The sequence below is a fragment of the Phoca vitulina genome, unplaced genomic scaffold (assembly GCF_004348235.1).
Source record: "Phoca vitulina isolate PV1807 unplaced genomic scaffold, GSC_HSeal_1.0 scaffold64, whole genome shotgun sequence".
NCBI classification, from domain to species: domain Eukaryota; kingdom Metazoa; phylum Chordata; class Mammalia; order Carnivora; family Phocidae; genus Phoca; species Phoca vitulina.
Genome location: NW_022589767.1, coordinates 5834126 through 5978304, shown reverse-complemented (window position 1 = coordinate 5978304; position 144179 = coordinate 5834126).

The window sequence follows — 144179 nt, the reverse complement described above, 5'->3', positions numbered from 1 at the left end:
TGATATACAACAGGTAATTTTCTAGACATTGAGCCAGTGGGAACTTAAGGCATTGTAAATTGAATATTTAAGTCCCATGTAACTTAATTTTTTTTTACAATTATCCCTTTCTCCCTGTTTACTGCTAGATAATACATTCTTCACATTTATTCCAGAATGTTTTTTTAAAATACAAGTCTAACCATGTCATGTCTTTGCTTAAAATCTTTTATTTCTATTGTGACACAGAAAACTTTGAGTTCTCTAGAATAACAAAAAATCATTTGTCTTTTCCAATTCCCTCAATCCCCATCTCTTCCCACAGATTTGTAGGATCTCATGAAATTCAATCACACCTAAGTACTAATAGTTTCTAAAACTTCTCTTATTCCTGGGGCGCCTGGGTGTTCGGTAGGTTAAGGGTCTGACTCTTGATTTTGGCTCAGGTCATGGTCTCAGTCCTGCGATTCAGCCCCACGTGGGGTTTCATGCTCAGTGGGGAGTCTGGTCAAGGATTCTCTCTCCCTCTCCCTCTGCCCTTCCCCTGGTTCATTCTCTCTCTCTCTCTTTTATTTTTCTCTCTCTCTCAAATAAATAAATAAATCTTTAAAACTTTTCTTACTCTCTCCTGCCTCCCTTGAGCCTTTGCATAGACTGATCTATCTTTAACCACCCCTTCCATAATTTTACTTGGGTAACTAATTTATTCCTTAGTGTTCTGCTAAAACATGGTACCCTCTATGAAGCTTTCTGTGACTTACTCAAGATGGCCCTCTTACATACTACAAGAATATACTGTGCATAGCTCAGAACAATTATTACTTTGTATGGCAATTTTCTACTGGAAAGTCACCTCCACCACATGCCTATTAATGTATTAAGGGAATGCATCATAACAGTTTTAAATAGCTATTATATAAGTGGTTGAACTGGGAAAGAATACTGAAGACAGATGTTAGACATGAGTATAAACTGAAAGATGTGATCAGGATCCTGGTTTATATAGAAAGTAATTACATTTAATTAAGTGATTAAATTTTTAACTTATCTGTCTTTAGTAACAACAAATTTTTTTGAATTCTCAAAAGTATTTTTGAAGTCTGTATTTTTTATATCTTAAATTTCTTGTTATGCACCTCATTTACTCTATCTTTCTGAGCATATGGAATAAGTATAAGTATCTAATATACTATAAAATAGTATGCTTTAGTATACTATTAGGTAGTATATTCACATATAGTATATTTAATATATATGTAGTAGATATAGCTGTTTTAACATACTTATCTACTAATTCTATCATATGTGTGTTTTGAATATGTTCCTAGGGATTGATTTTTTTCCCCACATTACAGGCAATATTTTCCTTTTCTTTTTTTTTTTATTTTTTGTCTGATAATTTCTGATTAGATGTCAGTCACTGCGTTATTACCTTTTTGAATGATGGGTTTCTTTAAATCCACCTCAAATTTTAAAAATTTCTTTAAATACTTAAGGCTTTGTTCTGGTACAGAGTCAATTTATTTGAAAAGTTTGATCTTTGAAGCATGCTTTTAAACTTTCCTAAGAGGATTCAGGACAACTTTTAGTCTAAGGCCAATCTTTACCACTTCCTATTATTGAGACCAGACATTTCTGAGACCTTCACTGGATACTCTGTGAATCAGCAGGTTTTTACACTCTGGCTAATTAATAATTCCCAGCCTTATGTGAACACAAATAATTCCCAGCCTTATGTGAAGACTGTTCCATTTATTCCTCTTTGTGAACTTCAACAGTTTCTGTACATACATGTGCTGATAATTACTCAGGTTAAAGTTCAAGGGAAAAACTTCATGTCCCTGTAACACTCTGTGCAGCTTTTACTTCTATGGTACTCAGCCCTATAAAATGAGGCAGGAAAGACTCTCATTCTAAATTCTAAATTCTGGCTTCTCACTAGAGGGAGATGACTGGATTTTGCTTGGGGTCTATTTCTGTGTACCATATCTTATAATGTCTCTAGACCATAGGTAGGAGAGTTATAGGGCTTATCCCAAATAATTCTTTCTCTCAAGGGTCACCACCCAATGTTGTTTGAGTTCCAATGCCTGCGAATTGTTGTTTGATAAAAGATACCAAACCACAAATTCAAAAATCTCAATAGCCTCCAAGTAAGATAACAAAATCATACCTCATCAAATTATATTTTTTGAAAATCAAAGACAAGTATAAAAATCTTAAAAGGATTCTATTAATAATTCAGTAGATGTTATAAAGAATGAAGCACAACAGAAAGAGTAATCACGTGGATAAATTTCAAAGGATATTAGCATTACAGAAAAATAAAATACCTACATGAATTAAAATGCATGAGAGCACTAGAAAATAATTTAATGGTGGGAATAAATAAAGTTAAAGTGCTCTACAATCTATGAATTTTATTAAAATTAGTAAAAATATAATTGTATTAAGCATTAAAAGGCCAGGGATACATGTCATATTATCTAAGCTGAGCTTAAAATACGGTAAGAGAATTGATAACTAGCAAGGCAATAGAAAAAAAATAACAACTTAAAGTACTTAATTATACAGAAACAAGAAAGGAGACAATAAGAAATTCAGGAGAACTGGGAAAAAGAAAGCCAGTAATAAGATAGTAAATTTAAAGAAAAAATAAAATAAGTAAAGCAATCCAATTAAAGACAAAGTTTATCATACTAAACAAAAATATTAAAATCAATTATGTGTTTTTATAATAGACATTCCTTTAAAAAATAAAGAACATGAAAATAAAATAATAGGAAAATTATTTACAATATACATACTAAGTAAAAGAAGCTCAAATAACAAAACTTCTATTTCACAAAGTAGGCTTTATGGCTGGGAGTATTATTACAAATTAAGAAGGAAATTTTATTATAGGAAAAATAACAAACCACAAAAAAAGTATGAAAATTTCTAAAACTATGGAGTATCTAATAGAATAGCCTCAATTTATAAAGGAAAAAAAAAAGCTCAAAAGGAAAAATAGACAAACCCATAATTAAAGATAGTGGAGACTTTAACATACCTTTCTTGGCAACTGATAAAAAAAGAAAAAGCCAACAAAAACACTGAAGATTTGAGCAACACTTTAAAAAGTTGGTATTGGAGGGGCGCCTGGGTGGCTCAGTCGTTAAGCGTCTGCCTTCGGCTCAGGTCATGATCCCAGAGTCCTCGGATCGAGCCCCGCATCGGGCTCCCTGCTCAGCCGGAAGCCTGCTTCTCCCTCTCCCACTCCCCCTGCTTGTGTTCTCTCTCTCTCTCTCGAAAAATAAATAAAATCTTTAAATAAAAAATAAAAATAAAAAGTTGGTATTGGAAAACAGCACCAAAAAATAAATAAATAAAAAGAAGGAAAGAAAAAAGAAAATGTTCATCTTTCCAAGTAAAAGCACAGTGACAAAATAGATCATTTGCTGAAACATACCATATACAAAAAAGGACTGAAATAATAAAATAATGTTTATTACCCATATTAAACTTAACCTAGAAATTAATAATTAAAGGAAAAATAGAAAGATCCTGAATGTTTTGAAATTAAGAATATAAACTAATAATTCATTGGTCAGAAAGAAATCAAAATAGAATTAAACTTTTTGAAGTAAATTTAACAACAATATGGCATATAAAAATGTGAGATGCAATTATACCAGTGCTTCTAAAGAAACTGTAGCCTTTAATAAATACATTAGAAAATATTTTAATTAATTTAAATTAAAATAAGCATCTTTCAAAAAATTAGGATTGCAATCTAAGCTAAAGGAAATAAAGTAGATAGAAATAATAAACATAAGACAATATACAAACAAAATAGGACAAACATAATAGAGAAAATAAATAGTTGACTTGAAAAGACTAATAAACCTAACACAACACATTCTTCTCAAGACCAACCAAAAAGAAAACAAGAGACAAAAGGTAAATGAGGAAAAAATATATAATATCATAAATGGATATCACAAGGGGTATCAATACAAATCTTATAGATATTAAATGGATGATTTTATAAAACTTATTTATTTAATGAATTTGAAAATTTAGATAAAATATGCAAATTTCTAGGGGAAAACAACCAAGACTTCTGAAAAAAGAAGACATCTGAATGGTAATATAACAGAATATTAAAGAAACTAAATGAATAATTTAAAAATTTCCATTGATGTAATCTCCAGAAATAGTTGATTTACCAGTGAATTCTTCTAAACATTTAATGAAGACTCACACCAAAGTAACAAGCTCTTCCTGAGAATGGTAAAAGAAAAACAATACTTCTAAACTATTTTATGAAGCCAGGATGATCTTGATACTAACTGACAAGGACATTATGAAAAAGAAAATTTCAAACTAATGACTATAATATTAACTATTAATCTAGTGATGTATAAAAAAAAAAAGCTTAGGGGCGCCTGGGTGGCTCAGTCCTTAAGTGTCTGCCTTCAGCTCAGGTCATGATCCCAGGGTCCTGGGATCGAGCCCCGCATCAGGCTCCCTGCTCAGTGGGAAGCCTGCTTCTCCCTCTCCCACTCCCCCTGCTTGTGTTCCCTCTCCCACTGTCTCGCTCTCTGTCAAATAAATAAATAAAATCTTAAAAAAAATAATAATTAAAAAAAAAAGCTTAAAAATAACATGACCAAGTTGAGTTACCCTAAGAATGTAAAATTGGCTTAACAACTGAAAAACAGTAAAATTCACTATGTTAACAATAAAAGAGAAAACATCATGAGCATTTTAATTGGTGGTAAAAGCCAATTAAGAAATTAACATCTATCCATAATAAATATTCATAGCAAGGCAGGGATAAAAGAACATTTTGTTAATTTGAAATATTATTTCTATAAAATATTCTAACAAATATCTCACTTACAGTAAAATCTTGTAAATTTACACTCTGAAGTTGAGAAAAACTTATGTATGCTCACTGTTACTATTTCAATATTTTACTAGAGTTGTTAGATTATAAGGCAAAATTAAATGAACAAGTAAACAGATCAGATATATAGAGATAGATAAATAAGACAGATTGAAGAAGAAAGCAAAAATAAAACTCTCATTATAGGTAGAATCATACCTGAAGATATGTAAATATTTACTTTATAAGGAAAGAATTATAAAGTAGAAGGGAGGTGTGAACTATTCAATAATCTTTATGGAATATTACTTAATTACTTGTAAATGAGTGAAGTTAGTGCTGCATCTTACATTTGAGGAAATAAATTCCAGATGGATTGGATATGTTAAATGTTAAATGTTGGATATGTTAAACTATCATGGAAGTCCAGTTTCTGGTTCCACAAGGAGCTTAGACACTGCCACTTCATCCTAACAAGTAAAAAGCTGAATAAACTGAAAAAACAAAACTCTTCTTGGATCCAGAATAGAGAAGAGGACACAGGGCAAACCATTACCCCCATGATTGCAGAGACAGGTGAATAAATATAGGGAGTCACAGCTTACCAGAGTAGAGATGCACAAGCAGAAACTATCACAGGAACCAATGTCAGGTAGGAAATCTGAACGGTAATTGAGTTGAATTATACGAGGCTCAATGTGGACAAATATGAGTTAAAAACTTCAAGGGGATCCAGTCAGAAGGGGGTTGTCCCTACAATATTATAAGATTTACCTCCAGGATCACAGCAGGCTCCTACATTAAATATCTGGGGGGGCGGGGGGGAAGAAATGCTCTCATGCTTCTAGCAGAGAAAGGAGAAAAAGAAACATTTCCAAATAAATTAAAGCACTCTGTTCTTAAGAAGACCTGCCATAAGAGGGAACTACTTAACTAGACCCTAACTTGCTGGGGTATTATTAGCACCTAAATGTCCTAGAGGAAAGAAATGCCCAACTCCAGTCCTCTCTATCCATCCTGCCTCACCTAATGGGGGACAAAAACTGAAAAAACTCTTTTAAAGCTCTTGGTCCATAGGCATAGGCTCACAAAAGATTGAGACCTAATTTTAGGATTATAGAATGTTTTTCCTTCCCCCACACTTAATAGCACATTACGAAAAGCCTATTTACAGCAGTTCTTTGTGCTCAGTACATCATGTTGAACTACGAAGAAAAAAATTAAAAGACATACCAAAAGGCAAAAAGCACAACTTGAAGAAAAAGAGCAAGCATCTGAACCAGACATGGCAGGGATATTGGAATTATCAGACTGGGGATTTAAAACAACTAGGATTAATACGCTAAGGACTCAAGGATAAAGCAGAGAGCATGCAAGAATAGATGGGCCATGTAAGCAGAGATGTAGAAATCCGAAGAAAGAACCAAAAAAAAAAAAAAAAAAAAGAAATGCTAGAGAGAAAACACTGTAATAGAAGTGAAGAATGCCTTTAATGGGCTGGACACAACTGAGGAAAGAATTTCTGAGCTACAGGATATATCAACAGAATCCTTGAAAACCAAAAAGTAAAGAGACAAAGACTGAAGAAAAGAAGAACAGAATATCCAAGGACTTTGGAACAACTACAAAAGGTGTAATGTACATGTATGGGCATATCAGAGAAGAAGAAAGAGAGAAAAGAACAGAAGAAACATTTGAAACAATAATGACTGAGAATTTCCCCAAATTAAAGTCAGGCTATAAATACAGAAAGTTCAGAGAACATGAAGCAGGATAAATGCCAAAAAAAACTAAACCTAGACATATTATTTTCAAACTACAGAAAATAAAAAATAAAGAAAATATTCTTAAATAAGTTTTACATCTGATTTCCCTCTGAAACTGTGCAAGCAGGAAGAGAATGAAGTGAAAAATTTAAAGTGTTGAGAGAGGAAAAAAAAACCCACCAACCTAGATTTCTCTACCCTGCAAAATTATTCTTCAGAAGTGAGGGGGAAATAAAGACTTTCTTGAACAAACAAAAATTGAGGGAATTTGTTGCCAAGAGACATGCCTTGCAAGAAAAGTTAAGAGAAGTTCTTTAAAAGAAGTAAAATAACACAGTTCAAAAACTTAGCTCTACATAAAGAAAAGATGACCATAGAAAAAGGAATAAGTGAAGGTTAAATAAAAACTTTTAATTTTCTTATTTTTAATTGACCTAACAGATAACAGTTTGTTCAAAATAATAACAACAGTGTATTTGATTATGTTTGCTTATGCATAAGTCATATATATTTATATATGCTTATATATAAGTGAAATAAGATACAGCATGATACAAGGGATAAAAGGGAGGAATTAGGATTATTTTATTACGAGAGGTAGTCACACTAGTCATGAAGTAATATAGTGTTATATGAAAGTGGATTTGGATTAAGTATGTATATTGCAAACCCTAGTGCAATCACTAAAAAAGTGTTTTAAAAAAGTAACTGATATAATAAGAAAGGAGAGAAAAGGGAGTCATATAAAATTAAATCACAAAAATTAAATCACAATTAAAATCAAATAAAATCTCAATTAAAATCACAAAGGAATAACAAGTATGAAAGATAAAAGTAAGAACAAAGAACAGAGCAACAAGTAGAAAACAGTAATAAATATGAACTGAATAAAATAAATAAAAACTGAAACAAAGATCATCAATGATCTAAATGCACCAATTAAAAGATAGAGATGATCAGAGTGTATCAAAAAACAAGACCCAACTATATGTCATCTATAAGATACCCACTTTAAATATAAAGACACATATGGGTTAAAAGTAAACAGATGAAGAAAGATATTTTATGCTAACACTAATCAAAAAGAAGCAGGAGTAGCTATATTAATTTCACACAGAGTATCCTTAAAAACAAGGGATTTTATCAAGGATAAAGACAGGCATTATATAATGATAAGGGGTCAACTGTCTGAGAAGACATAACAATCCTTAACAGGTATGCACCTAATAATACAGCATTAAATTATGTGTGGCAAAAAGTAATAGAATTGCAAAGATAAAAATAGATGAATCCACCATTATAATTGAAGACTTTAGCACCCTTCTATCAGAAAGGGACAGATAGCAGGCAGAAAAATGAGTATGTATATTGCTGAACTCAACAACACTATCAGTCAATGAGATATCTTGGATATGTATAGACTGTTTTGGCAGAACACACATTTTTCTCAAGCAATCATGTAACATTCACCAAGACAGACCACATTCTGGACCATAAAACATCTTAATGAATCTAAAAGAATAAAAATTATATGTCTGCTCTCTGACTACGGTGGAATTCAATAAGAAATCAATAACATAGAGATAACTGGAAAATCATAAAATATGTGGAAATTAAACATCCTTCCAGATAACACATGGATCAAAGGAGAAATCCCAAGAGAAATTTAAAATATTTTGAACTAAATGTGAAAATGAAAACTATTGAAATTTGTCAGAAGCAGTGGAAGCAGAGCTTGGAAGAAAATTTATAGCAGTGAATACATATATTAGAAAAGAATAAACATCTAAAATTAGTCATTGAAGTTCCTGCCTTTGGAAAGTTGAAAAAATAAAAATAAAAAAGCAAACTGAATCCAAAGTAAGCAGAAGAAAATAAATAATAAGAATTAGAGCAAAAACCAATACAATTGAAAACAGGAAATAGAGAAAATCAGTGAAACCAAAAACTGATTCTTTTAAAAGGTCAATAAAATTGGTAAGCCTCTAACAAATTAAGAAAAAGAGAGACACCACTGATATTATCAGAAATGAAAGAGAGGATGCCACTGTAGATTGTATGGATATAAAAGGGATAATATTGGAATACTATGAACATCTCCATGCCTACAAATTTGATAACTTAGATGAAATAGACAATTTCTTAAAAGAGAGAATTTTCAAAACTCACAGAAGAAAAATAGACAATCTGAATAGGCCTGTGTTAATAGGCTTATTAAATAAATCAGTGATTAATAATTTTTCCAAATAGAAAGCAACAGGTCCAGTTGGGTCCATTGGTGAGTTCTTTCTACCAAATATTTAAGGAATAAATTATAATAATGCTCTATAATCTCTTTTAGCATATAGAAGCAGAGGGAACACTATAAGGCCAGCATTATTCTATACCAAAACCAGACAAAGACATTAAAAAAAAGAAAATTACAGGGGCGCCTGGGTGGCTCAGTTGTTAAGTGTCTGCCTTCGGCTCAGGTCATGATGCCAGGGCCCTGGGATCGAGCCCCGCATCAGGCTCTCTGCTCAGTGGGAAGCCTGCTTCTCCCTCTCCTGCTCCCCCTGCTTGTGTTCCCTCTCTCGCTGTGTCTCTCTCCCTGTCAAATAAATAAATAAAATCTTTAAAAAAAATAAAAGAAAATAAAGAAAAAAAAGAAAATTACAGAGGAATATATCTCATGAACATAAGCGTAAAAATCCTCAACAAAATAGTAGCAAATCAAATCCAACAATATATAAAAAGAATTGTATACCATAACCAAGTAGAATTTATCCTAGGTTTACAAACCTGGGTTCGTATTTGAAATTCAGTTAATGTAATCCATTGTATCAGAAACTAAAAAAGAAAAATTACATGATCATATTGACACATGTAGCTAGAAAAAGCATTTGATAAAATTCAACATCTGTTCATGGTAAAAACTCTCAATACTAGAAATAGAGAGGAACTTTCTCAACTTGATAAATATTTACAAAAAAAATCTACAGTTAAAATTATAAAAATTGGTGAGAAACCAAAACTTTGCAACTAACATCAGATATAAGATAAAGATAGAAAGGGGAACCCTCCTACACTGTTGGTGGGAATGCAAGCTGGTGCAGCCACTCTGGAAAACAGTATGGAGGTTCCTCAAAAAGTTGAAAATAGAGCTACCATATGATCCAGCAATTGCACTACTGGGTATTTACCCCAAAGATACAAAAGTAGGGACCCGAAAGGCTACGTGCACCCCGATGTTTATAGCAGCAATGTCCACAATAGCCAAACTGTGGAAAGAGCCAAGATGTCCATCAACAGATGAATGGATAAAGAAGATGTGGTATATATATACAATGGAATATTATGCAGCCATCAAAAGGAGTAAGATCTTGCCATTTGCAACGACGTGGATGGAACTGGAGGGTATTATGCTGAGCGAAATAAGTCAAACAGAGAAAGACATGTATCATATGACCTCACTGATATGAGGAATTCTTAATCTCAGGAAACAAACTGAGGGTTGCTGGAGTGGGGGGTGGGGTGGGAGGGATGGGGTGACTGGGTGATGGACACTGGGGAGGGTATGTGTTCTGGTAAGCGCTGTGAATTGTGCAGGACTGTTGAATCTCAGATCTGTACCTCTGAAACAAATAATGCAATATATGTTAAGAAAGAAAAAAAGAAGAAGAATGTAGCAGGAGGGGAAGAATGAAGGGGGGGAAATCGGAGGGGGAGAAGAACCATGAGAGACGATGGACTCTGAAAAACAAACTGAGGGTTCTAGAGGGGAGGGGGTTGGGAGGATGGGTTAGCCTGGTGATGGGTATTGAGGAGGGCACGTTCTGCATGGAGCACTGGGTGTTATGCACAAACAATGAATCATGGAACACTATATCTAAAACTAATGATGTAATGTATGGGGATTAACATAACAATAAAAAAATTTAAAAAAAAAAAAAAAAAAAAGATATAAGATAAAGATGTCCCTTCTACAACTCGTTTTTGACATCATACAGGAAGTTCTAGCTCAATGCAATAAGAACAGGAAATAAAAGGTACACAAACTGGGAAGAAGAAAATAAAACTTTGTTTGTAGATGACATGATTGTCTCTTTAGCAAATCCCAAAGAATTGAGGGAAAAAAAACAAAACAACAAAACAACTCCCAGAACTAATAAGCAATTACAGCAAGGTTGCACCATACAAGGTTAATATACAAAAGTCAATTGCTTTCCTATATAGTAATAATGTACAAGTGGAATTTGAAATTTAAACTTAATACCGTTTATATTAGTACCACACAAAAATTAAATAGGTATAAAGCTAACAGAATATGTACAATATCTATATGAGGAAAACTACAAAATTCTGATGAACAAAATTTAAAAAAAAAGAACTAAATAAATGGAGACATTCCATGTCCACGAATAGGAAGATTCAATACTGTCAAGATGACAGTTCTTCCCATACTGGTCTATAAATTCAATGCAATCCCAATCAAAATATTAACAAGTTATTTTGTGGATATTGGAAAATTAATTCTAAAGTTTGCATGGAGAGGCAAAATACTCAGAATAACTAACACAATATTGAAGAAAAAGAACAATGTTGGGGGACTGGCATTACCGTACTTCAGGAAATACTATGAAACTATAGTAAAGGAGACTGTGGTATTGGGGAAAGAATAAACAAATAGACCAGTGGAGTGAAGTAGAGCCTCATAAACATAGTCACCTGGTCCTTTACAAAGAGCAAATATAATATAATGGAGTAAAAACAAACATTTTAACAAATGGTGTTAGAACAACTGGCCATCCACATGTGAAGAAATTAATCTAGATGGAGACTTTCCACCTTTCATAAAAATTAACTCAAAATAAATCAGACTCAAATTTAAAGGACACAACCATAAAATTCCTAGAAGATGGGCAAGAAAACCTAGATTACTTTGGATATGACAATAACTTTTTAGATAGAAAAACAAAGACATGATCCATGAAAGACATGACAGGGAAGGTGGACTTCATTAAAATTAAAGCCTTCTTTTCTACAAAAAACAGTGCCAAAAGAATGAGAAAATAAGCCACAGACTAGGAGAAAATATTTGCAAAAGGTGCATCTGGTAAAGAACTGTTATCCAAAATATACAAAGAATTCTTTAAGTTCAATAATAAGAAAACAAACAACCCAATGAAAAAAAAATGGACCAAATAACTTAACAAACACCTCACCGAAGAAGATATGCAGAGGGAAAATAAGCATGTGAAAAAAGATACACATCATATATCATCAGGGAAATGCAAATTAAAACAATGAGATACCATTACTATTTGAATGGTTAAAATTCAGAACACCTGACAACACCAAATATTGATGAGGATATGGAACAATAGGAACTTTGCATTCATTCCTGATGGGTACACCAAATAACACTGCCACTTTGGAGGACAGTTTGATGGTTTCTTTTAATATTAAACATAAGCTTGATATACAAATCAACAACCAGGCTTTTCACTATAAACCCAAAGATTTGAAAACTTTTGTCTGAGCAGAAACCTACAAACATGATATTTATAGTAGTTTTATTCATAATTGCCCAAACTTGGAAGCAACCACGATATCCTACAGTAGATGAAGGAATAAATAAACTGTGGCAAGTCTAGAAAATGGAATATTATTTAGTGCTAAAAAAGACATGAGCTATCGACTCATGAAAAGACATAGAGGAAAATTACATGCATATTACTAAGTGAAAGGAGCCAGTTTGAAAAGACTGCATATTGCGTGACATATGACATTCTGGAAAAGGTAAATCTATGGAGATAGTAAAAAATATCAGTGATTGGGGCAGAGAAGAGCTATAAAAAGGTGGAGCTAACAGGATTTTTAGGACATTGATAATACTGTGTATGATATCATAATGATGGCTGCATGTCATTATACATTTGTCCAAAGCCATTGAGTGTATAACACTAAGAGTGACCCTAAAGTAAACTATGTACTTTGGGTGATTATGATGTGTCAATGGAAGTTCATCAATTGTAACACATGTACCTCTCTGGTGGGGATGTGGATAACAGGGGAGACTATACATGTGTGGGGGTAGTGGGAGTATGGGAAATCTCTGTACCTTTCCCTCAAGTTTGCTGTGAACCTAAAACTGCTCCCAAAACTATCTTAATAAAATTTTTAAAAATTTAATAATAAAAGCTATCAAAACTGTTATGAAGAAAATTTAATTATGTATTATTTTGAAAATGTTTAAATAAATTATGATTTCTCCCTTATAATGATTAGAAGCAGAAATAACCTAAATGTAAAAAGATGTCTATGTAATATTTTCATATAATACTTTGAAATATCCAAAATACATTCTGGAAACTTATTTATTAAATGACAGGTGGACATGTTATAAACAAAATATAGAAATATATGTATAGATGCCATATATCAGTATACAAGAAGCTTTAAAATATTTACCAGCTTGTTTTTGGTGATTATCACTGAGTGGTTTTTATGTTTCATTATCTCCTTTAAACATTTCTTTATTGTTCAGCTGTTCTTTAATGAATTTGTATTATATAATTAAAATGTAACCTAAGTAATGCTTTTATGTTTTAAAATTCAACTACTTTAAAAAGTTGTAACAAAACACTACATCTTCTACCACAGTTCCTTACCACAGCCTACCCCTAGGATATAATACTCTTCAATTTAGTCTTTACTGTTTGTATTGCTTCATATATCTAAATAACACAGCTATCTTTTTTCTTATAAATTGTAACCCCAAATTTTTAAAAATAATATCCAAATGAATACAGACTTTAACAATTTTATATCTACATGAGTATGTACATAGCTCTCTTCCCTAAATCTTCCCAATATTAAAAAAGAATCACTATTTTTTTCAATCACTATTTACATTTTTTTTTTTTTTAAAGATTTTATTTATTTGATAGAGAGAGACACAGCGAGAGAGGGAACACAAGCAGGGGCAGAGGGAGAGGGAGAAGCAGGCTTCCCGCTGAGCAGGGAGCCTGATGCGGGGCTCGATCCCAGGACCCTGGGATCATGACCTGAGCCGAAGGCAGACGCTTAACGACTGAGCCACCCAGGCGCCCCAATCACTATTTACATTTTATATGATCAAAATTTTAATACTGGTCAGCCATAATGTTTATATATAAAATGCATTTAGTTTTCCCTGAAATTAAAAATCTACCCTTAGTTTTCCATGTATTTCCTACATACCTCTGATTAATTTATCCCAATGTTGTGATAGAACAGCAGAATGAACCTTAATATTTTCTATTACATCAGGTAATTTATCACTTTCCTTTTATTTCCTCCCTCCCTCCTTCTCTCTCCCTTTCTTTCCTTTCCTCTCCTCTCCTTTCCTTTCCTTCTTCCTTTCTTTTTCCTTCCTTCCTTCTTTCTTTCTTTCTTTCTTTTTTTTCTTTCTTTCTTTCTTTCTTTCTTTCTTTCTTTCTTTCTTTCTTTCTTTCTTTCTTTCTTTCTTTCTTTTCTTTCTTTCTTTCTTTCTTTCTTTTCTTCTTTCTTTCTTTCTTTCTTTCTTTCTTTCTTTCTTTCTTTCTTTCTTTCTTTCTTTCCTTCCTTCCTTCCTTCCTTCCTTCCTTCCTTCCTTTCCTTCCTTTCTTTCTTCCTGATACAACTGGGGTGTTTAATCTTTCTGTTCTAATCTGACCTCATTGCTCTTCAGTCTAGCTAGAACTCTTGGAAAGTTCTTAGAGTACTTTTTAAACATTCCTTTCATATCCTTCCTATTTTCTGAATTCCATAACTTCTTATTCCTTGGATTGCTCCTTTATTTTGTTGAAATTCATTCTCCAGTTCTTTGCTGAGAAAAGGTTACAAGAGGTAGACTCTTTTAAAATTCATCATGTCTGAAAATCTTTTTTTTTAAGATTTATTTATTTGAGAGGGAGAGGCAGAGAGGGGGAGAGAGAGAAAGAGAGGCAGAGGGAAAGAATCCCAAGCAGAATCCCTGCCAAGCACAGCTAATGTGGGGCTCGATCTCATGACCATAGGATCATGACCCAAGCCAAAATCAAGAGTCAGTCGCTCAATGAGTCAACCAGGTGCCCCAAAAATATCTTTATGTTAACCTCACACCTGCGTGATCATTTATAGAAATTTATGTTGAAAATTGTTTTCTGTCAGTGTACCATTGTCACCTATCCTGCAGAGTTAATTTGAGAAGCCTGATGCAACCCAGATTCTTACCATTTTTAATCTTAGGCATGGCCTATTCTTCCTTTATTTTTTGTTTGTAAGAGGAGGTTGGGAGTCTCACCATTCACTATACTGGATTCCTCTCTTTTCAGTACAGTGTCTGACTGTTGCTATTCATGGTGCCCACTGACCTCAAATATCCTTCAACACTCCAGAAAAACAAACATGACTTCCCTTGTTTGAGTATACAATGGGTAATCACCTGGCTGCATATAGTGAAGAGGGAAAATTTGTGATTTTAATGATCCTCTAAAATCTACCATGTTTTCAATCTGTCTTTAATTCTATGCCTCAACCCTACTGAGGGAGACAATGTGGACTGACTACTTAATTTCATCACACCCTCCTCCTAAGGTTCACTAAATGAATCAGTCTACACAAATTAAAGGTGTGTGGTTTGGAAGGTAGAAGTGAGGCAGTGACCATTCTTCTGAAACCTTTGGTAGTTTCTTTTAACACGCAAGGTTATAGAAAAGGGGAATCCTGTGTAGCAGTATCCCATTGCCTGTTCTCCAGATTCTTAAATACAAAGAAGTCATTGTGGCAGGATTGCAAGAAGCAATATGGGTATGCTCTTGAGCTCATAACTTCACCACCACCTCACAGACAATGCCCTTGGAGTTTATGTTCTTTATTATTCTGACAATCTTTCCTGGAGGGCCACATCTAGAATTTGTTTCACCAGCCCTTCCCATAACTGTGTAAGAAACTAATATCCTCTATTAAGTCCTTTCCTGCTTAAAATGTTTTATTCTGTAAATGAGACCATGCTTGACCATCTACCTATCCATCTACCTATCCATCTACCTTTCACAGAACCTGGTGCCTTTAATTCTTAAACTCTTTTAGAGACCCATGAATTAAATCTGCATGGCTCCTGCTGGTGTCTATCACTTTTACGTTCTTTGATTCAATTGTTTCGAATTCTTTTTTAATCTTCTAAAAAATTGCTGGTATCTATCAACTTCTGACACATTTACCTATTTTTTCTGTCCTTTTGGATTTATATATACATTACTTAAATATTTTCTGAGAGAAGTGGGGGAAATTTGAGGAAAAGATGGGAATAGATATTTTTGTCCAGTTTATCATTTTAACATGATTTGTTTTTGAATTACTTTTTGATAATTAATCAGACAATTAATGGGAAAAATTGGAAGGAAAAAAAGAAAGTTTTTTTGCTTTGCATAAATTGTATCTTGAATTCTTGAGTTTTTATGGCATTCCAATATAAAAAAAAATAGGAGAGTCAACAGAGAAGAGGGGAAAATGAAAAGAGAGTTCTTAGGGTGTGGACCCTCAAAATAAGGTGACAAATACAGTCTGAGTAGGAACATAGCCAAATCTGGTATAAGGGTGGTTAAAATATACACAATGCCTAATACTTAATTTTTAGTTATCTCCTGCCATTTTCCATGTAATGCAGTAATATAATTCCATAATATTTTAGAGAATGAAAAAGAAAGTAGGTCAATAAATGGAATGAACTGGAACACTGTTGTTGAAGATGAGTTGCTATGTGAAGAATTAAATAGGAAGCAGAAATTCTGAGAGGTAGGGACAAGGAGGTATTTATACTTGCCCCTCTCTATTTCATCATATCTTTTTTTAAAAAGATTTATTTATTTATTTTTAGAGAGAGAGAGAGAGAGCACACATGAGCTGGAGGGGCAGAGGGAGAGGGAGAGAGAATCTCAAACAGACTCCATGCTGAGCACAGAGCCTGATGTGGGGTTCAATCCCATGACCATGAGATCATGACCTGAGCTGAAACCAAGAGTCAGAGGCTTAACCATCTGTGCCAACCCAGGTGTCCCTCTAATTCATTATATCTTAAGGAAACTGACAAATACTGGGGATGGAACTGGATTTCCCTGAGTAGTTGGGATGATGATTTAAGCCATTTTATTAATTTATTTTAAAAATTGGCAGTGGACCTTATGGTGTCAAAAACTACTATGTATCACTGAAATGATAAATTTAATTCTGACATAAATGTCTATATCTGGGAAGCAGACTGGAAGATCATTCTACTCAGCTATCTTTTTTTAGGAACATGTATGTATAAACCATCCAAAATTTGTAGATGTTTATTCTTAACAAGTGAACATGCAACATGCAACAACCACCCTTGAGAGATCAAGGAGAGATCAGTTCCTTATCACTTGGACAGTCAAGAAGTCTATTTTAATTTTATATATATAATTAAACAAATATATATATATATATATATATATATATATATATATATATATATACACACACACACACATATATATATGTAACTGAAGGTAGATCATTTGGTGATAAAGGCTATAATTTTAATATGTCCACACCCAAAAAGTGATCAAGGAGTAAAAGATGTCTGGAGGGGGGAAATCTGTGTAGTATAAAAGCACATTGAACTAGGAAAGAAAAATGTGCATTTTACCCTCAGTTTTACACACTGAAAGCAACATTCTGCTTTTCTGCAAACAAATTACTTCTCTGGGTAGCAGCTATCTAGCCTGAGTAACAAAGAAACACAAGCAGGAAAAAGAGACAGGATTTGGGTTACAAGATCATTAAGGTCCCTCCTTGCTCTAAAACTCATTCATTCTTTCATTCATTCATTCATTCATTCACTTATTTTTACTTATTATTTCTAAAGGCTGACATCATATTTAAGAGAGCAGAGCTTTAGAGACAGCAGGCTAAGTTTCTGAGACCACTTTCTTAATCATCAACGGCAGCCAGGAATATATTTTGTAAGAGTAAAGATGACTCTAGGAACATAAATGCCTGAGTAAGTGTATTGAATTTTCTTTCAGTCTGCTTTCAAATAACCAGTGGTCTCAGCTTAACAGTTGTATAGGTGTTTTTAAACAGTTCATCTCTATCTCACTTTAATTAAACATGTACTTTTTCCAGTCCCCACACTTGTAAAAATGGAGTTTGCAATTTGACAGGATGATATTATACTATTGAGCAATATGTGAATTGGTTTAAAAGTAACCAGAGTTGAAGCATACATCAATCACCACAAGTGCAAACGCAGGTCACTAAAGCTGTCAATTTCAATCAGCTCTGTAATTAAATACATCACCAATATGGATTTTTGTAAGAATGTCACTTGTTCTTCAGATGTCTGCCATGAGGACAAATCATACTTCAGTGTCTCTGCATAGGCATGCTAAATATAGTATTTTTAAAAGCAGAACATCTTCATCCATCTTTCTCTGATTTGTTAAGTAGAAATCCATTTACTAATGCGTAGTCTAAAAGCTATGTTTTAAAATATATATTTGAACTGCCTTCCATTAATTAAAATGTTGCAATGTCTCAGTTGGCATTTTAAACTCATCTTTCACACCTTTAGTGGCATTTGTTATGAAATAAATAGATAATGGATAATAATCACCTTTTAAAAGGCTGAACAATTGTAATTATGTATAATTTGTAATTAGAGATCCTTTATTATGTGTTCAAAAAGCAGAAGATGCTTTTGGTTATGAAGAAATAAATTATTCATTTCGATTTCAGCATGAGAACAAAACTATTTCACATTTAGAAAAATCTTTTAGTTTTTTTTTTTTAACAGCTATAAAGTGTCATCTCCTTCTATTACACTTACTACTACATGGGAAAAGACTGCAACAAAGCCGTATTACCAAATATATATTGCCTGCCATTTGATTTAATCTTCAAATAAGCTCCAGGAAGCAGGTCCCTGGACAGTTAATCTTTAGTTTTGTAGCCCATGCACATTTTCAATAAGGTTACTGGGGAATTAGGCCCAGTAGGGAGAGGAAAAGCATATTGTCTTATTCCACAGGCAGCTGTTGTGAGCCCTGTTAGCAAATTATAACTTCCTTAATTATGAAATACTTTATTAGTAGAATCTCTATCATTATGTCAGTGCTCATCAAAGAAAGTCATTGTAAATTTTTAGGATAGAGTTCCAACCAGTTTTTAAAAATTCTCTTGGCTAATAACATATTCCATATAATGTTTCTCATCACAAGGATCATCAAAAAACAAAGACGGATTATACAATGCAAGGTAAAGAACAAAGACTTATAGCTAGGACCCTAGTAGAGATAGTAATCAAAACACCTGAGGAAAGGTGTTATATAAATAAAGAGTGATCATAACCAACCAGTTTAGATTGTGTTGCTGTCCTCATTAATAATACACACACGCCCTTTCTCAAGCATCTTTTAAATTATTCCCATTTAAACAATAATATGAAACAACAAATTGTTTGATAAACAGAAGACATGAATCATCTGGAAAAAATCGTAAAAGCTTAATATCACTCTGAGTGCCATCCAGAAAAAAAAAAATTAAATAGTTAGAGGAACATAAAGCAAGGGGACATTAACCACAAGTTGCTGACTTGAGGTTTTTTGGGTTTTTTTGTTTTTCTTTGTGGTCAGCAGTAGCATACAATAACTCAGGAAAAATTTTCAGTGAATTATTGCACCTACCAATTTATTTTGGAGTGATCTTTATAAGTTAAGGCCCCACTTATATAAACCTACATGTTGGCTTCAGCTAGATCTTAAACAGCATAAGAATACTCTCACTTGATTTGTTTTAGCTCCTCTGATCTTCATGTGTAGCTTCATCCATTGTTCTTGAAATGCATGAGTAGCAAGGAATCATTTTTTCCAGACCAAATACTAGATATATAGGAAAAAAAATGTGAAATTGAGTTTAAAAAAAATGAAAAAGGTGAAACCAATCAAATTTGCATTGACTTTCTTGGAGCTATGTGGCATGCTGGTTCTGAAAGAGCTTTTACTTGTCCTCCAAAATGAAAATACAGTCACTCCCTGGATGCTGTTGTAAACTTTCTCTAAGTCCCCGGTTCAGCACTTCTCACATAACCCCGGCAGCTATTTCAGCTATTCTACCAGTTTCCTCAGTCCCTTGTTCCATATCTTTCAACATCTCACAAAGCAGTGCTCATCTCTTACTTCACAGAAAACCAAACAAATAAGTAAAGAATAAAGGTCAGCCGGTAGAAAATCTCACTCTACACCACCTACATCCACTATTCCTTCTAATTTTCATGGATAAATTAGCTTTCTCGGGTATAAAAGTCAATCTTTGTGTCATTTTCTTGTGATTATGATCACTATTCACCACCATCACTTGCCTCTATTAATTATGTCTTACTCTTGCCCTATATCTCTGTCCCTTCCTCTTAACGTTCTTTCTGGTCTATGTATAAACAATGTCAAGTTTCCTTCTTCTTTAATGTTATAATGTCCTCTCAACTCTGTATTTTTCTCTAACAAGTGAAATTCTTCTCACTTGTTCTTCTCACTACTTCTCAAAAGTAGCTTTTGCCACTATTTCTCTCTTGTCAGACACTAATAAATTTGTTGTTGTTAAAGTCAGTGGTAATTTGTAGCCAATATATTACTTCCTTTCTTTTTTTTTTTTTTTTATTACTTCCTTTCTTTATCATTTGACATTATTGACTTTTCTCTGATTCCTAAAAAGCAACTCTCCTTCCCTTGTAGTGAGACTTTTCTAGGTACCTATCTGTTGAAGGTGGTGTCCCCAGGCTTTGATCTTATTCTCTCATACTCATGGGTACTTGGATCACTCCAAACTCTTTTTGATGACATTAGACAAACTTTACTTCTGAGTTCTAGATATATAACAAGTTCATTTTGGATGCCCAGTGTCATCTCTATTCTCTCTCCCCAATTGGTCCCTTCCTATTCTTATATTTCCCTGTCTTAGGGAAACGTCCTCTCTGCCCTGAGTAAGAGAGGGTTGAGCAGACAATATGTAATGCCTACATGAAAGAAATTAGGTTTTTGTTTTTGTTTGCTTTTAGAGTTCTATATTCCTATGACCATTAAAGGCTAACTAGTTTTGTATTTAAATGATTAAAGTGATCAAAAAAGCAAACAAAAATAAAAACCACATTTATCTCAGTAATGGACTTTGTTACAAATAATAGCATTTATTGTTAATATCAGCAAATATAATAAAACTGATGATACTGTAGGGGAAGATAAATTTTTTCTTTACCCTTCTGAGTTCTTGGCCGAGACCCCTATAGTAAAAGACAGATTAACAAGAGAAAAACAAACAGAAGTCTACTAACATGTGTACCTCTTGTATATATGACAGATATCCAGGGAAAAAAATGAGTAACTCTCTGAGGTGGCTTAGAATTCAGGTTTAAATTCCACCTTAATAGGGAAAGGGGTGGGAGACCTCTTGGGAGAGTAATTAATTTTTAGGAAAGATGAATAGGCCCTTAGAATAGATGGGAGGTATGATAGTTAGTGACAAAGTTGGTCTGAAAGTGGTGTCCACTTCTCATCTCTTCTCCTGTGAAAACAGTCAGTCTTCCCTGGATGATAAAACTGGGGGAGGGAATTTATGACAGCTGAATTACTTTTGGAGGATCTATTTATAGACAGACGAGTGGCATTCAGAGGAAGCTTCTCCGTTTATTGTTTTTCAAGTTCCTACAGGTCAAAACAATCAATATGACAAAGTGGTATATTTGGGGTTGGCATATTCTGCTATTATTCAATATCTAAATTTGCTTAATTCTCTGGAGAATATACACAAATATTAAATTAACATTGGCACCCTAGTGTAAGAACAAATTTCAAAAGACAGATATGACATTATTATCTTATTTTTAAATTCATCCATTTATCTTCTAGCATCTCACAACAGTGCTTTGTGGAAAAGAATCAACCACATATCTCTGTAGTTGATTTTAATCATTAGTAAAATGCCATCAAACAATAACTGTCACTTAAGGAAGATAATATATGGTAAAATTAAAATGAAATTGTGCATTCAAGTGGAAATCAACATAAAGTAGGTCCAACCTCTAGGATAGTTGATAAATTTCTTCATATATAAAACAGGATCTGATAGAATAATACAACAAATTTCCAGAATCTTTAAAAAGGAAGATGAAATTATTTTTTCAAAATATACCCATGTTTGAGACCCTGAATGTCAAGTGCAAATAAAAATTTTGTGTTATTAGTCTCCTAACAGCTCTAAACAAATTAGGAATAATGATAGTGGTATTATTGAAAAAAGAATTAAGATAGAAAATTTTAAAATCATGGATAATAAGTAATCTATTAGTGCTTATAAAGTTTTAAATTAATTTAAAAAAAAATCATAAGGAAAGTGCAAATGAATGCTTTACAAATCCATAGAAAAATAAAGAAATAAATTACACCAAAATAGATTGGAAGGTTTAAGGGATATTATTATATTCTACCTATTGTGAATTTAAGATAAGCCACATTAAAATATTACGCATAGGTAACACATAATGGTCTGTTTGAAAAGAAGTAGCTGTTGGCTTCTAAAGGTCTATGCTCCCTCATGAGTTACTGGCTAGCTAGCTGTGGATTAGAATGATCAATTCTACCAGGACAAGGAGAAGGCCTTGGGCAACCACTCACCTTATACTGTAAAACCTTTCTTATAAAATTAAACACAGAATGAGTTGCATTGAACTCTGCTCACTTTTGCTTTGTTTCTTTTATCTTATCTATTTGAAACTCAAGAAGCAATGCTGTATGAAAGCATTAAGGTTGATTTCATTTGTGATTTGAAGAATATCCATATTACAGATTATTAAATTAATGGCAATCTAACCTTGAAAGCACCTCTATCTGCTGAAAGAGCAACACTTCATCACCTGTTTTGATTCATTAATGTATCATTTAACTTGGTATGACACATGTTCAGCAGTTATAATTACATTATGGTCTTCCTATTACATCAGCTCTGCTCCAAGTTTCTGTCACCACAAGTCCAATTTTCAACATAGAGCAATCCACTGCACTCTTTCCTTATTAGTGTCATCTTTAATGTAGCAGAGAGGCTGAACCATTACTTGGCACTGAGAGTTTAACAGCAATTAACCCCTGCTCTATCCCCAGGGAGAAGTACATCAGCAACTTGCCAAAACACTGTAAACAAGCTGGCCAAGATCAATGTGCAACCACGCTGGCTGCAGAGCACCCAGTGTATTAATTTAGGATTGATACATGGGGAAAAGGAGGAGAAAATGGTCTGCATGAAATTAACCTAAGTCACTCCCCTACCCTAAATTGGAAATATTTCTTCTCAAAAATAGATATAGGATAAAAAAAAAAAGAAAAGAAAAGAAAGCAAAGAACATCCTGCTTATAGTTAGCAAATACACTGCATGTTTATTCAGCTTTATTGCCATAAGAAAATAATTACTGAATTGATTACTTCACAGGATGGTCTTTTGAAAATGGAAAAATGAAATGCATAATGTATTCACGTAATGTAAAGGTCAAATTCAAGGAGCAAATGACAAAACAAACTCAAATTTTGAGATATTCCTTAGTTGTTCTAGTATATAACTTACTGGCAAGGGGAGCCACACGTGGATCATCTGTAAATTTCAACATTAGGAAATTCTTGGCTTGGTGAAGTAAGTAGTTCTGAGAGTTGATGGTACAAACTCTCATAGAGTGCAGAGCGAGACCCCGGGGCGGAATGCGTGGTATGACATTTTCTAGACTCATTCTGCAATAATTTGTAACTGCAGAAAACAGGAGTATAAAGCTGAATACTTTCCTACCGCAGTGTCCTGAAAGTGGGAGGAGCATTCTGTTGAGCGGGTGTCTGCTATAAGTATAAGGAATGTGAAGATATCCAAAGGGCTCATCTAGATCCAGACCAAAGATTTAGCTTGTGACTTCGTTATAGTGCATTGAAGAAAAATAAAAGGTCAAGGGTGCCTGGGTGGCTCAGTCGGTTGATTGGCTGCCTTCGGCTTAGGTCGTGATCCCAGGGCCCCAGGATCGAGTCCCACAGGGGCTCCCAGCTGAGCGGGGAGCCTGCTTCTCCCTCTCCCTCTGCCTGCCTCTCTGCCTACTTGTTCTCTCTATCTCTCTGTCAAATAAATAAATAAAATCTTAAAAAAAAAATAAATAAAAAATAAAAGGTCATAACTCTAAAATGTCCAGTTATTTTCCTGTTGTTACTTGGTCACAGTCATTTGCTTCTACTATATATTTTAACATTTCCATCTCAAGATTGCACCATACATCACCACTCTCGATATAATAACAACCGAACCTCATGCTAAATGGTAGCCTGAGCTTTACCTTGGACTGAAACAATAAGCTCTTGTAGATATAAAAATTTCCTTTGTATGCAAAACTAATTTATTAGTTTGCCTGCATTGCTTTCCTCTCCATATTTCTTTGCAGAGATGACAGTCTTTTGTGTAATTGTCTTATTGTTGTTCTTTGTTTATCTAAATAGTCAACTTTCTTTAGATTTGGGAATCCCTGGCTTTCTAACATATTTGAGAAACAGATGACAGTATAGATGATTTAATTTTGGGGGTTATTTTCTTATTATTTATTTTATATGAAATCACAATTTTCTTCAGAATATGGATCTATGAGAGATGATGACTGATGGAAATTAGTTCACAGTGTGGCAAAAACTGGTTTTATATTGCCAGAAAACATATTTTTATTCTAAATCATTAGCAAATGATACATACAGAAATGTAGGTGGTTTCCTTCCCAAACTGATTAAATCGTGGCTTATATACATACTAGTTTTAAAACAAACATTCAACTCTGCCTTATCTTATTACTCAATTACATTTGGCACACATGACTACTCCTTCCTTGAAGTACTGTCTTCACTTGGCCTTGAGGATATCACACTTCTAGATTTCTTTTTATGTTGTTGTGTTCTTTTAGCCTCCTTCACTGGATTTTCCACCTCTTTCCTTCCCTCTATCTGAATGACCCTGGGGGTTAGTCCTGTGGAATTCATTCCACAGTCTCTGCCCAGTGATTTCACCCAGTTATCACTTCCTAAATGTCACACGAAAGACTGATAACTCATAAAGTTCTTTATCCAATTCCAACTCTTTCCTTGAGATCCACATTTGCATATTCAGCCCCTTACGCTCCTTCACCAGGAGATGGATGTGTTATATCTATCTCAAGCTTAACAGGACTAAAGCAGAACTTATGAATCTTCTATAGAGCAAAAACTTAGAGATCATTCTATTTTCCTTTTTTATCCTTAGACCTCACCAAAAATGTATCAGTAATTCCTATCAACTGTGGTAGTAATATATATCCTGACTCTAACCATATCTCATTATCTCTACTACATATACCCTTTTATAAGTCCCATCATTTCTCTTCTGGGATATAGGAATATTAATTGGTCTTCCTTCTTCCATTTTCATCCTGCTAAATTCTATCTCCATATAGCAACCAGAATAAGTACAATTGTATCACTCTCTTCCTTAAAATTTTTCAATTGTTTCCTATTACATTTAGAATAAATAATGAATGAATGGATAGATAAGTAAATGAATGAATGAAAGAATGAATAAATAAATTTCAAATTCTTCTGCAAAATTATGAGCTTCTATATGATTTGCCCTTGCTGTCTCTTTAACCTTTTCTCCCACTTTATCTCTGTACAGATAAGAAATACTTCAACTCCTACTATTCCTTTTCTTGTTCACCAATTTTCAGTCATGGTGAATTAATTTTTCCTAAATATATTTTGCTCTTCCCTCTCATCTTGGGCTTTTACATTTTCTTCCTTTTTATTGTTGTGTTTTTTTTTTTTTTAATTTCTTTCCTGTATGGAATTCTTTCATCCAAGTAAAATCTTGTCATGTCTCATTCTTTCATATGATTTACTTCTGTTTCACACATGGGCCTGTGGCAATATCACATATATACAAAGCTCTTGCTGATAATCCATCTATTATGTCTTATTCTTTCTCTGTTTCTCTGTCTCTGTCTACATATATATAAATTCATATTTAGATATTAAATATTTATCTTCCTGTCAATGTTATGTTAACTCTAGGAACCCACACACTGTTTCACTTTCTTTATAACACCATATGTTCCTATTATCTATTATTACATGTTTTAAAATCACAACACCTGAAATTAAATTAGTTATTTCATCTGTCTCTCCCTTTGGGCTTTGAATTTTGTATTGGTGCCTATGAAATCACCCAGAAGATAATTAATACTCAATAAATACTTTTCAATAAATGGTTGACTAAACTAATTTTGAGTATAAATAATGTAGATAGTTCCTACCACAGAAATAGAAGTGTATTGTTTCTAACCTAGAGAGAACACAAATGGCCTTATAACTTGAAACAGATAGAAAAGTCTTCAAACTCCAAAGGTATCCAAAGGGGGGGAGGATATGTTTCCTCCAACTAGAGTGACTATTACCATTTTGTTCAAAAGTATGATTTGGAAGTTGCTGAAAATTCTTGAACAAAAAACTATATAGCTTGGAAAAAATTAAATGAAATTACCATACTTTACAGAGACATGTGAACATACATACTTAAAGAGATAATGATTTATGATTGAATTTATCTTAAATTTTGGTGTCATTCAATAGCTATTTTTAATATAACCTGTAAGTATATTAGGGATTTAAAAGTTATACACCTATTGGAAATGTCTGTTTTTAAAGTAATTATCATTTGAAAAGTTTTGTTGCCAAATTAGGTTATCAATACAAAATTATATCAATATACCCCTTTCTCAAGATGTAGCATTATGCTTTTACAATAGGACAATTGGCTTAAAGCAAACTTGATGTTCTGAGTTCACCTCAACTCATCAGTTTAAGATACTGCAACACTAAACAGCACCTCATATAGTCACTTCTAACTGGTACAAACTCTGAGATTGTCTTAGTAAATCCCCATATATTTTTAGTAAATTCAAATCCTAGTGGGCCTCCCAAGACAGTAGGTGAAAGGCCTTAGGGACTCACTTATCTTATATTCCAAGTATGGCTAATGCCCCTAAGTGGGCTTAGGGGTGAAGAAAGGGTAACCACAGTCAGGTTTTTCCAACCATTGGTAGGCAGAGAATGAAGCAAGAGTTTTACCTTTGCATACTGCTTTTCTCTCTGCCCCTTCCAGACAGTTTATTCAACAATTTGTTGTTTTGTTGTTGTTGAGCACTTGCTATATGCCATGTACCGTTCTAGAAACTGAAGATACACAGGGTGCAAAAAATAAAACTGGCTTCAGAAATCTTATACTAAGTAGGAGGAAATTGACAATAAAAAAATAAATGCATAAAATATATAGTACGTTAGATGAGGATAAATACCATGGAGAAAAACAAAGCAAGGGAGAAATACAGGAAATTTGAGGAGGGAATAATTATTTTATTTTATTTATTTTATTTTTTTTTAAAGATTTTATTTATTTATTTGAGAGAGGATGAGAGGAGAGAGAGAGCACATGAGAGGGGGGAGGATCAGAGGGAGAAGCAGACTCCCTGCTGAGCAGGGAGCCCGATGCGGGACTCGATCCCGGGACTCCAGGATCATGACCTGAGCCGAAGGCAGTCGCTTAACCAACTGAGCCACCCAGGCGCCCGGGAATAATTATTTTAAATGCCTTGGTCAGTGAAAGCTATATTAAAAAGAGAGAGATTTGAACAAGGAATTCAGCCATTCAGTTAATAGGTGTCAGAAACTCAGCTGAGCTGGAGAGAGCTGAACTGCCAGGTGTTGGAATAGTGGATTAAATCAAGAAGCCAATAATGAAAGGAACAATCAAGTCTTTAGTCACTTATTACACTAGTATAAGCAAGAGGTAAAAACCAGGGAAAACTTCAACTCCCCTGTTTCATTTTCCTCATGGGATGGCACACTGGCTGAAAGCCAGGTAGGTTGATACAGATGTGGGAGTCCTCTTACTGTTGAGGGAGTCCCCCCAAAAAGGCCCCTGCAGTTTTATGGACCTGAAAGCTGGGACAAGGGAGATGGAGGCTAGGAGTGAAAAAGCACTGAGCACTGATCCAAAGTTGAAAAAGTGTCTTCATGGTTCCTCTTCCCCTAGTAAGGACTGAACTGAAGACCTTGACCTGAAGACCTAAGAGAAAGACACCTGGGAATGAAGATGCCTGGGCGAGGGCAGCAAATCTGTGTAGGAGCATGGCTGACCAGAGGGGCCTGGGTCCCTGACTGCACCTCCCTCCACAGTCTGTAAGCACTGGCCATGCACCAAGGCTGGTGTGGGGAGGGCAGCTCTCCCCATGAGGCCTGCCAGCTGGAAGCCTTTGTAATTGCTGTGGCCAGGCCTAAAAAATCACATACAGGTTTTTTGGCAGGAGCTTGACTCCTCAGTAGGAGGGAGGGGCATTAGAAAGTGAGGAAAAAGCAGGTGAGAAATCCCTGAGAGGAAAGCAAGGCTAGACTCTTAGAAAAACAGCAAGGAGGTAAGAAGAGCTGTTTAAAAGTAAACTGTGGAGGGAGGAGGTTAGGTGACGAAGTCAGAAAAGTGCCAACTTGGATCTAGCCTTAGAAACCCCTGAGAGAATTCGGGCTTTTACTGTGAGAGGCTTAGGGAATGACTGGATTATTTTGGTAAAAGGAACGCCATGATCTAACTTAATTGTTCTTTTGTTTTGTTTTGTTTTGTTTTTAAGAATTATTATGACTTCTAACTTTAGGATAGAAGAGGACACAAGCAAAGATACCAGCTAAAAAGCTAATGAATGATTCAGGAAAATACATCATGGTACTTTAGGGTGATACAGTAAAGGTAGCAAAAGTGATGGACTTCTTGATATATTTTGAAGATAGAACTGGAGAATTTTCTGATGGATTGGATGTGGGTATTGAGAAACAGAGGGAGTTAAGACTTGTGCCAAGATTTTTCAGCTTGGGCAACTAGAAATACTGAATTCCTAGTTACTGAAATGAGAAAGTTTGCTAGAAAGCAGGTAAATATGCGTGTAGTGGGAGATGATGTTGGGCGGGAGGGGGGGGACTGAACTGTAATTTTGATATCTATTGATATCCCACTGATTATCATGTGGCCTAATGACTTAATGACTATAAGAGATCCAAGAATGCAGGAAAATGATACAGGCCAAAGATCTAAATTTAGGAGTTTTCAGCATATAAGTGGGATTCAGTGCAACAAGATGAATGAGGTCATGGAGTGTGTGAGTGTAGAGAGTGTGGTCCAAAGATTCAAACCTAGGGCACACCAGTGTGAAGAGGTCCTGGAGATAAGTAGTCACAAGCAAAGGAGACTGATAAGGGAACAGAACAGTAAGTAGGGTAGAAGAAATTCAGAAGGGTGGTGTGGTATCTTAAATGCCAGTGAAGACAACATTACAGAGAAATGAAGATCAGTTCTGTCACCTGCTGCTGAGAGGTCAGTATTAACTGCCCTTGACAAGAGCAGTTTGTGTTAGGAGGAAAGCTTTATGGGAGTATACTCATTAGTGCATTGGAAGAGAGGAACTGGAATTTAGACCACTTATTCAAGGGGCTTTGCTGTTAATATAAATAAATGAAAATGAATAATAGAAAGGGGTGGGTCTTTTATCTCTTTTAAATATTTCTTGTAATGGGAGAAATTACAGTCCATTTGTATGCTGGTGGGGATGATTAACTAGATAATAAAAAATTGATAATTCAAAAAAATGAAGGTAGATTTCCTGGAGCAATGTTCTTGAACAGGTGAAGGAGATGGATCCAGAGCACAAGAGAAGGGGTTGTCCCTAGACTGAAGCATGTATTGTTCATCCAAACGGATAGGAGATAAGTCAAATATGAAAGCAGAGATACAAATGGGTGATGTTTGGACTCGTGGAAATCAGCTGATTGCTGATTGGGTCTGTTTTCTGAGTGGCATAGAAAGTAAGGTTATCACTGCAAGTGAATAAGGAAAAGAAGGCATTGCAGGTTTGAGAAAAGAAAAGGAAATTTGTAGAAGTCATTTCTGACTATTAATTGGACAAATAAAATGTAATAGAAATGCCAGTTAACACTAAGGGCCTGCCAAAATTTAATGGTAATGAATGTTAAGTGAAATAAGCCAAAATGGTTGTGCTTTTTTTCTAGCTGTGATCAGCTGGATGGCTGCAGATAAGGGATAAGCCAAGAGTTGCATTTAAATAGGGCTAAAGATTTGCTACATCAGTAGATAAAATAAGAATATTTTTGGTGATCTGCTCCCTCGTCTACTTTCTTTTTTCTCCTTCATTCCTAAAATTCTCTAGATAATTAAAAGTTTAATGTCTTTCAAATAATTGGGCTTGGAAGAAGCAGATCAACTTCTTAATATATGAGTTCAGATTATCCGACCTATTTAAAGCAATAACAGGGAAGAAAACTCCTTTTCTTTGAAGAGATCTTAATATTATCTAACTTAAAACATAATAACAAGAAATGTTAAATAGCCTTCTCTTAAGACTCATGCTTAGACACTAAGCCTCCTCCTAATTCCCCACCTGGACCCACAATTCAAATATCTATCACTGTAATTATCACTAGTCAAACATTCCTGAGGTGGAGAAAAATGTATTGTTAAATTTTGGTTTTACACACACACAATTAAGTTGGCAGTGAATTAAAGCTCTGCCCAGTTTTTTTAGCTATCTCTAAGTCAAAAGCCATAGCTGCCAAGAGCTGCTGTGATGCCAAGTTAATTACCTTATAATGAGAACTTGAAGTTGGACCAACTTTGTTAGCATTGACCATTACTGACCCAGAAAGAAGCCAAAACCAGGGGAGGAGAAATGACAGGAGGAAAGAAATGAAAACATTTTCTTTCTTTCCCCCCCCCTTTAATGGAAAATCATGTAAATATTAATTCTACTGAGTTTGGCCCATAAGACAAAAATGAAAACAATGTTTTTATAGAAAGATAGAGAAAGCATCCATTGTACTCAGTACTTCTTGGGCATGGTATTCAGGTAAAGGCATATCTTTCGAGTACCTTAGGCTCTGTTTTGAGCCAAAGTCAAGGCCAATTCCCATCAGGCTAATAAGTCACTCCTAGACTTTCCCTTCTGGTAACCTAAGAGAACTGGCTTATGTGTCCAGGTTAGGTGAGCCCATCTTTCCTATTATAAGAAGAGATAAGAGAAGAAAAAGCTTAAATTACCATCAAGTTGACTTGAATTAACACTAGTACCTATGTCCTTCAGCTTCAATTTCAAATCTTAAGCACAGAGTATATATGCACATGTGTATTTATAATAATTTTTTTAGAGATGAAACAAAAATAGGACAGTATTTCCTAGCTAAAATGTCCTTGAAGCACTCAGGAGAAATAAGGGAAAGACTTTTATTTCAGCCTAACAAATGCTGAACAAAGATAGAATGCTATACCATAGTCAAAAGACTCAGCCTTTAATAATTGAAGGTTTGGGCCCCTGTTAGTAGAAAAGAATTTTTTAAAAAAATGCTAAAAATGAATTATTGACATAAGAAAACACATTATACTTTTTAAATAAAAATCTTATTTCTAATTGAAAATTGGCACCTTGCCACTAACTAAACTTGACTTCAAAAGCGACAGCTGGGAAAGCATCTTTTTAGTTCTTAATTACTATAGTACGTAAACCAACTTTTTTTTTCTCTTCATAAGGCACTTATTTAGCTGAGGATGAGATCAAAGTACAAGATGTGGGAAAAGAAATTATGACCTAGTCCGTAAATATGAAATATATTAAAGTTCCACAAAGAACCTCAGGAATACTTACACCAGACTTTTTTCATTATATAAAGTCAGATTGTTGAGAGCACGCTGAGCAATTAGAGTAAGGTTGGGGACACCGTTTGCTCAAATATATCTTTTCTTCTAAAAGGCTCTTACAAAATTGGAGAGGAAAATGAGGTAATATGAGCTCAGTTCTCCTCTGACTACCAGGGATCCACTGAGCATGGGGGAGAGGAAAGAAACGGGGAGAAGACTTCATCTCACCTCTCTAGTGTTTGGCATTGGGACTGCCTCTTATTCTTTTTAACTTGGTTGATTTTATCATTAGCCTCAACTCTGATGGTTCCCTCTACAACTCTCAGGGATCTTCATCAGAAGCAACACATGGCTTTGAGTCATTACTTGTCCAACAATGGGAATGGGGTTGCTAATCAAGAAAGGGTAAAAGGAATATTGTTCATTTGTATAGTTAAGGGGGGCTATTCTTTGATGCTTTGTATGTTTGCAACAGCTTAACGTTCACAAAGAAACTGGAAAAAATATACATATATATATGTACACATAGTTTTTATTCCACCTGGCCCAACATAAGGCACTTTTTCAAATATTAACGCATTAATAAGAACTTACTTCAAGTTAAATAAAACCATATTTTAAACATTATATTTTATTTTGATTTATTTATTTATTTTAAATTTAATTTTATTATGTTATGTTAATCACCATACATTAGATCATTAGTTTTTGATGTAGTGTTCCATGATTCATTGTTTGCGTATAACACCCAGTGCTCCATTCAATACCTGCCCTCTTTAATACCCATCACCAGGCTAACCCATCCCACCATCCCTCTCCCCTCTAGAACCCTCAGTTGGTTTCTCAGAGTCTATAATCTCTCATGGTTCGTCTCCTCCTCCAATTTCCCCCCCTTCATTTTTCCCTTCCTGCTATCTTCTTCTTTTTTTTTAACATATATTGCATTATTTGTTTCAGAGGTACAGGTCTGTGATTCAACAGTCTTACACAATTCACAGCGCTCACCATAGCACACACCCTCCCCAACGTCTATCACCCAGCCACCCCATCCCCCCCACCCCCCACCACTCCAGCTACCCTCAGTTTGGTTTCCTGAGATTAAGAATTCCTCATATCAGTGAGATCATTATATTTTAAATCATGAATAATTTCTTAAATGGTAGTACTTTTTCTCTTTTATGAATAACCTTGACAGTGGATCTAACTTAAAGAAAGAAGAAACACTATGGAATATTCGAATGTGAAGACATACTAATGAAAGCATTTGGAATACAAATCCCCAGCATGCTGATAGCATTTTGAGAGGAATCTTCCTGAAATGTTGGTGCAGGAGGCTGGAAGTGACACTGTACAGAGGGTAAGAAATGGGGTAGAGAAAAAAAAAGGCCTCCATTTTTTTTTTTTTTTAAACAAGGTACCAGTATGGCCTGGCACAACCAAACTAGCCCCCACTAACTTCTGATGTACCTGCAAGTCCTTGTACTTGAAGTCCTTATCCGTGAAAAATGCTTACCTGTGAGGAAGGGGTGCTGTACTATTGAGGCTTCCCTAGGATCTCAGTCATCTTAAAATAAGTCCGATATGAAGATAACAGGCTTTGGAAATATGGGAGAAGGGAAGAGTTACAATGGCGAAAGTTTATTGTAAGTACAAATGTGGCTCTGTTTTTAAATTTTCACAGAAAACACGGAGAAAGGGGAAATACTGATTCTTATATAAATGTATTAACAAGGGTCAATATGAAGAAACAAAAATAATTTATGCTAACATATCCACTCACATAAAAAAAGGTAAAGGCATGCAATATAGTATGTTTGCCATAATTCCTATATAACTTGGGCAAGTTGCATTATGTCTCAGTGACATCATCTTTAGAACTGGGAATTTGAATTAAGTGATAGCTATAGACACTTTCTATTCATTTCTTACATCTGTACTTCTCTTCACCTGGATTATATTATCTTTCCAGTCCAATGTGAAATTGGGTGAACCCCAAGAAACAAACTCTTTTCAGATGATATTGATAAAACTTGTAGAAAGACATATTTTTACTAATTAACTTTTTATAGACTCCAACGTCCCTTTGAATCACCTAGTTAGAAGTAACATAACCAGTAATCTCTGATTTTGTGTTTTTGTTTGTTTTTACTTGATATTTGGTACCTATTGATTTGGTAACGGATTTATTTATAAGGAGCATGGTAAAATATGGGGAGAGAAACGAAACTTTGACTCTGGATCCAGAGAAAATTCTATTTGAACTAGGAAATTCTATCTGAATTTGAATTTCTCAGCTGCCTCTCACTAGCCAAATGGCTTTAGACAAATAACTTCATCTGTATCTATTTCAGGTTCCTCATCTAAAAATTAGAATTAAGAATAACATCACAGAGTTACTGAGATGTTAAATTACATACATGGAAATGGCTTAGCACATAATAGTTAAGGCTCATTTTATGCCATTTCCCCAACCTTTATAAACATAAATAAGGTTATACATGTTGTCAACAATATTAGCAGCAATTCATGATATTTATGGACAATAAGAGTACCTCAGAATCAAATGCACTGCATATTTTAAATTCTCCCATCTCATTTCTCTACTCTCCTACCGCAAGCAGGCTAACTAGTCATTCAGTGATAGGTACTAAGGGCTCATTGTCTAAAGTGTCCCTTCAAGAAAACTAATTGGTATGAGTGCAGAAAATCAGAAACACAAACCAAAAGAAATTTAAAAAAATGAATAAATAAAAACTTGATTAGATGTTCATATATCGGATAATTTAAATGTGGATTTTTTTTTCTCATCTGAGAGCCAGAACTATTCAATTCTAGAGAATTCTGCTTAATAATCATTCAAATGATTGTTAATCCAAACAGGGATGATCCAGGGGCTTATGTGTTAAGTCAGCATTATAAAGCAAGAAGATATTCTGGATAAGACCCTCCTTGAGGAATTGCTTTATACTACCTACAGGTACCTGTTAAGTGTTTCTGCAAAGCAGTGCTTAAATATTAGCATTTTTTCACTTGAGGGAAAATGAACACAATGGTGGGAGAGAAGCCTTTGGAAGATTCTGGTGATTTTTTTTTCAAATTGTTTACACCCTGCAAAACTGAATCACAATGCTTCCTGATTTTTGAGCAAATATATAACAGATACCTTTTCCCAAGTATGTCAGATGAGTAGGTAAATATGTAAGACTATGATGATGAGCCTTTGTATCCCTAACCCATTCTTCCCCCAGGTTAACTTCCTAGGTTAATTCATCCCTAGGTACTCATTCTTAAACTTCCTTTAATTGGCAATTGAGAGGTATTTCAGCAGACAGACGTGCTGCAGATACCCTAAAGACAACAGAAGGGGAGAAGTTAACAAGGGGTTCTGAGGCACTGCGACAAGGGTGACAAGGTTTGTTAAGCACGAATAAAGGGGATGAGCATTGCAGGAGGTATTATGGATTGGCAGCCTTTTCAGAAAGGTCAGCAGCTTCCTTTTATAATTGCTTCCATTCATTTCAATACAGTTTGCTAGAACACTCTAAAGCCAGAAGCTGTCTAAAGGTGGGCCGGTAACTTCCCTTTCCTTCACAGTATCTCTTTCATTCAAAATAACTTTTCCTTCAGCAATGCTTAAAAAAATCACATGCAAGAAAATCTTATTTTAAAAACCTGGGTTACGATTCTCATGAATCTCTAGTAAATTTTGTATTATTTACTTAGGAAAAATAGGAGATGACTTTGGCCCACAGAGAAAATCCCACTTTTATTGTAAAAACATTTGTAAGCACCTAAAAACTTTCGATGCAGCAGCCCAGATATCTTGGCTTCTGGAACATAACAGTGATCACATATTAGAGATTAAGATTTCAAAAATTTAGGTAATTCCCTGATGCTTTTCCTTTTCAGATTCATCTTGAGCCTCCTGTTTTTTTTTTTTCTTATTTATGAAACTTGATCCAACTTAAGTTAACCAGTTTGTGCTACTGAGAACAATTTCTAATACACATATTCTTAAATATTCAAATATATTTGAGATGTTTCTTGAATATGTGTATTTCTAATCTCATCATCCCAAACTCAGACTCAGTGGTTCTAGAAGGTGCCCCCAACTCTGCATTTATATAAGCATGTTGTCCTCCAGGTAATTCTGATGCAGAAATTTCCTAGACAATTAGAGAAACGATGTATAAAACCACAAGATACCAGGAAAAGCATCAGTTTGAAAGGAACAGCACTGTTTATTAGTCTTTTGTAAATCCCTCAGGGTAAGGATATATAGGCATTACGGATTCTTTTATTTCATTTTTGGTAAATTTCTTCTAAGTCATTGTGGTACAAATTAGATAATTCTCCTAGGGTCCTGTACAATCTACTGTGGCAACTGAGACCTGTCATGGGTGCTTAAAGAATAAAAAATAAGAACAATAAAAGTTTCATACAAAATACATTTTAAAACAAAAACAGACTTATCTGAAAAATAAAACCGTTCTATTTTCCTTAGTAGTTCTTTAAAAATTAGAAAAAATGTTAGCAGGTAAGTCTTTTACAAATCATATGTTCATGAGAACTTCTGAGAAGTGTACACTTCGCTTTTTGATTTTTTTTTTTACATTTCGGGTTCATTACCCCACCCCACTCCTTCCTATTGTTACTGCTATATACAGATATCTCCTTTGTAGGAATTTCATAATTTGTGTATTCTTATTTGAATGGAAATTGCTGAGGTTCACCCTCCCACAGCAAACTTCCATAAGCTGTTAGTTTTGTTGGAGCAAGCAAGGCAGACTCTTCCCTTTTCCACTTACTTTCCTTCCCCTTCCCACCTACTTCCCTTTTCCACTCAGTTATAGCCAGGAGTTGGACATGTGACTTAATCTCAGTCAATCAGAAACCCTTAAAAGTGGGATCTTGTGCTAGTGGCAGAGGGAATGCTTGGAGGTCAGATTTCCAGCAGCAGCCTGGATGGTTTGCAAACCATATGGTTTCTGATGCATGCCCTTTACGTGATTCCTGCCGTTCACTGGCCAGAGCTCCTTTGGCTTCTGCCAATTTCCAGCCTTGGTTTGTCAGCTTTCTGCTGATTTTCTGAATCCAAATTTGCTTGTGATGATTCCCTTATTGCTTAAAAGTACTGTTTTTTCCCCTGTTGCTTTTAACCAAGAACCCTGAATAAAACACTTTGTTTTACTTATTTTTTTTTTTTTATTAACAAAGGCATGTCTGGTAATGAACACACATAGATTTGTGTACAATTCAGAGATTATTCATGATCACATCAGTGATACATTGTGAGGGCATGACGAATTAAACTCAACATTACACAGGAAATTTGAAAGGAAGAAGTCGGGAACATATAAAAATAATTCAGTATGAATTTCAGAACATACAGCTATACCAGGGAAACATCCTCCACTGATTTTGGTTGATAGGAGTTTCCGGTGAATCATACTTTTAAAAAGTTGTTAAAAATTAAGCAAAGTGAGAACCCATAAGTTACCTGGAGCTCAATGTGCAGATGTTAGTGAATCAAACTTGAGAATGACTTGCTAAAACCAAACTTTAAGAGGGCATGAAAAGTTGTCTTAGGTATGCAAAAACAAGAATTGAGAAGAGTGAAGGCATTTCTCAAGTGAAGAAACTGATAGACATGTCCATGTGTACATAATATTTTTTAAATGTCACCTGTCAGGTATTGAGAGCTTTAGAGAGGAAAACTGAAATCTAAATGAACATTAGAGAAACAAAAAATTTCAGCTCCAGCTAATATGCTTCCATTTACTTAACACATTCATCAAGGTGAGGCAGTGCATCTAGCATTGGTGGGATAGCTAGTTAAAGTAGCTAAGTTATTATTTACTTATTATGACTGAATAAATAAAGAGACCCCCATTTGAAAATCTTCATTTGATAATGGTTAATCTCACTTCCTAAGAAACTTTTAACTTCACAGTATACCATCAGCCCAGCAGTGAGACTCCTTGGCCATCTTATAATGGTAAGTATTGGAAAAATGATCATCGTGGCAGTTAAATACTGTTCCATCACAGTAAACTGAGGACACTTCAATAGATACAGTAAGGAAAGTTAATTGAACACAAAGCACTGAATTTAATTTCTAGCCTGTTAGCTCCCATTTAACTGATTTTAAAGTCTCTGTTACATACATATCTGTGTCCCTTGGCCTGTCTCTTGATCTCTTTTGAGAGAAAGGAGACTTGTAAGTGAATGTACCCAATACAGTATGTGGAATACATGCATGAATAAATAAATAAATCTGTGAAATATGAAGAAAAATAATTACCTCCTTGAGTATAGTAGTCATTAGTGCATTCAAGATATATTTCTGAGCATGCTCCTTTCTAGGCAATTGGTAGAGTTTTATTTCCCCACTCCCTTTGAGGTTAGATGTGACCATGTGACTTGCTTTAGCCAATTAAATGTGAAATGTTAAATGATGGTCATTTCTGGATGGAAACTTTCAATGTCAGTGCACAATACACTATTTTTTAAAATTATTATTATTGCTGTGGAGATTGTAGAATAATATATTGAGATGAAGCTTCAGGCAACCTAAATTCCTGAATGCTATAATACAGAGCAAAACCTCTAGCTTATCCACAGTAAATATGTATAATGAGCAAGAAATAAGACTTGCAATTTTAGATATTGTTACTGTAGCATAATAGCTGGTCTCATTGGTACATAGGATAACTCTGAGAGTTAAATAGTAAAGGCGAAAATGCATTGTTGATAGTAAAGTTTTATATATATACTATCTTTATTGTATTTCCATAATGACTACCTTAGCATTTGTGAATGTAAAGATATTTCATAATAACATTTACCCATATAATTAGGCAGAACTCACTCTGAAAGAAATCAAAAGGCAGGCCAAGAAATAACTATTTTAATATATGACAAGCCTAATACTTCATTAAAAAATTCTGGGAACCCCTCTGTGAATATGCTCCTGTTTTTCCTGGTATCCCTTAAATCATTTTGACTAGAAATAAATGGAGTATACCAGGTTCGGTCTAATCAGTGGCTTACCCTTCTCATACCCTTCAATGCTCTGTATGCACAATTCTGTACTATCTAAAGTCTAACGGAAAGTACCTATTCATGTATTCTTTATCTTTTCTCTACCATTCTATATTCTCTTAGTCAATTTTATTCTTCTCTACTTTTAACAAAAACCAAAACAAATTAAACACAAAATAACAACAACGAAACAAACCTGTGTGGTTGGAGAAAAAAAAAGACCAGAAAAGTCAGAAAAGTTTTGGGAAAAAGTAGTAATTATTAGATTCAGTGCTAGTGTCATTAGGTGATACACAGGATTCCATACGCAAATCACTGAGGTCAGGTCAACTGTTTCATTTCACTCTACTCATGTTACTGCAAATATTCTGATAAAAACTTTTATTAGTATCCTCTACTCCTAAAAATAATTAAGACAACTGTGATCTCTAACTATTCTAGCCAATTCAGTTTAAAGTGGAAAGATTATACATATGAAATATTGTTGGCTCCCATCAAGCAAACTGATGCACATTAAAATAAGATGCAGTTTTCTGATTCTGTCCTAATTATCCAATCGTGCAGTCCTCTAACAGTGATGAAGCCAGGACAGTTCTCATTCTTTATAAATTGTTTCTGCCTAAGATAAATTTTACCAAGAAAAAGGTGATTTATAAATTCAAATTCAAATGCTGATGAGAATTATTTCATCATTAACTAACAGTCAATATATTCTTCTTATAAATCATGGCAGAGGAATAAAGCTATATATTCTGGTGTTTGTATCCAGGGTTATCTCAGAAAAAAAAAAAAAAGTGTTAGGTAGGCAAGATGGTTTTTAAAGTCTTCTGTTCTGGTGTTTTTCTCATTCCCTACTTCAAAGGTAAATTTTCCTACTCACCTCAAAATTACATTAGGATTCGTCCTATTCCCATTATCAAAACATACTCTTAAGAGTAGAGCAAAAATTTTTCAAGAGTTTTGTAACAACTGGAGAATAACTGTTCTTCATCATTCATTATTAACATTCTATGAACAATCACAATTTAAAGTTGAAAATTCAAATTTTTATCTTGGATCACAGAAAGCAACAAATGGATGGGTTGAGGGAACAATCTGAGAGTGAATAAAACTTTCATAGAAGTCTGAAATCATAGAGTGAATCTACAAGTTCTCATTTCTCCAATAGTTCCAAATAGTTTCAACATTTGCAGGAAGAAAAGCAAAAAAAGCAAAAAAAAAAAAAAAGGCAAATAAAAGAAAGAAGGTGAGACTTTCTTCACTTAGAATTTTGTAGAGCAGTTTCATTCAAATAAAATATACCAATTAAAGTATCATGACTATCCAGCAGTCTAACCTGAAGCATGTTTCAGTAGGTTTTTCCATTATCCATTACATATCTCTCCCTCCAAGTAAAAAGAGGCTACATATAATCTTCCCTATTCATGTTTCCTAGCATGCTGGATTCATTCTAAAGAGATGCAAGTAACTGAGCTAAAAGGCAGACCACAGAAGAAGAGGAAAAAAAAAAAAAGAAAAAAATACAGAAATCTTTCTAAAATAGCACTTTCTTGTGCATATATTCCCTTAATATTATGAATGTTTGAGAAAGAAAATGTGTAAAATCTATTTTAATTATTTCAGTTGTGATTTAATTATTTTATCCTGTCAACATACTTCTAAATTCAATGCTATGCTAAAATCAACTCCTCTGTTGACTCTGTTTCTTTAAAGTGCTACTTTAAGCTACTTTTTGTTCAGTCTAAATTTGAATGTGTGCAAAAAATAGATTACTTATGGCACTCACCCATTTAGATGTCAGAAGAAGTTCTATATGTCCACTAAATTAAAACATCCTAATCATCGGCTGTCAAGCCTTAGAGAATTTGGCACTGCCTCATATTTCTGTTTATGACAGCTCACAGAGGGCATGCTGTGAACTGCTTTTTTTTCTGCTTAGGACCCAATTAGGAGTGACAAATGCAGGAGTTTTAATATACCCAATACAAATATGTGGTATTAAGTATATATCTCGAGGTGAGGTCACTAAACTAATTTGCCAATGTTCAACATTCTGAAAGAGGAGAATTAATGCTCTGGCATTGGTAAGACTCTAGATCTAGAAGTCAAAATATTGTTTTGCAAAGTACAAATGGCCCTTGGAAAGTGGAACTGCCTAAAGGTGGTGAGAGAATAATTGACTCCTACAAAGAAAAAAAAAATGGAGATTTAATCTCATTGAGAACATTGAAGAAATATAATAAATCTTTAGTGGACTAGGAAGGTAAGATTTCTAAACAAGAAAAAATGTTACTTGTTATTGGAGGGTTTTCTGGCAGATATATATAAAACTATTATAGAAAATAAATAGATTGAAAGAGATCTAGGAGGAAGACAGCCATTGCTTCTATTTCTTGCCATTGAACAACCAACGTTTCCTTACTTGGATGAACAACCAACTCTTCCTTACTCCCTTCCTTCCTTCCGACTTCCTTACTTGGATTACTTCCAAAACTCCTTATAGAACTTTGTGATAGGGCAAGGAAAACAAAACAAAACTAAACTAAAGACATGATCCTCGATTAGGAGTGATGTTAAAAATAACTGTGATAAACTGTGTACCCAAGCAAAATTATTACAGATAGATGTGCAGCTTTATCAGGCCACAGTGCCGTCATTATACCCAACTATCCATCTTCTCACAAGCTTCCCTGTGTCTCCAAGGAAATAATCTGTAACTTCAGGCAGTTAAGGAAAACATAATTTGGAGAAGATCAAAACAATCCACATTGTCACATACTGTGCCTCTTGAATTCTGTGACTGGTGGTTCTTATAAGCAGCGATAGCATCATGATGATACATGTGTGCCCCTTAAGCCGTCTGGTAAACTTGGAGCCTTTATGTAACACAAAAAAAGGCATTTTTAGAGATGATCTAAACCCTCCAGTTCAAACAACACAGATTTTTTTTGCATTGAAGACTGATACCCTTTTTGCAGTATAAATTCTGTAAAAATCATGGACTTCCCTGTAGTCGTAAAGATAGTAGTTCTCTTTCCTTCCACTAAGCCACTGAGAATACTGATCACTGAGTTTATTACAGTACTTACTGAAGTGTTATCTTTCAGTCAACTCTGTTATTCATGAGCTGATTATCTAGGTGGTGGATTACCTCTGTTCCACCTTCTCTTCCTGTTTCCTCTACTACCTGCCTATTGGCTATTCACATGCTCGTTAGCATTTCCACCAGTAGGTGAGTAACAGAAGGAAGGGGAAATGAAATGGCAATCAGTCAATTTTATTACTTGTTAGCAGCCCTTATAAAGGTTTGGTAGAAGAAGAAAATTTAAAATAGTCTTTAAAATTAGGTTTGGGGGATTATCTATGGCTTTTATTTATTCATGTTCTTTCTCTTGTCTATTAACATAATCTATGACTATTGCATTTTACAATTATCTTGGATAAAAATGTGCTTTTAGTGGAGATAGCTCCATTTCATTAATAAAGCTGTGTATAGTCTGTAAAACACATTGGGAGCTTTCATTATGGTGGTATAAGTACACATGTAAAATATTATGATTAAAACGGACTACTTAAATAATGTTGGTAGTATTTAATAATTGATATTTGCAACATGGAGAAAGAACCATCCAATGAAATATGCAATATTTAAAGTTTTCACCTACAGGTTTTCATATTCTCTGGTTTCTAGTGCTTCATAAGCATTCAGATCACTGTGATTTCCAGTTTATAATACACTAAGAAGTTTAAGCTTAAGGCACTAGTGATATCATGTCCCTTTTCCATAGAAAATTCAACATAGTGGTTACTTACAGATGGTGTAATACTATAATGCCAATATCTTTTTTTTGCATCGTTATTTGCCCTGACCCTAAACTGGTAGAGTATCCTGCCTAGATGCTTTATAAAGTGCCAACACATAATGCAGTAAGATATTCCACTTTGGTGAAAAATAAACAAACTTACATAGCATTTTCTAAAGTTTGACAAGTGCCTTTTTTTTTTTTTTTTTGGTCTAAGAATATAAACGTTCAGAGTTATTACCTTGGCTATCTCTCATCCTATACTTCTAGATCAATAATCATTAGTGTAATCTTTCTACAGGAGGAAAAAAATGACTCACTGTTTATATATAGCCTGAAATACTAATTCATATTAAAGTTTTAAGGGCTGTTATCTTAAATATTTATTTCTTTTAAAGACTTAAAGTAATCTCTACACCCAACTCGGAACTCAAATTTATAACCCTGAGACCAAGAGTCTCATGCTCTTCCAACCCAGCCAACCAGGTGACTCTTAAATATTTCTTAAGGAAGTCAGTGTTTAGCCTACCTTCCTAGCAGAGAAGCATTGACTTTTTAAATGAGGTATGTTCTGAGGACAAGCTTTTGCCTCACTGCCTCGTTTGAAATGGCCTCGATACTGCTATTTTTCTCAATAATAATTATCACAGGACAGACACTATTCAGTAATAATTTGCTAAGTCTTTTTGAATTTCTTCCCACCTGGTTGAGAGTATAGATTAAAATGAGGAATTCTTACCCACAGCAATGCAGGAATGAAAAACAAACTCAGAATAAACATAGCTGAAACTCCACAGAAGAATTAATGTCATAAATAAATGAATAAATAAACAAATAAATATGATTATAGCTGTGTTTTGACATTAACCACAATGTCAGTAGAAGTTCAATCTTTAGTGATCATATAAACACATTCCTGTCTAAAAATTATTTCTGGGAGAGAGATGGGATGTAATGTATATGTAGGGCAGGCATACCAGGAAGAGAGAGGATAAAATGGATTCTCATGAATAAAGAAAAATTTGTAAGGCCACAATGTTGATGGTTTTCACCCCATCAAAAGACTTGTTAAAAACAAGATAACAGGGCCAAAGTGGACTCCTTATTGCTAAGCCCCACATCACCAAACCGAGATTTAATTACAGTTTTGGCCTCTCCCAGAAATTAAATCTTAAACCAGTCAGGAATTACCTCCTCAGGACTAGGGAGGTAATCTGCCTGATAGATTCCTCCCATCCCCTAAAGGAAAGTGACCTTGCCACAACCAATCCACTTTTTGCTAGTATAATTCCCTTGTTCCCACTCCCTTCTGCCTATAATAGTCTTTTATTTTGTAGAGCTCCTTAGAGCTCCTTTCTTTCAGCTAGATGGGATGCTAATTGGCTTCATAAATTGTTGAATAAAGCCAGTAATATCTTTAAAATTTATTCAGCTGAATTTTATTTTTTAACAGACAACATGCAATATTTCTCCCAGTTTGGGCAATGGCAGATGGTGTATGTACTGGAAAGAAAACTACACAGTATTTCTCTGAAATATACCTTAAAAGTAACACCATCCTGAAGCCCTACCAATATCGACACCTGCACTTTTTAGCATCAGTCAGAGAAAATACTGTCCTGCTCCTTAGCCCAATACAATGTATCTTATAGAAAACTGTTTAGCCTTCCCAGGCACTAATGTATTTTGGTGGAAATAAGTGGTTTTAGCAAGCTAAGTATCTGAGGGTCATAGTAAAACAGTAAATTGTGGTAGGCAAATTCTGTAATGCCAAGATTGGAGAACTGTTCCAATTGTCTGATCAAAGCACTCTTCCAGGACCCAGTTAATAAATCTCTGCCTACCCCCTTTTTTTCTTGTTAAATTGACATGCAGGAGTTTAAATACTTCACTCAGAAAGTGACATACCATGAGGAAGAATAAAGATCTTTCAATTCCTGAATGTCTGCTAAAATGGAGCCTTCCCATGGACTGAGTAATGATGTCAAAAATGGATAACATAGGGGATTAAGTGTGGCTTCTTGGCAAAAGTGGCCACCACTGCTAAGGTGGTACCACCATGTCCATAGAAAGAAAAAAGATTTAAGATAACAATCACCATAATTATGTCCCAAAGAAGCTTCAGAATCAAACATGGATAGAACAATATTTTTAAACTCTCAGGAATGGTTTGGTCTCCACAAGTATCTTTTTTTGCTCGAATATTTGAGGACATTTTTCCAGATGCTTTGACTGTAGGCCAGTCAATATTTTGAATAATCTAGTGACTCCAAAGATGGAATCATGGTAGAAGAATTTGAATGTGATTCCCCCACACCCCAACAAAATCAGGGTGTATTGTTGGTATTCTAGAGGACTACTTATCTTCTAGATTCTACTGTTCATCCATCTATTCCTTGGAGACTCTAGATCTTCCCTTGTTGGACTGCCCTGAGAAATGAGGTCAAGGCTAGATGGCTACAAAATTCTTAGGCTGAAGATTTGCAGAGGAAGGATGGCCTCTGCTTTCTTCTGCTCTTCTTGTTTCAGTGATAAGTTTACTATTCTGTGATTTTGTCTGTTCCACCTTGTAAGGAATATAAAACACAAAGAGCTTAAAGAAGAATGGTTACCTTATGTTGTATATGCTGAACTTCCAAATTTTTCCACCATAATGGAAAGTTTCTAAAAGCTAGGGCATATCATGTATGGCTCATTACTATATTCCCAGAGACTACAGTGTCTGGCAAAAGTAACCTATTAAAAACAAATTGCATTCATGTTTACATGGAGGTATCAAAGAGCGTCTGGTTTCCTCCAGGTATAACTCTATATCTCATGGCACAATTCCTGTTCTCTCAAATATATTATAGGTGGTTTTGGCCAACATATGTTTCTTCAAAAAATCATCCAAGGTGTGAATATTGGCTGCTTAGGAAATTCCTTTATTTTTGATAGTATTTGTGCTGCCAAAGCGAGCACTCTTTATTTTTGATAAATATTCTTTTGTGTTGGATGTTTTGTTCTAATGATATATGTTCCAGTTTTGTCAGAGTAAGACAAAATCTTATTGGAAATTAATTAAATTATAATTCCTATATACCTGGAGTAACGTTCTTTCCCTAAAAAGATCGTTCTTATTGTTATTATTGTTTGTTATTGTAAACATTCTTGACACCCCCACCTAAACATGGATATGATCTTTTTAAAATAGACTACTTTTGGAAAATAGAAAAGAGAAGAGTAAATAAGAGTTGGATCATCTCCTTACCCCAAAAAGTGAACTATGGGCTATCCTTGATTGTCATAGAATTCATGACTTTGCTAGATAAAATGTACCTAAATAACTTCAACTTTGTTTTCTCAAAGCCAATTGTTTACAATTGACTGAGTAGTGGATCTATTGTAGTCAAGGCCTCTCTGGAGATATTCATGATTATTTGGCTACAATGACTAACTGGAAAGACTGCTCAATCTTCACAGATGTCATGTTCTGCTCTGGTAACTCCTCACATATTTATGGCAATTGGCAAATTACTAAATATTATTTTAATTCATTATCAGTGATATTTTTAATACCTGTTATATTTAAGATATAATGCTAACATCCTCTCATTCTAGCTGTGGAAATAAACATGTTGATAAAATGTCTACAATATAAATCATATTGTTAAAAACACTTAGCATATGCTGACCACAATAGAAACAGAGAAGAAGTAGCAATTAATTTTGGCCTAAGGACTCAAGAGAGGTTCCAAGAGAAAAACCTTTCCCTTAGGAATGCTCATAAGAGACTCTTAAGATTTTGTAAAGGCAACATAATTCAATTAGAAAAACATTTATGAATGGCCATTATGTCTAAGACGCTAAGGCACTGTGAAAGGTACTTACTTGGAAAATACAAAGATTGGAAAAAACCACTCATTTATATCAAATCACTTGGTATATAGTGGAGGAGAAAGATATGTACAAATCTCATTATAACATAGTAATACTTAGAGGCCATCCATGTGACAATAAAGAAGGAGAAATTAATTCTAGCCTGGAAATTATGAAAGTTTTCTCATGGAATATTCATCTGTTCATTTACTCAGCCTTTCATTTAATAATTTATATAACAAACCATGAGCTAGGTACTGTTCTAGATACTGAGAATATAGCAAAGGCCAAAACACACATGAGGAAAGTTCCATTATAGTCTGGGAAATAATGGAACAAACCGCTAAATAAACAGATAAGAAACCATCCAATGCTAAAGCATGCTATTCTGGATAATAAAATTCAGCTTCAGAGAAACATGAAATTAAATGGCTAGAGAAAGCTTCTCTGTAGACATTACCATTTTAGCTGTGTTCTGACTGACAAGAAGGAGCCAACCTTTTAAATACCAGAGGAAAGACTCTTCTGGGAAAAATATGTAACTTGTCCAAAGGTTTAAGGTAGAAATGGAAGAGGCCAGTTTGAGTAGAGTTAAATGATGGGGGGCAAGGAGGGTGGGAAGGAGTAGGGGAATAAACCAAAGTAATACAAAGAGTAGGACAAGGCCAGATCACATAAGGCTTCATAAACTAGAACTTGGAGTGTATTCTAAGTACTACAGAAAGGCATGGAGAATTTTAAGCAGGCGCTTTACAGGATCCCTTTTGCATCCGTGAGGTAATACAGTGACAATATTTCCCAGTTGTATGGCTACTTCAGTAGTCCAGGATAAATGTGACTTCTTTCTTTTTTTTATTAGAATTGTCAGAGTGGAGAAGAAAAGAAGTGGATTAAATCAGAATATTTTGGAATTACATATTTGACTGGAGCATTGGTTGGGTAATGGGAAAGTGGGGTATTTAATCTGATCCTTAAGTACTTCAACCAGGGAGATAAGAAAAGTTACTATGAGAGGAAAAAGAAGACAAGTAGCTTGGTTGGAAGAGACTTGTTCTTAGAAGCAGGAATAAGGCTGCTATTCACAGGGTGAGAATATTAAGGTTACATACTATGTGATTATTAAAAGTTCCGAATTATGTAGACAAGGAAGACAAGAGTAGTGGGAGTGATCAGATGTAGAATGTTATAAGTGCAGTAGTTGGGCCTGAAATTTCCTGTTTGCCTCTTAGAAGGAGAATATGGGCCATTATTTTCAAAAATAAATTGTGAACACATAATTTTTTTAATAGAGAAGTAATAGATACCACAAAGTAATATGAAGATTTAAAAGTTATACTCCTACAACCCAGAAATGACCAGTCAACATACTGGTTTTGAATTTAAGATGCCTTATTTTTTTGCAATCATATAATGTGTCTCACACAAGATATATGTTATTAATTATTGATATTGATAATAAACACATGTTGAAAATGTTAAGAAAAATTATAAACATTATTAAGACAATAAAGTGTTTGTCTATGTCACAAATCACTTCATCAGGGGTGCCTGGGTGGCTCAGTCGTTAAGCGTCTGCCTTCGGCTCAGGTCATGATCCCAGGGTCCTGGGTTGGAGTACCACATCGGGCTCTCTGCTCAGCAGGGAGCCTGCTTCTTCCTCTCCCTCTGTCTATAGCTCTGCCTGCTTGTGCTCTCTCTGTGTCAAATAAATAAATAAAATCTTAAAAAAAAAATCACTTCATCAGCTAAGGAATTAATTGGCTCACATAATTGTATGGCTGAGGAATAGCTTAATTCAGGAATAAAACAACATCCCTAGGATCCACCAATTGACTCTTATTCTTCTGTATGTCAGCAAGCAAGCCACACAGCAAAATGCCAGGAAGGTCACTGCACATGGCCCAAATCCGAATCTCACCCCATCAAATCTAGAGAAAAGAGATCTTTTTGGTGTTGTCTGTAAAAGTTATTAATCATGATTATTCATTGTCTTAGAATTATCACTTGTCTCATTCAATCACTGTGATGGATGTAATAGAATACCCTAATTAGTTTAGCCTAAGTCACATGTCTATGACCCAGGGAAAGGTATGCAAATCCCACCTAAAATCATGTGCTGGGAGTGGGGAAAAAGTCATATTCTCCAAAATAAGATTGGTATGCTCTTGCCATAAGAATGACAGTAAATGGGGGGTGCCTGGGTGGCTCAGTCATTAAGCGTCTGCTTTCAGCTCAGGTCATGATCCCAGGGTCCTGGGGCCAAGCCCCACGTTGGGCTCCCTGCTCAGCGGGAAGCCTGCTTCTCCCTCTTCCACTCCCCCTGCTTGTGTTCCCTCTCTCGCTGTGTCTCTCTCTGTCAAATAAATAAATAAAATCTTTTTTATCAAAAGAATGACAGTAAATGGTCAATTCAACAGAACTTCCAAACTGTGAGAGTGCACTGTAATATATTAGTTTCTTCTTAACAGGTTACAGGTGGACCAATATATAGGTCTCCTTTATCCTTAGAGAGTTCAGTAAAGACTGGCAAGGCTACCCTAGATGGGAATGGTCTTGTGCATTCAATTCAGGATGATAATCACATTTATTTTCTATGATCCCTGACGTAAAAAAATAAATAAATAAGTTTGGGAACCACTGCCTTATAATGCCAACAAAAATAAGATACATATATTACAAAGACATTTTAAAAATTGAAAGAATCTAGAAACTTTATAAACAAAAAGCACATATGAATGTGAAATTAACTGTAAATACTTCAAACACCTCCACATAAAGGCAAAAATTATTAATGTAGTTTAAAAATATTACATTATCTTGTTTATAAGTGATACATCTCAAATAATAACTCTTGAATAGTAAAACAAAGGATAGGTTGAAATGTATTAGGTGAAGGCAAACAATAGGAAAAAAGACAGTGAGACAACACTGCACACAAAGTAGAATTCAAGGGAAAAATCACAGTCAATAAGACAGAAAAGTTTTTTCCTATTTATAAAAAAACTTCAATTTTCAATGAAAATATAATTTTACACAGTAATTAACTTTACATATCTGATAAAAATTACTTCTAAATACAGAAAATTTATTTTATAAAAACATATAGCAGCACTACAAAAAACATAAATGTACTAAAGCATTTTATATTTTCTCTCAGTCTTAAAAATCAAGGTCTACAACAACAAGACTATTTGGTTCATAATATTGAATACTGATTAATTGAATATTGATAAATACACTGTAATGCTCTCTTTTCAAGAGTCCATGGATAATTTACAAAATTATTTCAACACAGTATCCAAAATATTTTGAATATTTCAATTATTTTTATTCAAAAATAAAAAAAAATGTTTACAATTTCTAAAAGAAATTTTCAGAAAAAAGTGATGCGTGTTGATGTCATTGAAAGTAGAAGAATAGAGAATTCTAAAACTGTCTTTCCAATCAGCAATAATTAAGTTGATGAAAAATATCTAAGTCAACCTTTTATGGAATCTAGTCATACCCCAGCATAACAGTAGCTATGAAGATAGCCATATTCTTCATGAAGATTGCTGGTACCACGGGGAGCAATATAGACATGATTCTCAAAGAATTGGGAGTGTTTTGATTTGTCTGGTAGCTCCACAGAGGACTGGCTCAAGGTCTTGCCTTTGTTTCACCCACTTTGGATCTTTCTAGGGATGACGTGGCTTCTCAAGTGACATTTGTCAAAAGAACTTAAGGAGAAACTTACTAGGTGCAGCCACCTATGACAAGGGATAACAGTTGGGGCAAGTGATGTATAGACTGACTAGACTGGGGGAAGAGATACATGGGGAAATAAGGACTTTGAAAAGTCCATGAGTATATCAGAAAATCTACAACGCCATGTGCACTCCTAGGGCTAGATGTAAGGTCTGAATAAACCTGATAAAACTGTAAGCTTTCACCTCTGGCTAACATTTAGACTATATACAAGTGTGAAGTAAAAGCTAAGTTCAAGTTGTAAATGTCCTGGCCAAGCATTGAAGGGGTGCTTTAACATGAAACAATCTGGAGAGACTGGGAGATTACTTGCTTTGTTTTGTTTATTTTTTGATTCAGGAATTTAAGGAAATCTCTGTCAAAACACCAACCAACCACTACTCTAAGGAATAGAGACTTCAGTGGAAACACACAACAAAGAATTCAGTGTTCACAAAACTAGTTTAGAAAAGCTACTACACAAACAACAATAACCTACAATAAGTAGCAACAACAAACCCTGAGGAGGGAAGCAATCTAATTTCAAGATTTGCTACATTATAATATTCAAATATCTGACTTAAAAAAACTGAAGCATGACATAAAAAATCTAAAGCATGACATACAAGAAAGTATGACCTACTCTTAGGAAAAAAATGTACATGCTAGATATAGATGTTTTCTACATGCTTTAAGAAACTAATATGATTTAAAAATTATTAGTATAAAGGCCAATATTATTGTAATTTTGTCTTGTAACTCTACATTTTCTTTTCAACATAATTTAAGAGACTGATGAACTTTAAAAATTATTAGTTTCTGTTTGGAAGTACACAATATATAAAAATCTAATTTTGTTCTATCAACTGAAAGAAATGGAGACAGAGATGTAAAGGAGCAGAGTTTTTGTATGTTAATGAAGTTCAATTTGTATAAATCTCAATTAGTGTGCTATAATATTAGGATGTTAAATGCAACATCCATGGTAACACAAAAAAATACTTATAGAATATACATAAAAGAAAATGAGAAAAGAATAGAAATATTTTACTATAAAAAATCAACTAAACACAAAAAGAGGAAAGAAATGTAGAAAATTAGGAACAATAAAGTTATAAGGCATGTAGAAAACAAATAGCAAAATGACAAAAGTAAGTCCATGCTAATCAGTTAGCCTTGAAAAGGAAGGGAATTTTGACATATGCTACAACATGGGTAAACCTTGAGTACATTATGGTAAGTGAAATAAAACCAGTCACAAAAGGCAAATATTGTATTATTCCACTTATATGAGGTACACAGAGAAGTCAAAAATCATAGAGACAGAAAGTATAATGTTGGTTTCCAGGGGCCCAGGGAGGGAGAAGTGGGGAGTTATTGATTAATGGGTATAGAATTTCAGTCTTGCAAGAAGAAAAGAGTTCTGGAGATGGATAGGTGTTAATGATTGCACAGCAATATGAATGTATTTAATACCACTGAACTATACACCCTAAAATGGTTAAGATGGTAAATTTTACATTATGTGTATTTTACCACAATAAAAACAAATAACAACAACAACATTCAACAACCTAGGAATGGAAGTAATCAAAGCCATAAGTATTGGTAGGAAGCCAGACATATAGACCAATGGAATAGAATAAAGAGTCCAGGAATAAACCCTTGCGTATATGGTGAAATGATCTTGAACAAGGGTGCCAAGGGTACACAATGAGGAAATGACAGTCTCTTCAACAAATGATATTGGGAAAACTGGATATCCATATGCAAAAGAATGTAGTTTGACATTTACCTTACACCCTATACAAAAGTTAATTCAAAATGGATTAAACACCTGAAACTGTAAAACTCCTAAATAAAATATAGGGGGAAACCTTTATGGCATTTGATTTCACAATAATTTCTGATATATATGACATCAAAGGCAAAAACAACCAAAGTACATATCAGCAAATGACATCACATAAAAAAAAAAATCTGCACACCAAAGGAAACAATCCCAGAGTGAAAAAGTAGCCTACAGAATGGGAGAGGATATTTACAAACCATATATCTTATAAGAGGTTAATATTCAGATTATATAAAGAACTTTTACAACTCAATATCAAAAATAATAATATAATAACAACAACAACAACAAAACAACCTTGTGGATTAAAAGTTGGCAAAGAACTTGAATAGATATTTCTACAAAGGAGTTACACAAATGGCCTAAAGATATATGAAAAGATGCTCAACATCACTAGTTATCAAGGAAATGCAAATAAAATCACAATAAGATATCACCTCACACTTGTTAGGATGTCTTTATCGAAACAAAACAAAAACATAACCAAAGGAATCCCCCAGAACAAACAAAAACACACAAAAAATAACAAGGGAGATGTAAAGAAATTGGATCCCTTGTGCACTGTTGGTGATATTGTAAAATGATGCAGCTATCATGAAAAACAGCATGGAGGCTCCTCAAAAAATTAAACACAGAAATACCATATGATCTTGCAATTCCACTCCTTAGATAAATAGACAAAAGCTTTGAAAATAGGATCTTGAAGAGAGATTTGCACACCCATGTTCACTCCAGCATTATTCACAATAGCCAAGAGATGGAAGCAAACTAAATTTCCATCTATGGATGAATGGTTAAAGAAAATGTTGTATATACATAAATGGAATATTATTCAGTCTTAAAAAAAGAAAATCCTGGCATAGGCTACAACATGGATGAAGATTAAAGATATGCGAAGTAATGAGCACCAGGTGTTGTATGGAAATATCAAATCACTATATTATACACCTGAAAGTAATATTACACTGTATGTTAACTAACTGGAATTTAAATAAAAACTTAAAAAAAAAGATATGCAAGGTGCAAAAAGCCATAAAAAGGCAAGTGCTGCATGATTCCACTTATATGAGGTATCTAAAATAATCAAATTCTTAGAATCAGAAAGTATTATAGTAGTTTTCAGGGGCAGGGAAATGAAAAGAATAGAAAGTCAGTGTTCAATCGGTACAAAATTCCAGTTTTGCAAGATGAAAAATTTCTAGAATCTGTTACATGCATAGAGCTAACATTACTATATAGTAAACCTAAAAACAATTTTTAAAAGATAATGACTGTAGGAGTTTTATTTATAAAGGGTTTTTTTTGTTCATTTATTTATTTATTTTTTGTGGCTATTGTTTGTTGTTTTTTAGCACCAAGGAAATGAAATGGAACTCCCTGTGTTCCTCTGCCTCCAAACAAAAACATTTCTTTCCACCACATGGACCAACACTCACCTCTAAAAAACTGTATTTCCTCTCACAGTTACAAGGAAAATTAATACCCAGAAAAAACTGAGGTCCATAGGTCCACTCCTATGCTCGCTCTTCTGCTGACCTTATGATTAAGATAATAAATTTTATGATTTTACCAAAATTAAAAAAATTCTCAATAATATTAACTTTGTCTTTTGTTTTCTTTTTATTTTAATATGTTATGTTAATCACCATACATTACATCATTAGTTTTTGATGTATTGTTCCATGATTCATTGTTTGCATATAACACCCAGTGCTCCAATCAGTACATGCCCTCTTTAATACCCATCACCAGGCTAACCCATCCCCCCATCTCCCTCCCCTCTAGAACCCTCAGTTTGTTTCTCAGAGTCCATAGTTTCTCATGGTTCGTCTCCCCTCTGATTTCCCCCTCTTCATTTTTCCCTTCCTACTATCTTCTTCTTTTTTTTTTTTTTTACATATAATGTATTATTTGTTTCAGAGGTACAGGTCTGTGATTCAATATTAACTTTGATTTCTCATCAGAAACCATGCAGGCCAGAAAGAGAGGGGGGCATTTTTCAAGTGCTAAGAGGAGGGGCGCTGGGTGGCTCAGTGAGTTAGGTGTCCAAATCTTGATTTCTACTCAGGTCATGATCTCAGGGTCATAGGATCAAGCCCTGCATCAGGCTCCCTGCTCAGTGGGTAGGGTTCTCTCTCTCTCCCTCTGCCCCTCTCCCGCTGTCCCTCCACCTACATGCTCACACTCTCTCTCTCTCAAATAAATAATAAATCTTTTTAAAAAAAATGCTAAAGGGAAAAAAGTACCTGCCAATTAGAAATTCTATGTTTAGCAAAACTATCCTTTTAAAAGTGAAAGGGAGGGGCGCCTGGGTGGCTCAGTTGTTAAGCGTCTGCCTTCAGCTCAGGTCATGATCCCAGGGTCCTGGGATCAAGCCCCCCATCAGGCTCCCTGCTCGGCGGGAAGCCTGCTTCTCCCTCTCTCACTCCCCCTGCTTGTGTTCCCTCTCTCGCTGTGTCTCTCTCTGTCAAATAAATAAATAAAATCTTAAAAAATAAATAAATAAAAGTGAAGGTGAAATTAAGACATTCCCAACTAAACAAAAGCTGAAGTAGTCCATTGCCATAGTAGACCCACCCTATAAAATATGCTAAAGGTTGGCTTTTGGGCTGAAATGAAAGAACATTATATAGTAACTCAAAGTCATGCAAAGAAATAAAGAACAATAGTAAAGGTAACTACAAAGATAAATAAAAAATATTTATTTTATAATATAATAAAATAAGTATTATTATGTTTGGGGTTTGTAAATTTTCATGATGTAAAAGAAAAAATGCATAAAATGATCACTATATAATCTCAGTTAATCAGCACATGATTTATTTTTTAAAAAAAATTTATTTGTTTATTTGACAGACAGAGTGCATAAGCATGAGGAACTGCAGGCAGAGGGAGAGGGAGAAGGAGGCTCCCTGCAGGACAGAGAGCCTGATGTGGGGCTTGATCCAGGACCCTGGGATCATGACATGAACCGAAGGCAGACAATTAACTGACTAAGCCACCCAGGTACCCTAATCAGCACATGATTTATAATAATGTAACTTGTGACAATTAAAATACAATGGGGGGGAGGAAGATATAGAAGGGTGTTTTGTGATATTGAAGTTTATATTAATTCAAACTATATTGTTATAAATTTAAAATATTTACTGTGATCAACAGACTAAGCACTAGGGAAATAACAACAAAAATACACAGAAAATGGAATGAGAGGGGATAAAAAGGGCATACTAGCTAAAATCAATTAAACAAAGAAGAAGGCCAGTAATGGAGGCATTGAGGGGAAAAAGGCATAAGAATAAATATATATAAGTAGAAAAATATAAGTAGCAAGTCCTTCTATATTAGTAATTACTTAAGTGTAAATGGATTAAACTCTTATTAAAAGGCAGAGATTGGTAAAATTGATGTAAAAATGACCCAAATATATATTATTTTATAAGTAAGGGTGCAAGAGACTTACTCTATATCCAAAGACAAAAGTAGACTGTAAATGAAAGGTTGGAAAAATACTTTACCCAAATGGTAACCAAGGAGAGCTAAGGTAGACATCAGACAAAAAGGACTTTAAGTCATACATTTTTATAAGAGGCTAAGAAAGACATTGTATATTGGTAAAAGTGTCAATCCATCAAGAAGAGGTAACAATTGTAAACATATATGCATGTAGCAACAGAGGTCTAAAATATATGCAGCAAAACTAACAGAAATGCAAGAATAGATAATTCAACAATAACAATTGAAGACCTCAGTAATGTACTTTCAACAATGAATAGGAAAACTGGACAGCAATCAGTATGGACATCAAGAACTTGAACAACATCATAAGCCAACTACATCTAAGATATATAAAACGCTCAACATTTCACACAATAACAGTAGATAGAATAAATGTTCTCAAGTACACATGGAACACTCTCCAGGGTAGACCATATGTTCTTACAACATATGGATATTAATTTTAAAAATGGAAAATAAGTGTTGGTAAAGATGTGGAGAAATTTGAACACTTGTGCATTGCTGGTGGGAATGTACAATTGTGCAACTACTATGGAAAACAGTTCAGTGGTTCTTCAACATTCTTAAACATCTATGTTTAAACATAGACTTACTATATGATTCAGTAATTCCACTGCTAGGTATATATCCAAATCGATTGAAAATAGATTCTCTAGCAAAAATGTATATATGAAAACTTATAGCAACACCCTTTATGATGGCCCAAAGGTGGAAACAACTCAAAGCCCAACAGAGGAAGAGATAAACAAGAGATAAACAGAATATGGTATATCGATGCAATACAATATTATTCAACCAAAAAAAAAAAAAAAAAAGAAATTGAAGTACTGCTACCATGGATGAACCTTAAAAACATTATGCTAAGTAAAACAAGACAGATACAAGGCCATATATATGTAAAGTGAAATATCTATCATAGGCCAAACCATAGAGACAGAGAACAGACTGCTTAATTGATATGGGGTTTCTTTTGACGGTTCTAAAATGTTCTGGAACTGGAGAGTGCTGATGGTTGTACTATATTGAGTATGTACTAAATGTCTCTGAACTGTACATTTAAAGTGGTTAAAATAGTGAATTTCATCTTGTAGACTTGTACAATAAAAAATTCTTATCTTTAAAAGGTAATATATAAAATATAAAGAAAATTTTTATATATAATATATATAAAATATGAAAAAATTTGATTTCTATAAAATATGAAAAAATTTGACTTCTATAAAATATGATTAACCAGTATCTGTATCATACTTGGTACACAATAATTTTTTGATGGTCTATAAAATATTTTACACATCAATTATATATTGGTAGGAGGAGCAGCAAGATGGCAGCAGAGTAGGACCCTACTCGTCCAACAAGTACAACTAGATAACTAACAAGTCATCCTCAATACCCACAAAATGGACTTGAAGATTGACAGAACAAATTCCACAACTAAAGGGAGAAAAGATGCCAATGAAAGAAGGTAGAAAGTGTGGAGACATGGTTTAGGGGAGAAATGGATCACCAATGCTGTGGAGGGCAGGGAGCCCTGGGGATGGAGAAGGGTGAGAGAGAGTAGAGCACAGAGGGGAATACACAAGGAGAACATTTCCCCAAAGCCATTGGCTTGGAAAGGGAGAGGAGCTGAATTTCATGAGTTCTTGCAAACAGTGGGACTTGAAGCCTGGAGTTTTAAATGTCAGTGGGGTTGGCTGGGATAGAGTGTGGAGGTCATTGTACTGCCCCTAGAGAGAAGACAGGACAAACAACTCAGGGGCAGACAGAGTGGTAACAATGATCTGAAAAACACCTGAGGCACACACCTGAGGGAGATTATTCACTCTTCTCAGAGTGCGTCCCTGAGAGGCAGCATTCATGGAGACACCACTCTGGGAACAAAGAAGCTGGCTGGCACCATTTCATTCCCCTATCCTGCAGCATAAATACAGAGCCACCTACAGGAAGCAGCACAGTGTCAACATTGACTGCCTAACTTGCTGGTGGAACTTCCTTCTCAGTCACCCTTGCCCCAGTCCGAGAGTGGTGGGCCCTTCCCAAGAATATCAGCACAAACCCCTGCCTACACCATGTCCCCTGATCAGACTTTTACAGGGCCTCAGTTCCAGTGGAGGTGGTGACTGGTCTTACATCACAAGCAGACCAGAGCACATCAAGTTAAAACACCACATTCAGGCCAGGGACCAATCACTATCCACAGCAGGCAAGGAGAACCTCTGCAGACAACCGGCCTGAGGGATAGAGCAGTCAGAACATAACAGCAGAGCACATGCAGCGCACCCTGGAGACACTCCCTGAAGCACAGGCCCTGGGCACTACATGACCTCTTCTTCATAAGGCCATTACTTTCAGGGGCAGGAGACATAACTGGCTTTTCTAACATAGAGAAAGAGGCAGAGACTTAGACAAAATGCGAAGACAGAAGAATTTATCCCAAATGAGAGAACAAGATAAGGCCACATACACAGATCTAAGCAAAATAGATATAAATAACATGCCTGATGGAGAATCATAAGGATACTCACTGGGCTTGAGAAAAGAAGAGAAGACTCCAGTGAGACTCTTACAACAGAGATAAAAGAGAAAAAAGAATCAATGGAGATGGAGAGAGCAATAAATCAAATTATAAGCATGCTCGATGCAATGAACAATAGGCTGGAATAGCAGAGGAAGAAATTAATGACCTAGAAGACAAAGTAATGGGAAGCAATGAAGCTGAACAAAAGAGAGAAAGAAGAATTATGCAATACAGGAATAGACTTAGGGAACTCAGTGATTCCATCAAGTGTAATAACATTCCTGTTATAGGAGTCCCAGAAGGAGAAGAGAGAGAAAAGGGGGCAGAAAATTTATTTGAAGAAATAATAGCTGAAAATTTTCCTAATCTGGGGAAGGAAACAGACATCCAGACCCAGGAGGCACAGAAAACTCCAATCAAAATCAACAAAGCCAGGCCAATACCAACACATACTGTAATTAAATTTACAAAATAAAGTGGTAAAGAAAAACTCTTAAAGGCAGCAAGACAAAAGAAGTCATTAACTTGAAAAGGAAAACCCATAAGGCTAGCTGGAAATTTTTCAGCAGAAAGTTGGCAAGCTAGAAGTGAGTGTCATGATATATTCAAAGTTCTGAATGGGAAAAATCTGCAGTCAAAAATACTCTATCCAACAAGGCTATCATTCAGAATAGAAGGAGGGATAAAGAGTTTCCCAGACAAACAAAAACTAAAGGAGTTTTTGACCACTAAGCCAGCCCTGCAAGAAATATTAAAAGGGACTTTTTGAGTGGAAAAGAGAGACCAAAAGTGACAGTATAAAGTCAGGAAGCACAAAAGCAATAAAAATGAATATTTCTCCAAAAATCAGCGAAGGAACACAAGAAAAAAAAAAGGATATAAAATAAAATAACATATACCTAAAATGTAGGGAGGAGAGGAGAAAAGAATGGTTCAAACTTAACAACCATCAATGGAATTGTTGAATCACTATACTGTGCATCTGAAATTAACATTACACTGTATGTTAACTAACTGGAATTTAAATAAAAACTTTTAAAAAGTATATATTGCCATAAATATTACAAAAATTTTCTCCAAACTTACATTCTCTGATCAAATACAAAAAATAAATATTGAAAAAAATAATAGAAGCTTAAAAATAAGCAAATAGGAAAAACTGACTTGACAGGAGTAGAGAAAAACAAAATTGAAAAGAAAAACTTTCTAGGAAGTGAGGGTAGGAAAATACTATGTCATATAATAAAAAGCAACATAATTCAGGGAAGCAGATAACTCTTAAACCAAAATTAAGAGAAAAATCTATTAGTATTATTTAATATTATTTAATATGGTTTAGTAATATGATTTTGTTGTTGTTATTGTGCTTGTGTGTGTGGTGATTTACCAGATTAATCTTCTCATATATAATGTCCAGGAGATAGTATTCTAGAGTTACCTATACTGGAAAGTACCCACTGTGAACAATTAAAGATGTTTATATTTAATAATTTGTCTTTTCCTAATTAAATCCAAATTTACCCCCTATATCACTCCACCATTAAAGTCTAAGATTCAGCAAATGAAAACTTAGGCTGAACTAAAAATTCAGATAATATAAAAATTATTTCAATTAAAATGGAAAGTTGGATGGATGTGTAGCCTTGGCCTGTACTTAAGAATAGTGTTAAAATCACCAGATGCATCATTGTGGGGACTGCCAAGTGAGTAAGATGCTGGGAAAAATGTTTGAATATAAATCTAGTCTGTCTATAATTTATATTTCACAATCTTAATATAAATATTTAAAAATTCCTTTATTCCAATTTTAGTATATCTCATGACCAAACTAATTGCACACAGTTTAACAAATTTATCATAGATTTAGATTTTAGAAGATAAAATTTTGGCATTTTATTTTAGAACTTACGGTGAAATTTAAAGTAAACATTCTTTTACTTTGGTAGCACTTTTTCCTTAATATATATAAATCTGAACTCTCCAAGTATAAGTCTTAATTCTTCAGCTTTATAAGATACCTCATATTTTAAAATATTTTAAAATGCTTAAATGCCCTCTTCCTACACTGTGGAAATTCTAGAAGCCTTTCAATATGTTTAAGGAATTTCAGCTGTATAAGAAAAAAAGAAAAAAAAAAAATGAGGTAATGTTTCTGTTGTTAGTCTACTCTGCCCCCTGCTTTTCTTAACCTGCAGCCAGATGTGCTTAACCATCCTTCTTGGTCCTGTAATTTATATTTGCCACCCCATCTTGACCACAACTTCATTTTATTTTTAATATTCCAATTTTGCATAGGTTAGCTTGTGTGGTCACCTTTTCCAAAAGATTTGGAGAAAAGGAAACAATTAAAAATTAAATGTTGACTATCATTGTACCTAGTAATAATCATTGCACAATCTGATTTGTTACTCTGGGTCCTCTTTTGCCATGGACACTCTTCATTTACTTATAGTTCCCTCACTACAAAGCTATCCAAGAAAACCCAAGATTTCTTTAATTTATTTTGCATAAAATTCAGCTCTAACTTCATTTTTTGTGACTTTGCCTTAGGTTAAGGGTGTAGGAGTTGGGTTGCTCACTGTTACTTCCCCAAATGCCCTTGAATGAACTTTGCTAAAGAAAAAAACATCTTCCTGAAGATGAGTCATTACCCACCTATTATGTGAAAGTGGCTAACTCCAGATTTTTTAAAAAATATTTTATTTATTTATTTGTCAGAGAGAGAGAGAGAGCAAGCACACAAACAGCAGGGAGAGGTAGAAGCAGGCTCTCCACTGAGCAAGGAGCCCCATGCGGGATTCAATCCCAGGACTTGGGATCATGACCTGAGCCGAAGACAGATGCTTAAGTGACTGAGCCACCCAGGAGTCCCTGGATTTTTCTTAAATGTACACTAAAAAGCTGGCTTCCCCCTTTTCTCCTGTACATGCAGATAGCCTTAAAGTTTTCAACTATTTTTTTCTATTTCTAGTTAGTTAATCTTTGAAGAGAAATGATATACGTGTTTTAAAGAGATTGTGTAGTTGCCTTATAATTTTTCTTTGAAATATTCTCATTGAGTTATTATATTCCCTAACCCATAAGCTATTTTTTTTGAAATTAAAAAAGCAATATATGTGATTAGAAAAAGAAAACAATACAATATATGGGCATTGAGAAATAGCGACTTTAATACTGACCCTAGTGCCTCTATTCTCCTTCCTAAAGGAAATCACTATTAACAATTTCTTGTATCTTTCTAGATATTCTGATTATATACATGCATATATGCACCTTAAAAATGGTAATAAGCTTTTACATATTGTTTTGATTCTCACTTATTTGTTTGTTTAGCTTTATATATTGAGTACATTTTATATCAGCAATATAGCTCTAATTTTTATATGGCCATAAAATATTCACTCATATGGATATATTGTGATGTATTTATTCAGTCTTCTGATCGACTCTGCCATTGTCTCAGTATATTCCTTCTACATACAGTAAAGCAATGTATGTCCTTCTACCTATATTTTGAGACATGGACCATTTGTGTGCAAGATAACCCTAGAAATAGAACTGCTGGTTCAAAATATAAGTGCATTTTACATTTTGATAGATAATGCCAAAATATCTTTTAATGAGGTTCTACCAATTTGCATTCAATCACTGTGCTCATTCTCAAGGATACAATAGTGGTAACATCAATCCTTTTGCAGCTCCTAAGAGGCAACAAATGAAATGATTAAGAGAATGTACTCTGAATGTAAAGCCTGGATTTGAATCCTGTCTTACTAGTTTGTGACCTTGGAAAATGTACTTGATATTTTCTGTACAGTGGTATTAACAATAGAACTCACTCTTTAGGTTGCTACAAGAAGTTTAATTAGTTAATGTATATAAAGCACATTAAACAATGTATACTTCCTAGAGAATACTTAATACAAATTAGCTATTTTTAATTCAATCAAGAGGAGAGACAGACAATAAGCAAAAAGCACAAATAAATATAAAGTTGCAACTATAATGATCATTTTGAAGGAGAAGCACTTGATTTCCGAGCCTACAGTACAGATCTCGCATTGTCAGAGAAGGCTTTCCAAAAACAAGTGGTTGATGATTCAGTTGTGATCTAAAGGAGGAGTCAGTGTTAACCAAGTGAAGAAGTTCAAGAGGAACATTTGAGAAAGAGAGAATTATGTGGAAAGCCTGTGTCAGGGGAGCAAGAGATAGTATAGGAAACTGAGTGAAAGAACACAGGTGAGATAAGCCTGGAGAGGTAGGCAGAGTATGAGCAACATAGAATCTGACACATGTAAGCATTCAATAGCTTTGCATTTTTCTTTCATCTTTTTCTCCTTGACCCCCTCTTTTATATAGTATATGTAGAATCAACCCAAATTTGGGGTACAGGCACTTGCTTTATTTTTACTTTTTTTTTTTTAATTTTATTTATTTATTTGACAGAGAGAGACACAGCGAGAGAGGGAACACAAGCAGGGGGAGTGGGGGAGGGAGAAGCAGGCTTCCCACTGAGCAGGGAGCCCAATGTGGGACTCGATCCCAGGACCCTGGGATCATGACCCGAGCTGAATGCAGACGCTTAATGACTGAGCCACCCAGGCGCCCCTTATTTTTACATTTTAATCTTGTGTATTTTATTATTATTATTTAGACTAAGCATGCAGTAATATAGTTAGGAATATATTTCTAATTACTTCCTAATTACACATTATGGAGGCAGGAATTTCCTAATTTCTGGCATACCAGAATTTTACCTTCTGAAATTATACTAACCTATGATAAATTCCAAGTTATTTATTATATCCCTATAATTTATAAAATGTAACAACTGTAACTGAAAATAGTTGCTAGGAACCCTCATGAGCTGTTGGTGGAAATGCAAACTGATGTAGCTACTGTGGAAAATAGTAGAGGTTCCTCAAAAAGTTAAAAACAGAAATACCATATGATCCAATAATTCTACTACTGGGTATTTACCCAAAGAATACAAAAACATTAATTTGAAAAGATATATGCACCCCTGTTTATTGCACCATTATTTACAATAGTCAAATTATGGAAGCAGCCCAATGTCCCTCAATAGATAAATGGATGAGGAAAGTGCGGTGTATAGATGTATGTATGTATGTATGGCTGAATATTACTCAGCCATAAAAAAATAATGAAACTGTGCCATTTGCAACAACATGGATGGATCTAGAGGGTATAACGATAAGTGAAATAAGTCAGAGGGACAATACCATATGATTTCACTCATATGTGGAATTTAAGAAACAAAACAAATGAACAAAGGGGGGAAAAAAGAGACAAACCAAAAAACAGACTCTTAACTATAGAGAACAAACTGATGGTTACCAGAAGGGAGGTGGGGAGAGATGGATGAAATAGGTGAAATAGTGGTTTAAGAGTACACTTATCATGATGAGCACTGAGTAATGTATAGAATTGTTGAATCACTATACTGTACACCTGAAACTAATGTAACACGGTATGTCAACTATAACAGAATTAATTTTTTTAAAAAGAGGAAAATAAATAAACAGAAAAAGAAATTGAAAGTGATCAAAAAATAAAAAATAAAAGCAAACAAAAATAGTTGCTAAAAGGAAATAAAGCAATAAATAGTGATAAAATAATAACAATAAAAATAAAGCATTGAGTTATATGTGCCACAGTCTTCTAAGAGCATCATAGATATCCTCTCATCTAATTTTTATAGGAAGGAGTTTAGGAAGATGGCAGAATTGTAGGAGGACCCTAGGCTTGCCTCATTTCTCGAGTACAGCTGAAGAAATGGAAATCATTCTGAACACCCAAGAAATCGATCTGAGGACTGACAAAACAAACTGCACAACTAGAGGGAGAGAAGAGGCCTCCTTGTGGAAGGTAGGATATGCAGAGACATGATTTAGGGGAGAAAAGGATTGTGGGTGCTACAGAGGGGAGGGAGTCCTGATCACAGAGAGAAGAGAGGACAGAGGTTGAGGGAGAGAGAGAGAGAGAAAGAGAGAGAAGCACACAGGGGATCGCACAAGAAAAACACTTTCCCAAAGCCATTGACTGGGAAAACAAGAGAGGTGAATTATCTTGAGTTTTTACAAGTAGAGCTCAAAGACTGGAGTTTTAGAGATCTGTGCTGTGGCTGGTGTTGAGCCCAGCAGGCACTGCAGTGTTCCTGTGGAAAACGAGGGCAGAAGCCCAGCAGCAGATGATGTGATATGAGGATTCCCTGGGACACACTGGAAGAGATGGTTCACCCTTCCTGGAGTGCATCTGGGAGAGGTGGTGTAGCATCTCTGGAGACAAAAGAGTTGGTGGGTGCCATTATGCTTCCCCACACATTAGCATAGGCACAGAGACACCTGCTGAGGGCGGCTAACCTGGACAATGGCTCTTTGCTGAGCTTTACTCCAAACTCTAAGCTCCTGTGTGTTGATGTGACAGTCCTTCTGGGACAAACCTGAATGAGCCCCAGCATGGTGAGCCACTCCCCCAGAAGGCCAGTGTGAGTTCGTACATTGCTGGGTCCCTGATATGCTGGGTGCCTAAAGTTTGGAGTTTTAAAACTCAGTCAGCATGCCTGGGATAAAACAAAGGTGCACTGTGATGCCAGGCAAGCAGATGGCCCAGACACAGAGAGGGTGAAGGCAAGGACCTGAGGAAGGTCTAGGACACATGAGGGGACATTGTTCCTTCTTCTGAGAGGGCTTCCTGAACAGTGGCAGTTGCAAACTCCCCTCTCTGGGGATGAGGGACAGGGCTCACATCATTCTCCTCTCCTGCCTCCCAGCATAAACTTACTTCAGTAAGCAGCACAGCACCAACAGTGGAAACCTAAACTGCTTATAACAGGACCCCTCCCCACCCCCTCGCTATGTAGGTGTTTCTCTACTAGAACAAGTGTGCCTGAGAACTAGAGTGGCAGGTCTCTGCCCCAGAAAACCAGCTAGACTGCCTGCTCACACATCTACTGACCATAGAGTGCTGCAAAACTTTAGCTCTAGTGGAAATAGCATCAGGTCTCTTTTTTTTTTTTTTAAGATTTTATTTATTTGTCAGAGAGAGAGAGAAAGAGAGAGCACAAGCAGAGGGAGCAGCAGAGGGAGAAGCAGGCTCCCCACGGAGCAGGGAGCCCAATGCGGGACTCGATCTCAGGACCCTGGGATCATGACCTGAGCCGAAGGCAGACGCTTAACGACTGAGCCACCCAGGCATCCCGCATCAGGTCTCTTTTAACAAGCAGACCAGACCATACCTAGTTAAAACTCGCTACACTCTAGCAAAGGTCCAAACACTCCTCACTGCAGGCAAGGAAAAATTCTGAAGAGGACTGACGTGAGGGAAAGAACAGTTAAAAACGCAGCAGCAGAGTGCACACAGCATACACTAGAAACACTTGCTGAAGTGTGAGGCCCTGGACACTATAAGACCTCTTCTTAATAAAGCCATTACTCTCAGGAGCAGGAAACATAACAGGCTTTCCTAACACACAAAAGAAGAAAGAGACCTAGACAAAATGCCAAAACAGAGGAATTCATCCCAAAAGAAAGAACAAGAAAAGGTCATGGCCAGGGATCTAATCAAAACAGATATAAGTCATATGCCTGACCCAGAATTTAAAACAACAATCATAAGGATACTAGCTGGGCTTGGGAAGAGCACAGAACACACCAGGGAGTCCCTTACCACAGAGAAAAAAGACCTAAAAACTAGTGAGGCCGAAATAAAAAATGCTCTAACCGAGATGGGAAACCAACTGGATGTAATGACCACAAGGGTGGAAGAAGTAGAGGAACCAATAAATGATATAGAAGGTAAAATTATGGAAAATAATGAAGCTGAAAAGAAGAGGGAAAGAAATATATTGGATCACAAGTGTAGACTTAGGGAGTCATTTGTCTTACTTGTTAAGTTGTTGTTTCTGGAGATTTTCTCTGTTCCTTTCTAGTCTTTGTCACTTTTGGTAATTCCCACTCAAAGAGTCCCCTTTGGTATTTATTGCAGGGCTTGTTTAGTGGTCACAAACTCCTTTAGTTTTTGTTTGTCTGGGAAACTCTTTATCTCGTCTTCTATTCTGAATGACAGCCTCGCTGCATAGAGTATTCTTGGCTGCATAGTTTTCCCCTATCATGCCACTCTCTTCTGGCCTGCCACGTTTCTGTGGAGAAGTCTGCTTCTAACTTTTCTTCCTTTGTAGGTTAGGTACTTCTCCCTTGCTGCTTTCAGGATTTTTTCCCTTATCTCTATATTTTGCAAATTTTACTACAATATGTCTTGGTGTTGGCCTGCTTTTGTTAATTTTGATTGGGATTCTCTGTGCCTCCTGGATTTGGATGTCTGTTACCTTCCCCAGATTAGGGAAGTTTTCAGCTATAGTTTCCTCAAATAAAACTTCTATCCCCTTTTCCCTTTCTTCTTCTTCTGGGCCTCCTAGGATATGAATGTCTTATGCTTTATGGAGCAAAGCTGAATTCCCATCATGAATGAGAGAAGAGAGATCACAACCAACACCACAGAAATACAATTATAAGAGAATATTATGAAAAATTATAGGCCAACAAAATAAGCAATCTGGAAGAAATGGATAAATTCTTAGAATCATATAAACTACCAAAACTGAAACAAGAAGAAATAGAAAATTTGAACACACTGATAACCAGCAAAGAAATGGAATCAGTAATCAAAAATATCCCAAAAAACAAAAGTACAGGGCCAGATGGCTTCCCAGGAAAATCCTACCAAACTTTTAAAGAAGAGTTAATACCTATTCTTCTCAAAACTGTTCCAAAAAATAGAAATGGAAAGAAAACTTCCAAACTCATTCTATGAGGTTAGCATTCCTTGATTCCAAAACCAGACAAAGACCCCACTAAAAAAGATAATTACAGGCCAATATCCCTAATGAACATGGATGCAAAATATCTCAACAAAATACTAGCAAATGAAATCCAACAGTACATTAAAAGAATCATTCACCATGATCAACTGGGATTTATTCCTGGGCTGCAAGTGTGGTTCAATGTTTGCAAATCAATCAACATGATACACCACATCAATAAACGAAAGGATAAGAACGATAGGATCCTCTCAATAGATGCAGAAAAAGCATTTGGCAAAGTATAACATCCATTCTTCATGAAAACCCTCAACAAAATAGGTTTAGAGGGAACATAGCTCAACATCATAAAGGCTATATACAAAAGACCCACAGCTAATATCATTCTCAATAGGGAAAAACCTGAGAACTTTTCCTTTATGGTCAGGAACTAGACATGGATATCCACTCTTACCATTGTTATTTAACATGATACTGGAAGTCCTAGCCACAGGAATCAGACAACACAGAGAAATTAAAGGCATCCAAATCAGCAAGGAAGCAGTCAAGCTTTTACTCTCCACAGATGACATGATACTGTATATAGAAAACCAGAAAGACTCTACCAAAAAATTGCTAGAAGTGATACATGAATTCAGTGAAGTCACTAGATATAAAATCAAGGTATAGAAATTTGTGACATTTCTATACACCAATAATGAAACATCAGAAAGAAACAAGGGGTGCTTGGGTGGTGCAGTCGGTTCAGCGTCCATCTCTTGGTTTCAGCTCAGGTCCTGATCTCAAGGTCGTGGGATGGAGTACTGTGTCAGGCTCCATGCTCAGTGTGGAGTCTCCTTGAGATTCTCTCTCCTTCTCCCTCTGCCCCTCCCACTTGTGCTCTGTTTCTCTAAAAATAAATAAATCTAAAAAAAAAAAGAAGAAAAGAAGGAGAAATCAAGGAATCAATCACATTTACAACTGCACCAAAAACCAATAAAATACCTAGGAATAAACCTAACCAAGGAAGTAGAAGATCTGTACTCTGAAAACTATAGAACACTTATGAAGGAAACTGAAGATGATACAAAGAAATGGAAGAACATCCCATGCTCATGGATTGAAAGAACAAATATTGTTAAAATGTGTATACTACCCAAAGCAATCTACACATTTAATGTAATCCCTATCAAAATACCACCAGCATTTTTCACAGAACTAGAACAAACACTCTTAAAATCTGTATGGAACCAAAAAAGACCCTGAATAGTCAAAGCAATCTTGAAAAGGAAAAGCAAAGCTGGAGGCATCAGAATTCCAGAATTCAAGCTATATAACAAAGCTGTAGTCATCAAGATCATATGGTATTGGCATAAAAACAGACACATAGATCAATGGAACAGAAGATAAAACTAGAAATGGACCCACAATTATATGGTCAATTAATCTCCAACAAAGCAGGAAAGAATATCCAATGGGAAAAAGAATGTCTCTTCAACAAATGGCGTTGGAAAAACTAGACAGCAACATGCAGAAGAATGAAATGAAACTGGACCACTTTCTTACACCAGACACAAAAATAAATTCAAAATGGATGAAAGACCTAAATGTGAAACAGGAAACCATCAAAATCCTATAGGAGAACATAGGCAGCAACCTCCTTGACATCAGCTGTAGCAACTTCTTACCAGTTATGTCTCCTGAAGCAAGGGCAACAAAAGCAAAAATGAACTATTGGACTTCATCAAGATAATAACCTTCTACACAGCGAAGGAAATAATCAACAAAACTAAAAGGCAACTATCGGAATGGGAGAAGATATTTGCAAATGACATATCTGAAAAAAATATATAAAGAACTTGTCAAACTCAACACCCAAAAAACAAATAATCCAGTTATGAAATGGATAGAAGACATGAATAGACATTTTTCCAAAGAAGACATATAGATGACTAAGAGACACATGAAAAGATGCTCAACATCATTTATCATCAGGGAAATACAAATCAAAACTACAATGAGATATCACCTCACACCTGTCAAAATGGCTAAAATTAACAACAAAGGACACAACAAATGTTGGTGAGGAAGCAGAGAAAGGAGAACCCTCTTACACTGTTGGTGGGAATGCAAACTGGTGCAGCCACTGTGGAAAAACAGTATGGAGGTTCCTCAAAAAAATTAAAATTAGAACTACCCTACAATCCAGCAATTGTACTACTAGTTATTTACCCAAAGGATACAAAAATACTGATTTCAAGGGACACATGCACCCTGATGTTTATAGAAGCATTATCAACAATAGCTAAATTATGGAAAGAGCCCACAGTCCTACGACTGATGAATAGGTAAAGAAGAGGTGGCATATATCTATATCTATATCTATATCTATATCTATATCTATATCTATATCTATATCTATATCTAATCTATCTATATCTATATAATGGAATATTTCTCAGCCATAAAAAGGATGAAATCTTTCCATTTGGGACAATGTGGATGGAGCTAGAGTGTATTATGCTAAGCAAAATAAGTCAGTCAGAGAAAGACAAATACCATATGATTTCACTCAGATGTGGAATTTAAGAAACAAAACGGATGAACATAGGAAAAAAAAGAGGGAGGCAAACCTTAAATGTACTCTTAACTATAGAGAACAAACTGAGGGTTGCTGGATGGGAGGTGGATGAGGAGATGGGTTAAATGGGTGATGGGTATTAAGGAGGACACTTGTGATGAGCACTGGCTGTTGTCTGTAAGTGATGAATCACTGAATTCTACTCCTGAAACTAATATTACACTGTATGTTAACTAACTAGAAAATTAAATAAAAACTTGAAAAGAGGCTGTACTTAAACTAATAAAAATAGTTTATAATCACACACACAAAAATCTTATAGGACTCTATGGGACAGATATTATTATTATCCATATTTTATACATAAGAAAACTGTGGCACAATGGAGTCAAGATGCAGGAAGTTCTACTGCTAATATATAGTAGCACTGGGATTTGAATCCTGTTTTCTCAAATTCCAGAACTTGCACTCCTATGATGAATTTGTAAACTTCATTTCAAAAATCACTCTGAGGGTTGCTGGAGTGGTGGGGGGTGGGAGGGATGGGGTGGCTGGGTAATAGACATCGGGGAGGGTATGGGCTACAGTGAGTGCTATGAATTGTGTAAGACTGTTGAATCACAGACCTGTACCTCTGAAACAAATAATATATTATATGTTTAAAAAAAAAAAAAAAAAAGAAGATAGTAGGAAGCGAAAAATGAAGGGGGGGAAATCGGAGGGGGAGACAAACCATGAGAGACTATGGACTCCGAGAAACAAACTGAGGGTTCTAGAGGGGAGGGTGGTGGGGGATGGGTTAGCCTGGTGATGGGTATTAAAGAGGGCATGTATTGAATGGAGCACTGGGTGTTATATGCAAACAATGAATCATGGAACACTACATCAAAAACTAATGATGTAATGTATGGTGATTAACATAACATAATAAAATAAAATTTTAAAAAATCACGCTACTCAATTCTAGTTTTGTCATTTACTAGCTCTAGGATCTTGTGCCATTATCTTACATAGTTTCACACAGAAGCTGTAGTTGAGAAAATTCAAAAAAGACACTAAGGAAATACCTGTCATATGACATATACTCATTTTACGTAAATCAAAAATATCTTAAAAATGCATTATCATTGTTGTTGTCATTGCTCAAGTTTGTTTATTCACTTGAAGACCAAAAAGATTCAGTTTTCTCACTCCCAACATTTTATGTTAATTTTTATTTCCCTGGTATTAGGACAATGAGTACTTCCTAAAAATTACATAGTCTGTGAAACCAGTTTTACAAATTTTAAGTCCACAAAATTCAGCATTGTAATACGAAACTGAATGGCAACTCCCAGTTTCCTGAAGAAATAAATGTTTACAGACTTCTTTATTTTTTGGTGCATGTTTTGTTCATATTCAACAAAAGAATTTGGATGCTTGACAGAAAGGTGATTTAGACTACATTTGCATGCAGAACTAGTTCAATTATTATGAGGGTCAAGTCATTCAAAATCCAGTTTTGACAGAACCTAGATTGCTAAAGTAGTCTTCTTTAAGATGAGTATGGTTTTAGACCTTAAATATTCATCATTAATAAAAATTCTATGACATTTTTCAAAAGAACATTTGCCCAGGTCATTTGACCAGATGCCAAGTTAAATCATTAAGGCATGGCCAACTGCCATTTCATTTTTCTTTTTTCCCTTAATATCATAGATTTTTTTAATTTAAAGGAACTGGAGATACCATTTTTCTTGAGTATGGAATTTACAACTGAATATCAGAATCTCATAAAGTGCCTTTCCCAAACCTAGAACTTTTGAGGTCTTTGAAAAATCCCCCCTTGAGATCAGGGTACTGCTGATAGGGAAGAGTGTTTCTGAGTTCTTAATAATTAAATTCTGGATAAAATTTTCCATTAAAATATTTTCCAATGGATAGGCCAGAAGCTGTTTTACTTGCCGTTTGTTTGTTGTGTTAGTGGTCATTATTGTTGTTTCTTAATGACTGAGGATTAAACCATAGTCCATTTGATAGAGCTACTCTGTTGATGATTTTCTCTTGTATCACAATTTCACAGAAACAAGTGCAGCATTTTTTTTTTAACTTATCCACACAGTTTAATAACCTTTACCATTTCTCATTAATCAGTAGTAGGGTAAATCCTTTCCAATCTGTTTTAGGATATAATAAGGACAGCTTTCTTTCACATCCCACAGAATACTCATCCGTGCTTTGCTACCATAAAAATTTCTTATGTTATCTCATTAGTTTTGAGAGTTTGTTTGCATGTTGAAGAAAATTAATGATCGCGTATTTGAATGGTACCTTGATATGATTTTTGAAAGGCTACCAGAATTAAGGAAGGACTTGTGTAAGAGAATGAAAATGAAAATTAACCTTGAAAGTATGCTATTTTAGATTCTCTATCTCATAGTTTAAGTATGTTGAATTAATATGTTATTCTAAGTTAGGAAGCATGTGGCAAGATGTCTCCCAGTTTTATCCCATCTATATTTTACTAGTTTTAATGTGTTAAATATTAGTTGTACAGATAGATGCCTACTATGCACCACTTGCAATTACGTATGCTTAGAAAAATATGATGTTTATATCCAGGCACATGCAATAGGACCTAGTAAATCTTTACTTATCCTTAAGGATTCAGATTATATTTTAACCATTTTATAATTTCTTATCCAATCCACAAATGTAATCTTCCCTGAGGTTCCCTTAGAATTTTATTTATCAGAGATCATTTTATAATAACAATATAGCAAATACTATTTTTTAAGTACTTATTATGCCAAGCATGTTTTTAATGCACTATTTAATTTAATGGTTTAATTGCTCCATGAGAAGCTTTAATTTCTGTAGTTGCCAATCAATTGCTATCATTTATCCATTCAACAATAACAACACATGTTCATGTGTGTGTGTGTGTAGAGAAAGAGAGGGAGAGAGAGAAAGATATATATATATATATATATATATAGAGAGAGAGAGAGAGAGAGAGAGAGACTAGCTATTTATGCTATTCCTAAACATTGAGGATTCAAAGATTTTAAGAGAACCTATTTGGTTACAAAATAACATTACAATAAAAAATGCAGTTACATAATTATATAATAATACAGCACAGTACAGTAAATATCACAAAGGAAGTGACTGAAATGTAGCATGATGGAGAAGTCCACAGCATTTATTCAGTGTACATTTATTATGTGCCATGTACTTTATAGAGTTTAAGATTCATAACTATACTAGGAGATAAACATTAGTCTTTATTCATGAAGAAATTAAGATTAGATAAATTTAGTAGCTGTACAAAGTCACATGGCAAGTGACTAGAGAATAAGAAATAGATTCTAACCCTTTCTGATTTAATTATGTCAATTGGGTTCTTTGCTTTGAAGGACTGAGGAAGACCAAAACAGATCAGAGGACATGGGATTTAGGAATAAGAACAGAAGGGAAGGGAATTCTCAGAATATTGGATATTCTCAGTCAGGTTCAGGCTCTGACTCTATTGTGAGCCTGCATTAAAGCCTAAAGAATCTATATAAGTAACTATTCAAGGATTTCTTGGACTTAATGCAGCTGAAGTTGCACCTTTCAAGAATAGCATTCCAGTTAAAATAATGAAGACATAAATGACGTAGATCTGTTTCTCACAAGACATATATACATATATATATAATCAAAACCCTTCTCAACTTATAGTAATTTCTTTAGTGAACTAAAAGTTACTTAATAGGTCAAATGGTTAATGAATCTTTGAAAAGCTTCTAATTTGCACTCTACCTGCAGCTAAGTCATTATGATCCCTTGTATATCAATGACCAGTATTTATTAGAGTAAAATGGCTGCACTAATATGCACACATTTGCTCAATCTGTTAGTTGACTATTTTACATAGCATTTGCTGTTTACTAATTTATCTTTTAGATTTATAAGATTGTCTTTCCTTTCAGGGCACAAAACGCACTAGAACATCACAAATTCAGATGATCTAATAGTGGAATTGAATCTGAATAATGGGTTTGCACTTTGAAGTACTAAAGAAGCAATGCATTATCTTGTGCATTGTTTCCCAAGGTGTGTTATGATATATTCCACTATAGCTAGAAAGGTGGGTTATCATTAGCTCTGTCATCCTTACTTGCCAGTGACTGACTAGCACCCCCAATCTCACATTCTGGTTATAAGAAGAGATCCTGTGTAGCCTGCATTACTGGGACTGTTTTCCATGCACTCACTTACCCTATACATGGGTTCTTACAATCCCAGTGTGTGCCAGTATGAGTTTGTTGGAGAAGTTGAGGAGGAAAACAAAATGTAGGGATATAACTGGGGTTGCAGCCTGCCCCAACTTCAGCTCCCACTTAAGAGTGTCTTGCAAAAGTTATAAGTACCATGGCAGGAAGGGGACTTTCAGGCTATCAGTTTCAGACCCGATGAATAGTGGATATATGACAGGCTCATGGTTGAAAGGGGAAAGAAGCAATCACAAAGAGCACATGCAAATATATTAGAAAAAGATAGTCATTAAAAGGGAGGAAAAGTGGCACCTGCATTATATGTAAGTAATTCTCAAATTTATTCTTCAGCTTCCAGATCCTATGATTTCTGGGAAGTGTTCTCTGACCATCCCCAAGTCTGGTGTTGGTATCTCTCTTATAGAGTTTAATAATAAACTATACAACCACTTAAATTCATTTCAAAAAATGTTAAAAATTGTAGAAAATATTATAGAATTTAACTGATTTCTACAGTTACATATCTGTATTCCCTGCATGTTGTACTTCTATAAAAAGTTAATAAAAAATGTTACTATAAAATTATAGGAACTGTTGAAAATGTTTTCAGAAGAAATTTATCTTGAAAAATAAAATTTAAAATTATGCATGTCTATTTTACTTGATATTTAACAAAATTAACTTATAACTATATTCTTTTTCTTTTTATTTATTTATTTATATGACAGACAGAGAGAGACAGCTAGAGAGGGAACACAAGCAAGGGGAGTAGGAGAGGGAGAAGCAGGCTTCCCGCTGAGCAGCGAGCTCGATGCTGAGCCAAAGGCATACGCTTAATGACTGTGCCACCCAGGTGCCCCATTATATTCCTTTTCTTAAGATGAACAAAGAATGAAATAAATGACAATAAAGAAATTAGCTTTGACTTCATATCTAACTTTTCTAATAAAGGAAATCTAACTTTGAAACATAGTTATAATGATCACCTACCAGGACTATAAAGATAACCTGACTTATGCAAATTGATCATAAAAATAAATTAAGTGTGCACATGGAATTTAAGAAACAAAACAAATGAGCAAAGGGGGAAAAAAAAAAGAGAGGCAAACCAAGAAACAGACTCTTAACTATAGAGAACAAACTGATGGTGACCAGAGGGGAGGGAGGTGGGGGGATGGGTTAAAAAGGTGATAGGGATTAAGGAGTGCCCTTGTGATGAGCACAGGGTGTTGTATGGAAATGTTGACTCAAACTAATATTACACTGTGTGATAATTAACTGGAATTTATGTAAAAACTTAAAAAAACATAAATCAAGTGCTAGTCAATTTTCCCTAGTGTGCTTACCTGAGATTGCCAAATCAAGTTATTTGAAAAGCCCATCTTTAAACCTTGTTGATTTTCTTTTTAAAATTTTTTTCCACCACCAAAAAGTACAGTAGTATTTTTAACCACATTAATATACATTGTCTATATTAACTATATTTAACTGCATTAATTAGTAGTGACCAGTGATTCATGAGTTAATCATTACCAGTAATTAATGTTCTCCAACATCACTTTCAGGAATTTCATGAAATCTTACATTTTTTACAAGATTTGTATCACTTTGAAATCACATGTCATTGTATTTGAATTATTTTTAGATGTTTGCAATAGCCAACAATCAGTGAAAGACTGACCAACAAGGAATAAAGACTTTGATGTAACGGGGGAGATGTTTGGCATTAGAAGCAGGGCTGATACTCAGCCAGTAAACTGTTGTGGCCATATAAGTTGTTCAGTTTTTGAGATACATCTATACCTCAAAATAAAATCACTATCTTGAAGCCCGAAGTATGTCAGGTGCCGCTGCCCTTACTAGCCTAACCCTACTCTGGGACCCCCAAACTTCCTCATAATACAATAACTAGATGAGAAATTCCTGGCACAGCACAGGGTCCCCATGACTCTGTCCCACTGCTTTAGCAGGCATTCTTTCTGATTGGTTAGTGACTGTGCCTGGACAGAAAATAGGTGGAACAGAGTATCTGAATTGAGATTTTTTTTTAATTAGTCACTTTCTTAATAAATATTCCCAGTGTGAAAGGACTTTTGTTTCCCTAGGCAACATTGTAACTTCAAGAAGCCAGAAAATGAACACTTGGATATGGAGGACTCCCACTCATCCCTGCTGTCATGTCTCATGGCACATTTTATTGCAAATGTTTCTTCAACGTTTTGTTTTGTTTTTTTCCTTTACTAATCTGGACTTTACAAGATAGCAAGGCATAGGTCTGTCTTTTTCATTTTCTGTGCAGTGAACCAAGTTTTTACTCCTATTCTCTGAACCCTTTGATGATTTCACACCAGTGGAGTAAAAGCTAAAGTTCTTGTGATGATCTTTGAAGGTCTGCAATGTCTTCCATTAACTTTACCTTACTGCTATCGCCCCCACCCTTCCTCACCCTGGTCCAGCCATCTGGATTTATTGCTGTTCATCAAATTTGCCAATATGCTACCTCTAGAACGTTAGTATTTGTTGTTCCCTCTGCTTGAAATAGCGGTTCCTTAGATATTTTCATGGCTTATTTCAACTGCTTTCAGATGTAATTCTTTAGGTATTTCCTTAAAACTTTTCTTCTCAGGAAGCCTTTTCTGATCCATTTGATTTAAATGTTCACCCCTCTCCTTGTCAGTCCATATGCCCCTTATATGTTTTTTCTCTATAGACGTATGATCATTTAGGGAAAACAAATATTTATCTGTCTCTTCTAAAATATAAGCCTCACAGGGGTAAGGATTTATGTAGTCATTTACTGAGGTAACTGTGGTCCCTAGGACAGTGCCTGAAACATAGTAGGTGCCCAATTAATATTTTTTGAACTAACAGAAGCAGTGGGTGAAAGCAAATTTTCCTTAAGATGTCCTTTTGAGTCTCTCCTATGGGAGATATGAATTAACATTGATTGAAAATCTTCAATGTGGGTGATGCTCTCCTATTTAACAGTAAAAACTATCTTGAAGGTTAGAAATAAGTATTTTCTTTTCATAAAAGAGGAAACACAGGTCCCAGAGTAGCTAACTCAAGGAGGCAGAGGAAGGATACATCCAGGTTATGAAGGGTTTTGAAGCCCAGGTTCCTTAAGACACTGTTAGGCTCCCTTTGCAGTACCGAAAAATTTCTAGAGTATCTATTGTTCCAAAAATCACACATTGTCAGAAGTTGTGCTATTATTCACAAATAGAAAATGCCTCATGTATTTTGAACTTCTAATTTGAATACTAACTTGTGAAGATATGGCCAAATGGGAAAAGAAGGAATGAAAAACAGTGCCCCTGTCCCACCTTCCAAGCACTGGTTTCCATGTACTTTCCATACCCAAATAATTATAAAATCTATGTTACTATCCTATATTACTCTCATACTTGGAACTGATCCCTATTTAAAAAATTTCAATATAATAATGGAATAAACTATAGCAATATGAAAATGAAATCTTGAAAAATATAAATCCCTTAGTCAGCCTGTTATCTCTTATATATATATATATTTTAATTTAGAGTATGTTTTACTTATTTAATTGCTAATGGGGATAACAGAATACAAAGCGTATGGGAAAGAAAAAAAAAGTAGTGATTGCCAGTGGTGGCAGCAAACTACAGCTACCCTGGACAGCGACACAAAACAAACCAGAAAATGATGCCTTCTCTCCTTGAGGCAACACCCTGTGCTGAGATGATGGGCTGGCAAAAGAAGAGTGAATTGGATTTTTAGTCTGCACTCATCAAATGTTTATTCCAAATTTGATTCACCATGGTGAAATCCAGCTGTAATATCTTGAAACCAAAATTAAGATATTAAATAGTTAATCTCCCTTTGAATTAATAACAGATCAGAAATTAACACATTTAAATACCTGGTAATATTCATCAATAAAATAGCAAACTGTTTTTAATAAATGTATCTTATTGTATGCAATTGTATCTCAAAACAATTTTATAAATCTTTTCAGATAAATTTAAAGTTTAGTGATTAATATCCATCTCATAATTTTATAATCATGCATCATTTTGGCAAAATTTTTAACCACCTTCATTAACTATTGCTTTTTCAGGTTTAGATAGTAATGATGTTTGGTTTCTGAAAATCAAAGCCATTGTCAAAGCATAAAGATCTTTCATTATTTCTTATACTTAAAATATATTTTAAACCTTAAAAATAATTCCAGAACTCAGAATGGTATCTGAAACCCTAGCTAGATTATTGTAATAACTGCAAATAATAGCCCCAACTCTTTTCTTCAGGCATTCCTCACTAAGTTTTGAAAGGGACAATACTTATTTGATTGTATAATTTGGGGTAAATTAATTGATAATTAAATTACATTACTTTTTCATTTTATAGAGAAATTGTTCTTCAAATTTTATAGAGAAATTGTTTTGTTTATATACAATTAAATACAACAAAAACTAGAAACCAGTAAAAAATACTACAGTACCTGATGTTCAGAAGCATATTTGGAAATGATATGCTTTGCTCAATATAATTTAGTCAACAGAAAATTAGATGTATTACACTGAAATTGTCAATTTTATACTCAGACTACAACAAGTAACATTGAACACAAAAGCAATTCAAAACATTCAAAATGTAAATTCATCTATTATTTTTGTTATTCTGAACAAACTATATGAGTTTTCAGGACATCAGAGTATTCCCACATTCATTTTCATTGTCCTATCATACCTAAAAAGTAAATGGATATTTTCAGTTGATATAACACAGAATTAAATGATGTTATATTCAATTTATATTAGGGAATATTTTGGAAATAAGATATAAGCAACAATGTGGCTGATAATTACACATTCAACACAATTACAAAGATTTTACCAGCTATTATTTTGAGTTTTAAATATTCTTAAGAAAATCCTTTATTGATTATCCAACTTATTTTATATGTAGTCAGTCTTAGTAAAATTTATATGTGAATAGATCTGAATTGAAGCTCCATTTTTACTACATTCTTACCTGCCTTTATTCAAATTTTGATTTTTTGCTGTAGAGTTGACACATTTTCATCAGTGTTTCTCTATCTTTAAAAAATCATTATTCTTGCCCACCCTCATTCTTTTTTAACTTCTTTAAAGGAAAGCTTTGCTTTCATGTCTCCTCCTTTTCCTTAATCATTATGTCCCCAAGCATCCTTACTCAACTCTTCACAGTGGATTATATTTTCTAGCTTAAACACTTTTTAGAAAGTTCCATCTTGGTGAATGATATAAAACAATTTCAAAAACAAAAATCAAAAGTAATTCACTAAGTTCCTAAAATATTCATGACACAGCAGGAATTTCCTAATTATTATATTTATTATATTTCTTATGTTTTCAAATTATGTTTTGCCTTTTTTTTTTTACCTAGACCTATGAATCTTGATTGGAAAATCCCTGTCCCTTTCTTAGAGATTCTCTCTAATCTAAAATCCCAATGCTAATTGTACAACAGTGCCAGCAAATTGACCAAAATCAACAATATTCTATTAATTTTTAATTCTGAAAACACTTATATAACATTTAAATGTTAAATGGTCATATTTTACCCCTTTCTTAGAATATAATTTTTAAAAGATAGGAATTAAAGTTAAACCTTCCAATTTTCTGAAAAATGTGTAAAGTGCCTTATGAGGTGTTGAAATGCCTGAAAATGAAAATGCTAAAACACTATTGTTTCATAAGGAATAAAAGAATTAATCTGTGTTAAGTTGAAAGTTGATCTGTAAGAATGCTTACATTTTTAGGATGCTAGATTTCTATTCTTGAAACAAGATAGAAAAATTAAAAGAAGCCCCAAGTGCTTGCTTGCTTGTCTTCCAATCATCATGCAATTTACTTCTGAAATTAAATTTTAAGCTAGAGTAAAATATTTCTTAGCGTATGATACTACCTCTATTCTCTATGCCTGATCAGGCCAAAACTGATTTCTTGATTTATCCTGGATCCGAAATCACACAAAAAGTCTCTAAAGCATGCCTGCCCCAGGGGATTTTGATCGGTACTGAAATCATTGTGAAAATATTACGAAACCTTATCCAATGCTTTCTGGTCTGTATATGTATGTATTTGGTCAATTAACTGGAAAAAGTGAATCTTACAGAAGATACATTTGTTCTCTAATATTTTGACATAAGAACCCAGAACTTTTCTTTTACTTTAATCCACCATTTGGATTTCATGTTTTTTCTATAAACAGTCATAACATATGTTCTACAATATCAAGTTTGTTTTCTTAACATAGAACAGGAATTTAAAGGTAATTATGAAGCAAACTTCAATATCATTCTATATTTTAGGATTCCTCTCCTTACTATTTTTGTATGCCTTTGCCATTCCTGACTTGGTAGCAGCCTCTTAGCCACTCAACTTTATGTAGCTTTCCTCAAATATTCAACTTCATTTTCATAAATCAAATCATTTTAAAGTCCTATTTTACTTATTTATGTATTTATAATGACACAATCATTAATGAAAATAAACTGTCTCTTAGCACGCAAATGATTGAACTATCGGAACTAAAATGCATGGTGGGGGCACCTGGGTGGCTCAGTCGTTAGGCGTCTGCCTTAGGCTCAGGTCATGATCCCAGGGTCCTGGGATCGAGCCCCACATTGGGCTCTCTGCTTGGCGGGAAGCCTGCTTCTCCCTCCCCCACTCCCCCTACTTGTGTTCTCTCTCTCGCTGTGTCTCTCTTTGTCAAATAAATAAATATAAACCTTTAAAAAAATAAAATAAAATGCATGGTGAAATTGAAGAACTGTGTCTCATATGGAAGCGGTCAGTGTGACATGTGTATCGCACAGTAGGTTTTATGGAGGGGATGAAGGACATCCGATAAAATGACAGATGGTTTAAATGGAGGTAATACATTTATTGTACTGTTTCTTTCCTTAAAATGTCAGGTCCACAGTTAGATGTGTCTAGTGAGGATAACAGTGTTTGCTTAGGAGGAAATAAGCAACCCTTGGGAGACTGATCTCAAAGTCAATATATGCATAAGACCTTGCTAAAATTCAGATTCTTAGCATTAATCCAAAGACACTGGGTCTGGAGAGAAACTAAAGATTTTTTTTTTTTTTTTTTTTTTTTTTTTACTGGCATCCCAGATGATTCCAGTACAAGTGATCCATAGAATATATTTTGTGAAATAATGATCTATCATGTCCAGGCCCCAGAAATAGGGAATACTTTGCTCCCTAACATCTAATATGACATTACTACCATTTAAATTTTATCCTGACTGTGGAGGTGAGGATGTCTTATGTAGAAAATTTAGAAAATATTGGGAAATAAAATAATAAAAATCATCCAAAATTTCACTATTCAGATATAATATTTAAAAAATACATATTTTGGGGGCTCCTGGGTATCTCATTCAGTTGGGAGGCCAGCTCTTGATTTCAGTTTAGTTCATGATTTCCGGGTCCCTAGCCCTGTGACGGGCTCCCTGCTAAGTGGGGGGTCTGCTTGAGGATTTCTCTCTCTCCCCCTTTGCCCCTTCCCCTGCTCATGTTCTCTCTCTCTCTCTAAGTAATCTTTTAATAAGGCATGTTTTTGTGTATTTACAGTGAATCATATACATGCACATACCTTTATATATTATATTTGAAGTAATTTTTTTGTGGGGGATCTTTTTCCATCTGTATCAATTATGTTCTAATAAAACAAAATAGAAACCATGCTGGGTCTTGCAAACAGGGAATGGGTTAACCAAATGTTAAAAACCTTCAGGATGCTGAGGAAATTCAGGTACTAGTCACTCCAGGAAGTAGCTGCCCTTCCTTATGACTGAAGGAACCAAAGGCAGTAAGTCTGGCCTAGAACCTAGGAGCTCAAAGAAGGGACCACAATACAGCTGAGAGGAACCCAACCTTCCTGGCGATTGGTCCACCTAGGATGGTTGGTACTTGGACCTCTGAGAAGGTACAGTGTATGTGGTGCTTCCTGCCAGCAATTGGGAATGGAGATAACCTTTGTTCGTGAAGTAGTGCTAATAGCAACTACAAACAAAATGGGGGTTTCTTATTAGCCCTATGTATTAATAAATCTCCCTCTAATGCTTCCTGCTAATGGAATATAGTAGAAACTCAGAAGTCAGGAGGTTTGTCTTCTCTAGTCCTAACAGAACAGAAGAGAATATAGAAAGGCAGGTTTGCTGCTGAGAGAAGAATAGTCACCACAATCCACCCCTTGGTTTACTCAGCATTCTTCTTCTACTAAATATACTTCCTAAATATACATCTACTAAATATACACCCTAAAACTCCCTTCTAAGCATATTTAAGTTTCATGGAACACCAGTAACAACTCAATACTTTCTCCTAATAAGGTACAATTCTTAATTTATATAAAGCAATTTTTACCATTTTTTAAAAAAATTTTAGATGCAAAGTCCACCAGTAACTGTATCCAGTGTATCCCCTCTGGAATGCTATTAATTCAATTTTCATTCGAACATAAATCCACCTGAATATAGGTTACTTCCTAAATACTCAGTTTTAAAAGTTACCAACAACAATCCTTATATAAAATAACAGGAGAAATGAAGAAGAAAGGAAAACTTTAGCCAGTGTTTGTTAAGTATGTATATAATAATGAAATGACAAAACGGCAGTTTGTCTCTATATTTTTGTAACTTGTCCCAAGGCTGTAGTTGTAATTTACAACTTCATTGTCCCCTTGCCTATCCCATGTACCCTCTGTTTAGTTGCTTTTTCATTAACTTTTACCATTAGGTGGAAGTTGAAGAAATTCACCAGAAATTCACCTTGAATTTAAGACAAAGTTCTCTCTGTCCCAATTATGTATCATTAACAAACTCCCCTTTGAAAAATGAGATCAATCACCTCAATCCAGTGATTCTAAAGCAGCATCTAAAATCACTGGGGTCCGAAATTGAAGGGATGGAAAGCAAAAATTACAAGAATTAGTAATCGATAGCCCGGAAACTAGTAATTACATTAGCCATTGTAAGTGATGGATATTACATTGATAATTGGTTGCACAGATATTTAAGATGGATTTTTTTTAAGATTTTATTTATTTATTTGTCAGAGAGAGAGACAGAGAGCAGGGGGAGCGGCAGGCAGAGCAGGCAGAGGGAGAAGCAGGCTTCCTGCTGTGCAAGGAGCCCAGCTGGGGCTCAATCCCAGGACCCCGGGATGATGACCTGAGCGAAGGCAGATGTTTAACCAACTGAGCCACCCAGGTGTCCCTAAAGATGAATTTTTTTAAGGGATGCTGAGATAATTCAAATATTAGTAACTGTAAGAATCTGCTACTACCCTGAAGTTTAGGTGAACCAAAGGAAAATACCTAGTAACTCAGGAAAGAAGCTTCTGGATGGCTGTTTCTCAGATCTCTGAAAGAATACCTCATAGCTGGGGCAGGAAGTGCCAAAGGAAACTGAAAGATAGGACTGACTTTGCTGCTGCAGCAATACTGGAAGGAAATGAAAAAAAGAAAGGAAGTCCTTTTCTAATTTCCTACTGTTTAAATTGTTTCTAGCTTTTCTTACTTCTATAACTTAACAAGAAGTTAACTGGTAAGAGAATCTAAAAATATATTTTGTAGACCCCAATTCCAATATCACAAGGTCCTAAAGGCAATATGCAAATAACTAGCATACATGGTATTGGACATATTTTGAGAAGACTATTTTAATGTCTGCAATATGGTCCAATTCAAGACCACAGTGTATTTCATGAATTATCCCTGAGCCCAGATCCCATCCTAACCAAGCCACTCTCCACATGGTAGTAAGGATAAGGTTTCCAAATTGGAGCACTGAAATTCTGAACCCCTGAAACATAGTTTTGAAATGCAGAAATAGTGAATATGAATATAATTAAAACATTCCCCCCTCCAAAAAAATTCCAAATATATTTAGTCACTTTTATAAAGTTGATGGTAAGGCCTGCCTCTGTACTTTACATTCTAACTCAAATCAGATATTGTTACATATAAACTTTGAAGTATTTCCTCATCTTTGTATCCAAAGTCATTGCCTAAACTCATCCTTCGTCTAAGGTCTAGAGATGGTCTGCTCAGAGTGCTAGTGGTGATCAGTTGTGTGGGTTGAATTTCTCCAGGCAGATGTTTAAGTGAATCTTCCTACCCAGGAAAGCATAGAATGTCATGATGCAGAGGGATAAGCAGTAAGCATTTATTTATTAAGAAAACCAGAAAGAAAAAAAAAAAAGAAGAAAGAAAAAACCAGAACCATGAGCTGAAAGTGAGGAGAGATGGTATCTGAATAAGAGCCCGAGAAAAATAAGGACATAGAAAGGTTCAATGTATTCACATGCCACTAATACCTGAATTACTGAAGGTAATCACATGCCACTAATACCTAATTACTGAAGGTTAATTCTGTGTTTTGTAATTACATTAATACTTGAACTCTATTGGGTAATGTCCAAATTGTTGCTTCCAGAAAAGCAACTTGCTAAATTAATACTCTAATAACCTGAAAGATTTACATTTCCAAAACTGTTAATTTGATATCAGTGATTAAGCATAAGGCTCTGTAGCATAGGGTATTCTAACTGCAAAGTCTTGAACCCATCTAGATATGAGATACTATCCTTATGCCCACAACCTACAAAAACTATTAATTTTTTGTCTAATATATATGACATTACACACTGCCCCACATTAATGTGGTTGATTTGCATGATACTTGTAATAATTACAAAGACTATGAAAAACAAGGAAATTGATAATTATTGAGATTTTTTAATTTTTTTGATTTCTGAGCAAAAGGCATAAAACTAACAGGAAAAAAATGACATGATGAAGTATTGCCTTGTTTAAAAATCATGACACTAATGTGAAGGAAGGAAAAAGAGGAAGAGAAAGCATATCCACAGTGATTGCTTTAAAAAAAAAAGGCATTAGAAAAAAATTATAGGCCAGGAACAGATTTCTTTTCTGCTCTAAGAATTATAATTTATATGATTTGAAACTGTAATTTCTTTAGATCAAGCATACTTGATCATTTTCCTCATTTGTACTTTTTCTGCACCCTTGCCTGATACTTTTTATCATTTAATTACCTTATCAATCACTTACCCCCTTTAGTTCTTAAGTACTACTGAAAATCATCTTCACAGTGTTAGAAAGCAAAATTGATTTGCTCTTCCTCCTGCTTTTCTTTTTCTTTTTTTTTTTTTAAACCAGCAAAGACTAAGCCCAGCATAGCTTAAAATTATATATTAGATTTTAACAGAGTGGTTAAGTGTTTATTAAACTTTCACCTTTCTAGCTTGTAGTTGTAGGACTCTAGTAGAAGAAATATAATTAAAAGAACAAAAATGAAAATGATATATTGGAGCAACCAGAAGAAACTGAGCATGCCTCTAGTGAATTGGTTTCTTCACTACAGCCAAATCAAGGACAAGAGGATAGGGAAACTCAAGACACACACACACACACACACACACTCCTTTAATGATTCCAGAAAATCCAGGAAATTATTCCTGGTTGGTCTACTATGATGATTCACAACATACATATAAAGAAGTCGAAGCAAATAAGTTAAACACTTACTATAGCTACCAAACAATGTGTTATTTTTTTCAGTGGCTATTTGATTTTTAGAGATGTGTTTTGATGTTCTGGGCCAGAAAAGTTCCTGAAACATGCTGAGATCATGTAGCTCTAGTTATTTTTAATACTTTTGTCCATTAACCTTTATTCTAGAGTTAAATGATTAAGTTATCCCCCTTATTACAGTATTAGAACATTCTGAATTTGACTATATACCTTTTACCAGTGTATTTTACTGTTTTCATATATTTTCATGTTACTAATTAGCACCCTTTCATTTCAACTTGAAGAACTTTCCTGAGCATCTCTTTGTAAGACAGGTCTAGTGGTGATAAACTCCCTCAACTTTTGTTTGTCTGAGAAAATGTTTGTTTCATTTCTGAAGGATAGCTTTGCCAGGTAAAATATTCTTGGTTGGTAGTTTTTTTTTTTTTTCTTTCTTTCAGCATTCTGAATATATCATTCCACTCTTTCCTGGTCTGAATGATTTCTGCTGAGAAGTTTACTGATACCCCTATAGGGTTTTCTTGTATATAAGGATTCTTTTTCCTTTTCCTGCTTTTAAAATTCTCTTTATCCTTGATTTTCAAGTTTTATTATGATATATCTTGGAATAGATCTCTTTGCCTAAATCTGAGGACTTATAAGCTTCATAAACTTGTCCCAGTCTCTCCCCAGATTTGGGAAGTCCTCAGCCATTATTTCTTTTTAAGCTTTCTGCCCCATTTTCCCTCTCTTCTGTTCTGAGACACCTGTAGTGTGTAAATAGTTTCATTTAATGGTTTCCCACAATTCACATAGGCTTTCTTCATTCTTTTTCTATTCTTTTTTCTTCTCTGTTGACTGGATCATTTCAAATGACTGTTTTCAAATTTACAGATTCTCTCTTCTGCTTGCTCAAGTCTCCCATCAGTGTTCTCTATTGCATTTTTTTTTTTTTCATTTCCTTCATTGTACTCTTCATCTCCAGAATATCTGATTGGTTCTTTCTTAACGATATCTATCTCTGATATACTTCTCACTTTGCTTGTATATTATTTTACTTATTTCATTTATTTGTCTCTGTGCTTTCTTGTAGCTCACTGAGCTTCCTTAAACAACTATTTTGAATTCTTTATCAGGCACATTGCAGATCCACTGGGGTTGGTGCAAAAAAATTACTGTGTTTTTTGTTGGTGGTGGTGATGGTGTCATGTTTCCTTGATTTTTTGTTTCTTCAAGTCCTCATTGCTATCTGTACATTTAAAGAAGCAGTTACCTCCTCTATGCTACTCTAGTTTTTGCCTTTTGAAAAGAAATACTTCTGTCAACCATCTTAGGGATTCTGAGATCTTTCTCAGATCTTTGCTATGGATACACTTGCTTCACATACTTGTTCCATCTGGGGGCAATGGTGGGGGAAATTCTTAAAATTGTGTGCTTTCTCTAGATCCTGAAAAGCCTGGATGAGTGCTGACAACCTCTCATTTGCTTTCCCTAGAGTAGTGCTGAATGCTCACATTTGGGTGCTTTCTCGCAATTTTGCAGATTTGGGCTGTCTCTCTACTCATGCTCACTTGCTGTCTGCAAAGTCTAACACTCACCACTCTTGAGGGCATGCACAGGAAGCCAACCACAGATTTGGTGTGTGTGTGTGTGTATAAGGCACATAGAATGTTAGGGGTGCCCAAAGGCCACTCAGGGAGATCCACATATGAGGCATTCCCAGTGGCTCATGGGTTGGCTTTCTGATATAGTCCACAAAGTGTTTGGTAGGATCCATGTTTCTTTGGGATGTTCTAAGCCCTGGCTGATGTTTTCTATGTCCCTCTGAACTACTCAGTCAGGCAGCTCATCCAGTGCTCTGGATGAGGCAAGAAAGAAGTACCCTGTTAGGCAGCATACCATAAAGCTGGGAAATCCATGCATTCACTCACATGCTCTCACTTTCCACTGAGGGAGAAATAACAGGCCTAGAGGGTCTCCCTTGGTCCTGAGCTGTCCTCTTGAGGGAGGGGTGATGTGAGTAAAGGGAAACTCTTCTTTTTCCCTCTTCACTGAATTCAGTCTCAATATTTTGTTCCACTGGTATGCTGGGAGTTCTTCACCTGGTCTCCTGGACTTCCACAAAATTATTCTGATCCATGGGTGTTCATCAAAATCAGTGTTTGGGGGAGAAAAACGGCAGAAAACTCCTATTCCACCATATTGCTTATGTACTCTTGGATCGACTATATTCTTAATAACAGTTACATGACAACTATATATATATATATATATAAAATAATTAACTCTCTTTGCCTCTAGCGAAGCAATTATAATTTTGTGTTATGATGGGATGCCTGGGTGGCTCAGTTGGTTAAGCAGCTGCCTTTGGCTCAGGTCATGATCCCAGGGTCCTGGGATGGAGTCCTGCATTGGGTTCCCTGCTCAGTAGGGAGTCTGCTTCTCCCTCTGTCCCTCCCTGCCACTCCCCCTGCTTGTGCTCTCTCTCTGACAAATAAATAAATAAATAAATAAATAAATAAATAAATAAATAAAATCTTTTAAAAAAATTGTGTTATGACACACAGTATCTTATTTTATATCACTGAATTATCCCTTGAATTGAAATTTCTGGATTGGTATGTATTAACAAATATACAGATAGCCCTCATAAAAGTTCCATGAATCTATACCACTGTTTGTAATATTAAGGGCTTTGTGTGAATTATTATAAAACATTTTATGCTTTATCAAACTGGTAAAAAAGCATATATCTTAGTGATCCTAGGTGGCTCTGTCAGTTAAGCGTTGGACTCTTGATTTCAGTTCAGGTCATGATCTCACGCTTGTGAGACTGAGCTCCACATCAGGCTTGCACTGGGTGTAATAATACCTGATTTGAGTTAGAATGTAAAGTACAGAGGCAGGCCTTACCATCAACTTTGTAAAAGTGACTAAATATATTTGGAATTATTTGGGGGGGGTATTTTAATTATATTCATATTCACTATTTCTGCATTTCAAAACTATTCTGAGATTAGGAAAAATATGAAAGAAAAAACTGTGCTTTATTATGGGAAGCCATTAAATACTGAAGTGTGTTTAATATGCAAAGATATAAATAAGTGTTATAAATGTATTAACATTTAAGACAAATTTGACATCTCTTTTGATTTTCTTCAACAGGTAAAGAAACTGATGATTATTATAAGTATCAAATAAATAATGAATATTCACAGGACTTACAGTACTATCCTAGGTTCAAATACATTAATTTAAACTCAATACATTTTTTTTTAAATAAATACTTAGAGGAAAGCACTATTTAATGCATTTCAGAGGATACAAAATCAATTTATCTTTAATTAACAATCTAAATCTCTATTATCAACTACCTGACATCCCTCCACTTTGCTCTACTCTCATGAATTAAAATTCAGCTCTCTGTCTACTCCATCACAAAACTCACACAGCCTAATATAACTGAAGGAAAACACAAAATAATGCTGACTGTGTTACCATTAAATTCATGGTCAATCTCAAGTGGGCCTAGCAGTATAGAGTATCCAGGCCCTGTCTCTCCCCCTCCTTCATGTGACTATTTCTAATCTTTTCCTTTTCCTCAGACTTTTAGTACCTCCCTCCAAAGTTCAGTCTTAGTTGCTGACTTTGCTTCCTATTTCCCTCAGAGGAAAAAGAAAATGAGTCAGTAAGAGATGCAGTAGACCTACCACAAAGTTACCCTCAATGAATCACACTCTAGTAGAAGACCCTTCTGCTTGAATGTGGGCATAACCTATAACCTCCTTCCAACAAATAAAATATGGGAAGGGAATGAGATGTCACTCACATTATATAGCAAAGATAAAAGGATTTTGCAGATATAATTAATGTCTCTACTCACTTGATTTCAGTTACTCAAATGGGACAGTATCCTGGGTGGGACTGACTTACTCAAGATAACTCTTAAAGAGGGAGACCTTCTCTGAAGACAAGAGATTCAAAGCAATAGAGGCTATCTCCGGAGCTAGCTCAAAATAAGCAAGCTGTCAAGAGTTCCACAGCTGCAAGGAAATGAATTCTGCCAAAAATATATGAGCTGGGAAGCAGACCTCAAGTCTTTGGTAAAACCACAATCCTGATTAACATCTTGATTACAGTTTGGTGAAAGCCAAAGCACTGGACACAGCTAAACCATATCTGGACTTCTGACCCATGAAAACTGAGACAGTAAGCATGTGTCGTTCAAGTAGTTAGATTATGGTAATTTGCTATGCAGCAATAGAAAATTAATATAGATGATTACTTTTGATTACATATATACACCCACCTGATTCTGAACCGAAGCAATCTGCTTTTCCTCTTATAATGGTGGATGGATTTTTCCTGAACATATTGAGAACATTATATACTAATGCCTTTCAGCTATTCAAGGACATTGTTTTCTATGTGTGTGTGTGTGTGTGTGTGTGTGTAACCCATATCTCCTTCCTACTACATACTCATTTCTTTGTTCTCTTTCACAACAGTATACAAATTTGAAAAGTTTACATGTATGTACTAACTCTTCTATCTGTTTTGAACCATGTCTGATTAACACTTCACCCTCATCATCCTTTACTTCACCTCTCTCTCACCATTCCACAAAAGCTGCTCTTATCAAAGTCAACAAGAATTTTCATACTGCTGTACCTGATGATTAATTACTTTCTATCTTACATGGTTTATCAATAGCACATAGCAGTGTTGACTCCATCTTCCTTGAAACAGTTTATTCAGCTTCTCATACACCACACATTGATGATTTTTTTTAATCACCTTAGTCTTTCCCCAATATCCTTTGCTATTTCTTTCTCATCCTCCTGAGCTCTTAATATTAACATGTTCCCTTAATCATGGACTTTATTTTCTCTACCAGCACTCATTTTTCTAGTAATGTCATCAAGTTTCATGACTTTAGCTACCATCCACTTTCTGACAACTTCCAAATTAATTGTTTTAGCCTTGACTTCTGTGCTGAACTCAAGACTTAGGAATTTGACACCCTCCTAGAATATCCACTTATGTGTCCAGTAAGGATCTCACTTATTATCCACAGATCCACTGAGATCTACCTTCATAATACTGTAATACCTTGAGAATCTGATCAATTTTTACCCCCTCCACACATTACACAATCCAGTCAACATCATCTCTCCCCGAGAATACTACAAATGTCCATTCCAGTCTCTCTGCTTCTGTACAACAACCAGAGTGATTCTTTTGAAACATAAAATGTTTTCTCTCCCTCTTCTGTCCCAACTCTTCTACTGGTCCCTTATTTTGCTCATAATAAATGCCAAAACCTCTTTAACGGCTTTCAAAGCCCTTTACAATCAAGTTCCATTTTCTTTCAGGCCTCAGCCCTTCATATACTCTGCTCTAGCTACATTGGTGTCCTCGGTTTACTGGTCACATGCCAGGCAAAATCCTGCCTGAGGGACATTTCATTAATTATTCCCTCTACCTGGAATATTCTTCCCTAGAAATCCACAGCTCCTTTAAATCTTTGTATATCATCTTGTCAACGAGACTAACTTAACCAATTCGTCTAAAATTGCAGTCTGCTACCCACCCACACTTCTAGGAGCCCTTTCTCTGATCTTTAGTTCTCCAATGAATTTATCAACTTTATAATGTGCTGCATAACTTTGTTTTGCTTATTAATGTGTTTTAGCATCTGATCAGAACAACTAGAAAATAATAACTTCTCAATATATTTGGTAAATGAAGGAATGACTAAAAAGAGAGTCAAATAAATATGAGGAAATTCAGCTTAGAAAGGTTCAGTAATTTTTTCCACAATAAAAGTAGCAAAACCAATATTCAAATCTAGACTTTCTGGTTCTGAGGCCTATTTTTTTTAAAGATTTTATTTATTTATTTGACAGAAAGAGAGCACAAGTGTGGGTGGAGCAGCAGAGGGAGAGGGAGAAGCAGTCTCCCACTGAGCAGGGAGCCCGATGAGGGACTTGATCCCAAGGCAGACACTAAACCAACTGAGCCACCCAGTCACCCCAAGGCCTGTTTTTAATACAGTAAGTGCACTAAATTTCAGGGCCTGCACTAGATTTTGGAAATACAAAGATAATAGAACATAGTAATTAGACTCAGGAGTTAACAACATAGTGAAGATAAAATTTTTTAAAAAACCATAATTTTTATTGTTTTTAGGTATTTTTAAATAAAGTCTCCCTAGGAGCTCAGGAAAAAAAAAGAGGGATATTTACATACAGTTTCTGAAGATTAGAAATTTACTAGCTGCTTGCAGCATATATAAGAAAGGGAATGGTATTTCCAAAGACATGGCAGAAATAGAGAGAGTGGAAAATTTAGGGAGAGAAGGGAAAGTAGAGAGAATGGGGAGGTGGCTTTAAGAATGAAAAAGACTTAACATCAATGGACTCAAGACCTTCTTCTCCTATTTCAAATGTTAGTCCAGTTAGCATAGTACGTAATGATCTTTGGCCAGGAATCAAAAATCCCAAACCCTAGAATTCAGCTTTGCCACTGTCATCTCCCTAGATGTCCCTGCAAAAAATTACCTATAGTACACATACCCAGCAAATTTTCAACTTTATTACCATAAGATCTTTATCTCTGGCACCAACCTAACACTCTTGAATGGGTTTAGGTTGTTGGAAGAATTTCATGGCTCTGTATTAGATGTCTACCTGAGAAACCTACAGTAATAGTGTTGATCAAAATCCCTCCTTGGCAGCTTCCACCTTAAGGTTTAACCTAAAACCCCATCAGTGTCTTTCCACACTGGTGATAAGAAATGGTGAGTTGGACAGAGAGAGAGAGATCGGAAGGAGCAGGGAGTGAAGGAGAGAGAGACATGAAACACCTAGAAAAATGAAGAGAGTAAGAACTGAAAGTTTCTTGATGATGAATCTCAAGGTAAATGTGGTCTAACTTATCTACTTTAGGACTATCTCACATGAAAGCCACCTTTGGCCTGAACTAGCCAAGTGGGCAGAGAGGGAATTCTCTCCATGAGATCAGAGTTTTCAAGAGAGATGAGACAATACCATAACAAAGCCTGTAAAATCATTTGTCAGCAGTTATTTATCTCTCTACTCTTTGACTGGAATGAAGCAAAGAGAATCCTGAATTTCTTATTTTAGTGAGTAGATAAATGAAGATACTGAAGGATGTTGAACAGGAGGGTGATATCTGATATTCATTTTATAAATATGGAAGAAAAGGGAAGCAGAAAATTAAGTTAATCTGGACACTGGGAGATCAGTTTGGATGCTGTTTATTTTGATGAGAATTTAAATATAGGCAAACAACTAGGGAGAGAGACAAATGTGAGAAATAAGAAAGGTCAAAAATTTAAAACAGACTATAAAGCACAAGGACAATTTGGATTATGTGAAAGAGTAAGGAATTTAGGATGATTCTCAGATTTTGGCTTTGATAACTAGAATTACGGTAAACAAGTTAGATGACATATTTCCAGGTGGAAGAAAAAGGTCGGAGTGCTCGGGTCTCTCTACATGAACAACAGTTAATGTCTTGCAGTGATTAGTACTCTGTCAGGCTAAAAAAACAAAAAGCAACAGCAAAACACACACACAAAAATCTGTTTTAACGTATTAATCACCTTGAATGAGGATATCAGCTGTCAGTTAAATAGAAAGACGATTAGGCTTTGAACATATTAGCCAATCTACTAATTTGCTGATCATCACCAGGCATTAGCTGGTTGCCAGACAACTACATGTTCCAACTGGGAAGATTCTCTCATGCTAACCAAGGATTAGATTATTTCACATCTTTGGGGAGCTTCTCATATTATCTGAGGTCCTAGCAACAGACTGCAATGATTTTACCTGAAGATATCTTAAAAAGTAAATTACTTTAGGTGACTGAGTTACTTTTTAAATTGCCATAATTTGGGGGGAGGGAGGTTAAAGGACAGTCCATTCCAATTTGCTGTATGGCTGAATATAAATATTTGCTGATTTTCCTACATGGATAATGGTAAGATTTGTGTGTTTATTCTTATAATTTGAAAAGAAACTGCCAGTAATACGTGGCCCAGGTTTTTAAGGCTTTATTTATTCATTTGAGAGAAAGAGAGAGAGAGCACAGAGGGAGAGGGAGAATCAGACTCCCCACTGAACAGAGAGCCCGATGTGGGGCTCAATCCCAGGACCCTGAGATCATGACCTGAGCCGAAGGCAGATGCTTAACTGACTGAGCCACCCAGGCATCCCTATGTGGCCCATTAAAAAAATTAATTTTAGATATAACAGTGTGCCCTTTGAAATTTCATGTTTTCCAAAGCTCAGGGAAGTGTTATTTTAACATGAATATTGCATCCATTTAAATGGATATTTATGGATAGAATCTTAAATTCTTAGGTTGGACTGTTTTCTGCTCTATATTCTTTTTTTAAGTTTTTGTTTAAATTATAGTTAGTTAACATACAGTGTAATATTAGTTTCAAATGTACAATATAGTCATTCAACACTTGCATACAACACCCAATGCTCATCACAGCAAGTGCACTCCTTAATCCCTATCACTGCTCTATATTCTTGTCACTTGTCAAATCACAGTTTATCGACAGTATAGCAGAGTGGTTAAAAGTAGTGTGTAAGAATCAAAAAGGCATGGGCTTGGATCTCTGTATCTACCACTTACACATTGTGTGTAGCACACATTTTGTGTGTGGCATGCTTTTAGCTGCAAGTAACAAAACTACTGACTCAAAAATTACTAATCTATAAAGAAATGTATTATCTCACATAACTAGGATTTCAGAGGTAGGTTAATCTCCAAAGGTGCCCCTATTTACTGGTTCTAATATTCCTTCAATTATCCCCTCCCATTTCCTCAATAAATCCCTGCATTAGGTACAGCAGCTCAATGATGTCCTTAAGACCCAACAGGCTGCCTGTCCCTCAGGAACTCTCTTCTTCTGGACATGAACAAAAGAACAAATAGCTCTGTTACTACTAATGGCCATCTTGTAATCACAAATGTAACTGCCTTAAAGTGAAACCAACACTAAAATATCTATAGGCCAGGAACAGAAAAACCTTGGATCCTGGAAGACCTCATTGAGCTACTGGTCAACTCTTTCCTACCCTTGAGCACTTTTGTTGTTGTTGTTAAAACTGTATCACTCAACATTTGTATCCTCCTATATCACAAATTCCTTGCCTCTCCCTCCTCAACCTCCCTGCACTGCATTTACCCTGAAATCCCCATTCTCAATCCTCCTATCCCTTAACATCTCTAACTCCCTGTCAGAATTAGAATTTTCAATGAATAGAGAAAGAATAGCATGGATGGCAGGCAGAAATAAAGGCAAATAGCCTACCTTCTTCAGAAAGCTGTACCGGAATGTACTACTAACTGAGTTAAGCAAAAACTTGTGTCTCTAAGACAAAGAAATTAGAGGAAATTGATGCAGTATTGTCCTATCTGCAGGCTGGTGGCCTTGCTAGAAAGTAAAGACAAGTTTGTTTCTGAATGAATTTCTCCATTTGGCTTCATTTGCCTTGAATTTATTGAAAATTCTTCATAAATCTTATATATACAATTATATACATATAATTATATATAAGATATATATGAGATATATGCAATATAGTATATGTATTATTGTGTGTATATATAATATGTACATATATTAATATATTATGTTTATTATATGTATATATGTATACATATGTATAATATGTATATAAGACTGAATGGTCTTGTGCCTTAGTTTCCTAGAGCTGCCATGACAAATTATACAAACTGGGAGGGTTAAAACAGACATTTATTTTCTCACAGTTCTGGAAACTAGAAATATGAAATCAAGGCATTGGCAAGGCCACATTTTCTGTGAAGTCTCTTGTAGCTTCTGGTGGTTGCTGGTAATTTTTGGCTTTCCTTGATTTGTAGCTTCCATTACCCCAATCTGTCTCCATCTTCACATGGCCTTCTCCCATATGATCTTGTCTCTGTGTTCAAATTTCCCTTTTCTTATAAGGGCACTAGTCATATTGGATTTAGCTGTCCACCCCACCCCTATTTAGTATGATCTCATCTTAACCTGACTACATCTGCAAAGATCATAATTCCAAAATTACATCTGCAAAGACGCTATTTCCAAGTAACGTCACATTCACAGGTTCCTAGTGAATTCATAGGACATGAATTTTGATGGAAAACTATTGAACTCAGTATAGCATGTAAATTTTGGTTTCTACTCTTACTTCTGGCTTTATCTTAATTTCCTACCCTTATTTATCTTTTCTATAATTCATTCTCAAGTTTTAAATTTTATGTAACTTTGAAACATGGATCTTTGTTAGATTCATTAATCCCCTTTTGTTTTAAAATTGTGAAATGTAAAGGTAGAGATAAAAAGGTTTAAAACATCAATTAATCTTTCAATCTTCTCAGATTCTCCCATAGCGCTGACTGTAAATCTTACTTTTGTTGATAATATGACCTTTATTTATTATTATTTTTATCCTTATTTTGGTCTCTTCACAGATGCCTATGAGAAAGGAGGGCTGGGATGTGCTAAGAACAATTAGCTATATAACTTGTGTTATTTTAAACTAGAATTTGGTTATTTTTTTTTTAAAGATTTTATTTATTTATCTGACAGATAGAGAGACAGCGAGAGAGGGAACACAAGCAGGAGGAGTGGGAGAGGGAGAAGCAGGCTTCCCGCTGAGCAGGGAGCCCGATGCGGGGCTCGATCCCAGGACCCTGGGATCATGACCGGAGCCGAAGGCAGACACTTAACGACTGAGCCACCCAGGCGCCCCGAGAATTTGGTTATTTTTTGAAGGAATGAATAGTTTAAGAGCAAATTCTGATGAACCTTGTGATAAAAGAGTAATACATCAATATGATACAAGCAGAAATAATAGAGATTATTTGAAAGCCAAAGATGAAATTCTTTCTAGATGTTCATCTTCAACATACCTGTCCTTGAATAAAATGACACAATATCGGAGAACTGGATAAAGACAGGGAGCCAGAGGTTGAAATTCTGATTTTACTACCTATAATTTAACCTTAAACTGGTAATTTAATGTCTTAGTTTTATTGTCCCGAATTGTAAATTAGAAATAATATTTACCTCACAAGCATGATTTTATTTTAATCATACAATGAATGCTAAAATATATTGTCCAAATTCTGGTCACAGACATTGTATAATGCTTTTTAAGTTTGAACCACAAACCCTGGTTCTCATAGACCTATAAGTCCTCAGTCTTATATGTACAACCACCTGTTGCCCTTCCCAGAACAGCCAAGTGTGAAAAGACCCAATCAGTTTCTAAACATTGTGTCAACACCATTTCTTGATTTACCCAATTTAACTTTTTTTTTGAATACTCAAAACTTCTTTACTGCTATATCAGCCATCAGTATTTACAAAATTGGAACTTATAAAAAATTGTCACAAATATAGCATACAGTGAAATAAATTACCTAATCTGGCTAAAGTTATATTTTTAAAAATTTTAATTTATTTCAACCAAAAGAGAAGAAATAATGTATGTAAATATTTTGTAACATTGGGGGAGGTTATTTTATGTAAGAAATTTGTATATTATAGGTATATGCATGTGTATGTACAAACATATAATGTATAGCTTAAAAATAGAATATTAATAACTTTCAAACCTGCCCTGAGCTTCTTCCAGATTGCATTCCCTACTCACAAAGTAATATTCTGAATTTTATGTTATTTGTTCTTTGCTTTCTTTATAGCTTTCCCATGTATACTGAATTATTTTTCAATATATTTTCAAGTCTCTTAATCTTTTTTTTTTTTTTTTTGACAGAGAGAGACACAGCGAGAGAGGGAACACAAGCAGGAGGAGTGGGAGAGGGAGAAGCAGGCTTCCCGCGGAGCAGGGAGCCCGATGCGGGGCTCGATCCCAGGACCCTGGGATCATGACCTGAGCCGAAGGCAGCCCCTTAACCGACTGAGCCACCCAGGCACCCTAAGTCTCTTAATCTTTAAAAAAATTTTGTGTGGGGGCGGTTAAGCGGCTGCCTTCGGCTCAGTAGGTTAAGCGGCTGCCTTCAGCTCAGGTCATGATCCCAGGGTCCTGGGATTGAGCCCCAGGTCGGGCTCCCTGCTCAGGGAGAGTCTGCTTCTCTCTCTCCCTCTGCCTGCCTCTCTGCCTACTTGTGCTCTCTCTCTATGTCTCTGTCAAATAAATAAATAAAATCTTGAAAAAAAAATTTTGTGTGACTGAAATAATACTGAATGGATTCGAATGCATGTTTTTGATCATATTTAACATTATTTTAGAGGAAAAATCTATGTTGATGCATATAGCTATAGTTGATTCATTTTCACTATTACATAGTGTCCCATCATGTATTTTCATCCTTATGTCCACTATGTCTTTATCTTTTTGCCTGCTGAGAGATTTTAGGGTTGTTTCTTTTTTCCAATTTTTTGCTATTCCAAAACAATGCTTCTTTGGATATCCTTCAGTATGTCTCCTGATGCACATATGCAACTATTTCTCTAGGGGTGATTTCTGAGTGGAAATTTTCAGTCTTTGTGTATATTCATATTCAAATTTACTAAATAATGGGGATAATTTTGAACATTGATTTTGCCAATTTACAGTTATACCAGGATATGTGTTCATATACAATTTTCTATATTGCTCCACGTTTTCATCAACACTGGCACACCTTAGTTTTATTTTGGTTCATTTGATGGATGTTAAATGAAATCAGTGTGAATCTTATGTTGTATTTCTCTGATAATAATACAGTTGATATGTTTTCATTTGTTTAGCCATTCAAACTATCTCTTTTATGAAATGCCTTTTGTTCTTGTTGTTGTTGTTTATTTTCGGGACTGCAATTTGTTTTCCTTTATTTAAAAGAGCTTTTAGATATTCTGGATGCTAATCTTTTGATGTTATGTGCTTTAATATTATTGTTTCTTATTTAGTGATTTTTTTCTTTACTGTCTTAATGGTATATTCTGATGAAGATATATGCATAATTTTAGGAATATTTTAGTTTCATTAAAATTGTTTTGTGATTAGCATGAATTGGTATGTATGTGTTAATTTATAATAATAAATAATAATACGTATACTATGTATAATACATATACAGGAGTATGGAGTTTAGAGGAGTATTTATATCTAGAGATTATATATGTATTATATATATATATATGTATCAGGAAATCATTCACATTTATTGACCATAGGTGAAGAGCATATAGGTATGTTGGTATATTTTGTAGTATTTTTTCATCTTTTGTGTAAATTTGAAATTTTTTAAAATAAAATCTAGTGAGGAAAACAAAATGGCTGGGAAATAACAACTTGAGTCATCTGAGACATATTAAAGATGCCAAATTGTCATTCAATAGTTATTTGAGAGATTAAAACTATCTTATTTAGACCAATGTATTATGTATTTTAAGGTATCATTGGTACAGAAGGTTAGCATGTATTCACTATTACTGATGGAAATGTTATTAGTCTGATATGGAGAATCTGGAAAATCATACAGCAAATACATTTACTAATACAGAAATAAAGGAAATATTTCCTTTAAAATCAGGAACTGTTATGGAAGTTCACTATCCCTTTTTCTGCTTAATATTGTATTAGAATGTTCAACTTGAGTCAACAAGGAAAGTAAATAACTAGATTAATAACAAAAAGATTTGGAAAAAAAACACAATAGTATTATTAATTGTATATATTTGTCAGCATAGAATTTTTTTTTTTTTTTTTTTTTAAGATTTTATTTATTTATTTGAGAGAGAGAATGAGAGACAGAGAGCACGAGAGGGACGAGGGTCAGAGGGAGAAGCATACCCCCCGCTGAGCAGGGAGCCCGATGTGGGACTCGATCCCGGGACTCCAGGATCATGACCTGAGCCGAAGGCAGTCGCTTAACCAACTGAGCCACCCAGGCGCCCAGCATAGAATTTTTTAAAAACAAAAAATGATTCGACTTAGAAACTTAAGCAAGAGAGTTGTATATAACATGATTATACAAAATCAACTCTATTGATACTCAAAAAAGACAAAGGGTCAGTGAATATAACTATTTCAGATTGAAATATTCTGATATGATATCACCAAGGAAATGAAAACTGGTTCTCAGAGGTGAAAAAAATGTTAGATATGGCAATCATATTTGGCCCGCCAACTCAGCTCAATTCTACTTGACCAAAAAAAAAAAAAAAAAAAAAATGTCTAAAAATCACACTGGGGAGTAGAGAACTATAATAAAGAAAAGAAGGTTGAGAAAAAAGAATTAAAATATGATGCAGTAACAAATGACTCTAAAATCTCACTAGCTTGGAACTCAAGGATGATGTTTTTTTGTTTATGCTACATGTTTGCACAGGTCAGCTCTACCATTGAGCTCATTATGTTCATTTTCAAATAATAATACAAATATTTTCAAATAATAATATGGTCTACTAAAATAACAACAAATGACGCAATTTAAAATATCAACAATGGGTGCCTGGGTAGCTCAGTCGGTTAAGTGTCTGCCTTCAGCTCAGGTCATGCTCTCAGGGTCTTGGGATGGAATCCGCAATGGCCTTTTGCTCAGTGGGGAGTCTGCTTCACCCTCTCCCTCTCTGCTCTTTCTCTCTCTCTCAAATAAATAAATAAATAAAATCTTTAAAAATAAAATAAAATTGGGGCGCCTGGGTGGCTCAGTTGTTAAGCGTCTGCCTTCGGCTCAGGTCATGATCCCGGGGTCCTGGGATCGAGCCCCGCATCGGGCTCCCTGCTTGGCGGGAAGCCTGCTTCTCCCTCTCCCACTCTGCCTGCTTGTGTTCCCTCTCTCGCTGTGTCTCTCTCTGTCAAATAAATAAAATCTTTAAAAAAAAAAAAAATAAATAAAAAAATAAAAATAAAATAAAATATCAACAACAACAACAAAAGGAACCTAGGAATAAATATTATGAAAGATATTTAAGACTTTTACAGAGAAACTTTTAAAAAACATCATTAAAAAATATTAACAACAAAAAGAAATGGTCATAAGAATGCAAGTATCCACAAATTTATATGTAGATTTCATTCATTCAGTTCTAATTTAAAACGAAATAAAACAAAAAGTAACATATATGTCTAATAATTTGAGAAGCTGACCCTAAAATAGCTATATTAGGACAAAATATCAAAAATATCCAAGTTTCTCTTGAAAAATAATAAGGTGTGGAAATTTGTTCTGTCGGTTATTAAAAGTATTTTTAATAAAACTCTATTAATTAATGCAGTGTGGTCTTGGTACAGGGATGGAGACCATTAGATCAGAACCTGGTCACCCTCTACATGGAAACTTGTAGTACGACAAAAGTGTCAGGAAAAGAGCAATAAATGGGATACTACTGGGACACTATTTACTATTATTTACTAGTACTGAGATAATACTTATTTGAGAGAAAAAATGAAATTGGTTTTCTGCCTCACACCAAAGCAATAAATAAATTCCAGGTAGAACAAGAGATGAACAATGAGAAGAAACATTTTGCAATTTTTAGAAGGAAATAATAGCTTTAGGACTTTGGGTTAGGACAATATTTTATATAAAATATTGGTATATAAGGGAAAATTAATGGTATATGAAGGAAAATATTAATAAATTTGCTACATTAAAATTAAGCTTTGTTATTCATGAAAAGACTATAGAGATAATTAAATAATGAGGTAGAACCTGGGAGAAACTATTTGCAATTAAAATAACCATAAAATAATTTGGTATGTAAAGCATAAAACATTTCTTCAAATCAATAAGATGACAACCCCACTTAAAAGGAGAAAGGACATTTGAACAAACAGGCAGCAAGCATGTTATAAAAGTAGAAAAAAGCTGAGATGCCCTTCAACAGATGAATGGATAAAGAAGATGTGGCCCATATATACAATGGAATATCACTCAGCCATCAGAAAGGATGAATATCCAACTTTTGCATCAACATGGATGGAACTGGAGGAGACTATGCTAAGTGAAATAAGTCAAGCAGAGAAAGTCAATTATCATATGGTTTCATTTATTTGTGGAACATAAGGAATATCATGGAGGACATTAGGAGAATGAAGGGAAAAATGAAGGGGGGGGACATCAGAGGGGGAGATGAACCATGAGAGACTATGGACTCCAGGAAACAAACTGAAGGTTTTAAAGGGTAGGGGGATGGGGGGATGGGTTAGCCCAGTGATGGGTATTAAGGAGGGCACGTACTGCATGGAGCACTGGGTGTTATATGCAAACAATGAATCATGGAACACTACATCAAAAACTAATGATGTACTGTATGGTGACTAACATAACATAATAATAAAAAAAAAAACTGTAGCATAATCATAGTAAAAAAAAAAAGAAAGAAAGAAAAGAAAAAAGAATGGCCAATTATCATATGAAAACTACATCAGGATTAGAGACATGTCAATTAAGACCATGTTAATATAACGGCAAGGTTGACAAAGATTTAAGAGTCTGTTGATTTTGTGTTGGTAAGAATACGGAACAACATACACACTGCTGGTGGAAATGAAGAAGGACATTTACAAAGCTAAGTATGGAAATATTTCTATAATCTACGTCAGAAATGTTGAACTATACAAATAAAAAGTACAGATTCCAGAAATATGTTAAATCAAAAGTATGAATCTAATTCTTCCTAGGTATTGAATTCTATTTTTAATCAATCAAAATTCAAGGAAACCCTAATACACTATTCATGGGAATGCAAATTGGTAGAGCCACTATAGAAAACAGAAGGGAGGTTCCTCAAAAAATTAAAAATAGAACTACTGTAAGATCTAGCTATTCCACTTCTAATTATTTATCTGAAAAAAAACCCATTAATTTGAAAAGATATTTGCACTCTTATGTTCACTGCAGCATTATTTACAATTGCCAAGATACAAAAACAACCTAGGTGTCCATTGATGGATGAATGGGTAAAGAAGATGTGACACAACACACACACACACACACACACACACACATACACACACACACCCTGCAAAATGAAATACTAGTCAGCTATAATAAAGGATATAATCTTGCCATTTGTGACAACATGATGGACTTCGCTATGCTGAGTGAAATAAGACAGTCATAGAAAGACAAATACCATATAATTTCATTTATATATGGAATCTAAAAACAAACAAACAAATAACAAACAAAACAAAACTGATATATGTGGAGAACTGATTGGTGGTTGCCAGAGCGGAAGGGGATGGGGAGGTAGGTGAAAGGTTGAAGGGGGTGGATTGTATGGTGATGGATGGTAACTAGATTTATTGTGATAATCACTCTGGAGTGTATACAAATATTGAATTATTATGTTGAACACCTGAAACTAGTATAATGTAACATGCCTCAATAAATTTTACCTCAATAAAAAATATTCAATCATTTAACCAATCTTCATTTTTTTCTTCTGTTATTTAAAATATCTGACATTTTATTTTTTAATTCCTTGGGTATTTGAGTTGTCTATAAAAAGTATATTTATCTATTAAATGTAAAATGCCTGGGCCTTGAAAACAAGGATCAAAACTTGGATTTCAGGACTTCCAGCTCTACTACAAACCTGTCATCATCAAGACAGTATGGTACTGGCACAAAAACAGACACATAGATCAATGGAACAGAATAGAGAGCCCAGAAATGGACCCTCAACTATATGGTCAACTAATCTTTGACAAAGCAGGAAAGAATGTCCAATGGAAAAAAGACAGTCTCTTCAACAAATGGTGTTGGGAAAATTGGACAGCCACATGCAGAAGAATGAAACTGGACCATTTCCTTACACCACACACAAAAATAGACTCCAAATGGTTGAAAGACCTCAATGTGAGACAGGAGTCCATCAAAACCCTAAAGGAGAACACAGGCAGCAACCTCTTCGACCTCAGCCGCAGCAACTTCTTCCTAGAAACATCGCCAAAGGCAAGGGAAGCAAGGGCAAAAATGAACTATTGGGACTTGCCCCAGTTCTTTAGACTACTTATGGAATAGAGACTTTGGGTGGTCTCACTGCATACCTTGTAATTAAAATACAAGCCTATGTGGTATTTAAAGCAGGTGTGGAACTCAAACTGTTAATTGCACTATAAATTCATGCTCTTGCACCTGAAGAGGATTCATTTGTATGCACATTTTCAAACATATTACAAAAGAATTACCAACATATGCTGTATATTCTGTGCCATTAAGTCACAGAGCAGGCAACAGCAATTCACCAATGTAAGTGTGGTGCAGGTGTTAAGTGGCATCACAGATGTGATATGACTGAGAAAATACTGTAATTCCGTGCAGCAGGTAGACTTATTTCCTAGAAACTTTCTTCCAAACCATTCTAAAGCATAAGATCATGCAACTGAAGATATAATAAAGATTGCATTAAAGGAAGACAAATTAAAAGATAGTTAAAGAGCAGGAAATTCACCTCCATGAGGTTGGAAGTTACAGTTTTCTTTGAGGTCTTGAACTATACCTTGAACTTTGATAAAAGTTGGATAAACCTGTTTATCACCAGGAAAGCAATCATTTCTCCAGGAGATCTTGATATTAGATGTTTAGATGTTTACACCTATCTGTTACATTAAAGTTCTGCTCCAGTAAAAGGTAATGAACCCAGAAAATCATTACATGGAAAATGTTAAATTCACTCTAGTTATTTTTAATACAGTATTTACAGGAGGTTGAAATGTAATGAAACTAGATTTATGAAAAAGTTAAAAATTCAAATGATTGTGAATCCTTTAAGAAGTGTAAACTATAAAAACTAAGATAAGATATTCTTTAGACACAAGATTTTGCCCTTTTAAAATTTCATCAGGTCTTAGCCAATGACCTATTAAGACTCTAAACCCTTTGTGGAAATTTTAGGGCAGAATCCTGTGTATTGGTGTTAATCTCTGTGATGTTACTTCAGGAATTTATTTGGGCAAGGGAAACATATGTTGAACATTAAACCCAGAGTTGATTTGATAAAAGTGATAACATAATATGACCTTTGCAATTTACTAGAGGAAGACAGTTTGTTGACGAGTGTCAATAGCAAACTTAATTATCAAATAATTTAAAATGCAAGTAAATGTAAGTAGAGATTAAGGATATCAAAGAGGAAGGCAAAGCTAATATGAAACAAACCACATTCTATGAATTTCATGTTAAAGTTTTTATGGTCTTGCTATCAAGTCTGGGATAGTTAATTTTATATGTCAGTTTGGCTGGACCATAGTGCCAGATACTTGGTCAAATATTATTCTGTGTGTAGATTCTGATTTGCCAGCCTCTGCAATGCATGGCACAATTCATTCAAATAAATCTCTCTTTATGTATATATACACCCTATTCCTTCTGTTTCTTTGGAGAACCCTAATACATAATGTTTATCTGAAGCAACCCAACTGACATAGCATGTGTGTTTTGACCTCATGCGAGCTAAATGTAAGACAAAGTAAATATAAATATATGTGGAGTGTAGAATGAGTTGGCATGACCTGGTGCTGAATGTTATACAGGTCTGAATACACTGTAATGATCTAGGCTCATAGATCTCTTCACCAAAAAAACAAATCACACTTCCCAACTGTGTACTGATCATAGATAATATCATAGATAATTCCAGATGAAAGTCACATCTTCATTTCTAGAGTTCGGTCAAGTTACTAAGAGATAGTTGTGCAGGGCGCCTGGGTGGCTCAGTCGTTAAGCATCTGCCTTCGGCTCAGGTCATGATCCCAGGGTCCTGGGATTGAGTCCCACATCAGGCTCCCTGCTCCGCGGGAAGCCTGCTTCTCCCTCTCCCACTCCCCCTGCTTGTGTTCCTGCTCTCACTATGTCTCTCTCTGTCAAATAAATAAATAAAATCTTTAAAAAAAAAAAGAGAGATAGTTGTGCAGGAAGAAAATGTCTTTATATGCTACTAAGTATTTGAAACTGCCAACGGGCTTTTATTTATTTTATTTTTTGGGGGGTATTGTAATTTACATTTTATAAAGCCAAAATAGACATTTTTACTAGATTTAATTAATGCAAGTATATATTCATGTGTCTACAATTTATTATACTAGTATCTAATGATGCAGTTACAATTAGAGTATTTTTTTAATTTTATTTTATTATGTTATGTTAATCACCATACATTACATCATTAGTTTTGGATGTAGTGTTCCATGATTCATTGTTTGCGTATAACACCTAGTGCTCCATTCAATACGTGCCCTCTTTAATACCCACCACCAGGCTAACCCATCCCCCCACCCCCTTCCCCTCTAGAACCCTCAGTTTGTTTCTCAGAGTCCATAGTCTCTCATGGTTCGTCTCCCCCTCCGATTCCCCCCCTTCATTTTACCCTTCCTACTATCTTCTTCTTTTTTTTAACATATAATGTATTATTTGTTTCAGAGGTACAGGTCTGTGATTCAACAGTCCTACACAATTCACGGCGCTCACCATAGCACATACGTTCCCCAATATCTATCACCAAGAGCGAAATAAGTCAATCAGAGAAAGACATGTATCATATGATCTCACTGATATGAGGAATTCTTAATCTCAGGAAACAAACTGAGTGTTGCCAACAGGCTTTTAGAAAATGACCATAGCTAGAGCATATCAGTGATAAATAATTATCTGATAGGTTAAGTCAAATAGAAAAAACTAACAGGTATGAAGTTTGACCTGTTTAGCTAACAGGTTCTGTAAAAGATAGACAAAGCCACTAAAAATACCAAGGGGAGGTATTTATCAGATCAGAAATACCAAAAATAAAAATATTAAAATTATTTAGCCATTAGTATATAGTGAATATGCTGCCATCTTGAGCAGTAGGAAAATTTGGTATTTGATTTCTGCATGAAACCAAAACCGGGGGCTCAAATGATAAGAAAACCCAGTTTCTTTCTCTCTCTTGGCTCAGTTCTTTATGTTGGCTTGTTTCTAAGACAGGCATTTCTCTTATTGCTGTAAAGATATGGGAGTAAATTCACCTTGCATTCTTTCCACTTCAAATCTCATAAGGGAAAAATAAGAATACCTTTTTAGACACATCTTGTTTCTTACTGATTTTGAAAGTATGATTGTGTGATGACTGTCATTTAACTGGATTACTAAATGATAATCTCATTGGTCTGAGCCTAGAAAGCATCCTCTACCAGCCAGGAGTGAAACCCTTTCTGAAGCACAAGGACTAAGAAATGAAGAGGATAGTTCACAAATACAAGCCTGGATAGGGTTTTCTGAAGAAGGATAAAGGGATACTGAATTATTATACATAGATTGTCCATTTGAAAGGTAATAAAATGTAATTACATAATACTACAGCAAGCTGAATACAATTTAAGATATCTTTGATGATTCAGAAAGCATTTCCAGCTAGAACAATATATTAATATTATTGCATAAAAACTGCACAGTAGAGTATCACTGATGGTTATAGAAATACCCTATTACCAAAAAAAAATAAAGGTCAATAAGTGATTAATTGTATAACAGTAGCAGCAATTTAACTAAACTCACTTACACGTACAACTCACTTTACATATACATGTAAATAGACTTATAAGGACATACATACAACTCTACATTTTGGGTAAAATCTGGAGTAAAGCAAGGATATTTCAATTCAAAAACCATTTGTGTAAACCTGACATGACTAGGCACAGTGTTAGGTGTGAGCAGCAGAATTGCCCATCTCCAGGAGATGGCATTCTAGGTAGGAAGATGAAATGTTACACACAAAAATATAAAAGAGAACAAATATATAGAAAATGATATCTGTATAAGTGGTATTCAAGAACAAGTGAAGTAGGATTTGGAGTAAAGTAAGCATCTTCATTTGGGATGATCAACTTACATGAAAGAGGAAAGGTTTGGACATTCAGAGATAAAGATTTACAACAGAGAGAAATTTGGATTCAAGAGGGTCTATGTTAGAAAAAGTTTGTGAAAGTCAGTAAGGCTAAGACTGTTATCAACTTATAATTTTAAGTAAACAAAAGAGTTTAGTTCAGAAAACATCTGAAATTTGATCACATGTTTTAAAGCAACATCTACAGTTTTCATCATTTTTACCCTCATTCATTATTTAAAATTATTTTCTTGGGGCGCCTGGGTGGCTCAGTGGGTTAAGCGTCCGATTATTGATTTCACCTCAGGTCATGATCTTAGGAACAATCCCCGCATCGGGCTCTGCACTTGGTGAGGAGTCTGCTTAAGATTCTCTCTCTCCCTCTCCTTCTGACTCTCCCCCCATGTTCTCTCTCTCTCTCTGAAATAAACAAATAAATCTTCAAAAATTATTTTCTTAAAAAGAACATTTTCACTGATGATGAAAAAAATGTCTGAAGATTCTAGGAAAAAATATTTAACTTTTACAATTATCATAAGGAAAGTACATTTATTATCTAACACTGATCAAAATCACCTCTTCTGTTTTAATTAAATCTAAGCTCTTAAATTTCTGCTTTATTCAATAACAGTATAATTCACACTGAAAATACAGAATGAAATTTGAAGGAACCTAATTAAGCTCTTTATTCTTTATTCAATTTCCTTTATTTTTCCAATTTTTCCAGTTTCCATCAAAAAATCAAAATATAAGGAAATTTGATTAATTCAATAAAATTTTAAAAATATACAAAACTGAAAGGAAAATCACTAAAATAGCTCAATCTTTTTTTGTTCCTGTTACTATTCTACAATTATATGAAGCACACATAATAAAAATCACTTCATAAATTTGATTATATAAAATGTTTAATAAGAGATGTGTGTTGGCAAGCCTCTAAGATGGCCCTCAATTATCTCTACTTCCTAATATTTTCACCCTTGTGTAATTCTCTCACATTGAATTAGGGTTGCTATGTAATTAATAGGCAGCAGAAGTAATAGTATATGCATTCTGAGACTAGTTTATAAAAGTCAAAGCAACTTCTGCCATGCCACGAGGACACCCAAGAAGGTACAGGGGACCTCCTGTCAACAGCCAGCAAGATACTCGGGTATTCAGACAACATCATTTCAGTGAGCTACCTTGTGAGCAGATCCTTCAGCCCAAGTCAAGCCCTCAGATGACTGCAGCCCTAACCATCAGCTTAACTAAAACCTCATGTGCAACCCGAAGCCAGAACCACCAGCTAAGTCACTCTCAGAATCCTGACCTTCAGAAATTATGTTCTACAAATAACTGTGTTTTTAGTTCCTAAGTTTTGAAACATTTTGTTACCCAGCAATAGATAACTAGTAAAACATGGTTGAAAAATGATTAAGTAACAGTGATATTCCTGAGATCATTCAGAGAATGGATGTGATTAGACTCCCAGGACACTCTTAAGAGCAACAACAAGCATTTCCCAAGTACCAGTTCGGTGTCAAATTGTGCTACAGGTGCTTTGATCAGTATAAGAGCAGTATAAGATTTGGTTCTGACTACAGACTGAGAATGGAGGATAAACACGTAGGAAAGTATTAGAAACAACTGATTTTGTCTTGGAGAGACAGATTTATGAAGCAGGTAGCATTCTGCAGAGGAAAAAAAAGCAGAAAGATGAAATGAGTCAGGGAGGGTGTCAATGAAATTTGAACTGTTTTTGACAAATGTGTAAGATTTTCACAGAAGGAAAAAAAAGAGAGAAGGTATTCCACTTTAGGAGAATGTTATAATCAGAGTTATAATGGTGGAAACTATGTAAACAGTCATAGAAATATTAATTTTTCTGCAGTAGAGACTCTGACTTGGGGAACAGACATAAATACAGATTGATAGAGCAGGTCTTCCAGAAAGGGTCTGAATGCCAGGCAGAATATTCTGATTTTAACAGCATTCAGGGGACCTACAAATGATCTTAAACAGTGAATACACCTTGACATTTCCTCTCGTAGGGAATGAGGCTCACTATTGAGAGAACATATTAGATCATTGTACAACGATAATTCTTAGGAAGTTCTTACTTATCTTGAGCTGAAATTTGTCTTCCATTAATTTCCACACTTGCTTGTACTTATGTAGCTCAAAAGAATTATTGGGGAATCACAGAAACTTTGTATTGAAAAGAACCTTGAATCTGATCTATTCCAACTACTCATTTGATTCTTATAAATTCACATAACACATGGCCATACATCCCATGCTTGGATAACCCCTGTGATACGATTTTCAACCAGTTCGTCAAGCAACTGTATTTATCTTTAGACAGGGCAACAACAAAAAGTCTGCCTAAAACAATGTTTGTCTATAAACATAGACCCCAGTTTTAGACCTTCAGGTCACACCTAATTTAAACAAAGTCTAATCCCTCTATCATATGTAACTCATTTAAGTATTTACTTTTTTTTTTTTTTAAGATTTGATTTATTTGACAGAGAGAGACACAGTGAGAGAGGGAACACAAGCAGGGGGAGTGGGAGAGGGAGAAGCAGGCTCACTGTCCAGCAGGGAGCCCGATGCGGGGCTCGATCCCAGGACCCTGGGATCATGACCCGAGCCGAAGGCAGACGCTTAACGACTGAGCCACCCAGGTGCCCCAAGTATTTACTTTTTAAAAATATTTTATTGATTTATTTGAGGTGGAGGGAAGGCAGAGGGAGAGGGAGAGAGAATCTCAAGCAGACTCGTGCTGAGCACAGAGCCTGACTTGCAGCTCGATCTCCCAACCCTGAGATCATGACCTGAGCTGAAGTCAAGAGTCAGGTGCTTAACTGACTGAGCCACCCAAGTACTCCAACCTTTTAAGTACTTAAAGATAGCCTGTTCCCCTTGGAAACGGAGGGTAGAAAGAAGCATGGTATGGTTTGGAGTCCCTTCAATGCTGTGCCCAATCTTCTCTAAGTTGCCATAGTGTATCTACAGAATTTTAAAAATGATTCTCAAAGTGAGGGTAACACTTCAGTATGGGCTCTTTACTATAGAGTAAGGTGGTGCTATTGTTTTCTTGTTTGGAATATATATTTATTTCTCCTTAAAATTCTTTACGCTTTTTTGGTGACACTGTCATAGTTGAGTTTGTTTGCAAAATTTGCCATATCTCTTTTAAGTGGGCTGTATCCCTGCCACATTTTACCATCTTTATTTGTTCTCTGTAAGAACTAAGAGGTCACTCATGTCCCTTGACTATATCAGGTTACAGTGATACATCCAGGCAGCTTACACCTTGGGATCTGAGACTATCTTCCTGTGTGGTAGAGAATTCATATATTATTACTCCTACTTCTTTCATTATTCCAATGAAGAAACTGAAGGCTCATAAAAATTTTACTTGACTGAGCTAATACTTTTCACAGAGCTAGTGGAGTAATTTCAGCCTCATAATTGTTTTTCTGTAATCATTTTTAGTTTTTCCATAAATGTACATTATCTATATGAGGCATATGTGGTTTTTCCCTTATCAAAAACAGTATCTCATTGCCTAGATTTTCTCAACCACTTCCCATGTATTGTATCACAAGTTTGGTTTCTCCATCCAGAATTTTTTAATCATTGCTTTGTTCTCTGTCCCTATAAATGTGCCTTTCCCAGACGATCATATAAATCATGCAGTCTACAGCCTTTGTGTCTGACTTGTCTCATTTAACAGAATACAACTGAGATTTATCTACGTATTTTGCATGTACTCATAGTTTCTTCCACTTTATTGCTAAGTAGTGTTCCACTGTACAGATATACTATGACTAGTTTATATATTCACCAATTGATAAACTGGTTGTTTCCAATTTAGGGTTATTATAAATAAAGCAGCTAAGAACATTCTCATACAGGTCATTGTACAAATATATATTTTCAGTTATCTTGGATAAATATCCACAAGTGGTATTTTAATGAGTATGGTATTTTTTTTAAATTTTTTTTAAGATTTTATTTATTTATTTGACACAGAGAGAGAGGGAGCACAAGCAGGGGGAGTGACAGACAGAGAGAGAGGGAGAAGCACGCTCCCGCTGTGCAGGGAGCCCAAAGTGGGGCTCAATCCTAGGACCCTGGGATCATGACCTGAGCTGAAGGCTGACTGAGCCACCCAGGCACCCCAAGTTTATTATTTTTTAATAAAAATGATCAAACTATGTTCCAAAATGGTTATAATAGTCTGCTGTTACTGCTGTAACAAAGCATCACAAACTGAGTGGCTTAAACAATAGAAAATGTATTGTTTCATAATTCGGGAGGCAGGAATACTGAAATCAAGGTGTCAGCAGGTTGGTTGCTTCTGAGGGATATAAGGGAAAGATCTTTTTCAGGTTTCTCTCCTCGGCTTGTAGATGACCATCTTCTCTATATGTCTATTCACATCATCTTCCCTCTATGCCTGTCTTAGTATACTAATTTTCTCTTTTTTATAAGGACAGGCATATTGGTTTAGGTCTAACCCAATGACCTCATCTAAGCTAATTATATCTGCAATCCTATTTCCAATTAAGGTCATGGATTCATCCTGTAGCAATGGTTAACATTCTCTCAGCACTGTATGAGATTTCTAGATGTTCTACATCTCCAGCAGCACTTGAAATTGTCAGTCTTTTAAATTGTCGCTTTTCTAGTAGGCATATAGTGGTATCTCATTACAGTTTTAATTTGCATTTTCCTAAAACCAATAATTTTGTGCATATTTTCATATGTATTTTTGCTATCAAAATAATGTCTTTGACAAAGGAGCTATTCACATCATTTGCTTAATTTTTATAATATTGAGTTGTCAGATTTATTTATATATTCAGGATATAAGTTTGTAATCAGATGTGTATTTTGCAAATATTTTTTGCAAAAAAAGGTGACTTGTTTTTCATCTTCTTCTGAACATCTTTTGAAAAATAGCAGTTTTTAATTTTATAAACTATAATTTATTACCTTTTATTTTTGACTTGTGATCTTTTTTGTCCTAAGAACTCTGCTAAACCCAAGTCATGAAGATTTCCTCCTATATTTTCTTATATAAGTTTCATGGTGCCAGCTATCCTAATTCTATGATTATTCAAGTTAATTTTTATATATGCAGTGATGTAACATTTTTAGTTAGTTTTCTGCCATATGAATGTCCAATTCTTCCACTATTATTCATTGAAAGGACTATCTATATCCACTCCTAATTACATTCCCTTGGCATCTGTATTGAAAATAAATTGTCCATTTTTATGTGAGTCTATTTCTGCAATTTCTATTAAGTTTGATTATTCTATATGTATATCTTTACACTAATACCTCACTTCTTGAATATTGCAGCTTTAGAGTAAGTCTTGAACTTAAGTAATATAAATCTTCCAACTGTGTTCCTTTTCAAAATTATTTTGGGTATTCTTGATCCTTTACAATATCAGATATATTTCATGATCAGACTGTCAATTGTTACAAAAATGTCTGCTGGGATTTTTATAAAAATTTTTACAAAAATGTTTGCTGGGATTGGGTTCACTTGGAATCTATATGTGAAATTGGAAAGAATTACCAGTTATTACTATTTAGTCTTCTGATCTATGAATATTCAACGTTTCTCCATATATTGTTAATTACTGTTTTTGGCTTAGTAACACATTAATTAATGTATGAGGCTTAGTTAATGTATCTCCACAATGCTTTGCAGTTTTCAGTTTAAAAATCCTGCGAATGTTTTGTTAAATTTATCTCTAAGTGTTTTGTGGCTTTGAAAGTTACTATAAATGGTGTATTTTTAAAATGTCAAAGTCCAATTTTTGCTTTATTCTCTTTCCCTCTCTGTATATATATGTATATACATACTCCTGTATATGTATATACATATATATATAATGGTAGATAATTATATATATAAGTATATAATATGTATATATATGTAATGGTAGATAGATAATTATATATATATTATATAATGTATATAAATGTATGTAATGGTAGATAGATAATTATATATATAAGTACAAGTATATATAAAAACACACACACAATTGAATTTTGTTTTTGGACCTTGAACCTTGCAATAGTGCTAAACTCACTTAGTTCTGGTATCCTTTTTTAAAATAATTTGGGAATTTCCATGTAAATTATCATATATCCTTTATAAACTATATGGGTTTTATTTCTGTTTCTAGCCTGTTTCTAGCACAGGCTAGAACATCCAATATAAAATAAAAGTGGAGAGAACAGAAGGCTTATTCCCAGTTTCATAGGGAGAATACTCTGTCTTCCTTTAGTATGATATTAGAAGTTTTTAGTATATGCCCTTTATCAGGATGAAGGAGTTATCCTCTCTTCCTGGTATGCTGAGTTATTTTGCTTGGGTTTAGTTTGGTTTTTCTATGAATGGATGTTGTATTTTGTCAAGTGCTTTTTCTGCATTTATTGAGATGATCACATGGCTTTTCACTTTTAGTCTATGATGGAATCTAACGCTTAACTTTGGGATATAAACAAAACATTGTATTACAAGCTCAACTTGGTCATAATATACTTATACTTCTTCTATATTGATGATTTAGTGTGCTAGTATGTCATTAAGAAGTTTTATGTCTGTGTTCATGAGATATATTTCTCTGAGGTCTCACTTTCTTGTAAGTTTTCTGTTTGGTTTTAGTATAATACAATGTTGCCTTATAAAATGAGTTTACAATTCTTACTACTTCAATTTTCTGTAAGAGTGTGTGTAGAATCGGCCTTATTTCTCCTTTAAATATTTGGAAGAACTTACTGGAGAAGCTGTCTGGGCCTGGGGTTTTCTTTATAAGAAAATTTTTAACGAAAAATGTAATGTCAGGAAAATATCAAGCTGTTCAATTTTTTAAGTGAGCTTTGAAAGTTTAAATCTTCAAAAGTATCTGTCCATTTTATCTAATTTATCAAATATACAGGCACAGTGTTGTTAATAATATTTCTTTGATATACTTTTAATTTCTGTAAAAGTCTTGTACTGATGTCCCAACTTTTGTTCCTTTTTTTGGGGGGGGGGGTTGGAAGTAGGCAGAGGGAGAGAGAGAATCTTAAGCAGGCTCCATGCTCAGTGCAGAGCTGGATGTGGGGCTCCATCTCATGACCCTGAGATCATGACCTGAGCTGAAATCAAGATTCAGATGCTTAACTGACTGAGCCACCCAGGTGCCTCCCCTCTTTTATTCCTGATACAGGGTATTTAGAGTTTTTCTTTTATCTTGACTAGCCTATGCAAATTTGTCTATCGTATTTTTTTTCAACAAGCATATTTTGGTTTCATTATTGATTTTTTCTTATTATTTTTCTTGTTATTTCCTGTTTTCTTCTTATTTCATTGATTTCTGTTTTTATCTTTATTGTTTTCTTCCTTCTGACTGTTTTAGGTTTAATTTGGTCTTCTTTTCCAGATTCTTATTTTTTTTTAAGATTTTATTTATTTGAGAGAGAGAGAGAAAGGGAAAGAGCTTGAGTGGGGGAGAGGGAAGGGCAAAGAGGGAAGGAGAGGGACAAGCTGACTTGTGTTAAGCATGGTGCCAGACATGGAGTTCAATCTCAAGACGCTGAGATCATGACCTAAGCTGAAATCAAGAGTCAGAGGCTTAACTGACTGAGCCATGCAGGCACCCCACCCAGGTTCTAATTTCTTAAATTTTCTTTTTTTAATAAAATAATTTAATAATACAAATTTCCCTTTCAATATTGCTTTAGCTGCATCTCACAAATTTTGATATGGTTTTTGTAGGATTATTTGTTTGCTTCATTTTCATTTCATTAAAATATATTCTAATTTCCCTGTTGATTTCATTTTGGATGATGGGTTATTTAAAAGTGTGTTATTTAATTTCCAAATATATTGGGATTTTGTAGATATCTTTCTGCTCTTTCTAATTTATCTCCATTGTTGACAAAGAACACATTTGTATGATTTCAATCCTTCTTTATTTGTTGAAAAAATTTCCCAGCTTGAAATATGGATTATATTGCTGAAAAGAATGCACCTTCTATTTTGGGAAAAATTGTTCTATAAATATTAATTAGGTCAGTTTGGTTGATTGTGGTGTTCAAAGTACTATGCCTTCCTTATTTTTTGTCAGCTTATATCAATTACAATAGGTAGCAGAGAGAGTAATGTTAAAGTCTTTGTATAATTTTTGTTTCTTTTTCCTTTTGGGTCTAACAATTTTTCCTTAGAATATTTGAAACTCTTTTATTGGATACATGCACATTTAAGATTGTCATGTCTTCTTGATAATTTGACTTATTTATTATACACAATGGCCTTCTTTATCCCTGGAAATAGTCTTTATACTGATATCTGCTTTGTCTGATATAACATAGCAACTCAAGCTTTTTAAATGACTAAATGATATATCTTCTTCCATGCTTTCACTTTTAACCTATCTCTGTCTTTATATTAAGCAGGTGTTTTGTAGTTGGAATTTAGTTGGATCTTCCTTTTTTATCCAATCAGAAAATTCCTGTTAATAAAATATTTATATTACATGTAATTATCGATATGGTTAGATTGAGGTCTATCATCCTGCTTTTTATTTTTTATTTATCCATTTTCTTTTGTTCCCTTATTTTTCTGCCATTTTGGATAAATTAAAATAGTTGACTATTATTTCACTTTTCTTACTATTATTATATTATTGTCTATTTTTAGGAGTTGCTTTAGGGTTTATGATGTACATCTTTTATTTATCAGAATCAACACTGTAATATATAATACAACCTTAAAGTATATTTGTTGGAACCCTACAATGTAATTTAAATGTTACCTTCTCATTCTTTGTGTTATTATTGTACAGTTTATTTCTACCCATGTTAAAATCCCCACAATTCATTGTTACTTTTTCTGTTTTAGGTCATCAAGACTATACTTTCAGGGATCATTTCTATAGTTTGTTTTAGGTCATCAACTATCTTCTAAAGAAATCAGAAATAGCTCCACCTTCTACCACCTCATTTCATCTAGTTGATGCCAGATACGGATGGAAGCTCAGCTTCCCCTTGTTCCTGCTGATACTGGGCAGTAAGGGTAAGAGAACTGGAGCACTGATTAGCCACACCTTGCACCATCACCTCCATATCAGCCTTGCTGATGCCAGATGGGGGTAGAAGACCAGCTCCTCTCTCAACCCTGCTGACACCAACATTGAGAGGAGACCAAAGTGCTGACTAGTCCTGGCTTGCATGGCCTTATTAAGTGTTACTGGCTGGTGAGGGAATGGAAAATCACATCCTTGTTTGTTCCCACTAACACTACGTCATTATTTGAGCACCTTCTGCTTCTGCCAAGTGAGAATGCAGATCAGCTTCTCAGCTTGCCCACCAACACTCCCTACAGGAGGTTTGATTCATAGTGCTGTCATCTGCTATTGCAGAGTAAGTGGAGTAGGATGGAAGATCAGTTACTCATTCCTCTCTGAAACTGTGTAGAGGGGGTAGTTTTTCCTTTGGTGTTTGGCTAGAGTAGGTAGGTATTGGCAGGGAGATTTTCTGTTTATTAGGATTCCCCATTTTCTAGTCTTTTGACTGGAAGGAACAGGTTTTTCTGGAGTTTTAGTTCTGTTTTGCTTGTGGTTTTTTATTTTATTTTTTGTCTTGGTCTATTGGTGTTTCCAGGTTGGAGGTTCCTGCAATAATCTGTTGAGGATATATGGGAAACAATAAGAAAATCCAGGAACACACCACCATGTTGTTTCTGAAGGCCTGAAGTGCCTAGGTACTCCCATCTTCTTCCTTCCAACTTTCAGTTTTCCTATGATGCCTTTGTTATGTTATATCCAGGGTTTTGTATTTTTAAGAGGTAGCAACTGGGGAAAATGGAGCTATTCCATCTTGCCAGACTAGCAGTGTAGCTTCCATTTTTGAACATATTCTTCTTGTGTAGAATTTTGCATCAACATATTTTTCTTTCAGTAATTTAAAGATAACACTCCATTGTCTTCTGGCTTGCATCTCTTTCTCTCTCTCAGTATACCTATACCTATATCTACAGATATCAATGTTTATTGTTATAGGTATAAATATAAATATTGGTATCAATAAATATTAATATCTATTATAGTCAGATTTCATTCCTTTCATCATATAATGTTTCTATCTCACCTCCACCTTCATAGGTACATCAAATATTTCTTCCTTTCTATTCTGTTCTCCTCAATGTCTTCTTTTTGAACACCATATTCATATATGTTAATATGCTTGATATTGGCCCACAGCTCTTAAATGCTCTGTTCTTCTTTAAACATTCATCTTTGGTTTTTCTTTTTCTTTTTTGTGTTATTTGGGTGATTTATTTTTATTTTTTTTTAAAGATTTTATTTATTTCACAGAGAGAGACACAGCGAGAGAGGGAACACAAGCAGGGGGAGTGGGAGAGGGAGAAACAGGCTTCCCGCCAAGCAGGGAGCCCGATGTGGGGCTCAATCCCAGGACCCTGGGCTCATGACCTGAGCGGAAGGCAGACACTTAATGACTGAGCCACCCAGGCGCCCCTGGGTGACTTATTTTGACCTATCTTCATGTTCATTGATTCTTCTTTTGCTGTGGTCTAATAACCCCATCAAAAGAATCCTTCTTCTCTGTGTATTTTTTTTATTCTATATTTTCCATTTGGCTCTCATTTATAGTTTATATATCTAATATTCTCAATTTTTATAGGTTATGAGCACCTCGTTCACAAAATCTCTTAACATATTATTTATACATATTTTAAAATCCCTGTCTAATAGTTCTATTATCCTGTCCATTTCTGAGTCTGGTTTTATTGACTACAATATCTCTTGACTAAATGGATGACTACATATCAAGAGTAAAAATGAATAACTGAAAGGAAAAAAAGTACAAAAGTATTTAAAGAAACATGCATACTTCTGCTTCATTATTCTAACATGGCTTGACAGTATTATCTATTCACTATTTCAAGAAAACACCACTCCATGCTTCCAGTTATGGAATGATTAACACAGGAATAAAAAGCACAGCATAGGGAATATACTCAATGATATTCTAATAGTATTATATGTTGATAGATGGTAGATACACTTGTGGTGAGAACAGCATAATATATAAAGAACCTGAATCACTATGTTGTACCCCTAAAACTAATGTAACATTGTATATCAACTATACCCAATTGAAACAAATGTAAAAAAAAAAAGAAAGAAAAAAACCCCCCACACTTTCTAAGCTTTGTCAGATTGAATTTTGAAAGTGATTCTATTTAGTGCTTTATATATAAATGCAATTTAAGTAAACCTCAGATTTTCATCAATGTTAGCCCACAACCATGTCTGTTTCAAATGAGTTTTAGTGCATTTTATTTTAACACAACATTTTTAGATGCTTTGAGCAATGTTGCTAGTTGTATGCTGCTTACATGCAAATGATATGCACTGAAATTATGAGAATTAGAATAGGCTTGGTGAGTATGAATTATGTGTATGGGGAAAATTCTTAGTTTCAAGTGTTAGCTTACTGAGGCTCAAGTGATTTATTTGACTCTAGTTTCTAGTTATAATCTGTGTGTGTGTGTGTGTGTGTGTATGTGTTCTACAGACCACTTGATTATATGTGTATCACTGAGTTAGATCCCATTGAAAGGGATGGTTAGCTGTTCTAGAGAATTTCTTTAACACTGCTACCATATGATTACTATAAGTTTTGCCAGTAGGAGTTCAGAGATGAAGGGTAGGCTCTATTCTGAGTTGCTCACATTAATATAGGTGGAGTGATGGATCAGTTAGTAAAGAGCTAGAAAATTATGTCATAATCAGCATGATAGTAGTGCTGTGTTTGAAGAGTATGTACTAGGGAGCAAGAAAAAGGCAATGAATGACATAAAAAGTATGTGCAAGGTTCAGCACCAAGGAGACAGAGTGCACTAAAGCCAAGCATTGTTCTGTATAGCTGAAAAGTAGAGTGGATGTGAGAAGTCATAAGGAGTGAGAACAGAGGTGTAGATAGGGGCAAAATGAGGTAAGGTCTCAGACAACATTCTGAGGAAATTATTTTTACCCTGAAGGAGTGCGTATTCTAAGTCAGAGAATGACAACCAATTTTATATTTTAGAACGATTACTCTAACATTTGGGTAGAGGACTATTTTAATAAAAGCAAGACAATATGCAGTGGAACCAATTAGAAGGCTTAGGGGTGCCTAGGTGGCTCAGTCAGTTGAGTTTCTGACTTGATTTCAGCTCAGGTTATGATATCAGGGTCATGAGGTTGAGTACTACATCAGGCTCCGAATTGGCAGGGAGTGTGCTTGAGATTCTCTCTCTCCTTCCACCCCTCCCCCCAGTTGTTCTCCCTCTCTCTCTTTCAAATAAATCTTAAAAAAGAAGGCTTTTGCTAAAATCTAAATCAAAGATGTTGACCACATTTAAAATAAGACACTGGGAGAGGAGCAAGATGGCAGAAGAGTAGGAAACCTAAATTTCGTCTGGTCCCAGGAATTCAGCTAGATAGGGATCAAACCATTCTGAACACCCACAAACTCAACAGGAGATTGAAGAAAAGAAGAGCATCAACTCTCTAAACAGAAAAGCAACCACTTTCTGGAAGGTAGGACGTACGGAGAAGTGAATTTGAAGTGATATTCGGGAAGATAGATGGCGGGGAAGGGGGCCTCCCTTGGCCGCTACCAGCAAGTGATAGAGCAACAGAGCACAAAATCAGACTGTTAGAAGTCGGCTCTGCTGAGGGATGTCACTCCATTGGCTAAGCCGGGGGTGGAACCCTCACTGGGACAGTGTGGTCTCAGGACCCTCGGAGTCAAGAAAGACCAGGGGTGCCTGAGTGCTGCAGAGCTCCCAGGTATTGGAGCAGGGAAGTCGGCTGCAGAGACAGAGCCAAGGTGTGGACTCTCAGCTTGGGGTTGCCATAAACTGTGATCCACAGCACAGTCGGGCCACTACTCCTCCAGCAGAGACCCAACAAGCAGCAGATCTGGGGAGACTCCCTTTCCTCCCCCGGGAGGAGCGGCGCGGGAGTGCAACACAGAAATCTTCTGGGTTTGGAGACTCCACATGGGGTCGTGTGCCAGAGATAGAAATGCTCAGTCACAGGCCAGGTGAGCATGGAGTGCGGACAGAGACCAGGGAGACAGGAGTGATTGACTGCTTTTCTCTGGGGGCACACTGAGGAGCGGGACCCTGAGCTCTCAGCTCCTCCAGGCTGAGATTGGGAGGCTGCCATTTTCTTTCCCATCCTCCAAAGCTGTACGGAGAGCTTGCAGGGAACAAAAGCTCCCGAGAGCAAACCTGAGCAAATTACTTAGCCCGGACCAGGCAAGGGCAGGGTGATTCTGCCTCCAGCAAAGACATTTGAGAACCATGGCAACAGGACCCTCCCCCAGAAGATCAGCAAGAACAGCCAGCCAAGACCAAGATTACCAATCAATGAGAATGGCAGAACTCCAGTGCTAGGGGAATACTGCACATAGAATTCATGGCTTTTCCCCCATGATTCTTTAGTTTTTCAAAGTTAAATTTTTTTTTAAGTTTTTTTTTTGAATTTTTCTTTTTCCCTTTTTCAACCAACATCTTATCAATCCTTTTTTAAAAAATCTTTTTTATTTTTCATTTTTAGAGTCATATTCTATCCCATCATAGCAGTTAACCTTATTTTTGGTATATATATATATATATATATATATATATATAAGTTGTTCTCTCTTTAAAATTTTGGGATACAGTTTCTCCTAACAGACCAAAATATACCCTAAATCTCTAGTGTATGGCTTTGTTCTAGCCTCCTGCCTGATCACATTCTCTCCATTTTTTTTTTAAACCTTCTTCTTTCTTTTTTCAACCAACTTCTTATCAATTCCTTTTATAAAATCTTTTATAATTTTCATCTTTACAGTCATATTCCATCCCTTAACTGTATTTGCCCTTATTTTTGTACATATATAAGTTTTTCTTTCTTTAAAATTTTGGGGGGCACTTTCTTCTAACAGACCAAAATATGCCCAAATATAGTGTGTGGCACTGATCTATGCACCAGACTGATCATATTTGATCATATTCTGTTTTTGTTTGTTTGTTTGTTTTTATCTTTTTCTTTTCTTTTTTTTTCTCTTTCCCTTTCTTTTCCCCTGGTTTCAGGTCTCTTCTGATTTGTTTAGTGTATATTTTTCTGGGGTCGTTGTTACCCTGTTAGCATTTTGTTCTCTCATTCATCTATTCTCCTCTGGACAAAATGACAAGACGGAAAAAATCACGTCAACAAAAAAGGAACAAGAGGCAGTACCGACTGCCAGGGACCTAATCAATACGGACATTAGTAAGATGTTGGAACTAGAGTTCAGAATGATGATTTTAAAGATACTAGCTGGGCTTGAAAAAAGCATGGAAGATATAAGAGAAACCCTTTCTGGAGAAATAAAAGAACTAAAATCTAACCAAATTGAAAACAAAAAGGCTATTAACGAGGTGCAATAAAAAAATGGAGACTATAACTGCTAGGATAAATGAGGTAGAAGAGCAATTTAATGATATAGAAGACCAAGTGATGGAAAACAAGAAGCTGAGAAAAAGAGAGATAAACAACTACTGGATCACGAGGGCAGAATTCGAGAGATAAGTGATACCATAAGACAAAACAATATTAGCATAATTGGGATCTGAGAAGAAGAAAGAGAGAGGGGGCAGAAGGTATATTGGAGCAAATTATAGCAGTGAACTTCCCTAATTTGGGGAGGGAAACAGGCATCAAAATCCAGGAGGCACAGAGAACCCCCCTCAAAATCAATAAAAATAGGTCATACCCCGACATCTAATAGTAAAACTTACGAGTCTCAGAGACAAAGAGAAAATCCTGAAAGCAGCTCAGGAGAAGAGATATGTAACCTACAATGGTAGAAACATTAGATTGGCAACAGACCTATCCACAGAGACCTGGCAGGCCACAAAGGACTGGCATGATATATTCAGAGCACCAAATGAGAAAAATATGCAGCCAAGAATACTATATCCAACTAGACTGTCATTGAAAATAGAAGGAGAGAGAAAAAGCTTCCAGGACAAACAAAAACTAAAGGAATTTGCAAACACAAAACCAGCCCTACAAGAAATATTGAAAGGGGTCCTCTAAGCAAAGAGAGAGCCTAAAAGCAACATAGACCAGAAAGGAACACAGACAATATACAGTCACAGTCACCTTACAGGCAATACAAAGGCACTAAATTCATATCTTTCAATAGTTACCCTGAATGTAAATGGGCTAAATGCCCCAATCAAAAGACACAGGTTATCAAATTGGATAAAAAAACAAGACCTATTGACATGCTGTCTGCAAGAGACTCATTTTGGACCCAAAGACACCCCCAGATTGAAAGTGAGGGGGTGGAAAACCATTTACCATGCTAATGGACACCAAAAGAAAGCTGGGGTGGCAATCCTTATATCAGACAAGTTAGATTTTAAACCAAAGACTATAATAAGAGATGAGGAAGGACACTATATCATACTTAAAGGGTCTATTCAACAAGAAGATCTAACAATTGTAAATATCTATGCCCCTAACATGGGAGCAGCCAATTATATAAGGCAATTAATAACAAAAGCAAAGAAACACATCGACAACAATACAATAATAGTAGGGGACTTTAACACCTGCCTCACTGAAATGGACAGATCATCTAAGCAAAAGATCAACAAGGAAATAAAGACTTTAAATGACACACTGGACCAAATGGACTTCACAGATATATTCAGAACATTCCATCCAAAAGCAACAGAATACACATTCTTCTCCAGTGCCCATGGAATGTTCCCCAGAATAGATCACATCCTAGGTCACAAATCAGGTCTCAACCAGTACCAAAAGATTGGGATCATTCCCTGCCTATTTTCAGAACACAACGCTTTGAAACTAGAACTCAATCACAAGAGGAAAGTTGGAAAGAACTCAAATACATGGAGGCTAAAGAGCATCCTATTAAAGAATGAATGGGTCAACCAAGAAATTAAAGAAGAATTAAAAAAAATCATGGAAACCAATGAAAATGAAAACACAACTGATCAAAATCTTTGGGATGCAGCAAAGGCAGTCCTAAGAAGAAAGTATATAACAATACAAGCCTTTCTCAGGAAACAAGAAAGGTCTCAAATACACAACCTAACCCTACACCTAAAGGAGGTGGAGAAAGAACAGCAAATAATGCCTAAACCCAGCAGGAGAAGAGAAATAATAAAGATCAGAGCAGAAATCAATGAAATAGAAACAAAAAGAACAGTAGAACAGATCAACGAAACTAGGAGCTGGGTCTTTGAAAGAATTAACAGGATTGATAAACCCCTGGCCAGACTTATCAAAAAGAAAAGAGAAATGACCCAAATCAACAAAATCATGAATGAAAGAGGAGAGATCACAACCAACACCAAAGAAATACAAACAATTATAAGAACATATTATGAGCAACTCTGTGCCCACTAATTAGATAACCTGGAAGAAATGGATGCATTCCTAGAGATGTATCAACTACCAAAACTGAACCAGGAAGAAATAGAAAATCTGAACAGACCTATAAACACTAAGGAAATTGAGCAGTCATCATAAATCTCCCAACAAACAAAAGCCCAGGGCCAGATGGCTTCCCAGGGGAATTCTACCAAACATTTAAAAAAGAATTAATACCTATTCTTCTGAAACTGTCCCAAAAAATAGAAATGGAAAGAAAACTTCCAAACTCGTTTTATGAGGCCATCATAACCTTGATCCCAAAACCAGACAAAGACCCCATCAAAAAGGAGAATTACAGACTAATATCCTTGATGAACATGGATGCAAAAATTCTCACCAAAATACTAGCCAATAGGATCAAACAGTACATTAAAAGGATTATTCACCATGACCAAGTGAGATTTATCCCTGGGCTGCAAGGTTGGTTCAACATCTGCAAACCAATCAATGTGACACAATACATTAACAAAAGAAAGAACAAGAACCATACGATCCTCTTAATAGATCCTCTTAATAGAAAAAGCATTTCACAAAGTACAGCATCCTTTCTTGATCAAACCTCTTCAGAGTATACTCATGGAGGGTATATACCTCAATATCATAAAAGCCATCTATGAAAAACCCACAGTGAATATCATTCTCAATGGGGAAAAACTGAGAACTTTCTCCTTAAGGTCAGGAACACGGCAGGGATGTCCACTATCACCACTGCTATTCAACATAGTATTAGAAGTCCTAGCCACAGCAATCAGACAACAAAGGGAAATCAAAGGCATCCAAATCGGCAAAGAAGAAGTCAAACTCTCACTCTTTGCGGATGATATGATACTTTATGTGGAAAACCCCAAAGACTCCACCCCAAAACTGCTAGAACTCACACAGGAATTCCGTAAAGTGGCAGGATATAAAATCAATGCACAGAAATCAGTGGCATTCCTATACACCAACAATAAGACAGAAGAAAGAGAAATTAAGGAGTCGATCCCATTTACAATTGCATCCAAAACCATAAGATACCTAGGAATAAATCTAAGCAAAGTGGCAAAGAATCTGTACTCAGAAAACTATAAAATACTCATGAAAGAAATTGAGGAAGACACAAAGAAATGGAAAAATGTTCCATGCTCATGGATTAGAAGAATAAATATTGTGAAGATGTCAATGCTACCTAGAGCAATCTACACATTTAATGCAATCCCTATCAAAATACCATCCACTTTTTTCAAAGAAATGGAACAAATAATCCTAAAATTTGTATGGAACCAGAAAAGACCCCGAATAACCAGAGGAATGTTGAAAAAGAAAAGCAAAGCTGGTGGCATCCCAATTCCGGTCTTCAAGCCCTATTACAAAGCTGTCATCATCAAGACAGTATAGTACTGGCACAAAAACAGACATAAAGGTCAATGGAACAGAATAGAGAGCCCAGAAATGGACCCTCAACTCTATGGTCAACTAATCTTTGACAAAGCAGGAAAGAATGTCCAACGGAAAAAAGACAGTCTCTTCAACAAATGGTGTTGGGAAAATTGGACAGCCACATGCAGAAGAATGAAACTGGACCATTTCCTTACACCACACATAAAAATAGACTCCAAATGGTTGAAAGACCTAAATGTGAGACAGGAGTCCATCAAAATCCTAATGGAGAACACAGGCAGCAACCTCTTCGACCTCAGCCGCAGCAACTTCTTCCTAGAAACATCGCCAAAGGCAAGGGAAGCAAGGGCAAAAATGAACTATTGGGACTTCATCAAGATAAAAAGCTTTTGCAAAGCAAAGGAAACAGTCAACAAAACCAAAAGACAACCGACAGAATGGGAGAAGATATTTGCAAATGACATATCAGATAAAGGGCTAGTATCCAAAATCTATAAAGAACTTATCAAACTCAACACCCAAAGAACAAATAACTCAATCAAGAAATGGGCAGAAGACATGAACAGACATTTTTCCAAAGACATCCAAATGGCCAACAGACACATGAAAAAGTGCTCAACATCCCTCAGCATCAGGGAAATCCAAATCAAAACCTCAATGAGATACCACCTCACACCAGTCAGAATGGCTAAAATTAACATGTAGGAAAAAGACAGATATTGGTGGGAATGCGCAGAAATGGGAACCCTCCTACACTGTTGGTGGGAATGCAAGTTGGTGCAGCCACTCTGGAAAACAGTATGGAGGTTCCTCAAAAAGTTGAAAATCAATCAACGTGATACAATACATTAACACATTAAGACACTGGCAATAAAAATAGAAAGGGAAATTTATTTTCCAAAAACAGGATTAACTATTGACTAACCATTAAACATACAGGATTTGAAATCTAAAATACAACAGGTCATTTTCCCTTGTAGAAAAATACAAAACATTAACTAAACAATAAAATAAAAAGATTGTATACATTAGTAGGCTCTGAATGCTGATTCTACAGTCAAGGTACATGGTCTGTCTGGAAGTTTTATCACTTACTAGCTATGTGTACCTTCTGTGCCTCAATTTTATCATATGTAAAGTGGAGTCAGAATTTTAATTCTTATCATTCTTGTTAATATGAAAGAATATACAAATGATATATGTGGCTTAGAATAGACCCTGGGACACAGTAAACTCTAAAGAAACATCTATAATTTTTAAGAACTAATGGCATAGGGAACATTCTATTATTTTCCTTTGATATATAAATTAATGTATAAATGTAATATAATTTTGGTTATACTAATTTAAAGACAGAGATTCTACAGTAGATATAAGAAAGAATTATTGCAGAACTACATATAAGAGTTAGTTCTTCTTTGCTAGGGACTTTAAAACTAAAGATTACAAATGATCATACTAAATTGAATTTCTTCTAATAGAAAATAAATCAAATGTTTAGATTAAAATATTTAATTTTATATTACAATATTCATGTAGAAAGTATCTGTATATAAATTTTACAACCCCAAACCCTAAACTTTAATTCTCTACGAGATTTCTGTTTTTAGATAAAGAAGATATATAGTTTAAATTTTTTCTCAGGTGTCTGGATTTATTCCAGGGCTCGTAAATGATTACTTTACAGGTTTGATCGTGAACTACATGACTTTCTCTTTATAGTACTATATTGTATTTTGTAAGAAATGACAATTGAATAAGCCACAGAAGTAAAAATTTCATTCTGTTCTTTTCATGACTGAGATCCAGCATAAGGCTGATAAACTATGAGCATAAAGTATATTTTTATCTTGTACACTGATAGTATTAAATTTTGGTATCTTACAACATTGACTGTCTCTCAATATGAACACTAGTCCATAATGAGGATGGTAGGGCAGAGTTGAAGTTGCTAAAAATGACATTTAACAATTATATTCTGATATATGTCAATCAGGCTATCCAGGCAGGGTATAATTTTGGTCAGCTGAACAATAATTGAAAACAATTGAGAAGACTAGTGTAACCAGAGAATTTTTTTATAATGGATCAGAAAAGATTAACAAGCATTCAACACATTACACATCTACACATGATCGGTAAATTTTCTCTTCTCCGTCTTCTCAATGACATTTTGAAGGAAAGTGAGATTCAACAAGAGACAGAAGCTAATAAAGTTATCATTGTTTATGTGTTAGATTTTATCAGTTCTTTCCTCTGAAAGAGTCAAACTGTTACATGGATATGAAGTGGGATAAACAGGCTCCTCAAGCAAAAAAAAACGATCCCTCTTATTCAACAATTCACTATGGGAACATTTATTTTACTTAGGAAATTTGTATCACATTTTTTTTAAATCTCTAGGAATCATAGGTACTCCTATCTAGCCATGAAGCAGCACACTACAAATAGTCTATTTATATAATTCCAACTGGTAAAGATTTGCATTCAAGACAGAAATTTAGTAGGTGACACTCAGTCTACTAAATGGATTTCTGACTGATGATCTTTCAAGACCTTTTAAAAAAAAACTGCCATGAAGTAATTCAAAAGATATATCCACTCCTATGTTTACTGCAGCATTATTTACAATTGTCAAAAAATGGAAGCAACCCATGTGCACATCGCTAGATAATAGATCAAGAAGCTGTGGTATATATAGACAACGGAATATTACTTAGCCATAAAAGAATGAAATCTTGTCATTTGCAACAACATGGATGGATCTAGAGGGTATAATGCTAAGTGAAATATGTCAGTCAGAAAAATACAAGCACCATACGACTTCACTCATATGTGGAATTTAAGAAACAAAACAAACAAAGTGAAAAAGAGACAAACCAAAAAACAGACTCTTGACTTCAGAGAACAAACAAATGGTTACCAGAGGGGAGGTGGGGGTGGGTAGGTAAAATAGGTGAAGGGGATTAAAAGTACACTTATCATGATGAGCACTGGGTGGGTAATGTATAGAATTGTTGAATCACTATATTGTACACCTGAAACTAATACAACACTATGTTAATCACACTAGAATGTAAAAAGTAAATAAATAAAAATTTTAAAATTTAAAGAAAAACTGTCATGGAAGAGTTAGGCCTTTTAGAATCTTTAATCAACAATTTTGTTCAATTTGGAAGTACTGAGTCACTGAGCTCTAAATTTTCTTATAAAGAACTTATTCTATCTACTCTTTCTTTCTTACCTATAAATCATGCAATAGTGTAAACTGTTTCACCCTTGTTATCTTTCATTACAATAAACAGTCAGGCAAATGGAATTTCATGTTTATGTAGTTGGTAACATTGCACTGGTTTTGCACAATTCTCAAGAAAGGAAAGATTTGGTCACTTTCTGATTGCCTTAATTTAAGCAGTCAATCTAACAGCATATTTTATTAATACCAAACTATTTCAATTAATTTTAAAGTTTCTAGCAATGCATATGGGTATATTTAGATATACAAACATTTTCCCAACAATTTTATTTTTATTTTTCTTTAAAGATTTATTTATTTATTTATTTGAGAGAAAGAAAGTGCATGTGTGTGAGTGTGGGGGGAGGGGCAGAGGGAGAGGAAGAGACAGAATCTCAAGCAGACTCCCCCACTGAGCATGGAGCCTGATGTGGGGCTCAATCTCACGACCCTGAGATGATGACCTGAACTGAAACCAAGAGTCAGACATTTAAATGACTGAGCCAACCAGGAGCCACTTTCCAATAATTTTAATTTCTAGGTTAGCAATATCCTTTATTTATTTATTTATTTATTTATTTATTTATTTATTTATTTTTAAGATTTTATTTATTTATTTGAGAGAGAATGAGAGACAGAGAGCATGAGAGGGAGGAGGGTCAGAGGGAGAAGCAGACTCCCCGCTGAGCAGGGAGCCCAATGCGGGACTTGATCCTGGGGCTCTAGGATCATGACCTGAGCCGAAGGCAGTCGCTTAACCAACTGAGCCACCCCGGCGCCCCTAGCAATATCCTTTAAATAAAGGTGGGCACATATTCAGTTTATATATCATCACAAACTCCTTAAATTAATTAAGATATACCTCAATTTATAACCTATTTTTAAATACTATCAAAATTTAGTCCTCTCTTTCTCCATTTCATATGTAATGAAATATTTTTACATATTTGGTAAAGAAGTTGCCATCCAGAAAGAAAATACTACTTATCAGTTTTTGTTATTATATATCATTTTTTTCCACACTATAAGTGAAACCTGAATTCTGGGAAGTACAGTTGCTTTTTTTCTCCAGCAGAAAAATTGCTACCTTGGCTCTTATTGTTTTTTTATAGCAACAACTGTCCTACTCTACACCCCTGATCCTTCAGTTGTTACTACATTTCACATTGTATCTTCAGATTGTTTATTGATAAAGGACCCAGTTCATATTTGATCCAATACTCATTTAGTAATTACTATGAATGTAATTATTATTTTACACATCTAATACTTTTAGAAGTATTCAAAGTGGATTATCTCTCAGAGAACTTATGATTTCATGAGACAGCAAGACACTGATATATTAAATAGACGGTATATTTATGCCAAATTAATATCAGCTAGTATAGCTAATATATCTAACATTCTTAATATGAGAGAAGGAATTATCAACAGGGTTATCTTAAGAAGATTTTCATGGAGTATGGAATCTGAAATGATCTGGAAAGATAGAATACAACAGACAACAGCAAGCAGCTCCTTGGCATGGGAAATATTATCATGTTCTTCTAGATTTGGTTATGTGTTGTGATAGGACCTGTAGATATAAAAAACTTCACCCAGTGGTGTCCGTGAAATGGCACTGTTCAGATCTCCTGCTACAGGACATGTAATTGGCTATGACCCTGGGTGCTGGATCTATCATCACATTTGTTCCTAAGCCACACTTCCCACAGGCTGCTCCCACCAATTACTGCATCCAATGAGCTTACGGCACAGGCCCACTGCTGTGAGAACTAGGTAGGCCCCTTGAAATGACCACTTTGGTCCAAAAACTCCCCATTGGTCTGGATGAAACCTTTTTGGGACTGCACTGCCATCTGCAACTCTTCCTACACAATTCTTCTTCCCCTCTCCTTTGCAGAAATCAGACCTGCCCTGCAGTCCAAAAGCTCCCTATTTCCTCTCTGGCTCACTCCTTATCCTTCATAGGAATTTCCTAGAAAAAACTTCTTGCACTTCTAATTCCATCTTGGCATCTGCTTCTTGGATGATCCAAACTAAACCAAGCCTTATGCTTAAGGATCACAAATTTTTCTGGTTATGTTTACATGCAAACAAATAATTGTAATACAATGAAGTAAATGCCCTTGTGAAGGTATTCATTTATTCACTTAAGAAATATTACACTAAATAAGGGCCCACTATGGGCCAAGCACAATTCTAGGTACTGAGGACACAGCAATAAAATAAAATGCTTGGCATCAGGAAACTCACATTGCAGTGGGAAACAGACCAAAATAAATAATGTGCTGGATGTGGATAAACTCACCTACTATAACTGAAAGAGCAAACTATGCAAATATCTGCAGGAAGGCTTTCCAAGCAAAGAGAATAACAATTGCAAAGCTTTGAGAATTCTCTTTATACTGATGAACAAATAGCAACAAAAACAGTGAGGATAGAAGGGAGGAGAGTGAGGCAGGAGGACATGAAAAGTAGAGAATGACACTGGATAACTAGTTGCGGGTAGACGTATGTAAGCTCTGTTGACTGTGGATAGAATCCTGGATTTTATTCTAAGTAAATTAAAATCCTTTAGTAGGTCTGAACAGAAGACATCATGATCTGGATTATGTTTTAAAAGAATCCCTCTGACAAGTGGGTCAGGGCAAGGGCAGAAGGAAGAGAACCAGGTAAAAAGTATGGCAATGCTCCAGGGAGGAGTGCTAGTGTATAGGTAACAAGATACAGTGAAATTCAGAGGACAAGGTAAAAGAGAGCTTGTGGGACTTACTGATGAATATAATCTGGAATGTGAGAAAAAGAAGCGTCAAGGATGACTTCAAGTATTTTGGCCTGAGTGACTGGTAAAAGGAGTTGCAATTACCTGAGATAGTTAAAGCAGGGAAAGAAAAAAGGTTGGTGGGAGAAACCAAGGACTTGGTTTTAAACTTGTGAAGTTTCCGATGCTAATTAGTTGCCCCTTGGTAAAAGTGAATGGTGGTGATTGATTTAGATGCTCTTAAGGAGCGACACTGTGTCATTATCCTTATGTGACCACTGCAGTCCCATTTGGGTTCACTTAGTGTCCAATTGTCCCTCCTCCCCTTTTCGTTTCTCTGTCCACTCTCAGGTCTATTTTCTCCTGATTGATACCTTTTTGGGATCACAAAATTACCCTCCATCTCTGTCTTGATCTTCTATGTCAGATTTAGGGCTGGCATTAAAATAGGCCCACAGTTCCAAATACACAGTAATTTAAAATAATAAAAACTTTTACTCTCATCTTAAAAGCATTAAAAGGAATCCAATTCATATCCCATAGCAATACCATTCAAAAAGACCCATCTCTACTGCCCAATTCTTTGGTGACACCAATTTACTCTAAAGATCATTATAAGCCAAACCCCAAACTTCTGCTACTGTTTCACCTTTACGTTGTTATTCCCTCTTCTCTCCATTTGTCAGAAATCTTTGTGATTTTTTTTTTAAGCATAGCCTTTCTAGTTAAATTGTCTTCTCTATAGATTGTGTAATACTTCACAGAAATAAGTGACACTACATATATTCTCCTCTGGTGGGTAGTGAGAGACAGGGAAGGGGGTTGATGTGGTATTCATGGAAAGACTGTGGGTAGAAGAAAGAGAGGAAATTGTTGCATCCATAGATCTTGTCTTTTTCCAAAAATAAATTATATTCTTATATGGATATTTGTAGGTAGATAGATAAATGATAGCTAACCTCTGCTACCTTTTAGCACAGTATTACCCAAAGTGCCAATACTCAACAAGGTTAAGGTCTTGCTACAAATGTAATGACAGTGGAAATAAATAGGGATTTTAATGAAACATAGTGGACTAGTAACATGCATGATCAGACAGTCCATCAGCATCTCATACTTTTTTGTTACAGGGTCAGGAGGTGCTGACTTAGTTCATTTACATCCAGACTTAAACACTAACTATCTTAAGGTAGTATTATGGTATTTTTTTATCAACATATTGTATACTGTACAGAAATTATATATAACATATATTTTTAAATGCAAAAACCGTTGTATAGCATCTTTATCCTCATTTTCCTATCTTATTCATAGTTTGCATATACTTCTGTTCTACTTAAGTGCTTAAAATTAGCCAGCTCAAACTTATTCTACTTCTTTTCTGATAGTGAATTATATCAAAATGGAGGGGAAATTGCTACATGATGCAGTCCATACAAAATCAATGAGTTACATCAATAGTAACTATTATCCACCATAAAATATGAGACTTTTATGTCAAAAATTTTATTTTTCAAGCTCTCATTGCACTATCATTGAATTGGATTAGGATTTAATACAGTGTGATACCTTAAACATAATCCTTTATTTCTTTGCAATTCACGTTTTGTTTCATAATCAGAAAACCTCACTCTTCTGGTCTGTAGCATCTGTGTTATTATTTTTAGGTAATGTATGGGAGTTTTTGTCAGTAAGGCACAAAGTGTTTTACTTTATTTATTCTTTATAATAAACAGGATTTTTTGTCGATCATCTTCATTTTCACCATAAGATTGATAAGGGCATTTCTAATTCATTGGGCATAGCATTTTACCACACAAAACCTGCAGTTTAATGTAAGTATTAGGTATAGGTTCCATTATATTTGTGCAGAGTTGTAAATGTCTGAAGCATTTGTTAAATTTTATAGCTGATCTTATTCAAAGTAGTCCCTTTGGTTGGGGGTTTGGTATCCAGATATTACTGACATTCATATCTAATTTCACACAGACATGCATATTAGTTTCTGGGTAAAGACAGAACAGGCCCAATTTTTCCATCCCTTTTCAAAAATATATAACTGATTTTGCAATTATTTTAACTACTTTTTTTGTAGATGGAGGTGTTCATATAAATGTGAATTATAAATTTGATAATATCTTAGGTAATTCAGAATTTCTTTACCACAAATAAAAAAGAAACCCACAGATTACAGCCACATATAACTGCTCATATATATTTCAGTTCAGTAAAATTATATACTATATTAATATCATGTGTCTTTATAATATGAAGTGTACTTTTCTTCAGAAAGCTTGAAATCGAGAGAATTGGTTCATTTTCTTACCTACTACTATACAAAGAGTCCCTAATTAACAGATGACCACATTAATTCTCTAATTTTTCCCCAAGCACTTGGTTGTCTCTTCTTTTTTTGTGGTGAGAACTTTTGAGATCTACTCTCTTAGCATCTTTTACATGTGTAATACAGTATTATTAACCATCATTAACATGCTGTACATTACAGTCCCATGACTTATTTATTTTATAACTGTTAGTTTGTACCTTTGGACCTATCAAGTACCTTTTTATATTGCTCATCCACATCCAGTTCTTCCACAGAAAAGGGTCAAGCTAATCTTGATATTATCCTGTTTATTTTTCTGTTCTTTAATAATCAATAATTACTATTTATTAACAAGACTCCATGAGTAATTCAACATTGGATGCTACGAAATTATAAAAGTTAAGTTAGCTTCCCAGTAATGATAAAAGCAATAAATTTGTCCATAATTTCATATCATTTTCTAAACTTTTTTATTTCCTTTAAATTCTAAAGCAGTCTTGTGAAGTAAGGATTATGAAATTCAATATTCACTAATTGTATTTAATTTGTTTCATGCTTTCAAACTGCCTTTTCAGGAGCTGTTGTAGGACTTCTACTTGTATGTATATATGATGAAGTAGCTTGGGGGAGAATGGTGCCACCAAGAACATAGAGAAAAGCTGCTAAATAAAAGAAATTTGGGGGCACCTGGGTGGCTCAGATGGTTAAGCGTCTGCCTTTGGCTCAGGTCATAATCCCAGGGTCCTGGGATCGAGCCCCACATCGGGCTCCCTGCTTGGCGGGGAGCCTGCTTCTCCCTCTCCCTCTACTGTTCCCCTTCCTTATGCTCTCTCACTCTCTCTGTCAAATAAATAAATAAAATCTTAAAAAAAAAAAAAAAGACATTTGGAGAACAGGTGAAGCAGCTGAAGCAGCCAGGATTTTAGGGATGAGTACTACTGAATGGGGGTGGAGGAGAATCCACAGTTGAGGTCAGCTAACTGTTTGAGCCAGTGTATCCTGACAGTATTTGCTATTACTAGGTTTAAGATATAGGACTATGGGACTAAGAACCCAGACCCTGCCTGGGTAGAAAGCCATGACTAAGAGATAGAAAGTCCAGGCTCATATGGTTAAAAAATCAGGATTGGAAGCTCAAGATGAAAACATCCTGGTGAGAAGGGGAGATTGAAGAGCTGAACCTCATGACTGCTGGCTATCTCCTTAGGACATTTACCAAATTCAGAAGATACTTGGGTAGCGTCCTAAAATGTTTAACAGAAAGCACAGTTTATGGCAGTCTCTCAATGCCAAGGAGATAAGAGAGTTTAGAAACCGCCAAGGGAAGGTGTCCCAGTGAACATGCCAGGCACCAAGTTCTCAAGTGAAGAAATGGCAAACTATGTATGAGAACAGAGGCAAACCTAGCTTCTTCCCAAGTCTGTCCCTGACTAGAATAAGGTGATCAGTCCAGCTCAATCTGCCTGGCAGAAGAAAAAGTAAACCTTTATTGGAGGAAAGTTGTTCCACTTTTTATACAAAATGGTCCATGTGAAGTAAAATATATATAATCAATTCATGAGATTGTGCCAGGAGACCAAAAATTAAGAAAAAGAAAAACAACAACAACAACAACAGCATAGCTGAACCAGATATTATAGTTAGCAGGCAAGAGCTCTCAAGTTACTATGAATATATAAAAAACATGAAGATTAAGGACACAGATGAAATTATAAAGATATATATCAGAGATTTAATATGTAATATGAAAATATAAATGGAATTTAAGAACTGGAAATTGTAAATGATAATCAATAAATGGGCTTTAACACAGATTAGATAGAAAGGCAGATTAATGAACTAAAAACAGCAAGAGAAAACATAAACTGAAATGCAGAGAAAATTTTTTTAAAAATGTACAAAAGCATGTAAGGAGCATGCAGAGCAATTGAAAATATCTACCATAATAATAATTGGAATCACAGAAGGAGAGAAGAAAAGTAGGAAAGAAACAATATTTTAGGGACCACCTGGGTGGTTCAGTCGGTTAAGTGTCTGCCTTTGACTCAGGTCATGATCCCAGGGTCCTGGGATGGAGTCCTGCATCGGGCTCCTTGCTCAGTGGGGAGCCTGCTTCTCCCTCTCCCTCTTCCTGCCACTACCCTTGCTTGTGCTCTCTCTTTCTCTCTCTCTCTCTCTGGCAAATAAATAAATAAAATCTTTAAAAATAAAAAAAAAGCCAATATTTTAAATGATAGTGACTGAAAATTTCAAAATTTAGTAAAGAGACTAACCCATGGATTGAAGAAGCTCTGAGAACCCTAATAATTATAAAAACAACACCTCAGCAAACTGCTGAAAGTTAAACTGCTGAAAACCAATGACAAAAAGACAAATTTTAAAAACAGCCAAAGGAAAATAATACATATTTTCTAAATGAGCAATAAGAAGATTGACAACTAATGTTCAAGCAAACAGGATCAGAGCTAGAAGGCAGGGGAAGGATATATTTAAAGTGCTGAACAAAAACAACAGCCAAACTAGAATTCTACACCCAATGGGAGAAAAAAAATCCTTCAAAAATACTTTAAACTCCACATTCTCCAAACCAAACACTATTCCCAGCAAAACTTATGCTAGCTATCTTGGACCAGGAAAGTCAATCTACCCTATTACAACAGCAAGAACCTTCAGTACTATTTGATTCTTCCCTTTGGCACATTTACTGAGGCACAGGATATTGTCAATTTCACTATTAAAATATCTTTTAAAATACTTCACTTCCCTTTCTCTATTGCCACTGCTTTAGTATATGTTTACAGAATTCATTTGTAATATCTGTAAGTTGCTTATAGTATTTTGGCATCACTAATTTGATTTCAAGTTCATTGATGATAGTGACTATGCTTTCTTTGTCTTTGTATCTGCTCCTTATTCATAGCAAATATTTTATTGACTTTATAAGTAGAATCACTGAGTAAATGATTAATACTGCTTAAATATGCAGTATTATCTATATTATAAAGAAGATCTAAATTACAAATATTCTTTTTGAGGTGAAAATGTTCAAATACTTATATATAGTCCCCGTAGATATTACTGTTCTGTCTTTAGTTGTTGCTGTGTCTTAAAATATCTTCCACCTCCAGAATATAAAATCTGTTATACACTGCAGGAATTTTTTTAAAGGAAATTGGTTTAGTTTTGTCAACTGTATTTTTTAATGGCTCAGATAATATTATATATTTAAATTTATTTTATATACATAAATTCTTACACTGACTTGTGTGACTTCAGTCATTCTTTTTTATAAAATTTTATGAAAGAATAACACAGCCAAGACGCAGGGCTAAATTAAGTTGTTAGGTCAGTTTTAAAAAAGAAGTAATTCCTGCTATTACTAACCTTAAACAAATTATATAAAACCATTAGCTATAGCATGGTTAAATATAAATAAAGTGTGAGATCAACTAACGGTATATTTCTTTCTTTTCTGTTTTCTATTTTATAAGTAAACATGGATTCCTAAAAGAAAGGCAAATATTTTAACTACTTACTTGCTTTCAAATCTGGTTCTGAAAGGGATACTGTTGGTTTTAGTGCATAATGTATAGTGGATAATTCTGTTAATCTTAATAGAAGAAAGTGACAGCATACCGTCAAGTCTATTGGTGTGTATACTCTGTAGGAAATCACAGAGGAGATTTAGTCTTTGAAGTTTGTTTTAAAAACCTACTGTGTTTACAGCTTGGATAAGAAACTTGTCATTTTATTAGTGATGAGTGACCAGTTGTCACCACACATGAAAAAAATGTGACATATTAGTGGCAAACAATCATGAGACAAAACAAATGTAAATACTTACAATTTTAGGAGATAATTAAAGCCCTCAAGATAGCAATTGTGAAAAGCCAGCATGACAAGGTGAATGTATGTTGACAGAAAATGTTCATATTGATAGAAATATGTAAGAAATCTTCTTTTTACAATATATATGCTATCACTTTTTAGGGGTCATATGTATTTATTAACTGTGTATAAATGTAGGTTAGGCTTGTCTCCTCATCTTATTACAAGCAACATATGGTTAATACTTTTAACATAATAAAAGTTACCTTTAATTTGAGTGTATTCTGTGTAGGATTTTTTTAAGTTCAGAAAACTTCTGGGATAATTTTTCTCCTTGGCTTTAACAAGACATCACAAAGGTGTTAATACCTGGAATGCATAAAGGAGAGAAAGTTAGCTAAAAATTTAAAAGCTTCCTTAATTCTTACCTGTCAAGTTTTCTCTTGCTAAATAATGAACTTCAACATTTTAATAAGTTTTAGGAATGCTACACTTTAGGAAATCAAAGGAGAGAGCTGTCAAAAATATCTAAATAAGTGGAATGAGCCACTTAGTAGCACGGGTGACAAAAGTGACATTTAGGATCAATCTATGAGGCATGACCTCAGCTAACCCTAGAGAAAAACATAAACATTATTTTGGCATCTACTTACATTCTGGCATTTCTTTCCAAGACTTCTTATCTGTAGATATTTTCTTTGTATCCTATTCTGACATACATATAATTTCCTATAGATTGATGCCCAGATTTTAATTTAAAATCAAGGAAATTTACAAACACATAGAATAAAAGTAAAATAGTGAAATGACAGGAATTGAGATTAACAATTCTAAAAACAACTAATGAATCATTGAACATTACATCAAAAACTAATGATGTACAATATGTTGGCTAGTTGAATGTAAATTTAAAAAATAAAATAAAATAAAATAAAAAGAACATTGATCACTTGGGTGATTTGCATGGTCCCTCTTGTAAGCAAGAGTTGAGCAACAAATGTAGCCAAAAAGGTCACATACTTGTATGGTAGGAGAAAACCAATTCTTACTTGTTTTTCCTTAATGATTTACCTTTTCTGCTGTGTGGAGTATAAGGATACATACATTCCACTGTAGTATACTGGTATCTTGACTGTATCCCTACTGACAAGTAATGCCAGATCATTTTTGTCTTGTTGATTTTTCCAGAATGAAATCAGACACTGGCATTCTAGTGAACATTATAACATATGAATGGATGGATGGAGGGATGGATGGAGGGATGGATGGTTATAAAGATTTAAAAAAATCTGCTCATTTTTACATGTATTTATGAGACTATTCCATTCCATCTGTCTCTTTTTTCTTTCTTTTCCAGACACACACACACACCTCACGTGGACACTTGGAAAGGAATAAATATTGAAGTCCAGAAGTCCCACTGCAATTACAAAATAACCTGTAGAACTTTTTAAACATATATATCCTCACTCAGGCCTTACCCCACAAAACAAAAACAAAACAAAACAAAAAGTCATCAATATATTTGGGATTAGTCCTGGTTGTCTTTGATTATCTAGGATCATTTTATTCCAACTTCCATTTTATTAGAAATGGCACTGTACATGGTTTGAGTATAAACTACCGTATGATTATTTGCAAGGAAATGAAGTCTTTACTTTGCAAAAGGTGGACAATAAGATTCTCTTAAAGGTCATACCCTCAGGTAGATTCTAATTGATTCATTGGAAAAAAAAAAATCTTGATCTTGATTTACAGAGAATTTTTTAAAACATCTGGCTGGTAAAGAAAGATACACCGATACAACTTTTTGTGTTATATACTATGCCCATTTGACTCTACTCTTTGATTCCATTGTAGTGGAATACAAAATTTAATTTGTCAGATCATGTCACTTTTCTGCTCAAAACTTTGTCATGCGCTGCACATTCTGATAAAATCCTAAGTTAGCTTAGTGGTCCAATAATTTCTGACTTATTTTTTGACAAGCCCCATGCTCTAGGTTCATTGTACTACCCTCACTTGCTCTTGTTCACAGAACTTACCAAATATGTTTCTGCTTTTGAGTCTTTGTTTTAGTTTTCCTTGTGCCTGTTTTGTGCCAGACACCTGCTTAACTGACACCTTACTCTTTTTTTTATTTTGGTTCAATTTCATTTTCTCATGAGAATTATCCACGATGCTATTTAATATTTTAAACTGCCCACCTGCTTCTAGCACTCTCCAAATCTCATACTCTGCTCCTTCTTTTTCTTTAGTTCATCCATTTCTCATATCTTATATAACTTACCTATTTAGCAACTTAATGTTCATTGTCTTTCCATACTAAAATGTAAGCTCCGTTATGTAAGAGACTTTGGTCAATTTTGTGCAACAATACATGTCAAAACCCTAGAGTAGTGCATGGCACCAGGAATGAATTAATTTCTGATTTCAAAAATTTGTTTAGAATAAATGAACCTATTTATTTCAATATAGTGCTTTCTTACTTTCACAAAATAAATGTTCAAAGGTTTACAACAAATATTTTCTACAGGATAATTTTACCTATTAGCTGCTCCAGTAAACTTCATTACACCCCACCTGCAGACATTATCATGAAAGCTGAGCGTGCCAGTGCTGTGCAGGCTCTGCCGAACTTGGAATTACTGATCTTCATGATAACTTTTCTAAAATTATCAGTAAGTGATTGGCAGATGGCTGTCACTTTAAGTCAGGTGCTCAAAAGACTCTGACAGTAATCATGAATCATCTTCAAAATGAGAAGGATTTGCTAAAGAATACTTCTAGAAGAAAGCAAATTTCTTTCTGGGGGCAAGCTGTAAAATTAAACAATGTCAGAGTAAGGAAGTTATAAGAACATGGGTTTTACTATGAACTCTCTTTCCATAGTCACCAAAGATGACTCAAAACCAAGTAATATGCAGTCCCTAATTCATTTATAAAATTTGACAGAGAGAGAGTGGGGGGGGGATACTGTCACGGAATAGAGAATTATATGTAGTTACTACTTTACTGCCATGTGTCCCAGAGTGATTAGTGAGATTAAGGAAGAAAGTAGAAACATACCATACTTCAATTCCTTAGCTACCTCCTCTTATCATTATATCTTCCTAACACCAAGAACACCCATCTATGGAAAGGAGAGGTCAGACCATGCCTTTCAGGAAATAACTCAGGTATTAATTAAGTCCTGTGGTTTAAACCTATGTGACTTTTGGAGTATGACCAAAAAGAATGTGCTTATGTAGGTGAATGTCCCGCTAAAACCCAAATATAGAAGCATCAGAAGAGAAAGAGAGAAGAAAGATAATATGTAAGAAGGGAGGTAGAGCAAAAAAGTGAGAGAAAAGCAAAGAACAGCCTTCAAGACTTTTTTGCACTTTAAAATCCTCTCCACTTTTAACTATTAATTTGTAATATCTAGTTGACATTTTTCTATAAATGCTAAACCTAGGGAAGGGAATTGTTTGCCTACTTTTACCCAAAATGAAATAGATTAAAGCCCAATAAGAGCTCCACACAACATATGTAATTAATGCAAATCAGGAATACATACATTATAAAAAATGAAACTCAAGAGCATATGAAAAGAGAAAGTGGTTTCTCTATAAAGCTAATAGGATAGTCTCTAACCACATGTAATATTAGGATAAATAGAAATAGTCTCAGAAAAACTGCGAAGAAAAACTATTAAAATTTTCAAATTTACATGAAAACTATAATGTAAAAGAAAATATACAGTAAGGGGAATTCGTATGCATGGTCTTACATTTGTTACAGTCTATTTTTGGCAAAAAATTAACTCCTTTTCTGTAATTTTGCTAAAGCTACACAGGTGTTATAAAGGACAAAGTTTAGCGAATTTATGTGAGAAAGAAATATAGAAATTTTTAAAGTGAGTACATGAAACAAAGTCTTTAGAGGATACATATTCGAAGCAGTGCAATGTGAAAATTATTGTATTGCTCTTTATGGAAGTAAAAACCATTTACCACCCACCACGTCATTTTTGACACAGAATCACACTTTATCTTGTTCTTTTTGACTCAAAAATAATTATCCCCGGTGTTTGTTACAGTAATAAAGGTAATAATAATTTGCTCTAATAGTGTACTTTTCCTCCTAAGAGTTTAAGCACTTTAGAACTATTCTACTCGTCTTCATAAGAACCCTGCAAAGTAGGTATATAGAGACAAATGGCCATAAAAGATGAATAAAGGAAAATGTTTTAACCTGGAGAGCTGGATTCTTATTCATCTTCGTTGTCTGAGCCAGAGAAATGGAGTCTGCATCATGAATAGAGAACTGAAATTCTCCCAAGATTCCAAATATTTTTTCCTTGATCTCTGAGGTAAATGGTGAACATTTTTATTGCTTGAAATTTTGGCCTGACTTAAATTGAGATATACTGTCAAATTTTCTATCTAATGGTATTTTACTGAAAGAATAAAAATACGTTTTTTCAAAGGATTTTTGGCACAGCTAGTAGAGGTGTGCATATTAAAAACTGCAGGCTCATTTAATATGTATGTGTCTCCTAATTACAGTAGGTTTCATGTGTTAATTAAGGCTAAGAATTAATACATATTTCAAGCTGATGATTTTAAGAATACTGCATATAAGTATTTTCAAGGAACCCATACATGCCATGATATCCTTTACAGACAATAACAAATCATCTTTAGAACTATTAAATAAAAAATGGTCAGGCTCTTTCTTAAAAAATAGTTAAGAATTCATCCCACTGACCCTAAAATGTGAATTTGATTAATCCATCCTGAAGCATGAATAACTAAGCTAAATTTTCTATGATTTGAAACAGAGTTTAGTTACAATTTCAAAACTTTGGAGAATATGTTCAAATATGAGAAAAATCCAAGATTAACATGAATCTGTTAAGTCCTTTTATTTTGTTTTATCTTGTAAGATATAGTAAATCCTATTGTTTGCTTCCTATAAATTAAAATAGGAGTGACTCATTCATCTAGCTAATTAATATTAAAGAATGTTGAAAATGAATATTTTAAAATGCATCATTTATAATCAGCAAAGTTGAAGTTTTATTCTTTTTTTTTAAATTGTTTTAAGCCAGTGTATTATTTGAACTGTAACATTTGAGACCATAATCATTATAATCCATACAAATGGTTTTAAAAATATCAGGATTAAGTATTTTGCCTACATGTATGTTTATTGATCTTGGCTTCATAAAGAAATAAATGCAAAAAATAAGGTTATTTCCACACTGGCAAAATGCAATGTACTATTTTACAAAATGCCTTACACTGTTTTGCATATGTGACACTGTTACAGCTCTCTTTTGGAATGACGTTCATTATACCCATGCTGCCAGCTCTATCAATTCCATTTGATGGTGAAAACAAACCCAGGGCTTATCATGATGATATGGAATTGGGTACAATCATATCCTAAATTGCCAAAAAAAAAAAAAAAAAGGAAAAAAAGGGCAGATGGAAAGTATAGTAATACAAAAAGAACTACATTTATATCTTTTTTTTTGCAAAATCAATGACTCTACTGATTACCTTTAAATTTTAATATTTTATTTGCCCTTTGCCCCATTCTTTATTTTCTATTGTATTTTCAATTATACTGTAGATATTAGCAACCTATTTCCAATTCCATGTGGTAACAAGTAAATAGGCAGAAAAATGGATAGGTAGGTGAGTAGATAGATAGATGATATAAGATAGATAGATGATAGATAGATAGATAGATAGATAGATAGATAGATAGATAGTCAGACAAATGATGGACAGACACCCATAGGGGAGGGGGGGTTGTGGGAGGTAGGGAAGAGAGAGTAACAGAGAGAGAGAGAGAGAATAAACAGGAAATAGAAAGAGAGGAAAACAGTATAAAACTTAATCTGAAGAACCATAATAGAAAAATGTTTTATCCTTCTTTTATGAATTAGGAAACCGAAACTCACTGGGATTAATCACACTGCCCCACATCACACACTGGTATAAAGCGCAGTCAGGTCTTTGTGCTGCTCTGAAAAGTATGAAGACTGATGAGTAGATTGATGTTTAGATTGTCACCCACGCTGAATATGGATAGAGATCACTAAGCATGTAAGGACTGAAGATCAAAAGTGTATTTCCCATACATGTGTAAGTCATGGAAAAATAAAGCAACATCAGAAAAGAAGAATTTCCAAATGAATTCAATGAACAGAATAAGCCACATTTCCTTTCCAACCTTGAAGACTGATGGCCTCTTTTGCAACCAAATTAAAAAAAAACAACTAATTTATTTATATGTTCTGTTTCATTTGGGTTATAAAATTGTTCATCTGCTATCCAATCAAATTAACTAGAAAGAAATCATGCCTTTTCAGCAGTTCTTCTTGCTTTCAGCATCTGGAAATCCTGCTTTAGGTTTTAATAAACGCTTTTCTCATTGTTGAGTCTAATTTATTGAGAACGTTCCTCTTCCTCTTAATTTAAACAATCTGTGATCACACAGACTGAGGTTCCCTGAGACTGAGTCCTCCCATTGTCAGACACACATTGCTTCCTTTTCACTGCATGACAGTAAGTTAAGAACAACTCTAAGAAGGGAGCTTCAGACAATCACATAGTATTTAGAATTCTAGGTTTCTGGATGAAATTATCAAATAAATGAAATATAATAGTTACTCCTATTCTACACCAGGAAAGAGGAAACCTATCCAAGTAAGAGTGTCACCCACTCATATAGGTTTTGCAAATACTGAAAATTGATGAAATTGGCCTCATGTTATAGAAAGTGCAAAGAAAACTACTTCTCAGGTGACATAGTTTTTACATCCTTAAGCATTTATTTCTAACTTCAGCTATTTTAAAATAGCAAAATATTACGCTTCTATTTTCAAATCTTAAAAATTCTGCGAATTTTGGCTTTATATGTTAGACTTATAAACTATAAATATTTTTTAGGTTTTGAGATGATGTCTTTGACAATAATAGGTTAACATCTGGGTTTTATGTACTGCAGAATAAGTTCATATTTAATAAACAAATGTAAGGTGTCAATCACAGGTAAATTTCCTATGGAGTTATTTTTTAAACAGTCAGTCTTTTTGGGTGATACTCCCAAGTTACCAACAATTTGTAAAATTGTTTATGCCACAAAGATAAAATTGGGCCACAGTCTAGACTGGTGGATCCTGTGGGCTATAGACATCATTTTGTTATAAATGATTTCTGAATTATTTAATATACAGCATGACGGCATAAAAGCTTACCAATCAAAAAGAAAAAAAAAAAAGTAAGTTTCAAACTAAAGAGAAAATTAGAA